Source organism: Sphaerodactylus townsendi, linkage group LG10, assembly GCF_021028975.2.
Source record: "Sphaerodactylus townsendi isolate TG3544 linkage group LG10, MPM_Stown_v2.3, whole genome shotgun sequence".
Classification (NCBI taxonomy): Eukaryota; Metazoa; Chordata; class Lepidosauria; order Squamata; family Sphaerodactylidae; genus Sphaerodactylus; species Sphaerodactylus townsendi.
The window spans coordinates 59,846,229-59,979,751 of record NC_059434.1 but is presented as its reverse complement, the minus strand read 5'-3'; the positions used below and the strand labels follow the sequence as shown (position 1 = coordinate 59,979,751).

The 133,523-nt window shown below is 42.5% G+C and overlaps 1 protein-coding gene across 4 annotated transcripts; it reads right to left on the bottom strand.

Moving 5' to 3' along the window:
• Window positions 1-19,250: 19,250 nt before the first annotated feature.
• PDE5A (phosphodiesterase 5A) lies at window positions 19,251-98,090 on the bottom strand. Of its 4 annotated transcripts, none has more exons than XM_048509488.1 (21): window positions 97,544-98,090; window positions 79,085-79,673; window positions 74,443-74,532; window positions 63,762-63,833; window positions 60,240-60,329; window positions 56,778-56,915; window positions 55,751-55,818; window positions 54,105-54,213; window positions 51,885-51,969; window positions 47,672-47,847; window positions 45,252-45,311; window positions 39,019-39,165; window positions 37,824-37,949; window positions 35,843-35,937; window positions 29,650-29,737; window positions 27,971-28,071; window positions 27,783-27,860; window positions 25,513-25,576; window positions 24,565-24,639; window positions 23,861-23,944; window positions 19,251-21,223 (listed from the first exon to the last, which is right to left on the bottom strand). In XM_048509488.1, the coding sequence occupies exons 1-21, from the start codon at window positions 97,759-97,761 to the stop codon at window positions 21,086-21,088; spliced, it is 2,691 nt and encodes an 896-aa protein (XP_048365445.1). In that variant the 5' UTR covers window positions 97,762-98,090; the 3' UTR covers window positions 19,251-21,085. The 4 variants fall into 4 exon arrangements, with proteins under 4 accessions (XP_048365445.1, XP_048365446.1, XP_048365447.1 ...); XM_048509489.1 differs by having other exon boundaries at window positions 45,261-45,311; XM_048509490.1 differs by lacking the exon at window positions 97,544-98,090 and adding an exon at window positions 95,722-95,849.
• Between the last annotated feature and the right edge of the window lie 35,433 nt (window positions 98,091-133,523).

Below are 133,523 nucleotides of genomic sequence, written 5' to 3'. Positions count from 1 at the left end.
AAAGAGTGCATGCCTTCAGACATCTTTGCACTCTAGGGGGTCAGGCCCAAAATTAATTTTTGGGGGGGGGGGGGTGGGGGGGGGGGGGGGTGGGGGGGGGGGGGGGTGGGGGGGGGGGGGGGTGGGGGGGGGGGGGGGTTGGGGGGGGGGGGGGTGGGGGGGGGGGGGGGTGGGGGGGGGGGGGGGTGGGGGGGGGGGGGGGTGGGGGGGGGGGGGGGTGGGGGGGGGGGGGGGTGGGGGGGGGGGGGGGTGGGGGGGGGGGGGGGTGGGGGGGGGGGGGGGTGGGGGGGGGGGGGGGTGGGGGGGGGGGGGGGTGGGGGGGGGGGGGGGTGGGGGGGGGGGGGGGTGGGGGGGGGGGGGGGTGGGGGGGGGGGGGGGTGGGGGGGGGGGGGGGTGGGGGGGGGGGGGGGTGGGGGGGGGGGGGGGTGGGGGGGGGGGGGGGTGGGGGGGGGGGGGGGTGGGGGGGGGGGGGGGTGGGGGGGGGGGGGGGTGGGGGGGGGGGGGGGTGGGGGGGGGGGGGGGTGGGGGGGGGGGGGGGTGGGGGGGGGGGGGGGTGGGGGGGGGGGGGGGTGGGGGGGGGGGGGGGTGGGGGGGGGGGGGGGTGGGGGGGGGGGGGGGTGGGGGGGGGGGGGGGTGGGGGGGGGGGGGGGTGGGGGGGGGGGGGGGTGGGGGGGGGGGGGGGTGGGGGGGGGGGGGGGTGGGGGGGGGGGGGGGTGGGGGGGGGGGGGGGTGGGGGGGGGGGGGGGTGGGGGGGGGGGGGGGTGGGGGGGGGGGGGGGTGGGGGGGGGGGGGGGTGGGGGGGGGGGGGGGTGGGGGGGGGGGGGGGTGGGGGGGGGGGGGGGTGGGGGGGGGGGGGGGTGGGGGGGGGGGGGGGTGGGGGGGGGGGGGGGTGGGGGGGGGGGGGGGTGGGGGGGGGGGGGGGTGGGGGGGGGGGGGGGTGGGGGGGGGGGGGGGTGGGGGGGGGGGGGGGTGGGGGGGGGGGGGGGTGGGGGGGGGGGGGGGTGGGGGGGGGGGGGGGTGGGGGGGGGGGGGGGTGGGGGGGGGGGGGGGTGGGGGGGGGGGGGGGTGGGGGGGGGGGGGGGTGGGGGGGGGGGGGGGTGGGGGGGGGGGGGGGTGGGGGGGGGGGGGGGTGGGGGGGGGGGGGGGTGGGGGGGGGGGGGGGTGGGGGGGGGGGGGGGTGGGGGGGGGGGGGGGTGGGGGGGGGGGGGGGTGGGGGGGGGGGGGGGTGGGGGGGGGGGGGGGTGGGGGGGGGGGGGGGTGGGGGGGGGGGGGGGTGGGGGGGGGGGGGGGTGGGGGGGGGGGGGGGTGGGGGGGGGGGGGGGTGGGGGGGGGGGGGGGTGGGGGGGGGGGGGGGTGGGGGGGGGGGGGGGTGGGGGGGGGGGGGGGTGGGGGGGGGGGGGGGTGGGGGGGGGGGGGGGTGGGGGGGGGGGGGGGTGGGGGGGGGGGGGGGTGGGGGGGGGGGGGGGTGGGGGGGGGGGGGGGTGGGGGGGGGGGGGGGTGGGGGGGGGGGGGGGTGGGGGGGGGGGGGGGTGGGGGGGGGGGGGGGTGGGGGGGGGGGGGGGTGGGGGGGGGGGGGGGTGGGGGGGGGGGGGGGTGGGGGGGGGGGGGGGTGGGGGGGGGGGGGGGTGGGGGGGGGGGGGGGTGGGGGGGGGGGGGGGTGGGGGGGGGGGGGGGTGGGGGGGGGGGGGGGTGGGGGGGGGGGGGGGTGGGGGGGGGGGGGGGTGGGGGGGGGGGGGGGTGGGGGGGGGGGGGGGTGGGGGGGGGGGGGGGTGGGGGGGGGGGGGGGTGGGGGGGGGGGGGGGTGGGGGGGGGGGGGGGTGGGGGGGGGGGGGGGTGGGGGGGGGGGGGGGTGGGGGGGGGGGGGGGTGGGGGGGGGGGGGGGTGGGGGGGGGGGGGGGTGGGGGGGGGGGGGGGTGGGGGGGGGGGGGGGTGGGGGGGGGGGGGGGTGGGGGGGGGGGGGGGTGGGGGGGGGGGGGGGTGGGGGGGGGGGGGGGTGGGGGGGGGGGGGGGTGGGGGGGGGGGGGGGTGGGGGGGGGGGGGGGTGGGGGGGGGGGGGGGTGGGGGGGGGGGGGGGTGGGGGGGGGGGGGGGTGGGGGGGGGGGGGGGTGGGGGGGGGGGGGGGTGGGGGGGGGGGGGGGTGGGGGGGGGGGGGGGTGGGGGGGGGGGGGGGTGGGGGGGGGGGGGGGTGGGGGGGGGGGGGGGTGGGGGGGGGGGGGGGTGGGGGGGGGGGGGGGTGGGGGGGGGGGGGGGTGGGGGGGGGGGGGGGTGGGGGGGGGGGGGGGTGGGGGGGGGGGGGGGTGGGGGGGGGGGGGGGTGGGGGGGGGGGGGGGTGGGGGGGGGGGGGGGTGGGGGGGGGGGGGGGTGGGGGGGGGGGGGGGTGGGGGGGGGGGGGGGTGGGGGGGGGGGGGGGTGGGGGGGGGGGGGGGTGGGGGGGGGGGGGGGTGGGGGGGGGGGGGGGTGGGGGGGGGGGGGGGTGGGGGGGGGGGGGGGTGGGGGGGGGGGGGGGTGGGGGGGGGGGGGGGTGGGGGGGGGGGGGGGTGGGGGGGGGGGGGGGTGGGGGGGGGGGGGGGTGGGGGGGGGGGGGGGTGGGGGGGGGGGGGGGTGGGGGGGGGGGGGGGTGGGGGGGGGGGGGGGTGGGGGGGGGGGGGGGTGGGGGGGGGGGGGGGTGGGGGGGGGGGGGGGTGGGGGGGGGGGGGGGTGGGGGGGGGGGGGGGTGGGGGGGGGGGGGGGTGGGGGGGGGGGGGGGTGGGGGGGGGGGGGGGTGGGGGGGGGGGGGGGTGGGGGGGGGGGGGGGTGGGGGGGGGGGGGGGTGGGGGGGGGGGGGGGTGGGGGGGGGGGGGGGTGGGGGGGGGGGGGGGTGGGGGGGGGGGGGGGTGGGGGGGGGGTGGGGTTGGGGGGGAGGGGGGTGGGGGGGGGGGGGGGTGGGGGGGGGGTGGGGTGGGGGGGGGGGGGGGGGGGGGGGGGGGGGGGTGGGGGGGGGGGGGGGTGGGGGGGGGGGTGGGGGGGGGGGGGGGGGGGGGGGGGGGGGGGGAGGGAGAGGGGGGGGGGGGGGGTGGGGGGGGGGCAACAGGATTTACATCCATATGCTTAGGATGTTTTTTAAGGGTGTTAGTGTTGGTGCATGTATAGCATGTGGAGTAATGGATGGGAGGTGGGGGAGAAAAAGCATGTCCTGCAGTGTTTTGTCCTGCATGTGTATGTGCCTTTTATTCAAGTTTTATGAGAAGCCTCAAGATGGAGATTTCACGCATCATCTCCACACAACAAGTACAGTATTTGGTGCGTGAAGGCGAGACCGTCGCCTTGGGCGAGGTCGCGCCACCAGGTTTCGCGTGCCTCCACCAGCCTAGAACCCAGGGCCGGGGTGGCGGGGTGGCAATGTTCATCCGTGATTCTATTCCCTTTAGGGCTATCCCCTGTCCCGAAGATCACTGGCTTAGAGTGTGTCGGCTCTAGAGTGGTTGGCCTTGGAGAGGTTGGCAGTCCTGTTGGTGTACCGCCTCGCCATTTAGCGCACCTGGGGACAGCCTGCCACGGCTGCTAGAGGTGGTGGCTGACTGGGCGTTGAGGTTCCCCAGGCTTATAGTCTTGGGTGACTTCAACGTCCATGTCGATACTGCCTCTTGTACACAGTGGCTGTGGACCTAGTGTCATCCATGCCGACGCTAGGCTCCTCCTCCTTAGTAAATTCTGGCCCCACCTCATGAGGCTGGCCACACGCTTTCAGATTTTGGTCTTTGGGTCGGGAGTTGATCTGGTCGTGATCCTTCTGCTGATAGAGTGCCATGGTCCAACCATTAAGTGCCCTGAAGGTCCGGGTTGGATTTGCCGCGACCAACCCTGTCTAGGGCGACGGGCTGATTTATGCCCGCCTCGCCGAGACTTAATATGGATCCGACTGAGTTTCCTGGAATGCTCATGCGGGATCCTGGAACCTGCCGGCACACCTCGGCGAGCAGGTGGAGGATTGGAATTCCCGGCTCTCCGATGCCATCGGGTTGTTGCCTCTCGATGTCCTCTGGCGTTCCCGCCTCGGCGGGCTCCATGGTATACTGTGGAGCTCTGGCTTTATGAAGCGGGAACTCAGGACGCTTCCAGAGCGCAGTGTGGAGGAAATCTCGCTAACGAAGCTGCGCCGAACATCTTATAGGACGCTTATGAAAGCCTCCCGGCGAGATGGCGACGAAGCGAGGCTTAAGAGGACGCTCTTCTCTCTCCTCTTCTCGCGATCGTGACTACAGCTCTCGCCCAGCACAATTGTTCCAAGTGATTCGATCTTTAACCTCCTTTATCGGAGGGTTCAGTAAATTTCACCACTACGCATTAGTCCTGAGGCATTTATACAGCTTTTTTGCAAAGTCACGTCGCTCCGCCGGCCGACCTTCCCTCCACTTTGTCTACATATTAGTGAACTGGAGGCTCCCTTGCCAGCTCTTCAGGCCCTTTTGTTTGGCCCAGTTTTCCCTGCTCTCCTAAGCCGCTAAGTTGACAGGGCCTTGGCTGCTGTTAGACCTACTACCTGTCCTTCTGATCCGTGTCTCTCCTGGCTTATAGTAAAACCTGCCAGGAGGAGTTACGCACTCCCACCTGTTGAATATCATCACCGGCTCCCTATGAGCAAGGAGTCTTTCCTGGTGGGTTGAAGGAGGCAGTGGTCCGCCCACTCTGGAAAAGCATCTCATCATTAGATCCTCTGAGATCTCGGCCACCACCGCCTGCACGTGTCTAATCTTTCGCTCCTGGGGAAGGTAATTGAGAGAGTGGTAGTTGGAGCAGCTTCAGGGTTTCCTGGATGACACATCGGGCTCTTCAATCCCTTCCAGTCCAAGCTTTTCCGCGGCTGGGCATGGGACGATGAGACAGTTCTTGTCGCCGTCCACAGACACGGGCTCCGTATGCAGCTTGACCGGTGGGCGGATCGGCGCTTGTTGGTATTGTTAGATCTGGACCGCAGCGCTTGACGTGGTCGACCACAACCTTTGACTCCACCGGGCCTGGCCGCTTCCGGGGTGCGGGGCACTGTCCTTCAATGTGGATTGCCTCTGCTTCTCCGGGACCGGAGTCAGCAAGTGTGGTAAAGCGGGGACCAGGGCCTCTCAGAGGTACCCACTTTGTTATGCGGTGTGCCTCAGGGGGCGCCACTGTCCCCGCTATTGCTTAACATCTACATGCGCACTTCTTGCTCAGCTGGGAGTATCGGGAGCTTTGGGCTGATCTGCCATCAATATGCTGGGATGACACCTCAGCTCTATTCTGTTGATGGATGGAGGGGAACGGTCAGCTGCCCCCCTGCAGCCTGGCACAGCATTGTTTGGAGGCAAGGTCGCTGGTTGGCTGCAGCAGAGCAGTAGTTAAAACTTAATCCATCTGAAGACGGAGATCCTTTGGCTTGGCCGTGGGGGCCAGTGTTGGGAATTTCCAGCCGCCGGTGTGGGAGGGGGTGTCCTCATTGGCTGCTGACCTCCTCCTCGCTCAAGCAGCTCTCTGGGGGGTCCACCTGGATTCGTCTCTTTCAATGGAGAGCCAGGTGGCCCATACAACCTCCGGGCTGCATTCTCTTCCATCTTCGTCAGGCTCCGACGGTTTGGCTCCCTTCCCCTGTCCCGGCACTGACCTGGCCTACAGTGATCCATGCAACGTGTCACCTCCAGGTTGGACTATTGTAACTCGCTCTATCGCTGGCCTAACCTTTCGCTTTGATCCTCGAAGTTACAGCTGGTCCAACATGCGGGCGCAAGCCTCAGCCTACTCACAGGGGGGGGGCTTTTCGTGATCATATCCAACCTGTGCCGCGCAGCCTGCATTGGCTCCTCTGAAGTTGAGTTCCTGGATCATCTTCAAGGTATGGGTGCTGACCTTTAAGGCCTTACGCTGTCTGGGGACCCTTCTACTCCTCTTCGGGACCGCATTACCCCATATGTCCTTCCAGGCTCCCATGCTCGGCAGAGGCCAATTGTTGCTGCCAGGGTCCCCCCGCCCTCTATTATGCGGCTGGCCTCCACCGTGGCCAGGGCTTTACTGCACTGGTCCCTGCCTGGTGGGAACACTCTCCTCCAGTTAGTCCGGGTCTCTGCGGGATCTTGGTGAGTTCCAAGTAAGAGGGCCTGTGTAAGACGGAGTTGTTCCGCCGGCTTTTGGAGTGTCCGGCACGCTGATGAGTGCCCCTCCCTCCCTTCTACTCTAGTTCCTGGGTTCTAGGGTCCCTCCAACCATCCATGGGACCCCTCCCTCCTCCTTTTCATGGAGTGTTTTGTAAAATTGGATTTTGTTGCTGACGCTGTTTTATATGTTTTATATGTTTAAACGCTGTATCTATTTTAAATCGACTTGATTGTATGTTTTAAACTGTTGTTCACCGCCCAGAGCCCTTCGGGGGTAGGGCGGTATAAAAAACTCTAAATAAATAAATAAATAAATAAACTTCTTAATCATAAACTCAGTTGGGCATTTTCAAGAGCAAGATGCAATTCAATACTTCAAGGCCGGTTCTCAAACATCCCTCGGCATGATGGACACTGTTATTTCTGCCCTTCTTATACTGACTCCCTTGAACTCTTTTGCCCTAAGTACAATAGCTTTTGTTCTGACTTCTCTGCCTTAACCATGATTGGATTCTCGGATCTTCCTATCAACGCAAAGATTACTTTTTTGCTCAACAATCATGAGGTTGAAATAACTGAAAACCGTAGTCAAATTTTTGCTGCAAGTTTTGAACTAGGTTCCCTTGGCTTCTGTTCACATCACTTCACTGTTCTTTACTGGATTTACTCTTCTTCTTTGTCCCTATGTTGTATATGCCTAATAAAGGTCTCTGAATCTGAGTATTCAGGATTTCAAGACTGTGACTCAGGAGTGATTTTGCCACAGACACCCAATAAATAGTGCAGCCAGATATGTCTTTTATGAATCTGGATCCAATCAAAACAGGACTTAAGCAAAGCATAAGCTTCAACATGATTCATTAACCAAATGCAAAAATTACATGATTGGATCCTACTTACAGCACAGACAGTATGATCTTCAGGAGTGTGTGAAGTGGTGTCAAGTTGCGAATTTTGGCAATAAAAGAATGCGGCTTTTTATCTCACCACCCAAAACTGAATGAATGAGCTGTAGAACCGTGGTGGCGAACCTTTGGCACTCCAGATGTTATGGACTACAATTCCCATCAGCCCCTGCCAGCATGGCCAATTGGTCATGCTGGCAGGGGCTGGTGGGAATTGTAGTCCATAACATCTGGAGTGCCAAAGGTTCGCCACCACTGCTGTAGAGAATAGAAGCAATTTGTTCCCATTCTCTACAGTCTAAGTTTTTGATGAAGGGGGAGTGGGAAGCAAATCATTCCTATTACCTGAAATCCATTCTGTTAGTTTCATGGGGAGAGAAAACAACAATGGCTTTTCATTTCCATGTAAAACTGATGAAATGGCAAATGGACTGACAGCTGGGGAGACAGGAAAACCAGCACCACCTCTGCAGTTGAAGGATACAGTTTGGTAGGGATGGAAAAGCCACCTGCTTCCCACCCTCCATCCCCATCAGTTTCACTGGTTCTGCTGCTGAATGGAACCTGAGCTGAACTGGCAAGTGTTCAAGCATCCCTGCTCTCTATGCTATAATGCATGCCACCCCATTCCTCTGAGACACCCATACACAGTGCTAAGCGCTGAATCAGCACTCCTGCACTGCTACCAGCCCCATCAGCCCAGCAGAAGCATGGTGGGGGTGTTACTGGAGGTGGAGCCAATGTCAGTTGGCTTACACCCCAGGTTTGCAGGGATGTGAACAGCAGCACAGCCCTTGGACTTATATCACTTTTGCGGAAGTCCATTGAGCCTTATGAAGGGCTTTCCAGTGGTGGGGAGATTTTTGGGGTTTTTCTTCCTCTGGAGGCAGTGGGGTGGCAGCAGTGCTGTCCCCAGTGGCTTGGTGATCTGGATTGGGCTGCCTGTTTTCACCTTTATAGTATTATTGTGTGTTTACAAGGGATAAAAGTGTGAAAAAACCAGCATTAGTTTCTCCTCTTCTCAGAAAACAAAGGAAGAGTTAGACACTGTTCTAGCTACAAATAAACATGTCGTATTTGTTGTAAAATTTTGTCAGAAAGGAAAGCTTCAGTTAATGAACTCTGAACTCCCTAGTAGCTTACAACTAATTGCAGTTGCAGAAAAACTTTGGTCAATGTGGAGATGGGTTTTGCATGAAAATCATGGCTCCTGTAAATCTTTTTTCTTTCTTGTTCCAGGAATGACCTGGCAAATAAGTTTAAGGATGACGTAAGTATCCATGGCTTAGTGCTCCTTTCAGCTCCTATATCATAGTGGTTTGAAAGTAATCTCTCATAAAAATTATAACATTTAGAAATATCTTTGGCATCCACTTTCTTTTAGCTATTTTTCAGATCAATATGGGGAGGTAGAGATAAAAAAATCATGACCTGTTTTCAGAATGAAATTTCTAATGTGGTATTAAATTATTTCACGTCAGAGAATCTATAATAAAAAGGATGTTTGTATCAGTCTGTGTCTATTGTAATAGACACAACTCACCAGAAACTGAATATAGGAGTCTCAAAATTCACCACTTCACTTGGCATTTCATTACATTATCAATCGAGTTTATTTCCAGTGATATTGCCTGAGAGCCTTGTTCAGTCTCCTCTAAATAGTAAAGACCCTGACATCTGGTAACACCAACAGGCTCTCTCTATAGGTATGGCAGCTTAGTCTGAGTTTACCATAATCTGGCACTATGAATTGTTTGTATAAACTCCATTATCAGTTAGTCCTGGCACCCATAACCTGTTGGTACATTCAGAATCTGGACTCCTCAGCCTGAATTGGCAATTTAGCAGAATGGACAAAGGCTATAGTGTGCATAGCAATGAGATCTAGTCTCAGTGTGTACCAGGAACAAAATTATGCAGAGCCTTATATCAATTTGAACTAATATACTTCATTTATTTTAGGAACTCAATTTCTGGATAGGATAGAGTAAATATAGTTTCCTAATATATTTTAACTAGGATGGAGGGAGGTACAGAACCTGCAGTCTGCCCTCATGGTTGCAAGATGGCGATAAGTTATGCATGCAAGTGGAGGTGTGAGAAGGAGGAAGTTTCCCTGAAAGTAGCAATCTACACATCAAAGGGATTGTTGCAGAGCAGCACAGGAAGGATGCACAGTGCCTTGACCCCTCTATTGCTTTGATTCTCTAGTCAAGTCCTCCTCTGGAGTCTGAGATTAAGAAACAGTGTGAAGTCCTTCACCTCCAACAGCTGCAACCTGAAATCTCCTTCTCATGCTGCTACATGAAGTTGTGGGAACCCAGGAGCAGCATAAGGGAAATGTGGAAGGCTGTAATGGGAGAAAGGAAGTGGCAGAAAAGATCCCCTCCTTGCATGTGCAGATCTCAGAACACTGTCAGTTCAATCCCCAGGAACTTAAGTGAGACATTTTCAGGCAGCAAATGTCAGGAAAAACTCCTTCTTTGGTTAAGGCTATGGAAATCTGTCATCAAAGTTGATAACACTGTAATAATATGGAGAGATGAATATATTTATGTGCACTAAAACAATATTCATTGTGTCCTACCACTCAGTAAAGTTTGGAGCCTTCCTTTGACTTAAGGGGCTCTTCCTCTAACAGAAGAGCCACTTAACTTTGAAAAAGGATCAACTGGAAAACACTGGGAAAACAACCACAAACCAGAACAGGAGCCACAGCTCCTTTGAAGTGTGTCTTGCAAATAATAGTTAGAAATAAAGAAGAAGGAGAAGAAGGAGAAGAAGGAGGAGGAGAAGAAGAAGAAGAAGAGGAGGAGGAGGAGGAGGAGGTGGTGGTGGTGGTGGTGATGGAGGAGGTGTAGTAGTTTGGATTTATACCCCACCTTTCTCTCCTGTAAGGAGACTCAAGGTGACTTACAAACTCCTTTCCCTTCCTCTCCCCACAACAGAAACCTTGTGAGGCAGGTGGGGCTGAGAGAGTACTGAAGAACTGTGACTAGCCCAACGTCACCCAGCAGGAATGTAGGAGGAATGAGCATGCAACTAAACACTTTTTTAAAGGCTGAAGGTCAAAGCAAGAATTTTGCAACAAGTATTTTTGAAGAGAGATCATTACTTTGAGGTTAGCTCCTATTAGGATAGTTCATTTTTTCAGCACTCCCGTTGCATCATAACTCTTTGCTAAACAGGAATAGATTTTATGCAGGTCAGTAGTTTCACTGGATGCAACCCCCATTAATGTAAGAGGAGACTTGCTGTATCAGATAAAGTCTCCATTTGGTTCTGCCTTTCACAGTGACCAGACAGATACTTCTTGGCCATATTCTTAAAATCCCTTCCCTGTTTCCAGAATTGGCTTGGATTAAATAGTTTAAACCCAGGTCCCTATCTAGGCCCAGTGCAAAATGAGGCATTCAGGCATTGCTGTCACCTTACAAACTATAATTCCTAGCTGCCATTGGAGGAAATGTTATTGGATGAACAGTCATAAAACTGTTTGTGCTATAGATATACCTTCTGTGTTCAGTATATTAATGGATATTTTCTGTTTATTTCTAGGGGAGGAAAGGCAACAATAATTAAAAAATGTCAATGCTAGGAAAGTTGGATCTGATTATGAGAAAGAAAACTATATATGATATTCTCTACTGGTAGCTAAAGAAATCAAGGGCATATCTGGGCTACTTTGTGAATTGATTTTGCTATGTGATTTTAGTACATAAAGTGTCTTTTCATCATGTGATTTTAGCGTATAAGGGATATTCCCATTCAGTGAATCAAGAACTGTGGCTTTTCATAATTCTAAATAAACCTGAAAGCACGAAACATTTTATGAAGGCTTTTCTGTGAAAACTGAATACATAATAATTTCTGCAATACACAGGATGGTATGGTTCATTTTGAATAACATGGGATGCCAACTCTATCTGAGCTTGTATTTGCTGCTGTCAGTCTGATGAGAGAGATGTTTATGCCACACAGTGTTCCATTTAATTCAACAAATATTTCAGTAAGTAACTTTCATGTCCTAACCAGTGTATCATACACTAGTGTGATGTAGTGCGAGGGGTCTTTTTTTTTAGTTTTAAGAAGATAAATTGTAACAATTACAAGTATAGGCTCATTAACATTACCTAACTAAAGCTTACTAAAACACACGTTACAATGCAAAACACAACCACATGCTTTCTACCATACTCCTATGACCCTATTACCAAACTCTTGACCTGATCTTATGTTTTGAACTGCCATCTTACTTTATCTTCCAAAAAGTGTAAAATCATCAAACCAATTCCAATATCTGCTGCTGTACATCTTGATAACCTTTGTTGTTGTTCCAGTACAATCTAGTTTCCAAGGTTCTGCAGATCTTGCAGCAGACTAGCCTTTTGGAATCCACATGTATCTGTACAAAAAGATCTTATTGACAAGATGTTCCACACTTAGTTCAGCCACAGTTCCAAAGATAAAATTGATTGATCCTTCCATCTCTGTGCCAACATTATTCTTGTTTCAACAAATAATGAGTATTTTTGAGATGGTCATGCTAAAAGGGCAACCATTCAATAATAAATCTTAATTGAACCATTGAAACCAGGTTGCAAAACAAATTAAATTTCCTTATCCACTATTCCAGTGCATTTTAACTATCTTGAAATCTTAGTTATTCTTGAGGGTCCAGATTCCAACGGTTACACATTTTAAGGCAGTTTTTCCTAATTCCAACATTAAATGATACTGTAGAGACCTTATTGAATGTGTTTTCCCATCCATGTGGAATGGACACACTAATTCAATTTCCCACAATGCTTTACAATTCTACTGTATCCTGTACCCCTCCTGAAGCCTTACATACATTCCTAAGCACCTCGTAGTTTCTAGCACACATGGCCCCTAGACTTAGGCTGTAGATGGGTCAATGTGATGCAGTCTGATAGATTAGAGTTCAGTAGCACCCTAGAGATCAGCAAGATTTTCAGGGTATGAAATTTACAGAGTCAAATCTCCCTTCATCAGTCTTCAAGCTATACCTTTTTGCCCTCTAGTGGTCATTCATTAGAAACATTGTACTGATGAATAATAAAACCCAGAATACATTAAAAAATACAAATGTGGTTCACAGTTGACAAATGACAAATAAACCAGGAACAATAGAAGTAATTTCCAACACAATTAAATGCATACTATTGAATATCTGGAATTCTCAGTCCCAACATTCAGGGCATCCCATCCCTATCACAGAACTCGTAACATTTTCCTGGCACTTACCTGAATGTTACTGATGTTTAAACATTAAACAAATTTTAAAATAAAAAGTATGAAAACCATGACCATTCTCGGAATCTTCTTGGACTAGCATGGAGATGTGCATAATGTGAAAACAGCAGAATAGTTCTTTTCTCACATTTATTGTCAGAAGCTAGGAAAATGGTACAATAAAGATCACAAAAGGAAAAGTCAACTGAGTTGCAATTTGGGGTTGGGTGAGGGGAATGATTTGTCTGAATATTTTCTGGGAAATGGGAAAACTGCATGATACACTTTGAGAAAACTGCATGATACACTTTGAGCCAATCTTTTAAGTAGCTGAAGTAACCAGCGGAACATGAGGAAAATGTGGGAACAAAGCATTCCATAATCCTCCAAAAATATGACTTATAAAAAGGGAACACCATCTACACAGCTCAAGCCTGGGTTTGGTACAAAAATACTGTGTGTATGTATTCATTCAAACTTTCCCCAAGGGTAGAATATTACAAAGCAGTACACCAAGTGGCAACCAGTTTGTTATGAATTTCTGCACTGTCTTTCCACGACAGTCCTAAGAAGTATATGCATGTTCTGGATATATGTAAGAAATCAGATTTCAACTTCAGTCACGTCTTTTTCCATCAACAGGGCTGAATAAACAGGGCTGATAAACTTTATCACATAGTTGCGTCAGTCAAGATTTCAGTCCAGATTTTGAATCAACAGGATGAATTCTACCCCTACCCTACACATCACTGAGCACAATTCTAAACCTTTCTCCATCTGAAGTGCTTCTTCCCTTGCAAGCAGGTTCCTCAAACTTTGCTCACTGTAGTAGCAGGCTGAGGTAGGATCAGCCTGACTATAAGCAAATCTTTTGCATTATATTCTATATTAAATATTTTACATTTTGTCAGGCATCCATGTACTGATTCTGTCGTAATAGCTGCTAAAATGCAGCTTCACAAATTGACATGATCTAGGAAATGACTACGATCCCACATCTCCCCCTCTCACACCATAGCTGTTCCTCCCACACCATAGTCATTCATCCCACTCAACTGCCCACCTCCTTCCCTCCATACATTCCCAGTGTCATGCTATTTTCTAATGCTTAAATGTTTTGGTAGCTTTCCCTGGTGGTCTCTTTTTTTAGTGGCAAAAGTCTACCAATGGAACAACAAAAAAGTGAAATTAACAAGGTTGGATTCTTAAATTTGTCAGCATCTAGCCTTTCTGCGCTGCTGCTTCTCTTGACTAAATGAGAGGGGGCTTCCTTGGTGGGAATGAATGCAGAGCAACACTTGGGGCAGAGGAAATGGATAGCTATGAGTAGCTTCGTTGATTGAGTGTGCTCCGGTTGAGGTAACTTCAGCTGCCTTGTGGGAAGAAATCTGTCCTGTGGGGCTTAATCTTAAACATGTTTACTTGGAAACAAGCCCCCCGGGTTTAGTAGCATTTGGTGCCAAGGAAGCAGAAGTAGGATTGCAGCCTCTGGCTGTGCCACAATCCTGACATATGATCATCCTTATTTGGAAATGGGCATCACAGAGGGAAAATTAGACCAGCATTCTATTGCTGGTTCCTGCCACTGAAACAAAGAGAAAAGAGACACGGGGGGGGGGGGGGGGGTGACACAATGAAGAAGGCAGGCAAAATGGCAGACTGTGGAAGGGAAGGTGATAATGTAAAATGGATCCTGGAAGGCAACTGCAGGATAACACTGGAGCAGTAGCAATAGACATTTCATGAAAGAAAAAGGACACCCCCTTTTACCACATCACAAGTCCCCATCCCCACCCCAGCACCTGGGCAAGCAAAAGCTGGCTTTTCACTGATATGAAAAATCCAAACCCTGTACCAGATTAAACAAAAAGGGGGGGGGGGGTTGCGAACAAAAGAAAAAAAGACACTGAGAAGCAAAGATTGCAAATTGCTTCTCAAGTCTGCAGTAAGCACTACATGCATTAAAGGCCAAAACAACAGAACTAAAACAAAGCAATCAAGTTTGGCACTTGGGACAATTCTTTAAGAATGATACTTTCCCCTTATTTATGATCATAATACAGTTTTCAAATGAATTAACTAAGGCTGTAATCCTACATTCCTTCATGGATCTAAACCAAGGTACTTGGGAATACAACAGCCTAACTTCTGAACAAATATGTACAAGGTGAGCTACATGTTATTTTGGTTCCCTCATGGTGCCTGAACTAAAATACCAGGGTAAAAGTCTTCCTGATGTTTTTGCAGCATTTCTCACTCTGAATTACGATGTGGAATATAGCAATTATTACACACATCCCAACAACACATCCCCTGAATTGGATGGCCCAGGTTAGCCCAATTTCATCATATCTTGGAAGCTCAGCAGGGTCAGCTCTGGTCAGTAGTTGGACGGGAGACCAGCAAGGAAGTACCAGGTTGCTACACACAGACAAGCAATGGCAGTCACCTCTGTCTGTCTCTTGCCTTGTAAAACCTCTGGGTCATCATAAATCATCTGTGACTATGAAGCAATTTCCACTATCATCCATCAAACTAAATAGAACTAACTTCTAGATAAACACATTTAAGGAACTTGATCTTTATTAAAATTTAGATGGCCCAATTTGCATAACCATATAGTTAAACACAAATAATTCTTGTGAACATTTGCAAGATTTTTGGGTATAAATGAAAGATACCTGAAGAAGGGAGCTTTGACTTTTGAAAGCTTATCCCCCAAAATCTTGTTGTTCTCTAAGGGTCTACTGGACTCAAATCTAGCTGTTCTACTACAGACTAACACAGCTACCCTCTGAAACTATCTTACGGGTTGTTACTTTTCAACAATTTGAATGATGGTTCTGCTCTAACCATTACAAAATACAAGCTAAAGAACTCTTATTTTAGATTTTATTTTATATAAAATCAACATATCTTGTTCTCAACATGGCCCCACCTAGGGATACTTTAATTCAGACATTGGAGTCATGAACAGGCAGGATAGAGCTTTCTACAAATTTGAGAAAAGTCCCAGAAAAACCTGAAATGTACATAAAACTGCACCAGACTTTTTAGAGAACCCAAATAATAGAAGCAGAGCCTGTAATTTGCTAACCAAATACTTTCAAATGCTAGGCAATCATAAGGGTATTAAAAATCTTCCAGCCTTGGTTTCTGTCAGTAAAAGGCAGAGAGGAGCGGAAAGGTCTCCCAGGGCTGTTTTTGTCTTTGAGAAAGACCAGGCCACTGGATGCTAGAAGCCACTGGATGATACCACAGTACTTCCATGGTCAACCCAAGCCCAACTACTTAATACTGTTCAATAACCACCCCACAAAAGCCGGTGTGATAAAGTGGTTACATTGTGGTAAAGTGGTTTCAGACTAGGATGTGAAAGACCAGGTTTGAATCCCCATTTTGCTATGGAAGGTCACTGGGTGACTTCGGGCCAAGTCACCCACTCTCAGTCTAAACTACCTCACAAGGTGGCTGTAAGGAGAAAATACAGGACAGCATGATGTAATCTGTTATTTCCCAATGGGGAAATAGTGGTGTAGAAATAAATAAATATCTGTAGTTTGGGAGGCAATTAAAAGTAGTTTGGTGAATTGGTTGATGGTGGGGAAGAAAGAAGGAACCAAGGGATTCTGAAAATATAGGGGCTGCCAGGAGGTGATTAATGTGGAGATCCGTGAGGAGATCCATGTGGAGACAAGGATACAGGGCAAGTTAAGTACTCCCCTCAAATCCTTGTTAATTCCTGCACTGTGCAAGTTGGCCCAGCCCAGTGACTGGGCTGGCACCACACAATTGAACACAGATGTTTCCAGATAAATACCTGTCAGAGGGAGGGGACGAGAGAAAGATGAAAATGGAAGGCAGATAAAGGTAGGTTGGCTGGTAGATAGGAAGGAATCATAAAAAGGGAGATGTTTAAAGGATCTGTCTAGAAAAGGAAACAGCAAACAGTGAAGATGAAAATGAAATGCCCCTCTACCAGTAGTCTATGTGGAACTCCCCACTCATATAGATATAAAACCACTGCATATGTTTTTCCAGAACCATTACAGATGTGAAAGTATCCACCCATGTTTTAACAGCCGTAATAATGAACACAAAATATAACTACGTAAGGGTTACCCACTTAAGATTTTAGAACACACTCTAATATATGGAGTGCCAATTTTATACTAATTGATTTTAAAGAAATTTTAAAGGATGGTATGTAGCCCCAGACTAAGTAGTCTCAGAAGAGCGTGACTTCACGAAGATCCTTTCTAAATTGCTTGTATCAAATACAAGCATTATCAAAATGCCTTGCAGCAATTTGGCTATCTTTTTTGATCTGCTAGAAGGCAGCATGGGATGACCTACTTAGCTTCACAGTGTTGGAGGGCACTGATGCCTGACTAGTGGATGAAGTGATATCAATTTACCATTAGTAGCATGAAAAAGCATTTGATTTCCTATGATCTTTTTTACTGCATGTATTGTACATGGAACATACAGAGAACAGGTTCCAATGCAGACTATTCTGCTCCTGACTTTCCCTGGTGAGATCATGACTTACATTGATCTCTACTGCATTGACTGCTGTTCTCATTGATTTTGCATCTTTCCATAGAGCTACCAAAGGCGTTTTTCTTGCCTGGGACATCTGAAACTGTCAAACATAATTGTGTAATTCAGGACATGCTGGGGGCTCTGGAAGTACTGGGTTCTGTTCATATCACTGCTGGCTTACATCATTGTGATATTTTAGTAAAATTGCTTGGTATGATTCCCATATCCATTTTTTAAAACAGGCAGATGTGCTGACTGAGATCTTTACTGTGCTGGTGATTTCTCCATTTTGTTGACATCCTGAGTCCACAGAGCTTCCAAGTATATTTTCTTGTCTGAGTCATATGGTGTTATCAGTTCTTTAGATGCTTTACAACAGGAAAAACAGTGTTGTTCTTACCTGTAACTGCTGCTCATCGAGTGATCTTCTTTGCAGGCATACATAGGACTGCACATGTATAATCCCGCCACAAAGAGAACTGCAAGCTTCTTTAAGCTGTTGTAGTTTTCTAGAGTGCCTCTCTCCCTGCCAACCTGAGCCAAGCACAAGAAAATCGCTGCCTAAATGATCACATGAGAGGGAGGGGGGAGTAATCCCTCCAGTTTTCTTACCGCCACCATGAGAAGACGTTGCTGTCTGGTTTTCCGAGACTGTTCTTCATTTCTAACAATATGTCGAGTTGTTGGACTGTTCTTTTTTGAGTTGTCTACATTTGTTGGTGAATGGAACCTTTAAAAAAAACAGCCCTTTTCAAGGAACGTTCTACATGTGGACCAAAGATGGCTAAGAATGACACTCACTCTGAATATCTTCTCTGCCTTGATGAGAGCCATATTCTCATGTTGGACGGCTCATAAGACCATGATGATGAACCTCACTTGCTAGTGTCCTTCACGTGAGATATTTTTGTGCCTGAATTAATCTATGGAGGATAATGTACAAGGGATCTCACAACATGGGCAAGGAGCTGAACATGGCTTTTTGCCCTCATTATGACAGGCACATACATAGTGGTTACCTTTTTTTAGATTATTAACCTTTAGTGATGGTAGTTGAAATATTGACAATGTAATGGCTCATGAATTCACAAAGACGTTTTCCATAACATCTTGACAAAATGTTTGAGTCTGTCCTGCAGCCAATCCAAATGAAGTAGCAAGGGTTTATTTTAAGTGTGCCACTTCAATAATGCAATTAATGGACTGGTTTTTTGAAAGCGCATTCCCATACTTGGAAAGTTAACTGTATTAGGGAGAAACTGCAACCTATAATTTTACCTGATTTATACATTTCAACATAGGCTGGAGTTTTATTTTGTTTTAATGGAAAGGAATTGTCACACACACATACATCCAGACACTCCAAGTATATGGTGCAAAATTCTGACAGCACTGAACTAGCACAATGTCTCTGGGTATCAAAACAACTGAGGTTGATCTGTGTGCACTTGTACCAATCCTCATACAGGCACAAGTATCCACACATCTTTCAAGCCAAAACATTACTGTGGTTTCCTCTGATAAGCTTTTTTTCCCCTACTGAGTCGATGCACTCAGCCTCTTGAGATCTTTGGGATATAAGTTCGTTTTGAACTATAAACCTTCCCCTCAGTTTCCAGGGGTTTTACAGGTTACAAGAGTATCAGCTTTGGGTTCAGTGCTGTGAGATAAGTTTGTGGTGCACAAGGAAATTATTGATATCACTGAGGTTGGATTAGTATGTAAACAACTAAGAAGATTTATTTATTTACAGGTTGGTTTTCAATGAACAAACCAGCAGCACAGATCTTCTGGTAGACAAAGTAGAAACCTGGCTGAGGCACAAAAATTTAAACTGGTTATGTCTTCAGAGAGTAGCTAGACTTTTCTACAATGCTTTCAGGCACAAACAGACTTTTATTGACCAGCCACTAGGCTGGATCCTCTCTCACACACAACATTACATCCAGCCTGCCCTTTCCCCAGAGACTAAATGGTACAAGGTCTGCTTGTCACCAGAGACAGGCCTAACAATTGAGCACTCTCTTCTCTCCCAGACATAGAGCTCAACTGCTCTGCCACACTGCCAGGCAGTGCTGGTTTTCACTCTGCTCTTTTTCCTGAGCAAGACCTGAGCTGTCACTGCATTTTCCCTGAGGCAGAACTCAGCTCCCCTCTTCTCCAGTGTTCTCTCCAACATCTCATCCCCCTCCCTGAAGGTGATTGAATGTTGGAGCAGCACTCCTATGGACTCATATGAGTAGCTGATTTTCCACTCAGAGGCTGGACAGCTTCCTGTCAGTCACAATACCATAGCATTAAACAACATGTCCCTGTTATTAAAAAGGGAAAGGGACAGATATCTCAAAAGGAGAAATGTTTGCTACTGTCAACATCACCTCAAAGTATTTGGAGGACTCAGCTGAAATTGGTTTCGACCAGGCTGATGCAAGTGGTTTTGAGACTGCTTTTTCAACAGCAGCCAAATGTTACACAGGTTACTAACTCTCATATATGATTAAAATTGAGGTAAAATCAGTTGGAACACGGGATATTTGAGAATTTTCGAGATCAAGAGAGAGAAAATAACCCATTTCAATTCTTCTTAGAATCAGAAACAGACCCCCCCCACACACGCACCCATCCAAATTCCTTGATTTGCAAACTGAATTCCCTTCATGTGGTTGTGCGTGCACACATGCAAAAAGTGCTAAGAGGAAACAGCAAGGAGGAACTTGGTACTTAATCAATTATCTTATCTTCTGAGGAAAGAAACTTTGCCTCTTATTTTGAGGATCACAGAGGCAGTCTAAAAATACAAAGAGGCAAACTTTAGATACTGAACAAAAATCTAAGAAAAAATATTAGACAGATGTGCATATAGCTATTGTTATCTTGCCCTGCAAAGTTTAACACGTGAAAACATTTTTATAAACATCTGGATATAGCCAAAGTTGCATCCACATTACAAATATCCTACCAATCCAAACCCTGTTTTGTGAAGTGACTGTAAGCAGTAAAGCAAGATAGTAATTTAAGATTTGTCTTATCCATGTTATTTCTTGAACTAATAGTCTTTTTGTTTTACTTGTTCTAAACAACATTTGTAAGTTATAACTCCCTGAAGTGTTCTCAGCTGTTTTCATTTGTACTTGTTGCTTGAAGACTTTGTAGTTATGATTGTTCCAAGCTGAAAGATCTTTTGGAAAAAAAAAACCCTTTTCTTTCCAAAGTCCATTCTTAAACAAACTTTGCAATTAAAAACCATTGCTTTTAAGTAATCTTGGCTTTTTCTGAGCTCTGATTCAGCTTTACAATATCCAGAGAAATTCTCAAGTTCTGGAATAGGCCTGGTCTCCTTCACTCTTTTGTACAAGTCTTGTGTTCTTCTCCACTGACATTCAGCTTGCCTAAAGGATAATGCCACCACAACAAAGGTAGCCCAGTTCATATGGTCAATTCTTTCCCTCTATTTCTTTTCCTTCCACCTCTACATTTCTTTCAGTTTTGCATCAAAGATGTTCTTCCTCAGTCACCAGTGGCTCCACGCTATGACACTGCATTGTGATCTTTACAAGCTTTTCATCATTCTTGTAGATCTCTTAAAAGGTCCATCTGTGGAGCTGCCTTCATGGGTCTTGACTGCCTAGTAATTCACAGGTCAGTTCATTTAGCTGAAGCATTCCCATTAGAACAAAAAAAAAGGCACAGATTCAGCATATTCCCCCAAGCCACTGAATTTCATCCCTATGAATCTCAGTATGCTTTCTCCCAGTTCTCTTCTACATGCTTTCTTTGAAACAGTCTATATCAGATTAAAGGAAAAGTAAACAATTCAAGCTTCCAAAGCCAATGTTGCTCTTTCATTATTTACACTTACAAAAACAGACAACACAAGAATGGAAAAGGTGCCAAATATGGTAACCTTTAAAGTACTGGCCATTCACTGGAACTAGACAACTATGTACAACTCAAAACCAAAGCAGTCCTAGGACCTTTTGTTTTTCCATACCATCATATAAAGCAGAGCAGAGCAAACTGGATCTGCTAATGGCAGAGCTAGTTCTCCTCCACATAAAAATGAAATATTGAAAATATACATCTATTATATATCATACACATAAAAAGGTCACATTGCGCTTCTGAATGCTGTGCAAAAATATATGTCTCTTGTTAATTAAAATACAGCAGTGGCAAATTATATACTTATTTCGTACAGTGTCTAGCAAAACGTAAGTATTTCCAAATGACTATATGTAAATAACTTTGTAAACCAATGTTCCTTAACCAAATGCTATCTCAGTTCCTCTTGGGCTGATTGCTTTCACCGTTGATCATGTTACTTTCTTGCTGCTCAGCTAATGCCTGCCATTTCTGCTTGTTCCTTCTGCAGCCATCCAGCAAAGGGGAACAGGCCTCTGAAATGTGTACCAGCGCCTGCAAATGGAAAAGCAAACCAAACTAATGCACAATATCAAGAAGGGGGGGGGGGTTCTCTTTCTCTCTCCCTCTCTTTAGGACTGGCACCTAAAAGGAATGTCCTGAGGAATGAGGGCAAAGTATGTCTCGAAATCAGCTTTCTGCAATCTTGAATGAGAATAAAAAGACACTAAGAAACCTCACATGGATTGCAGGAAGCTAACCAGCTGGATTATGTGGTTTGTATGGAGCCATATCATCGCATCAGATGATTGAAGAGATAGGATCATCAGGATAGTTGGTATGGATGATCAAAAGTACCAGAAAAGTCCTTTAGTTCTGGCTCCAATACACATTCTTACTGGAAATCCATGACCAGAAAGGGTAAGGGTAAATGTGCATGCGTGATTAAAAAAATTAAAGAATATGTTTAGATCTTTTTCTTGCTCTTTTGCTCTATCAGTAAGTGGCTAACAGCCCCATCCAAAATGGAGGCAGCAGGCTATGGTGCCGATGTGATGCCACTCTGCCACTTCCATAGAGGCACGGGGAGGCTCGCAAAGCAAAAAAGCTCCTCTGCCATTGAGAAGCCTCTATGGGTCTCAATAGATTTATGCTACCTTTTCGATGATTTAAGTCTAAATTATGGGTCACTGGCAAAGACCAGGAGGAAGCTGACCAACATTGGCTCCTCCCCTAGTCATGCCCTTGGCCTGCCCCCCCCCCCCCCCATCTTAGTGGCAACAGCACTGGCACGGTGTCCAGCACCATGTCCCAGCACTGGGGAAAGCTGTGATGGTGGAATTGTCCCTCCACTGGAGAAAGAGCCCTGGAGAGGGCAAATCTGCCGGCGCAGACAAACACTACTCCAAGTGGATTTGCTCCTCAGGGAGTAATGGGGCTGTAAGGCTGCAATCCTCAGAACATTTTCCCTGGGAATAAGTGCAATTAAATAAAATGAAACTTTGGAATAGACCTGCTTATGATTTCTCCCTAAGAAAGGAAAGCAAATGCATAACTAATGTTTTAATAGAATTTTTACAAGGTCTGCTCTGATCTGAATAGAACAAGGAAAATCTTGTTTTTTACTCTTCCTACTTCACAATTTGCTGTGAATCTTCCTTCCTTCCTCAGCACTGGGTTACTCCCCCTTGCTGGCTGTGGGTCCTTCCATACCTCCAAGGCTGTTTTCAGCTTTCCCATTTATTTATTATTCGGTTTATATGCCACCCTTCCTCAACAATGGCCTCAAGGCAGCTCCACCTCCTATTGCCTTCCCATCAGTTAGCCTTGTCTCCAGCTTCCCTACTTCTTGCTGCCTATTTCAATCCACTAAGCATCCCTCACATCTTCTTCCTAGTGGCAGTTGCTGCTGCTCTTGCTTGCTACCCAAAATATCATTCAAATCACTTTGGCCAAGCTCAAGACGGCTCATTAACGACGGCCTGGGGCTTAAAACGCCGCCTTCCAGGTCATTGCCAGACAGGCACTGCTGCTGCAATGCAGCAGCGGCGAATTCGACTCTGCTTCCTCCCCAGGGCGGCGCCAGGTCGCTTCCTAAAACAACAACCTTTAAAGGTTGTTGTTATGGAGCGTCTTTTCCGCTGGGCGCGGTGTGAACTGGGCCGGAAGACGCTGTCTTCTGTTCTTCGCTTCACTTTCAGGTTAAAGCCACGCTGTTGAAAAGCCGAGTTCTCGGGCCGACACTGTCCTCCGGCCTCCTCCAGGGGTCGGAGGGCAGCGTGGGCGGGGCTGCGACGCCCAGCAGGCGACGACGAGGACACCGTGAGTGGGGCGGGGAAGGGGGAAGAGGCGGCTCCGTGCGGAGCCGCCTGCCGTCTGCCGGCCTCCGCTTCGCCTGCTCGCACGCTTGCGTGCGAACAGGCTTGCGCCCCCACGCCGCCAGAACTCTTGGTGGCGTGGGGGCGACTGGAGGCCGTGCGGAAACGGCCAGTGTTTGGTAGGGGTTTTGGGGGGCAATAACTGTGCATGAGCAGATCTTGATGTGAATTTGGAGGAGGGGTTAATTCCCAGCATTAGTTTTTGTTCTGCATGCTTGGAGTTTCCCCTTGCTTTCTAAAATGCTAAATTGTGCACATTTACCTGTGTAGATAGGGGCCAACTCTTGTATTTCAGATATGTAGACGAATAGAGATAGTGTCATTGAACAATGTGAACTTCGTTGGATAGACAAGCAACATCAATACTATTGTCGAAGGCTTTCATGGCCGGATTCAACTGGTTCTGGAGGGTTTTCCAAGGCGACACAGCCCGGAAAACCCTCCAGAACCAACATCAATACTAACTTCTGGGGCAAAATATTGAGAATTCATAAACATTTCAGATCCTATTATTTTTTCTTTAAAAGGTTGCTGCATACACCCCTTCCTTTTGTGCAGTTTCTCAGCATGCAATCTTCAAACAATGGTGCCTAGAGTATTTCCTTTGAAATTATTGGGATTTCTTTGTAATATTGGGTGTTGAACATGTAAGCGCTAAACTTACTCTAAATTATTTACTCCCACATCTCCTTGATGAGTTCTACCCCTGATACCTCTACATGGCAAATATAATTTCGTATTCTATATTTTTTGTTAGAGATACAGATGTATAGAATACAGGCTTTCCTCATTTTGTACATTTCATATAGGATACCTCATAGAGCTGTAAGCAGATGGCATCAATAAATCCAACTTGCATGCTGGGGATCTTGTTTTTCTTCTCTCGGTTCATTAGATCCTGAAAATTCACACAAAGCCCATTATCTACTTGCCAAAATGTAGTCTAATTCAGCAACATGTATCAGAGAACTTGCTAATGCAGCATGACGTTAACAGTCATGATACTCAATCGCTGCAGCTTCGTAAATGCTGGAGGGTTCAAATCCCAGCTCGGTATACCCAAGAAGTTCAAAGCAAGTCATGTTACACAAATTCTCATGGAGAATTTTAATTAACTACTTACAGTTTATTGTAAGGATGCAACTATTCATTTCAGAATAATACTGTAAGTGGAATCTGAACTTCGTGTTAACAGACCTCTGGAAAAGCACAGCTCAGCAGAACTATTCAAAGGCGGTGAAATGTACCTTCTTTATGACATGCTTCCCATATAATTTTGCATACATTTTAATTAGAACATTAAAATATTTCAATAAAGCAGTACTATAACTGATGAAACCACACTCTAAAGAGATGAAAGAGGAAATAGGCAAACATTACAGTCCAGTCTAAGTCTATTGAAATGAATGTGCTTAGACTGGAGTGATTCTCCTTAGAATTGTACTGTAAACTTGCCTTCTATACAAGGATGTAAAAAAAAATCTAAAATAACTGTAGCAGGAAGTTACTTCAACTTACCGTTGGCTCTATGTTGAGTTCTTTCCTCTCCTTATCACCTTGGTCAAAGAATTCTGCAGCTACAAGCTCAGCTATCTATTAACAAAAACAGATTTTTTTTCAGTTTTGCTTTGATAGTTTGCTAAGAATTGATACAAAACAGTCAAACTAAACCCCCCATTTTGGTCCTAATGACAGATGGGTGGATCCAGCCAGCTTTTTCAGTCAGTCTTGCCCAATTCTACTTCTTACAACAGCCCCCATCCCACATATGCTTTTGTGCATTCAGATCTCATGATCCCCTGCATAACTTTGGGGGGGGGGGGTAGACAGGGACCCCTCCTTCCACTTTCACCAGAAGAAAAGCTGATTGGAACCAACCAATTGCATGAAGACGATGGATAGCAGAACTGATTATCCCCTGAATACTACAGTCTTTCTTTGAGATGACTGGAAAGCAGCTTCATTCAAATGTTTTCTCCAGATCTAGTACCATGCCCTCTTCACCAAACAGATTAGTCAGGGGAGACTCTTAAAAAGTCAAAACTGGATCATTTTGACAGGGGCTGATTCTGCATGGGCCAAAAACAGCAGTGTGAAAACGGTGTGAAAATGGTGTAAAAAACGGTGTAAAAGGGTTTATACTGTTTTCACACCTTTTTCACACCGCTGTTTTTGGCCCCTGCAGAATCAGCCTAAGTTATAATAGTCAGGCTGGGATTTTTCCCTTCTGATCATGCTTTGCAGGTTCTCAGGTTTAGTTTTTGAAGATCTGAATGTTTCCTGCAGCCTGAAATATAGAATCCAAGCATTTCTTCGGGCACTTTATAGAGAACATGCCCCTTACTGACAATAAGTAATAGGTTTCAGTGGGTGGCAGTGATACACTAGATGGAACAGGATGTTCAGGAAACTTGCAATGCTACCATTTTGTCAGAAGAGACTAGTCAAGCCCCTGCAAATACATACCCTTTGCTGAACTGGCCATGGCTTTGTTATTGCTGACAAATCACATGCGGTCATCAACATTGCTCTATTTAAAAGAAGAAACAATGGCATTAAACATCATAAAATCCATGCAGTTCTAGCAACAAAATAGAACTGGTTATGGGATTCCAAGTCATATTTTTAAAAACCAGGAAAACTTGAAAATATGACAAAGGACTGATGTATGACATCATCAATGGTTTTCAATGATTTAATAATTCAGCATTATGCAATCTCCCCTCCTGCCTTTAGCTTAGGTTTGAATAAAAAACTAAACTTTTAGATTTTCATAAAGAAACCTGATTTGCCATTCATTTCCAGTATCATTGACAACACCAGGCTCTTTCATTTGTGATCTGATCATGAATGTGAATACCTTAAATGGAGTTACATGGTTTTGAATCTGAGAGTTGGAGGAGACCATAAAGGTCATCCAGTCCAACCGCCTGCCAAGCAGGAACACACAATCAAAGCATTATTGACAGCTGGCCAGATGCTTTAAAACAGCATAGTCCACTATTGAACAACCCTTACCATCAGATTGTTCTTCCTAATGTTTAGGTGGAATGTCTTTTCTTGTAGTTTGAATCCATTACTCCTTATCCTTGTCTCTGGAGCAGCTGAAAACAAGCTTGCTCCATATTCAACATGCCATCTCTTCAATATTTAAACATGGCTATCATGTCACCCCTTAACTTTCTCTTCTCCAGACTAAATATACCCAGCTTCCTAAATCTCTCCTGACAGGGCATGGATTCCAAACTTTTTACCATTTTGGTCACCCTCCTCTGAATCCATTCCAGTTTGTCAATATTGTTCTTGAATTGTGATGCCCAGAACTGGATACAGTATTCCAAGTGAGGTCTGACAAATGCAGAATAGAGTCATACTATTACTTCCCTTTAACTAGACACTATACTCCTATTGGCTGGGGAAAGCAATGGCAAACTACCCCGCAAAAGCGGCTTGCCTATAAAATCACTGCTTGCAGTGGTACCCCAGGGTCGGATATGACTGAAGGGGAAACTTTCCCTTTATATTCCTATTGATGCAGTCCAGAATCACATTGGTTTACTTAGCTGCCACATCAAACAGCTTCTGGTCTACTAAGAGTCCCAGATTTCTTTCATATGTACTGTTTTCAAGCCAGGTGACGTCCATCTTATATCTGTGCATTTCATTTTTTCTGCCTAAGTATAGTACCTTACATTTCTCTCTGTTAAAATTCATTTTGTTAGTTCTGGCCCAGCTCTCCACCCTGCCCATGTCATTTTGAATTCTGTCCTCTGGGTTATTGGCTACCCCTCCTAATTGGAGTAATCTGCAAAAGTGATTAGCATGCCCTCGATTCCATCATCCAAGTCACTGATAACATTATTGAATAGCACCGGGCCCAGGACAGAACTCTGTGGCTGAAATGAGATCTATGCTCTGTTCTCAGTCTGTGAATTTGACCAGATACAGGCTACTCAGTGATGGTGAACCTATGGCACTCCAGATGTTCATGAACTACAATTGTAGCCAATTGGCCATGCTGGCAGGGGCTGATGGGAATTGTAGTCAATAAACATCTGGAGTGCCATAGGTTCGCCACCACAAGGCTAGGTGGATTCTTATTCAACATGGTAAAAATTAGAAAAATGCCATATAATTCACCTAATTTACGTATCAGAAAATAACCAAAAGAATTGAAATATTTGAAAACTGATATGAGCTAAACCAAGTAGCAGAGACCTCTCATGATCAGTTCTATACCAAGGTCTGCTAAGCTCACTAGTACCTATCTATAAGTTGTCGTACTAATTGCCCCTTGCTTTTAGATGAAATGCCATCAAAGCAGTGTTGCAATACACAGGTGACAAACCCATTCTTGTTTCTTCACCAATAACTCCTTGCAAAAACAGAACTATTGTCCCTAAGTCACAGCCTAACCTCTTAGACACAAAATAAATGGCCTCTTGGATACTGAAAGCACAGCAATTTCAACAGTTCAGTGCTTCAGGACAATGCACATACAGCACAGGAACAATATGGCATTCAGTCAATCTTTCTACACCCTGTTTGCATAACTGCATGGTTGGCTGGTCTCTAACGTTCATCACAGAAGTTCTCTCTGTTCTCTTGTAGCCCAACCCAACCACTCAATCAAACCAAAATCTTTGGAATGCTGGCCTAGGCTAACTCTACAAAATATAAACTGAGCTGACAAAATCACCAGATAGCGTACCATAAAGGAATGCCTTTTTACTTACAAAAACAGCTCCTTTTGATAGGGGTCTTCCAAGCTAAACTGCTTCTTTCTCAGAAGGTCAAAGAATTCCGCTCTCCTCCTTAAAACAAAGGGGGGAGAAAAAGACACAAGTTCCACAGCTGAATTGTGACTTGTCCAAAAACAGCAGCTGCTGGCAATAATGCTGGCAATAACGTAGCTGCAACTTACTTGATGTACAGCGCCAGATCAGTGGCAAGAATAGCGTGTTTTATCATTTTCAGAGTAGCTTTGTATTCTTCAATAGAAAGGCCGCTGAGAATCTGGTTTCCCTTTACAGATACACAAAAGTTTGTGATTACATGTTAAATATTTCACTAATTTGGCAGCTTCTTCTTAGATTCAACACAGTTCCATATTTTCTTGTTGCTTGTAAGAACATGGGTCAAGACATATACTACACAGAAGGCAAAAATCCCGAGTTTCTAGGCAAGCAGAGCAGGAAAAAAATTCTTCCCACTCCAGGTATAGGCTTCTGAGCAGCCTCACTGACACCTGCTTTTTTCCCCATTGTTTTGAAAAGAACAAGTGTGTGAAATTTATGGTGAGAAGCCTACTAGGCCTATGATGTAACATTTTTTAAAAAAACCAGGCAGTTTAACTACTTAAGACCATGTAAAAGTATGCTACAAGCCACTCGATATCCAGGGATACTTCACTGGACATTCTGGTCTCATTGCACAAAAGCATGATGGGATTGTCTTTTCCAGTTGTCAATGACTGCTATAGCACTATAACATGAGAAGACAATATTCAATTATATGAGGATGAAGCCCAGAGATCTATTTGGACTCATGTTTCATTGCACGAGTGGGACAATCTGTGATCACCGTTCAATTTTACCACATTTTGATGTGATTGCATGTAACTCATATGCGAGCTTGCACCAGCCTAACTGCACTGCCTGAATTAGTGATTGGTGACACACCCTTCTCACTTTGCTGCACCAGTGCAGTGCTGCAATTCATTATATCACATGGGCACAAGAAATGTTACACTTACTCTTACCCACTTCGACTAAGCCCAAATCATAATGGGGTCACGTATACTTCATTGCAGATTTACTATCACCGCCTCTAGCAATATCATATATTCCTCCACCACAGAACTCAATATGCCAGACCTTCTTTGTTGCAGAATGTTCCACCAGGATCCTAGTGCCTACCTAGCCTTCATTCCGTTTGAAAATTTGATGATAGTCATTCAATGAAATATAAATCCTCTTGTATCAAAGTACCATGTTTAATAATACATGAAATAATGGTTTTGACAAGGGCAGCAGGTAAAAATGAGTGATAATTATCATATTCATTTGGGACTATATTCTAATGCAGAAGCATATAATTTTCTCAACTGCTGCACCTCAACTGACCATTCTAACATCTTTATCTGAGACAGAGTACAGTGATTTATTTGTGAAGATATTATTGTTTGGGTAACACTTGGATCCTGCTCTAACTGGATACCTTAGGGGATCTTTCAGTTTGCACTGCATGTTGCAAGACCATATGAGGAAGTAATTTGCCTTGCGGCAAGTACATTCTTCTGTAATGACTTGATCCTGAAATACTAACAGTACTGCTGGCTCCAGAGAAAGATAAAGACCAGAAGTCTTAAGTGGAAAAGATCCCTATGCTCTTTGGTCCAAGAAAGTGGGCATTCGTATGGTCCCCTGAGCTTATCAGGCAGCATTTGGAAAAAGTTGGTAAAATGGCTGCCTTTGCCTTCTTTTCCCAAAAAGGAATAAAAAATATTGAAGCATGAATAATCCTGGGAATCCATCCAAGCCTAAAAATAAAAGGGAATCAGTCAAGGATTTGCTGTAGTGCACAATACAAAGAGACATTTACCGGGGTGTTGAGAATCATCAGGCACTGATCAAAATGGTGATGTTCCATGATTGAATGACAGTACAGCTGGGCAAGGGGATGTTCACTTCTGAAAAGAAACATCAGAAAGAATACTTCACATGCAACAGTTGCCTAGTTCCTGGAGATGAACAGTTTCTGAGAGTAGGTGTGTTGGTGCACAGTAAAAGAGCTGCATTCAAGTTCAATATCACTTATAAACAACAAGATTTTCAGGGTATGAACTTTTAAGAGTCAAAGGGAGCTTTTGGTAAAAGGAGCTTTGACTCTTAGAAGCACATATCCTAAAACCCTGTTGGTTTCTAAGATGCTACTGGAATCTAGTTCTTGCAGACATACAGCATTTTGGGGGGGGGAGGGGGAGGGAGGAAGGAGGCGAAAAGAAAACTTCTGTACTTTTCTTTTGCTGCTGCTCTGATTGAACTGTTTTTAAAAACAAAATACAGAGGCAAAGGGAAATGAGTGTATATTCTGAACAACAATCTCTTATACTACTCTTATACTACTGTCATGTCTTTAAAAATCTGTTATCTCTCTTCCACCTACATAACCAAATCCTAATGCTAAAGAAATTTACAATTGCAGGTTGAATAAAAATGTACTTATTTATTTGACAGTGTATGATCAACATTTCCCGTGCTCAATATGGCCAAAATTGGGTTCATATAAGAAAAAAAGAATGATACAATTAAACCTCACAAACAAACACCAAAATGTAAGCTCAGCAATAAACTTTCTAAAACCAAATTACTATTAAATTTCAGTAAGGAACTACAAGAAAAGATTTCCAAAGAATGTTTATTTCATAGCTGATTCCTTGTCTTACAATGCACTTATCTGCAAAATGGAATGTCCACCAAGGAGAGTTCTGCACCAAAAAACAAAAAATCTTTCAAATTCTGCAGCCAGAAACCCAAGTGGAACTGTTTACCAGCTCAGAAGCACACAAACTGCCAAACACCCCATATCTAACCTTGTGCTTTCATCTATCCAATCCTATCACCTTAGAAAGGCCTGTCTCACACTTTACAGTTTCGGGAAGGGAGGGCTGCAATGGTTGGCGGCTCAGCAGAGTTGAAAGCTGACATGACATCAGGTGGGAAGATCAGGGGGGCAGGTGGTGGGGCAGGGAGATCAGGTGGCTGGGCAGGAAAAATAAACTGGCTCTGCTCCCATGGTTTTTGCATGGTAGCAGGTTCAACATGGGATTTTTGAAAAGATTCGCCAAATTGGCGATTTTTGAAAATCCCGGGATGAGGGAAATATCACACTGGCGTAATGCCCATTGGGCAAGGTGGGCAGCTGCCCAGGGCATCACCTTGTGGGGGGGCATCAAAATGCTGGGTTCGTTTTGGGGTATTTTTAGTGGTTTTCCATTTTTGGCCTGCAGGGGGCGCAGGTTTTAGGCTAGTGGCACCAGAATTTCAGTGTATCATCAGGAGACTGTCCTTATGATACCCCCCAAGTTTGGTGAGGTTTGGTTCAGGGAGTCCAAAGTTATGGAGTCACAAAGGGGGTGCCCCTATCCCCGATTGTTTCCAATGGGAGCTAATAGGAGATGGGGGCTACAGTTTTGAGGGTCCATAACTTTGGCCCCCCTGAACCAAACTGCACCAAACCTGGGATGTATCATTAGGGCAGTCTCCTTATGAGACCCTGAAAGTTATAAGACTGTGCCTTCAGAAATGCACGTTTCTCCCCCATTTCGTAACTCCTCATTGACAGCAATGCAGAAAACTCAATGCAGAACAAAGATTCTTGGGCAAATTTCTGGGATGTTCTTGCAGGGGAGGGCATTCTTGGAAGTATCAGCACCAAAATTTCTGTAAGTATCATCTGGAGATGATGGCACCCCTCAAGGTATGGTGCAGGGAAGCTGAGCCTGGGGTCTGAAGCCATGGACCCTCAAAAGGCAGCCTCCCATCTCTCTAGGCAAAGAATTGGGGATGGGGTGACTCCCTTTGAGGGTCCAGCAGTATAACTTTGGACCCCCTGAACCAAAACTGCACTAGAAATTGGGGGTACCATAAGGACAGTTTTCAGATGATAATTTGAAATTGTGGTGCTGGATAATATCAAAAAATGCGCCCCCGTGTGAACATCCCAGAAATTTGCCCAAGAATCTTTGTTCTGCATTGAGTTTTCTGTATTGCTGTTCATAGGGATTGCAGGCTGCGGGGGGGGGGGGGGGCCATTTCTGAAGGCACAGTCTCAAAACTTTCAGGGTCTCATCAGGAGACTGCCCTAATGATAACCCCCAGGTTTGGTGCAGTTTGGTGCAGCGGGGCCAAAGTTATGGATCCTCAAAACTGTAGCCCCCATCTCCTATTAGCTCCCATTGGAAACAATGGGGGATGGGGCACCCCATTTGGGAGTCCATAACTTTGAACTCCTTGAGCCAAACCCCACCAAACCTGGGGAGTAGCATAAGGACAGTCTCCTGATGATATATTGAAATTTTGGTGCTGATATGTCTAAAAATGCACCCCCTGTAGGCACCAATGTCCTGGTGCAAAAAAAATTGGTCGTGGTGGAGTGGCCGCCCATGGGGGCGGGGGGGGCATCCAACTCAGGTTTTGACCAGGGCTACAGTTTGCCCAGGGCTGCCTCGTTTAGCCCCTGAAATATCATGGGGCAAACCCACTTTAGGACCAGGAACTGTGCAAACCTCTTGGCCAAATCGGGTATTTCCCTTTCAGAAATGATCAAAGAGAACCAAAATAACCTCAATAGGATTCCAGAAGAAGGATCAGGGGCAGTCAAAAAAAAATTTGGGATTTGTAATGCTGGAATCCTCACAAAAATTGAGCTTTTCTATGTACAAGTCTGTCTTTTCTTGAATTAATGCACATCTGTCTAATTGTTTGCAATTTAACATGAGAAGTATTTTGTATTTGTATTTAGCAGCATTCATAGTTATAAAGGCAACTTCCTGACAGTAAGGGTTGTTCGACAGTGGAATGCATTACCTCTGAGTGTGGTGGAGTCTCTTTCTCTGGAGGTTTTTAAAGAGAGGCTGGATGGCCATCCAACAGGAGTGCTTTGATTGTGTGTTCCTGCATTGCAGAGGGTTGGGGTCTCTTCCAACTCTATGGTTCTATGATTCTATTAAGAGGACACTATTGGCAAATACTCAGAACTCACTAGACTGATGAGGGTTGATGGTAGTTTGTAATTTTCTTAGTGTTAAAACTGAATTCAGGAGATCATAAAAACCACATGTTCAGTTAACACCAGCAGAAAGTCATGCTGGATGAAACCACGAAGATATTTTATGTAAAAGGTAAAAGGTTATTTTCCCCTCCCAAACAAAAAGGTAAGGCTTATGGAGGGGGGGAAGTGGGTGGTGGAGAGTGAAGTACCCATGTGTGTTTATGTGCAAGCATGTTTCTTGCAGGCATCCGTTCAGGCATTTACAAGTGCCAGCCAGCCAGCCAGCCATTTTTTGAATATGCACCCTCAGTCTTGACAAGAAGGAAAAGCCAGAATCAATAATTAACAAGTAAAAATATCTGGTAAGGCTACTAGCACAAATGTGAGCAGTTGTAATTCAGCACAGGGTGTTCAGTCGTCAACAACTGGGCTTTAACTGGGCTTTAACCTCTCTGCCTTGCTTTGGGAGGAAAATATGTCCTGTGTTCCTGTTCCAAAACAGTCCAGCAAAGGACTCTATTTCTTTCAACAGTGACAAGTAAGCTAAAGCCACTTTTCTACACTTAATGTACAACACATAGTTAACGTGGGCAATTTATTGTCAAAAAAATGTGACGGTGGCTGCTACTATTTTTAAATTTGAACAGACATCTCATTATTATTTGTTATACCAATTGAACCTCCATGTTCAGGGCCTATTTATCAAAGACAATTAGATGCTGAGAACAAATGAGCAGGACAATATCATGCTATGCTTGTGAGATTCCCAGGGGCTGATGCTTGTTGTATCCAGAGTGCTGGAACAGATGGACTTGCGATCCAGTGCAGCAGCACAATTCTAATCTTTTTAATGTTTTATTTACATACTTTTGATGGGTGGGAAGAGAAGCAGCTTTGTGCCTACAAAGGTTCTAAAAAACCATTCCATGTAATGCAGTTTTTTCTGACTGTGCTTAAAGTTCATTAATTCTTTGTAAATCTCAAGGATTAAAAAAAAAAACTTGAGCCAAGTGCTGTAAACTTCTCTGCTCCCACAGCCCCCCAAAACAAACCTCTGACTAATCTTCATTTTAATTCACTCTTCACCAGCCTGCAGATATTAAAACAAAAATAATGGAACCGTTTTTAGTTTACAGCCAAAATGTTATAAAAAAGTAATAGTCTCTAATTTGCGGTATGCATAAATGCTGACTTTCACTGTCAACATTTTCCCAGGACATTTTTGGAAGGGTGATGATGCATCCCCAGATGTTTTCCTAGAAATAATTTATTCTTAAATAAATAGAGTAAAAAATAGCTAACTGATTCCAGCTACAACAAATCTGCAGGTTGCTGGATTCCAATGAAAAAGAATGAGGAAAGAGAGTGCATAGCTTCCCAAAAAGTTCCAAAAAAGGTTCTCCTGCTATAAATTGCGATCTTAATGTGAAACTGAGGAGCAGAGAGCATGTTTACAAGATTCCTTCATCATTCTCAATTATCTGAGAAGTTTCCTGTCATCCCATGTGATGTCCTATGTCCGTGTTGTCTCTCAATTTATTAGACTTGGGGTTTTTTCTGTGTTAATTGAACCAATTGGCCATGCTAGCAGGGGCTGATGGAAATTGTAGTCCATAACATCTGGAGTGCCAAAGGTTCGCCAACACTGTCCTATGTGATGTCTTGTATTCTATGAAACCCTTTTTGGCACTGGTTCTAACAGTAGGAAAAGATTTTATAGGATTTTTTCATGGATGAGATGTACTACATGGATCACCAAACCTCTAAGGAGATCCCACTGAGTAATTCAACAGTCCAACACAACACTCCTCCTTTAATGTATTGCTGATAAATACATGTTCAGATACTCCCCCAAGGAGAAAATCCCACAAAATTCTTAGGTAGCTTAGTCTCAATAGGGTCAACTTATAAGCAACTACAATTCCTCTTAGAGTTCGCCCAGACAAATGTCACAGACACGTGGGTGTCCCTGCTGTAGTCTCTATACTTGTTTTTATATTGACCTTCCATTTTTATATTGACCTTCCATTTTTATATTGACCTTCCATTTTTACACTGACCTTCCATTTTTATATTGACCTTCCATTCTTGTCGCATTTTAGCTAGACAAGTAAGTTAGGCTGAAAATAAACTGCTTCCTTTCACCCTGCAAGCTCCGAGACTAGATAGGAGAATTGACCAGGGTCTCCGAGATTCTAGCTTTACAACTCCACATTGTCTCTCAATTTATTAGACTTGGGGGTTTTTCTGTGTTAATTGAATTAATCGGTGTTAATTGAATTAACTTTTATAAATCATTCATAAATAATAATGAGATGTGGATTTTGAGGGAGTTGAGCAGAGATTTAGAAGAAGAAGAAGAAGAAGAAGAAGAGTGTGTGGGAGTGTACAGGCTAATCTGAATTCCCCAGATAAGCCTCCACAGCTCAGGCGGCAGAGCTGGGAATCAAACCCGGTTCCTCCAGATTAGATACACGAGCTCTTAACCTCCTATGCCACTGCTGCTCTAGCCTAAATATTCCAACTCTCCCCAAAGAAATAAGCTGCAGTGAATAAACTTTTACCAACAATACAGGCAGTTGAAACCCCCCTTCTGAGGTATATAAAAGTCTTCCATGCTTCTTTGATAAACAACTGGATAATCTTGCACTTCTTACCGGAACCCCATTTACTTTGATTAACTTTTCCTTTTCTTATCCCACTTTAAACATAACTGCATCTGTATCTGTCCCATGCACACAGTGGTAGGATTCAAATGATTTAACAACTGATTCCAGTGGTGGGATTCAAATAATTTAAACTGGTTGTTTACAAGCACCATTTTAACAACCGGTTCTGCCAAAGTGGTGCGAACCTGCTGCATCCCACCACTGCATGTGCATATATGGTTTATGGTTTAATAGATTTGTATACCGCCCTCCCCTGAAGGGCTCATATATATATTCTTAGCACATTAATAATTAGAGAACAGAAGTCATCCTTAAATCCCTATCAGCTCTCTTTATTGGTCCCATTCACTTACCTCTGTATGTAAGCATTGTTCACCCCTCTGTGATCTAAATCATGGCTCAGCGCTGCAATCAGCAAAGCAAGGACTTCGACATCAGTAAGTTTGTTCTGAATGTGACATGAAATGCAGGGGGGGGGGGAGATTATTATACTTATCCTATGCATGTGACTCTACACCCTGACATGTGACATGGCAATGCAACCAAATAAGTATCATAATTTGATGTTGTGTCTTACATTAAGGTTTTTTTTTTAAAAAAAATCCTGAATACTGAGCCATCAAGCTACAAAGTACAACAGCAATCAAGCATAATTCAAATTAAGGTAGGCCTGTTCACTTTCTGTTTCCCAGTTTTCAGACATCTAAAATAGTCTGGTTTCATGAGACATCAAGGTTTAATTTAATAAAATACCAGTACTTTTGCCTCAGTTATAAAAAGGAAGACAGCATCTAAAAAAGGAGTTTCAACACATCATAGCTAGCAACTTTAGCTTTGTTTTTTGCCTTTTTATGCCCTGCCTGTTTTTCAGGCATTTGTCATGATTCTGTCTACTCAAACACTAGTGCTGTCTCTTCCTTGTCCAAAAACATAAGCATTGACTTTCTGGATCATACTCATGGTCCTCCATCTCCTGTATCTTGCTTCAATAGTGGTCAGTCAGATGCCACTTAGAATCTTACAAGTCAAGCATAAAGACAATAGCTCTTGTCAACTTGTTCTTCCCTAATAAGTGGTATTCAGAATTATACTATCTCTGAATCTGGACATCCTATTTAGCTCTTATGGCTAATGCCTAGGGATGTACTTGGGTTTCATGAATTTGTTTAACCTTCATAAAAGCCACATAATTCAAGGCTATGGCCACATCTTCTGACAGTCATTTTCATGAGGTAATTATTCACTGTGATCATTCACTTCCTTTTGTCTAACCTGAATTTGATTGGGAGACCTTTTCTTCTAACGAAAATTGCCCTCATATCAAAAAAAGATAGGAACGAGCTCCAGAAAAAAGCAACTAGGGCTATATGCTGCAGGGCAGAATCTTTTACAAGAACCTTTGGAGAATCCCAATGGTTTGTTTCACTTCTGAGGAGCATGAGCCTCTTATGGATCTCATTTATTAGGTTTCTGTTTTACAATTTCATATGATTTTCAATCTGTTACCTGTGAGAAAGGCAGATTTATAAATATTTTAAATAAACATACACTATTCCAAAAGCTACACTATAGTTTTGTGCAAAGGCATTAAGACAAGATTAATCCTTTTGCTTTCAATCCCTTTCTTAATAAATCATAAATGTACCCTTCCCATTGCTGCTGAACACTGTTCTTCACTGAAGAACAACATGAGTTCAGATACTATTTGAGTATATTTGCCATTTCTGTTGCCCATTCACCCTGTTTGGAGAGAACCCATATAATTCAGTAAAAACTGCAATTACCCTTGACTCAAATTCAGCTTGGTGTAAAGATAGAGACCAGACTAGGATTTCCCAAGTTTGAATCCCTGCTCTGCATTGGAAGCTTTCTGGGTGATCTTTGGCCACTCATACATTCTCACTGGGGTGTTATGAAGATAAAATGGAAGAGAGGAGAATTATGTAAGCCACTACGAGTCTCCACTGGAAGGGCAAAAAATGTTAAACCTCTAAACAAATCCTGGAGGGATGCTAATCTTTACTTTGTTTTGAAAATTGTTTAATTGCTTCCTATTCTTTAGCTAGATCTGCAAGACTCTCTGATCCCTTGATTGCCTCTGTTAAAGGACAGTGGTGGACATTTTTGGAAGTACATATTTATTGTATCAATTATACAAAATTTTAACTACACATTGTCTCTGAGTAACACATTACACAATCCATGAAATTGTGCTCCTAAGGATCAAGTTCAGGGAGCCAGCCCTTGATTAGAGTTTCATATGGTGTGTCTTGTGTCACATTGGATGTCTACTGTTAAAGAGCTCTTAATGTAAATAATCAAATCCAAGCATACCTGAATTTTTCCTGACTTTAAAGCAGCAAACATGCACTGGGCTGTGTTAAAGGCATGTCTCCAATTGTGATAGGAAACATTTTTCCGATAATTTTTCCTCACACTTAAAATCCATCTGCAAAGGACCTTAAGAGAACACCACTGTTCAGTAAAAAGTATATTATATTTTATTTCCACAGACAGAAACACAAAATGCTATTTTTAGTGTCCTATTACAGACATATTTCCCATGTGGTTTTCTTCACAGGTTCACAAAGCATAGTTGGAAACATATAAGTTTACTCAAAAAGAACCATATTAAGAAAAATATGCTATGTGTGGTATCTCAGTAACTCTATTTCTTGATTTGAAATGCAACATTAACAGCAAGCTGCAAAATGAAACCAAGATTTTTTTCCATATCTGTTATTATCTGAAGGAGTAATGGTGAGGATGGGAGCAGGACTGGACCCAATATAGAGTCATAGTCTACAAATGGTTCATGTGTTTTTATATCAGCATCAAAAATATTCCTAAGCAGCATCCATATAACAATCTGCTTTTGCCAATTCAGGAAAGAGTTCATGTAGTTTATTTTATAAATCTTGGAAATGAGATGTTGGGCTTTTTTGCACCAGGTTTTTGGTGAAGCTTAGCATCTTGTGTGTACAGGAAAAGACAAACCAACGCGATTAAGAAACCAAACTTCTCGAAAATCAAGCGTGGAAAAGCTTGGGTTTTTTATTACAGTGTAGCAAATATTCTGAATCTCCCTCATTTATACATGGAATCTGGTAAAATATGGCAGATATGTGACTTCCATCATCCATCAATAGCAAGGAATTTACAACAGCTAGATAAGAGCAATTAAAAGCTCTAAACTTTCCAATGAATTTCAGCTACAGTTCTGATGAAATCCCTTTTAAGAACTACAACTACAGCTATGTGCAATATTTTTCTTCACTAATTGTTGATGTCATGAATGCAATTCCAAGATGGATACCAAACGTGTACCGTTTCATTATTGGGCAGACTAGCCCATCTACCAGCAAGTCAACTAAAACTACTTTGTTTATTATGATGTTTAATTACCCTGGTGGTCTATGGATAGTTAACCATTTATGCCCAGCCTCTTTAAGATACTTAGGATAACTGATGCATATTTTCATAATTAAACTCTCCATGTGAGCCACTTCACATAATTGAGGATTCTTACCTCATGTTTCATTTGGAAATTTTGCACAAGATTAAGATCGATAAACATTCGAATTGTGCAAAGAGAGGTTTCCATATCTGACAGTTCAAAGTCACTAAAGTAGAAGTCTGTGAGTTTAAGAGATTGCGCAGATGGTACAACAGCAGCCTTAAAAAAACCAGAAGAGAACACTAATGCACTTGGAATATCTTCTCTGAAATGTAAATAAAAAACAACATTTATTTTGAACATGATGCAATTCTACAGATGAAATATCTGCTGTGTTTCACCAGAACAATTAGAAAGTGCCCCCAGTTACCAACATAAGCCAAGCAGAGTTTCTTACTATAATCTAGTAATCAGTATTTACATTTCATATTGAAACAGCTGCATTTTCCTAGCATGGCCTCAGTAAGGGAGAAGCTATAGCTCAGTAACAAACCACATGATATATGTTTAAAAGGTTTCAGCTTCGATCCCTGTCACTTTTAGTTAAAAGGTCATAGGAAGCAAGTCTAAAAGCAATTCAGATTGACGCATTGGAGAGGAACTGCTGTCAGAACAGATAACAATGGAAGAGAAAGATAGCCTGAAGTTGAGCAGCATTCTACATGTGTCAAATATGAATATCGCTAACCCTTCCTCTCACTTTTCAGAAACACAATCCTCTTTCATATTCAAACTTATCTTAGTTTTTCACACAAACAGTTCTCATGTTTGTGGCTTTAAATTACAATCAGGCATCTTCTGCAAAAAAAATAGTCACATGAACAAAGAATTGTTGCTACATTGTCTTTATCCAGGCTCACCTAATTGGGATATTTTTTTCTGGGTCGTACATGTCGCATGCCCCAGATAAAAGCAAAATGTGTAATTTTTTTAACATAATGCAATATCTACAAATTGAAATAGAAGCCTTATGCGACCCTATGTAACACATTAGGTGTTATCACACCATAAGCAGGTGACACCTACCCTTCTGGTTCTATACTGCAGCATACAAGAGAAAGCAGGAACAAGGAAAAGGAAAGCAGAAATAAGGAAAACCCCAGGAAAAGAAAAGAACCCTGACTCAACCTACAGTAGGTCAGCTGCCCAATTACAAAGCCCCGCAGGCAGTCCATGTTTGATGTAGGATTGTGCCATCAAACAGTTATCAATTAAGATCTGACCCAAGCCATGTTCTCTCCTTAATAGCATGAATGCCTCAAAGGGGAACATAAAACAAATCCCTACCGTTTATCATATTATTTTGATGCTTTCAGAATTATTCTGACGGATAGGATCTGATACTAGAAATCAGCACGATAGAAGAAAACAACAGTGGAGCTCAGGATTTATCCCTCTGCACTTGAAGTTCTGAATTTTGTATTGTCACCACCACCACCCTCTGTTTCTCTACCCCAGAACATTACACAGTGTTGTCATTTGGTCTCCAGTAATTGTCCTGGAGTAAGAGACAAATTTTCATAGGTGCTGGTCCCTCTTTAATTTGTCATTTGGAAGGGTTATTGATTGCATCAGGTTTACATGTCCCAAGAAATTCATCTTATTGGGGGATTTGAGTCTATATTTATAAATGTGTTTCCCACTGTAAGTAGTAGATATGACAACCAGGTTTTCAGCTGAGAGTCAGGCCAGAGCCAGTGACGGGTGTTGGGCTGCAGTGTCCTGAATATGTCCTTACCGTTACCAGCAGGATAAAAAACAATACCCCAAGATGCATATTTGCATAATTGATGCCATCTGCAGAACTGAAAATGGCTGTAGCAGAGGTATAGCTGGAGAAAATGGAGCCCGGTGCAAAATCTTTGTGCCCCCTCCCCGTGGACGGCCTCCCCACGACCAAAGGCTGCCCTCCCCCACTATGACGAAAGAACAATTTTTGCACCATGTCATCTCAAAGTCACAATTACATTATAGAGCATGCCCCAACTCACAAATCTGAACACATGCCCCAACTCACAAATATGGGCTCCCTAGTTGAAACAACATTGAAAGTGATGCTGTTTGTGGGGGGGGGGGGGGGGAAATCCGCCCTGAAACATCATCACTTTTAATGTTGTTTAGACTAGAGAGCCCAGATTCTTCTTTTAAATCCACCTTAAAGGGAGAATCTGGGCTTTCTAGTTTAAACAACATTGAAAGTGATGCTGTTTCAGGGTAGATCCCCCCCCCCCCCCACAGCATCACTTTCAATGTTGGTTGTTGTGTGTTTTCCAGGCTGCGTGACAGTAGTCTGGTAGATCTTGTTCCTAATGTTTCACCTACATTTGTAGCTGGCATCTTCAGAGGTGTATCACAGAGAGAAGAGAACAGCAGTGGTGTAGGAGGTTAAGAGCTCATGTATCTAATCTGGAGGAACCGGGTTTGATTCCCAGTTCTGCCACCTGAGCTGTGGAGGCTTATCTGGGGAATTCAGATTAGCCTGTGCACTCCCACACATGCCAGCTGGGTGACCTTGGGCTAGTCACAGCTTCTCGGAGTTCTCTCAGCCCCACCCACCTCACAGGGTGTTTGTTGTGAGGGGGGAAGGGCAAGGAGATTGTAAACCCCTTTGAGTCTCCTGCAGGAGAGAAAGGGGGGATATAAATCCAAACTACTCCTCCTCCTCCTCCTCCCCCCCTCCTCTTCTTCTTCTTCTTACCTGTTTCCCTGAAAATAAGAATCCCCTGAAAATAAGACGTAGTAGAGGTTTTGCTGAAGTGCTAAATATAAAGCATCCCCCAAAAGTAAGACATAGCAAAGTTTTTGTTGGAAGCATGCCCGTCAAACAGAACACCAGAGCATGCAGCTGTGAAGTGGAAAAATAAGACATCCCCTAAAAATAAGACATAGCGCATCTTTGGGAGCAAAAATTAATATAAGACACTGTCTTATTTTCAGGGAAACAGGGTATACACTGTGTCCAGACTTCTCTTATTACAGACTTCTCTCTGTGATACACCTCTGAAGATGCCAGCCACAGATGCAGGCGAAACATTAGGAACAAGGTCTACCAGACCACGGCCACACGGCCGGAAAACCCACAACAACCAGTTGAATCCATCTGTGAAAGCCTTCGACAATACTTTCAATGTTTTTTAATCTAGGGAGCCCAAATTTTCCCTTTAAATCCACTCAGAAGGGACCAGAATCTGGGGACAATTTGAGGGTGCCTGTCAGGGGAGCAATGTTTAAGTTAGCAGCACCAAAATTTCAGGCTACTTTCAGGAGACTATTCTGATGATGCCACCCAGGTTTAGTGAAGTTTGGTTCAGGGGGTCCAAAGATATGGACCTGCAAAGGGAAGCCCCATCTACTATTAGCTCCCATTGGAAACAATGGGAGATGGGGCACCCCCTTTGGGGGTCCATAACTTTGGACCCCCTACACCAAACTTCACCAAACCTGGCTGATGTCAGCAGGAGACTATCCTGATGATACCATCCAGGTTTAGCGAAGTTTGGTTTAGGGGGTCCATAGTTATGAACCCTCAAAGGGAAGCCCCATCTACGATTAGCTCCCATTGGAAACAATGGGGAATGGGACACCTGCTTTGGGGGTCCATAACTTTGGACCCCCTGAACTAAACTTCACCAAACCTTGCTGATATCATCAGGAGTGTCATCTGATGATAACCTGAAATTTTGGTGCCGCTAGTCTAAAAACTGCGTCTCTGCCGACCGACAAATTAAAAACTCTAAAATATTTTTTAAAATACATTTTTGATTTTTGGTGCCCCCTGCAGGCATGCGCCTGGTGCAACATGCACCCCCCCCCCCTCCGGTGGCTATGCCACTGGGCTGTAGCAAAGAAAATTTTATTGTAGCTTAGTTTGATCCTAGTTAGGGCACACTCAAAACACATTAACTTAAACTGTGATTATTTCAGAAGGGGGAGTGGGACACTACCCTGTTTATGTGTATGGAGGCCTTCTTATTTTTAAAAATAAAGGCAAATACACTACGCATCTGAAACTCTCTGAAATGAGAGGACTTGCACAAAGTTTTCATGTGCTCAAAAGGTAAATATTTGTTACTAAGTTTAATGAAGTACTGGCATGTCTGTGTGTAGAGGGAGGAAGGGAACAAGTCCTAGAATCTCTTGTTTTAAGTCAAGTGAATGAATTGCCTGATTTTGTAAGTTATGTTATTTGCAAGCAGCTTCCAGGTCTGTCACTACACAGATATACCACATAATTTTACAAAACACTGCAAACAGGGAGACAGCGGTTTTGATACCGACAATGAAATCCACATTCGATAACTTGCAATACTAATTATTAGGACTGTGTTGCCTTACAATAAACAGAGAAGAAAGTTTGATCCCTGTTCCAATCCTTTGAATATGTCTAAACCTGATACTGAATTTGCACTTTTGAATTTATCTGCTGATCCTGCAGTCCTCTCTCAGTTTCTGGAGATACTTTATTCAAAAACAAGAAGTGTGAAAGAAAGTGACTGTAGTATGAAGCAATGAAATGGCCAGCAGATCCAATGTAGAATATGAGTGCATGCAACTCGACACTGCAGTTGATGGGTTCTCATGGGCATTGAATGTGCTGCAAGGTGACAGTAAGATATAATCACTGATCTTTTAGAATATGCTAGGATGTATTTAAAATTCTCAAAAATTTTAAGGCCTTACGCGGCCTGGGGCCTCCGTACCTACGGGACCGTCTTACCCCATATGTCCCAAACCCCATATGTCCCGAACCGGTCTCTGCGTTCGGCAGAGGCCAATTTACTGGTGATCCCTGGCCCCTCCATGATACGGCTGGCCTCCACCCGGGCCAGAGCCTTTACAGCTCTGGCCCCAGCCTGGTGGAACGCTCTTCCTCCAGCTGTCCGGGCCCTGCGGGACCTCGCTGAGTTCCGCAGGGCCTGCAAGACTGAGCTGTTCCACCGGGCCTTTGGGGAGACTAGCCGTTGATAGGGGCCCCTCCCTCCCTCCCTCCCTCCCTTCTTGTTCTTCTTTGACATCATGAAGACCTATAAACCCCCACTCTGGGGCTTCTGTGGGAATGATAGTAGGCGCCATCTGGAACTAAATTATTAATGCTGCATTTTAATCGAGTAAGGTTTATTTTTATCAGAGCCATCCTAATTTATATTTATATTGTATTTTAATTGATTGTGCTCTTTATATTGTTCACCGCCCTGAGCCCTTCGGGGGAGGGCGGTCTATAAACCAAATAAATAAATAAATAAATAAATAAAAATGTGCTCTATAATAGGCTGAACCAGAAGGTGAAAAAAGAGTGTTCATAAATCTTGGCACTCAAACTGTTCCTCAAACAAAATGGCAACATATATTTTGCTACATCATTGTTTTGCTAAAACTGTTGAATAACTTAGCCTTCCTCTGTTTCCAGAACATTTTTGAGATGCTCACTGAAACTGAGAATTCTGGAAACTAAGCTGCTACGAAATGGCAGGAACAATCAAGCTTCACAGATTGGTTCACCGCCATCTTTTGTAACAGCCGTGCCTCCTATTTGCTGTTACTCATCAAAGAATAAGTATCTAATTCTCAATTCAGGTTTAGCGTTACTTCTAAAGAAAGCTGAGATAGGTCCCAAAGATAGTTCCACCATGAACAAGAAGCAGAGTGGGAAGAGGCATGTTTGGCATGTATTTGAAGCTCAGCTATTGGTTTATGCTGTCCATTAGGCTGTATCACATTTAAGAAGAAAAACATCTATTCTATAACTAGCAATAAATCCCATAGTGGGAAAAATATAGTGGGTTCTAAAAAACAATACTGACAAAAGATTCCTTCACATGAAGATGTGACAGCATGTATGAACAGCAATTTTCATAAGTACCCAGAATTTTCAGTAACCAAAAATAAAAATAGTCAAATCAGTAAATACATTTTATTTTCCCCTCTTCCACAACACTGGTGAAAGAGAAGGCAAAATATGCATGTAGATGTAACCCTGCTGTATTCCTTATCAACAAGATGGCAATTTCCACATCAAGTTAAATCTGTTCATAAAAATACGAAAGCTTTTCAGCTTCTGCTTTAAAGAGTAATCTGAAAGCTGAAAAAGAACATAGAGAAATTATGTAACAAAAGTGGTTGCACTTCTCATTCTCCAGGTCATCAGGGTAGAAATTAATCACTGAGAAGAGAACGAATGACCTCCCCCCCCCCCCCCCCCATTTACACACCGTGCCCAATTTCTTGCAGAAATTATGAAAGACCACCATCCTGGAATATTCCCAGACTACAGTAACAAGGGGAAAAGGTAGTTTAAAATGCATTACCGCTGTTACCTGAAGCTCCCTTGTTTCTTCTTCAGCAGCTGAAGCATGGTAAGAAAGAACCTGTAAGGGAACAAGAATATACATTACAGTTCTGAAATTAGAACTCAGAAGCTGAAGTTGTTTGTTTGAATCTTGAGAGCAACTGCTTTCACTGGGATCATCAAAGCTCTGCGAAATCTAATTTACACTCAAATATACCTGGCAGATCATGACCCTACAATCCTGGAGGTGCTTTGGCAGAGATACGTCAAGCAGAAAGCCAGAAGTGAATGGCAGGCATGAATTCATTGAACCAAATCAATGGGCTAAAACTGGAGCAGAGATAATGCTGACTCTCTTTAGACCATGAATACAGAGTCTCTTCTCTTCTGCAACATGGATTCCCTCCCCATTCTCTTGCTTGCCCCAACTGTGCAGATATAATTCTAAACCACAGGAAACACGGAAAGGGAAGAAGGATTTGGGGAGTGGAAATGACTATATTCCTAAGGATGGCTCCCAATTTAAAAATATGGCATTCAAAGAACTAATGGAACATTTCTACTGGACATCAGCTTTAGATGCTGCATTAGTGATCATTTGAAAATATATGTTGTTCTTGTATAATTGGTATCTTCAAACAGTAAAGTATCCAAATTAGTCCTAAATTTCTTGCCTATCAGTCCAAAATATCTACACATTCCTATTAATTTCAACAAGAATGATAGTATCCATAGTTTCTTGGCATATTGGTGCCAGGCTTTCCCTGTATATAGGACTAGCAAGGACAGCGAGCTGTTTGGGAGGAGGAAATAACATAATTTTCTTAAATGAGCAAAGAATCTTGATGAAAAAAATGGGAAAGCACCCATGTCCCTATTTGAAAGATAAATGGCTTACAACACAGCTATAATTATAACCTTGACAAGGTTGTCATAATAAATTAACTTTCTCCAAAGGTTTGTAACACAGGCATAAAAGAAATTCTGTCCTGAAAAGGTTTTGGCAGATGTTTTGACAGTTTAAGAGAAATCAATTTTCATTTAAGCAACATATACAAAGTTATTATTTAAAATCTAAGCAAAGAATGACCTTTCTGTTTCAGTTAGGTTCATATTTAACTCAATGTCATCAAGATTTCAACTAGCATGGCAGGCAGATTTTCTTTTACGACTGTAACAGTGCATTCCTCAAAAGATCTCAAAATCCTACTGAAGTCTATTCAGTTGGGCTTAGTTCCAGGAAAACATCACTAGGATTGCACTATAAACAGCCCGGGATGGGAAGTTTTATAATATGCCTGCATTCCGGAGGCTTATGTGCCCATTCTTAGAAGTGACAAAGATGATGCTGGTACAGACTATCTTTTCTGTGCTGGCACTCAGAACTTCCTTCCCAATTGTATCCACCTGATCCATATATTCTGGTTTTGCAGTCACTCAAAATTCTTATTCATTTAGGCATTTAGTTTCTGAGGTTGATAAACACTACAAATTGCACTTGCTTTTCTCTTATGATTTTAAACTGTTTGTTGAAGTTAGTAGTTTGTAATTGATGAATTGCCATGGCTATAAGCTTTGATAGAAAAAAGGCAGGCAATATTTGTTTAAAAACAACTAAAATTACAATCAGCCTATAGTAAAAAAAAGCCTGAGGGACTTGTTATTTCCTTGGGTTATGGCACCTTAGTCAGTAACTTAAAATGCACACCATCAACCAAACTGATTTTCATAAAACACCGTAATTACCATGCGCTAATACATAAGGAGCACTAACGAGAACTTTCCCTTCAGAACTAAACTGACAGCACGACTGGTCATTTTAGAAATGCCATACACATTGTTTACCCACTGGATGCAAATGGATCCAAAGTCCACAACATCTGACTTCCTAGGTTACTTTGGAAGATAACTGTAAACTTGGATCTGCTGCCGGAATCTCCTTTCATACCACAGTCATTGAAACTTAACACCAATTCAAAAGACCAATTCAAAAGGCCACAACCAGATGACGTTCATGCTTGATATGGTTTGGTGAAGTCTGAGGAAACCTACAGTAATTTGGCTGTTGGTCCAACAGCTGGTTTGTTTGAAGGACTGAGCCAAAATCATCACAGTAAAACTGCAAGCAAGAAAAAGAGGTTGCCCCAAAGCCTGCAACCATGTATTTTTCTATGCAACAGGAAAAGCCAGCAACATCGGTCTTTCTTACCCATGCACAACCTTCAGGAAGGTGTCGTTCACGTTCACCACTAAATCCCAGGAAAACAGCGGTTGATAATAATCAGCCAAATGCCATGCAACCACATGGGAAGGAAGAAGCAAGCAGCAAACAAAAGAAGAGATCTTGAGCTAATTGTGAAGCCAAGTTTGCCTCATCAAGGGAGTTCTATTAAATATGCAGCTGTGAGTCACACAAAGGCTGCCTTGATTAGGCCTCACCTCTAATGTCACCATCTGTTTTGCCATGGCTCTTTCCACTGCTTCATACATCTGTGTATTCTGGATCCCCAAGCCACAGAAGATGACAAACGCTTCCAGGAACTGTTCATCATTTCGGTTAAAAGCTTTTATTTTTCCCGAATTCTCTTCCATCTTATTTACCAGCTGACAAACTCCTATAACAAAATTAAACTTTTTAATGATTCAGCTTAAATTTACACACACACATACACATAATTTTTTCATAGAATCATTATGGTCTAGAAAGAAGCAATACAAACTTTCTATTCCAAGTAATTGTCCTGTACATTATTAATCTATATAACAGTATATCACAAGCAAAGAGCCTGAGTGGGGTCCCAGAGAGCCAGTTCAATCCTGTGACTTTGCTTTATGTTTTCCCCACAGACACAGGATTAATTCTTTGTTGCTGCTGTGGCTACTAATGCAATGCAGCTGCTATAGGGCTTCCACAGCAATTGAAAGAGTTCTGTCAATATATTGTTATATCAATCTTTGGCTCATTCCACACATGCAGAATAATGCACTTTCAAACTGCTTTCAGTGCTCTTTGAAGCTGTGTGGAATAGCAAAATCCACTTGCAAACAGTTGTGAAAGTGGTTTGAAAACACATTATTTTGCGTGTGCGGAAGGGGCCCAAGGGGCCTTAGTGTCATTTCTCTGAATTCTCAGCTTTGATTTTAAGAAAAACATCTCTAATCTTTTTCCTTATATTAAATCTCCTTTACAAAAGGGATTAGACTAACTTTATAAATAAAAAAATAAAAACGGAGTATTCAGGGAACCCGATGAACATGCTGTTATAATGGTATATCAACATAACACCATTCACCTGATGATTAAAAGAAAAAGAGAAAACAGCAATTGAGGGAAACATGTTGCATTAGACAGGGGTCTGCAACCTGCGACTCTCCAGATGTTCATGGACTACAATTCCCAATTGGCTATGATGGCAGGGGCTGATGGGATTTGTAGTCCATGAACATATGGAGAGCCACAGGTAGGAGGATAAGTGTTAGTTTGCCCTCAGGCATTGGCAGGTGGGAGACTTTTCCTCTCATGATCCCCTGCCTTCACAGCATCTAATTTCCCCTGACCCAGTATTTCCTCTTTCCCATAGGCTGTCCCCTTTTCTTGCTTCCTTCTTGCCTTTCAACCCACCAGTTATTTTATCTTTATCTGTCCTCTATCTTTATCTGCCCACTTTCCCTTCTTCCCTCCCCCAGTAGCCTCTACCAAGGAAAATTAAGGCTCAGTCGTGTGGTGCTGACTGGATCCAGTTCTGCAGTGTCAGCAACCTGGCCAAGTTGTGAAAATGGGTAGGGCTGCCAAGCCCATAGTAAAGTGTGGGACTCCTCACACCAAACACCCATTGCCTGCCACCATTTCAGGTGCTAGGGACTTAACCCCCCCCCCCCCACCGCAATGTCATCAGTATGATAACATTGCTTATGGGCAAAACCCAGAAATGACAGGGTAGGAACTTCTGGAAACGCTGCAGTGAATGACATCATCACACCAATGGTGCCATCTCCTACCATGTCCCCACCCCAGCCTTCCTGCTGGTTGCCAGGTTCAGTCTGTAAACCCTAGCAAGGACTTAAGTGGGGCACTATTTCCTTCCCTACACTATTTCCTCCTCTTAGTAACTCCTATGTTTTCATCTTTCTGTTTCCTTCTCTCTTTCGCAGCCAGCAGCCAACCTACCTTGTGCCTGCCCTCTCCATCTTCAGCTATATTTATATATTTACTTCATTTATACCCTGCTTTTCTCTACAATGGGAAACCAAAGCAGCTTACATTATTCTTCTCGTCTCCATTTTACCCTCATAACAACCCTTTGAGGTAGGTTAGAATGAAAATGTGTTACTACCCAAGGACACCCTGTGAGATTACAAGGCAGAATGGTGATTTGAACCTTCTTTTTTTGTTAAGCTAAATGTGCTGCTTCTATGAGTGTGGAGTTTTTCAGTTTTGTACATCTCAAATGTGTATAGTTCAGACTTTATAGCTTTCAAATTTGCCTGCAACCCTAAGCTTTTTTCAGGTTTTTAGAAAAAGTTACTGTCTGCTCATGGTTCCAGTTTCCAGATTTCAATATCCACAATTTGTCCACTTTAAGAATGAGATATATTGATATATAACAAAAACAGAATATTAATTTAGTCAGAGTAAAGTCATGGCAATATGAAGAATCTTAAACATTTCTGTCTTTTTAGCACCTATTTGGAAATAATATAATCCAAATGAATGAAGACATTGATACACATACCCAAACAGTTTACTGGTCTTTTATTATGAAGTAATGGGGCCAAATAAAATGGGACTTGGATCAACATGGAATGGAGTCCTTGTCTTTTCAAAGTTAGCAGGGATGGTTCTCAGAGTCAAGCAGAAGTATTTTCTCCACCTCTGGTATGTGTAAAAGTTTTACTGGAGAAACCCATAGCAATTGAAGCTTGAACAAGCAACATATGTGCTCTAGCACAGGTTAAAGAAGCCTGACAGCTCTAAAGAAACCTGACAAACTAACTAGTAATCAATCTGAAGTCAAGTTATATTTCATTAACTTTTATCACACAGGCTCATGTTATATATAAATGTAAAAAAACCATATCTGGTACTACCACCAAATTAAAAAGTGAACCCTGCACTTCTTCATTACCTCCTTCTTTAGATTTCATCTCCATATACTTCTTAACTTTCACTATTAATAGTATTTTAGTTTGATATACTCCCTAAAGGCAACTTGTCCTTTGCAAGCTAATTAGATTTTGTAAGTATGCCAAGAAAACAGTCATGAATGTCAGGTTAGTGAGACAGAGAACTTGAACCTCCTGATTTGAAAAATGAAAAGACCAGATGGCTTTGTAAACAAATTAGACATCAAAAATATTGCCATTTCTGGAACCCTGAAACCATTAAGTTATGTTCAAGAAAGCCACTAGGTATCACTTCTAGTTTATATCTGAGGAGAGCTAGTATGGTGTAGCAGAGGCGTATCTAGGCAAACTGGAGCCCAGAGACAAAACCAGTATGGGCGGCGGCCCTCCCCCTCCACAACCAAACAATGATTTTTTGCACCAGCTCACAAAACACCTCCCACCCCCAGCAAAACATACATGGCTCTCTCCCCACCAGTTCTCTTTCCTAATTTTGTCCTCATACCAATCCTATGAGGTAGGTTGTAAGCCTGAGAAATAGCTCCAAGCCAGTGCAAGTGGGTATTAAGCATATAAATCTCTCACAAATCATCCCCAGCAAAGCATTTACCAAACAAATGTCAGCATCATAACTTACAAAACACCTCCAGTGGAATCCACCCCCAAACAGCATCACTTTCAATGGTGTTTAAACTAGGGAGCCCAAATTCTTCTTTTAAATCCACCTTGAAGGGAGAATCTGGGGTCCCCAGTTAAAACAACATTGAAAGTGATGCTGGTTTGGGGTGGATTCTCCCCCACCCGGAAACAGAATCACTTTCAATGTTTAAACTGAGGACCTCAGATTCTCCTTTTAAGTCCATGCCGAAAGGGGTAGATTTAAAAGGAGAATGTGGGGAAATTTGGAGAGTGCCTGCTGTCAGCGGTGCAATTGTTAAGCTGGCAGCACCAAACTTTCAGGGTATTTTTAGGAGACTCTCCTGATTATACCACCCAGGTTTGGTGAAGTTTGGTTCAGGGGGTCCAAAGTTATGGATCCTCAAATGTGTAGCCCCCATCTCCTGTCAGCTCAATAAAAAGTTAGATTTTTCAATCCCTCTTCAATCTATAAGTAGAACTAGCTTAGTCAACAAGAAATGACAGAGGAAAATCTCTGAAGGATTTCAGAAAACAGTGACAGAACTGAAATCTAGACACCTGCCACAGAGAATCCCCTCAGGAAGTGGAAAGAGCCTGAGAGCTGATGGCTGAACTTCTCAAAAGCATTTAATTGGAGTTTACCACTGAGCCTCCTATCACTGGCCCAGATGGCACACAATGAAGACAAAGACAAAACCTGTTTTTAAGAAACCAGATATTGGGATTTGCTTTGTTACAGAATAGTGAACAGTCCCACGCACCATGATCCAGAGCACATTTACTTGGAAGAAATATATCAGGTGAAATATCATGCCTTGTCACTGTAGTAAAGAGTGGGGGATAAACAAACAAACAAACAAATAACCATTTAAAAATGCAAAGATTGTACCTATCACTTTATTCTTCTTGCCATTTTTAATTGGTGTACATAGCAAACTTTCTACGTTCTGGTTTCTACTGTCGGAATTTTCACTCTGTTAAAGGAAAAAAACAATTTTTATAAATGAATCAGTCCTTATAAATACTACAGGTAAAAATGCAAGTATAAAATTCTCCAAAATCTTATATTTACGAAATGTGGAGACTTGTTTTCTTAAACATGTTCATTTAGTTTTGGCTTGCACATTTATATATAGGCAAGGAAACAAAATGCAACCCATGTGCTTTATCAGGAAGAATCTTTGAGATTCTTTTTAATTGCATCTCGATGCATGCATTAAAGCAAAATGCATATTTATTATTAAATAATTTGTTTTCCTCTACCCCATTTGTTTCTTTGTGTCTGTTCTGCCTTGCTGTGCCCCCTTCTTTTCTTCACTTCCTAGCATATTTATATGCAATGTCACTAACATAATTCACTTTTAAGACATTTTCATTGCTCTTATTCCACAGTGTAATATCCCAACTATGTTGCATTCTGGGCAGCCTTCCCTTTTTCATGCTGCAGTGTTGTAATAAATAGATTCATGTCACAGCATTTATCATATCAAAAGTGACAAACAAACTGCATTGAAACTATATGGATGCAACTAAGGATACTATTCCCCAAGTGAATGACTGCTTGGCAGAGAGACTCGTTCATCAAGGGCAAAGCTATTTCTACCTGCTCTGCTCTACCCCTCCAACTTCTGAAAATATAAATAAAACTAGCAATCTTCTACAAGGAATGAATGAATGGAGTGCCTGCCTGTGGGAAGACTGTTTCATCACCGCCCAGAGCCCTTCGGGGATGGGGCGGTATAAAAGTTTAAACAATAAATAAATAAAATAAATCAAGGGCAGAACTGTCTCCACCTGCTCTGCCTTTGACCTGGACAGGGTTGATTTGGTCTAGACACAGTGTGTAACAGACTTCTGTCTGTGATACACCTCTGAAGATGCCAGCCATAGATGCAGGTGAAATGTTAGGAACAAGATCTACTAGACCACAGCCACACAGCCCGGAAAACCCACCACAACCAATCAGGGGTGTAGTTACCAGGGGGCCGGGGGAGCGGCGCTCATTGCAATTCAGGCTTACGCCAGCTGGTATAAAAATCTCAGGGCTGGGTTCATTTGTGGGTTTTTTGTATTTTAGTGTTTTTTCAGTTTTTGGCCTACAGGGGGCGCAGCTTTTGGGCTACCAGTGCCAAAATTTCAGGGATTTTTGGGAGACTATCCTGATGATACCACCTAGGTTTGGTGAGGTTTGGTTCAGAGGGTTCAAACTTAGGGACTCCCAAAGGGGGTGCCCCATCCCCTATTGTTTCCAATGGGAGCTGACAGGAGATGGGGGCTACACCTTTGAGGATCCATAACTTTGGACTCCCTGTGCCAAACTTCACCAAGCCTGGGTGGTATTATCAGAAGAGTCTCCTAAAGATACCCTGAAATTCTGGTGCTGCTAGCTTAACAATTGCACCGCTGACAGCAGGCACCCCCCCCCCCCAATTTCCCCGGATTCTCATTTTAAGTCCACCCCCTTCGGCATGGACTTAAAGGGAGAATCTGAGGTCCCCAGTTTAAACATTGAAAGTGATGCTGTTTCAGGGTGGGAGAGAATGCACCCCAAACCAGCATCACTTTCAATGTTGTTTTAACTGGGGACCCCAGATTCTCCCTTTAAGGTGGATCTAAAAGGAGAATCTGGGCTCCCTAGTTTAAACACCATTGAGAGTGATGCTGTTTGGGGGTGGATTCCAGCATCACAGCAAACTAAGATTTTGCACCGGGCTTCATTTTCCCTAGCTACGCCTCTGCAACCAGTTGAATCCGACTGTGAAAGCCTTCAACAATACTTGTTCGTTATGTTCTGATGAGATAGAAAGGTGGCAAGGAAGAAACATTAAGTGGAGCTACATGAGCGTTGTATTGATCAACCAGCAGGCAGAAAAGGAAACAATGAATTAGGCCAGGCTAACACAGGTAAATAAGAGGCCATTAAACAAGAATTTACTTAGAGAAAATCACCTAAAGTCGATATTGGGAGTGCCTCTTGCTTTTATTGGAACATCTTATGCCCAAGAATGGCAACAAACACAAGATTTCCCACAGCAAACACTAGGTTTCCCACAACTGAATACCAACACATTTCCATTGCAACTTTTTAATCTAAGTTCACATTACTTACTGTCCAAGGAAATCTCTTCTCTTGGCGAACATCTGGAATGTTGAGAGGCTCCATGGTATTCTTGACATACTGGGCATACATGTAATTAATTTCGTTTGTATCATAGTCTCTGTTGAGGTAAGAACAGACCGACTTATATCTCTGAAGTCTTATTCAAAACTGGAGCTGTCTCTTGATACTTGCCAGGCAACAAAAGTCAAATACAGGAGAAAATGGAAGCAGTAAGGTAATTTATTGTGCTAGAATTTGGATTTGGGGAATACTGTGCCTGCATCAAATTTGCAAAAGATTAATTTGAATGGGGGCTGAACAACATGAAGATGAAATCGAAATGAAAGATGAAATAGAAATGCAAGAACAGGAATTGAGAATGTGGAAAATGAGAAATCATAAAATAGATTTGTCCAAAATCAGCACAAACAGTGCTACTTGATATTTTGGCACATTTTCAAATAATGCAGAGCAGATAAAACACCTACTAGTGTTCTCAGTCCTTAGTAAACGTCATATAGATGCTTTCAGAACTGAATGCACACTTCATTGCATTGTATTGTGCAGTGTTTGAACATCCACCTCTCCAAATCAGGACCTAAAATATACCTCTTCTGAATAATTGAGATATACAGTGTATTATATTTAAGACACATTTTTGGAACAGTGCTTTTATACCATATTTGGGACACTCAACTCTAAGGTGGCAAGGGTTTGAGGTAGGCAGTTGTTGAAACAGAGCTTCAACAGAGAACCTCTTTCCACAGCAGCAGAGACACAACTGAGGAAAGTGTGCCCCTCTACATCACACTGGAAAAGGTAGGAAATAGTGTGAGGAAGTGACGACAGAGCACTAGTTGGCATTTTTGATCTTCAAAAACTCTCCTCAGCAAGCCTGTGTAGAACTGCAAAGTAACCACAACAATAAATGTTTGTCTTTCTACTGCTTCTGCATGACAGAGTGAAAGCCAAGGAGTCTCTAACTGTATCTTCCCTCACATTTAAATTGTGAGACTTGTTATTGGAGGCAATTATCAGTGTGGGGCTGGAGTTGTCAAAGCACAAACAACAGGAGAGGATCTTGTCAGAACTTTGTTCCTCCACTTCCTCTTGCCAGTTTCTCCCTCTGTCACAATAGTGATGCCTATCTACTTCCAAAGTAGTCTGCACCTTGGTCCTTTTTGATACAGGCATACCAAGTAACACATGCATCTTGTAAAGAGGTGAGAAATTATGCTGGTTGACTCTACAGCCTCTTTCTGTTATACTGTCAGTCTGACCACACAGGGGCACCAGCAGCTGTTAGGCAAGGTGTCACTATGGCCTTAAAAGGCCCAACCCTTATCACAGGGGCACAGATGAGGAGTGCAGTGGATTCCTGGTTCCAGAAAATCAGAACAGAAAAAAAGGCAAGTTAAGTGGACTCTGATTGTCAACTCCTTTGGTAAATAAATCATCTTTTTTAATGCCTCCTTATATTTCTAAATACCTAAGCATATCTAATTTGAGCAAGCATGATATGACTGCCTTTGGGCCACTGGTGGCTTCAGGGCTGTACTTGGGACAGAACTTCAGGGCTCCACCTGAAAATGTCATCAGGTTGTTTCCCAAGTCATTAGTTTTAATGACTAACAGCTCAGATTCATTAGTTTTACCTTTTGTGGGAATCACTGGAGTCTTCTAATTCCTCAAACTCCATGTGAAAGGCTCTGGAAAATGAATCCTAAGCATAAAGAACAAATTTCTGGTTAGTTAATATGTACAAATGGAATCATCTGTATTTCACAACTAATAATTAACTAATTTCTCTCTTGTCTAGATCTGTTGTGACCAGTGAGTTGTTTCCATCTCAAGTGATAGTCTTACAGGACTTAAGGAGAAGCTGGGACTAAAAAGTTACCACCATGTTTTCCTACCAACATTTGTTCAATTTAATTCTCTTCATTGCCAATGGCTTTAACCTTATTGTGATTGCCACTAGAAAAAGACCAAGTGAAAAAATAATTGAGTGAATTATGCATAAGATGGCACTGTGCTCAGCTGAGGAAGATGCTTAATAGTGGAGCCTAATGCTAAAATTGATACAGGATAGAAAGAAAGAATTTCCTTTTTCATTTTCTACTTGGGATATTTTGTAAAGGTGGATTTCCAGTGTGGTTCAACGAATGGGAAATGAAGCATTGATTTTAGTGCAGTGATACATCATGCCTTGGCTCCTGTTGACATGTTCCCTCTGACTCTTTTGAGCACTGCTCTCCCTTATAGCATCTGAAACATTGGGCAGGTAAGTAGGCAAGGCCCTGGGTCAGTGAGGCTTGTGGTTCACAGGTGATTCCTATGTTGAAATAGATGAACAGGTAACTTGCGAGCCTCTGTTAGAAACAGGCCTCATGCCAGGGAGGAAGCAAATGTGGCTCTTTTGCTTGATGGTAACTATAAGTGTAGATAACTGGAAAAGGCAATGGCACACTGCCCTGTAAACACAGTCTGTCTAGTAAAAGTTATGATGTGACATCATCCCATAAATCACTAAGGACCCAGGGCTTGGACAAGAGACTACCTTTACCTTTCACTGTAAAAGTAGTTCCCCACAAACTGTGAAGTGAATATCACTGCTCCAATATGTCCAGGGGAAGAACTAGCACCTTATTTTCCAGCAGACTAATCAGGCTCTGTACTCACTGAACTGTCTTCATCCACTATGAAAATTGTGCACTTCTGCACCTGCATGAAGGAGATTATGGTGGCCGCTATCTTCTTCAAAATGACTTCCAGGGACTGCTGTTCTTCAAATATTAAACTGGCAAGATCAAGGAGCACCTGCAGAAAAAGTTGAATTTGGACAAGTTTACCCTGAAAGTTTATTAGTTATGAAAATATCCTTTAAACAGAGATGAAAGTCACAAAAGTTGGCATCAGGAGCATGATATATTTGGTTATTTATAAATTTTGAACTCCATCTTCCTGCCCGCATCAAGGCCACCAAAGTAACTAACAGATTATGTGTGTATATGTACATGAGTGCATGTGTATACATTAATTAAAACCAAACAAAAATGTGTTATTAAAACAATTGAAATCAAGCTAAAATACATACATAAACGTTAAAACAACAATTAAAACATAAGGTAAGAAGAAAGGATCTCTGAGTGAATGTTTGATGAGTTAAAAAAAAGTGTTCTCCCACTGTGGAAGACAACAACAGAAAAGAAAAGAAGTGCTTTGGGGAAAGAACTTCAGAGAATTTTGCCACATACAATACTGGGTGCTACAGGCAAACTGTACTTTTTCTTCAGAAGATTTGATAAATCTTGGATGTACTATCGCATCATGTATATTTTATTAATGATCATTAATATTTTCCCTGCAGTTTTTTTAATAATAAGGTCTGGAGTGAATTTTTAACGTTCATTTTATTGTGTATTTTTGTGATGACTTTTGGTTAAAAACAAATAAACGCACCGTTTATCAAGAGAAACTTACAATTTGGCTATCACTCCTTACATTTATTGTCTACCAAAAACCCAGTTATCTTTCGTCCATTCTTCTGCAACAGAAATGCTGCCATTTTGTGCCAAGCACCTGCTTAACCATGAGGGAACTCACATCTATGGATATTTTTGCTCATTGTATTAAATAAACCTTTTTTTTTCTTCCCACAATGCTTAACTTCAGCTTGACAGGATGAAAAATGTCTCCTGGGAAAAGTCTCAGTTTGGCAAGCTAGGGCCTTTTAAAAATACAAAAATGTATTGCATTATTATAGAATCAGGCTGGGATGCTAGCCTGAAACATTTACATCCCTTGAAAGCTTTTGCAAGCAACTTTTAAAATTCCGTCTGGATGGAAAGCTTCAGGGCAGTGTTTGCCCATTTAAGCATACCAATGTTTTCTTTCACATTGGCAGGAGTGGACATAGATACTTCCCTCCGTAAACAGTAGTGGAATATAAATAACCTTGCAACAAAGCATATGGCTACATGACACACCCTTAGAAACCTACTGAAAGAGACCAGTTCTGCTTCACCAGATACTGTAAACACCTATTAATACATGTGGAGGAGCCTCGGAGTCTGAGTGAATTTACAGAAAAGGCAGGATCAGGGTTAGTCCAAACTCAACTCAGTGTCAGGAATGGAGGAAGGGAAATGAGACTGTGAATTGACCTTCACTTTTCATTCCCTCCAATTATTTGGACTATTCCAAGGATAATTGTGCACCTCGAAATGGGTGTGAAATCACTCTAGTTCTTATTTCTTTCTGCTTGAATTGTCTTCCATCCAGTTTCAGTCTTGTTTACTGTTCTTTTTATGTAATTCAAAATGATGTGAATGTGCTACGGTGGAGATTATCGATGCAGATTATAGCAAGAGGCAGAATCATCAACTGTAGCAACCAGGAGCAGCTTGAGGGGCTTAGGGTACAAAGTTCCAATGCCACAATATCAAAAGCCAAAGCTATGTCAAATTTTAAGCCAAGACCTTATGTCACAAGAAATAAAGGTTAATGATCAGGAATGTATATTGTGCCAGTGTTAGTTGTGAAGACTACTGACAAGGCAGGAAACTCCATCCTTCCTTGGCCCATTTATAGTGCTTCCTACTGCATGGAGTCAATAGTCTCTGTGCACTGCTGGAATTTCTCTGAAGCTTGGGGACTATTTACAGTCCCTGGAGCAAGATCATAGCTGTAGCCTCTGTAGCTTGTCACAAGGAGTAGCCAAGCTGTCAATCCAAAGATCACTAGTTCAAATCCCAGCACCCTGAAGCCCTTTTGCAATTTATTTGTAGTGACATGGAAGCTACTTCTGCATAGCAAAATCCCAAAATGACTTTATGTAGATGGTACAACCCTTGTAGGATTAGGATAAATCCAATTTGCACCTGGCCAGTAAGCTACCTACCAGCAGTCTTGTCGGTATAATTACAAGTCCCTGGACAATTCTTGTGATTGTATGTTGGCAGTATAGTTTGGACCTCTGGCTAAGGAAGACCAATTCTGGTCAAAATGCATTATGTCCTTGTGTTATGTGCTACATGTAATCATTTCTGTGATCTATATGATTTTTTTCATTCAGTTTTTAATGACTATAGAGTGTTTTTAACTTAAAGAGTATGTGCACTGTGCAATAAATGTTGATTATACAGTTTATTTTCTTCTTGGTTCCTGGTTCCTAACCTTGTTAATTCCTACCCTGTATGTCAGGTTGGGTCCCTCACCCCCGCTTTCCCCCTCTCCATATGTTTTTACAATTCTACTACAGGCAAAGTCGAGGAATACAAAAATAAGCCATTCTCAGAAGGATGTTCTTCAAGCTAGCAACAAAATAAACTTTCCTAATGTAGCTATTCCCAAAAGACAGATGAACTCTCTTGTATGCATTTAGAAACTCTGTGAGTGAAAAAAGAAACCATAAAACAAATTAGGGGCCCATGAATAGCAATGAATAGTGGTGAAGATTCATACCTTCCTAAAATTAAAATTCTGTTTTACAGATTTTTGTATTATACATTGGTATAATACAAAATATAAATTTAATAGACAACTAATTTGCAAGAAAAGTTCTGGCAAGACATTACCCTGGAGAACTACTGGCAGCCAGGAGCAAGTAGAGCCAACCACGGCTGTGCATTCGGATACATCCAGCCAAATACTTATTGGTATTCTTTGGGTATCCTTGGCAACCTAAATATGGTCGTTTTGGAATGGTCCAAATATCCCTGATTGAGCAAGGGAAATATCCTGGTTTGGCTAAGAAGTTTGTACATTTTCTAGTCCTAAAAAGGGCTTGCCCCTTGATATTTCCGTCATCCCAGAATTTTCAAAAATCACTAATTTGGTGATTATTTCCAAATATCCTGCATTAAACCTGCCACCATACAAACACCACTGGAGCAGAACCAGCAGCTACAGAAATTTTAGGGAGTCCTGGAAAAAACATCCTCAGGACTATCTTCCTGCTAATCCCCACTTCTCCTCAGCTCCTTCCTAGTGCCATGGCTGAGTAAACTACCCCAGCACACATCCCATCCTTCTGGTATTCATTGCTTCCAGCTGAAACCTCAACAGCACAAACCAGGTATTGAGTACAATCAGCTAAAAAGTCAGGAAAAGCTTTATTGATGAATTATCCGTTAGTCTCACCTGATTTCGTCTGTTTTCAAGCAGGGATGTCTCATATAGCTGAGCATTGTGAAGAACAATTCCACAAAAAGCCAAATAAGCAGCAAAATCCTGAAAATCAGATATTATGAGTTAAGTGAAGACTGAACCTATCATCAAATCCATGCAATATTGATGAGTCCCAGAAGGTACTGTCCCAGAAGTTCCAGATGGTATAAATGCTATGTAAAAGCAGATGAGCTTTGAATTATACAAAACTGGTATAATAAAATATTACTTGGCTTGCTTTAGAATACTTATTTGCTGGACTCGCATGTCTACAAGAGTTTACAGTGACTCTATACTATGCAAATTTCCATAAAGCACTTTGGCAACCCTCGCTAATGTACAGTTATTTTTGTGCTGCTTTGCCACTTAATTTCTGTCCATAACTCCACAGAAAAGGACAAAATATTCAAGCCTGCAAATATTTAGCAGGATATCAGCTCACATGATTATTTACACCTAGAAATGCATTTTTAATAGCATTCCAATTATTTGGTCAACCTTGAAGACCTAAAAGGAGTTTGCTGTATTTTGTTCCCAAGCATCCTGCTTCAGTAGCAACTGTGTTCTGAAAATAGCTAGTTCCACCTATGACCAGATCTTCAGTGGTACAAGAAGAAGAGGAGGAGAAGGAGAAGGAGGAAGAAGAGTAGTGGTATGGATTTCTACCCCCCTTTCTCTCTTGTAAGGAGACTCAAAGGGGCTTACAAACTTCTTTCCCATCTTCTCGCCGCAACAGACACTTCATGAAGTAGGTGGGGCTAAGAGAGTTCTGAAGAACTGTGACGAACCCAAGGTCACCCAAAAGGAATGTGGAAGCAAATCTGGTTCACCAGATAAAACTCCGCTGTTCATGTGGAGGAGTGGGGAATCAAACCCAGTTATCCAGATTATAGTCCACCTGCTCTTAATGACTACACCACAGATTTGTGGGCCATTCAATGCAAATTTAAGTACAGAATAGAACAACTATCTATGTGGTGTAAAAGAGTCAGGATTCAAACAAAAGTGACACTTGAAGGAGCTAATGCTAATTCTTTTTCTGTAAAAATAATGCACAGGGCTTTCATTTCAGATCAGGGCAATGGTGCCAGTGACTGAAGGTTACAATTTCCACTTTCCTGAGATGGAATGGCTGTGGAGATTTCCTACTTACCCTGATGAGATAGATACAAATTAGAAGGAGAAATGGACCCAGAAAAGTCCACCTATGGCCCTGTCTCCTCTAAGAAGGAAAGGAACAATTGCCTAGCTGGCCAGTTGTTTGCTCACGCTGGGCAGCCAGGCAGGCACATGCTATCCCTCACTGTGCAAGGGTGAGGCTAAGCAGGCATCATCCATTCTTCACCGTGGTAAGGCCAGGCAGGAGTCTTCCTAGGAGTAGGGAGGCTGAACTGGGCAAGAGTGAGCAACAAGAGTGTGTTCCTAGCGACAGCCAGTCTGCCTTCCCACTTTCTCTGGCTAGTGTCCACTCCACTCTTTGACCTGGGGTGGCCAGTGTGGGGGAAGCACTCTGGCCTCTTCCTACTGGCTTAATGGCCAATCCATATGGTATATGTACCAGTACCCTTAACAGAAATGCTGGGGCTCTATACACAGAACTCTTAGCATCACATCTCTTTGAGCTCAAAGTCTAAAAAACAGATCCTCAACTATCTTGTTCAAGGGAAATAAAATGAAAAGAACCTGTTTTTGCCATTAATATTAACAAAAACAAAATACAGATGCTGTCAAAGACTGCTATAAAATTATTTCTAACAATCATGTATTAAACTGTTTCACTAATCTACAGTTGTTAGGGTTCTTTAATCAGCTTTGGAACAATTGGACCAGTCCTAACCACAACTTACTTAGCAAGAAGTATCACTAACATGAAGTCTGTGTTCATGAATAAATGAATTATTCAGCACTAACTAAGTATTATCACTGCTTTGTCATAACAAAACTATTTCCTAATAAATATCTCTGGGGATCCCCGCCCACACTTGTTAAATGCCTTGTCATTCTTATGCTATAAGCATCTGTTGTAGAGGGAATTAACAGTGGCATCATAAGCAGAGTTACATCCCTCTAAATCCACTGAACGTAACTCTGCTTTGGGTGGCATTTCAAACCTTTTAAAACTAGGTACTGATTTTTTTTTTTAAGCAGGGAAGTCATGAGCTGTTTTCCTTCCGGAAATGTATTGAGTCCAATGTTCTGCATCTGTTCATCATGCAATCCACCTGGAAGAAATGAGTTTTGACTTTGTCATTGGCAGGATTTGTTGGCTCCTCCAGTCTGAGTTAAACCCTCTTTTGTGCACCACAAACTGCTCATGATGTAATGCAGCTTGAAAAGTCAGCTACATCATGGCCTTGTAAATCACACTGCTGTAGGCACTTCTAAATTAATCTCAAGTTCTGGCACTATGATTTTATTCAGTTATTCCATTTATTCAGACTGTCCAAAAATTGGGATTCACAGCAGTTATATTTGAGGCATTTGTATAATAGTAATTTGATACAGAGATTTAGACTCCTGAATTAAATACTCATTATCTAAACCAATTAACTCGATTATTTGCTGATTATTTTAGTTTAATAGTTTTTGCAAAGAGAAATTATGATTATAAAGACTAAGAAAATGATAGATTCAGTCAATCTTTTCAACAGATGAACAATATCCTGATTTTGTCACTGCAGCATGAAAAAGCATTACTACCCCATAAATTCACACATATGTCATTGGGTAGGGCTGGCTGCAGGTTTTTTATGGGTCCCTCCAACACAGTTCCCTTCTCTTTCCACAAATGTAGCCACTCCATATCAAATGTAGCCCCCAATATAAGTTCAATGGAGGAGCAGGACGGTAACTCTTTCATACTTCTAACTGTATCAGCCCTGACAGGCCTAAAAAGAGCATTAAAAAGCTGGGGCTCCTGTCTCCCCTGCACATCTCTTGACAGGAAATGGGAAACTAACCTAGATGTCCTTGCAATGTCACAGGGGGATTTGGGGTCACTTCCCATTTCCAGACAGGAGAGGAGTTTGAAGGAAAAAGCAGAAAAAGCATGGTGCTTCCTTCCACCACCGGACACTTCTCCTGTTTGGAAAAGGGGAACTGATCCAGTGTCCCTACCTATCATTGCAATTGTTTACATCCCTGAAGAACGAGAGTGAGAAGATGCAGAATGGTGCAAAAGGATATGTACACTGCAGGGTGGGGGAGCAAACAGAAAAACATTCATAGAGGATGCTGTATTCAAGTAGACAAACGGGGGGGGGGGGGGGAGACGACACACTGTGAACATCCCATTGAGAGGAATTCAATACACACTTACATAACTGATCTCTATTATTTTAGTTGGGTAAACTGTTGAATTGCTCCCAAATATTTTTCTACCTGGATAATTTTATATAACACAACAGAAAACAATCACAATCATTTTAAGAGAGATTGACCAACTGCTGTTTTTCTCTGCTTTTCGGTCAAGAAAGTTAAGTTAATAATTTGTACCTTCTCATCCTGCTCCGTAAATATTCCTCCAATTCCAGATTTCTTATTGATTGCTTGGGCCACACCAACCACCTAAGTAAGATATTAAAACACTTGTTAATACTGTAGGGTTTCAACAGCATGCTTATATGGCAATCAATAGTCACACTGGTTATGTATTTCCTTTTATTTGATTTGATTTCTATTCCACCTTCTCTTGACAATGTCAAATTCAGGGTGGCTATTGTCAAAGTCTGGTTATAAAAATTTTAATACTCCATTCAAAATATCAAAATGCAAAACAAAATCAGAATCACTGATTTTAAAATTTTAGTTCACTCACGCTGCAATCCTATTGAATCCAAAAAGGTAGGTTTTTCAAGTAAATAAATATAGAACCAGGCTGTTTTTCTAAAACTGGCTTTGTGGATTCTCTTGCTATCACACCCAAACTCTTGAAAGTTGTTCATGAATGTGATATTCATTTGCTTGGAGTCTCCTGCAAGCAACATATATACTGTATTTTACCATTTACTCTATTTACTAGCGAGACATGCTCATGAGAACTGAAGTAGAAATTTATTGATGTTCATCTTGCCTAATTCTCATTGATGGAGGCAGGTAATTGCAAAACATCTCTGTTAGTCTCTTGCCTTAAAACCCTACAGAATCTCCATAAGTCAGCAGTACTTTGACAGCAATTTCTACCACCGATCTGCACTGAATTCTGTGGTCAGTATGCTGTCTTATAGATGCATTGCCTGGTGGAGGCAGGGACTCCAAATTAACGCAATGTGGCTTTCAGCATTAAAATAATCTGTTCAAACCATAGAAAGTTTCTAAATGTTTTCACAATACCCAGAAATTGCTGTTGTTGATTGGGTAAACTGAAACGCAAAATAAAACCAAAACTCTCAAGGAGGGAAGCAGACCATTTAAATACTAGCTTTCATTTTTTTGAAAGCTGCATCATGGGAATAACTTACTCCAACCCTGAAGAAGCATCTACATAAAATACCATCATTTGATATAGATTCAGCCTTATGGGATCGAGGTTACCCATATAAAGATCTTTTAAAATGTTAGTCTCTGTGGTGTTACAACAAGAAAGGTTTTCCTACAGCTTGCATGCATGACATCAAAGAAAGGGCTTCTTTCTAATTTAAAATGCAAAAGCTGTTTGTCATGTTCAAAACTGCTTTCAGTTCTTTTAAACCAGACAAAATTATGCTTTTAGTCCGGGTTGTTCCTAAAAAAGACTGTTTCATTTCAAGTTATTTGCAAGGCCTAACTGATTCTTTGTGTACATATAATAGCTCTGTGGGATGTCAAGTTTCCTGTCATAATGGTCTCTACTATGAGTAAGGTGACCAGATGGTCACCTTTGTGTGATCCCTAGGGGCCTGGGGCCGAGGCTGACTCGCGCGTTAACTCACATGCAGCGCGCAGCCGCGGGAGCAGGCACCGATGACCTTCTAGGGCTTGCCGTTTCCAGCCCTGTCACAGGACGACAGGCGGACAAGCCCCAGAAGGCAGTGCAGCGGCGGCTGCAGGAAGCGTCTGACCTTCTGGGGCTTTGCCATAGCCGCTCCCTGTCACTGAAGCGACAAGCGAGCAGAGCCCCAAAGGCAGTATTAACTCCTAGCGGCGAAGCGGCGTATGGGAAGGCTGCCGCGCACTGCCTTGCGTCCCCAGAAGGCAGTCGCGGCAGCCTCCCCAAGAGAGTGGGACAATTTGAAGGGGAACCAGCGGGGCAGGAGACATTAATTGTTTAAAGACGGGACGGTCCCGCCAAAAGCGGGACGTCTGGTCAGCCTAACTATGAGCCTTAATGGCAAAAGTATTAGGAATACTCCATTAATGTATATAAGTAATATTCTTGGAGCCTGCTGGTGAGAGGTCACTGAGCCAGATGGGTGACTTCTAATTTACCACTTGCAGTTCTGAGGAAATGAAATTAAAATAGCAAATAGGACAGTTTTTAAGGGCTTATCTGGACAGGCTCTCTGAAGCACATAAAACTTGACTTTTTTCAAACTGCACATTTTAACCTGGATCAGCCTAAAAGGAGGCAGGAAAGTTTCCTTTGCTTATATGCATATTCATTCATTCACACACTCACTCACCCATTCATTCATTACTTTTATTAGGCATAGGATAAAACAACAATCAGACTAACAATAACAGCAATAAAAGGTTATTAGGTGATCAACAGGAGTGCACAGTTGTTGATAAAGCTGTTGCCAAAAACTTTGCTACGTCTGCAGTTCTTTTAGTGCATATTTAGTGCATATGCATATTGATTCTATTGAGTTTTGCAAACACAGTGCAACAGGTACTTGATAAAGAAGGCTGTAATTCAGTCTAGTGGCTTTAGCACATTAGCAGCAAGGCTGTTGCCCAGAACACACCAGAAATAGAATTATTTGTGACCACGGCAGTTTGGAAGGAATATGAAACAGGAAATGATGCCTCCTGCTATTAATGTAGACATCAACAGACGATCTTTTGCAAGGCACACATATGGAAAACTGTAGTCAGACACATTAAACACCAAATTGTAGAACTGGGTGGAAAAACACTTTCAATATCTCAGTGGGTTAGATTATGATTTATAGTCTTTCTTCTCACATCAGCCTCCCCCAAAAGCTACTGGCAACACAAATCAGATCATTGTTCTGGGTAGTTAGCCATTAGCAAGGATAGCCTCCAAAAGTCCATTTTAAATAAAGGTTTTATTGTCAGGCCCTTTCCACGAAATCAAATGCTGCTCTTTTAAGTTAATGGTAAATCTCTCCTGTGTTCAAACAAGCCACACAGTTTAAAGAAATGCTTTAAAAACACCTGAACATCAACACTGCTTCAAAACAAGACGTGAGAGCTCCCATAATTCCAGATATCCTATTCATCATACAGACCTCTCAAATGAGCATGACGTAGCTACCAAGTTCTCTTTAATGTAGGAAATGCTTTCCTTTTTTAGATCATAGTTCAGGAACAGATAGTTTGCATCTCCGTATGTCAAATACTTTTTATCTCTGCAGAACAGGCGCCTCAAAGAACAGACAACACAGCAGTTTTATTGAAGTAAATATCGATGTACTCCCACTAAACTCCTGTTATAATTTACAACCAAACTTTCCTACTCTGCATAGCTTCCTCCAGACCACAGCACAGCTAACCAAATCCTCTGCTGTCACTAATAACTAACACAAACTAAACATTTATGAACAGACCCACTTTGAATTCCATAATATAACCAACTCACTATTTTTTTCTCATTTTAAAATGGTTCCTTGTAGTGGAGTCATGTACAATTTTCATGAACCAATTTTCATGAACAACGTCAACATGCCAGCATCTGTCCTTCACCCTCTCCAAAAACAAGACTACAATTTTTCTAAGAGGTTGCATGCCTTTAACAGCTGTAAAAGGGAAGAAATACAACCACTGATTACACTTGGTGAATTTCTGCAACCCATGTGGCTTTATCAGAGAAAAGTTATGAATCACAGAGATGGCCCTTTAACGTGACACTTTCTTACTCACCTATATCCCTCAAAATAATCCTAAATTAGGCTACGATGACTTCCCCATGGGCACCCAGCAATCCTGGAGAACTCAATTTAAGGTTTCCATTCCAAACCTAATAGCTGAGCACCTATACCACAATGACTAACTTGGCCCCTTTCCTCACATGCAGAATAATGTACATTCAATCCACTTTCACAATTGGGGTGTTGTGTGGTTTCAAGGCTGTATGGCTGTGTTCTCGTTGCATTTTCTCCTGACATTTCGCCTGCATCTGTGGCTGGCATCTTCAAAGAATCTGCATCTGTGGCTGGCATCTTCAGCCTGAAAACCACACAACACCCCAGTGGTTCCGGACATGAAAGCTGTGGACAAAACACTTTCACAATCCAGCTTCAAACTGGACTGAAAATGGATTAAAAGTGCAATATTCTGCATGTGCAGAAGAGGCCTTGGTGTGTGTAAAAGTGTTGACAAGTTGCAGTTGATTTCCAGTGACCCCAGCAAGAGGCTTTCAAGGCAAGGGAGTAGCAGACATGGTATGCCATTGCCTTCTTCTTTAGAGGTCTCCCTTCCAAGTACAGTCCCTGCTTAGTTTCTGAGATCTGACAAGATTGGGTTAGACCATCCTGGCTTCGCTCCAGTGACAAACTTTCCAACACTATATATACTGCAGTTATAGAACTATTTATGAACAATGCTGTATCATTCACTGCTAGCTACAAGGGTTATTGTTAAAAACAGTCATTGTTTCTTATTCTAGATTTTCAAACCTAAGCATTAGGGCTGGAGTTTTTCTGTTAAGAATCACAGTTAACTTAGAAGATGTAACTAAATTTTCTAGTTTCCCAAAGGGTGCTCCCAAACGGTCCACAGGTGCACAACTGACATGCAGGTGTTAGCTTACAATACTGGCCTTTTTATTTTTATTAGCTTTGAACCACTGAAAGCTGAACCCATTTCAATAGGATCACAGGCCCACTGAAGCATCCAAAAGAAGAACACTTTCACACTATGTAAATACTTTCCTGCCATGAAAGGGAAGCTTGTGGTTCTTAAAGAGCGGTGAGGAAACAGTAAAAAAGGCTGTGTTAATATAGCCTTAAAACAACATTCAGCTGCTCTTTATTAGCCCTGCAGGTTTCTCTTTTACTGTGCAAAGCATGCAAGCCATATGTAGACTCTTCTAAAAAATCTAATACCACCCCCCTGAACTTGGTAATATCTGCGAAAAAAGCAAAAGAAAAGAAAAGACACTGTGGACTTTCAGGGATTGTAAGCCTCTGCAACATTACAGTTGAAGGGAATTCTGGTATCCTTCAACAACTGAATAATGAAAAGATATTATTTCAAGTTACCAATTCATCCGCATTCCAATTTCATTTGAACTGGTACAGCTGACTGATTGTGAGTGGAGATTCGGGGAGGGATTGGTTTTAATTTTTTCCCAGGAATTATAACTAATGACAAAAACTGAGATTTGTGGAAGCACTAAAAAAAACACCCATGAAGAATTTTTTTTTAAAAAAAGCACAAGTTCTGGCAAAAATATAAAAAAGCACAAAGAAGATTTCATTAGGACCGGCCTAGCTGGCAACAACTTCTTTCTATTTTTACAATATCTGAAGCTGATAAGGAAAAAGAACATGACATCAAGAGCCTGTGCTTTGCAGAATGCAACATTTATTTATTTATACGTTGGTTGATTTATTTGTCCCCACCAATGGGGCCCAAAACAGCTTATATCATTCTCCTCACCTCCATTTTATTGTCTTAATTACCCTGTGAGGTAGCTTGCTGAGAATGTGACTGGTCTCTCTGCAAGCTTCCATGACTTATGAGGTAATAAACTGGATTCAACTTATTTCATACCTCATGTAACATCTTAAATTCATCTCCCAATTTAATGCAATGACTGTAACTAGCAAGAGATTTTATGCCCTCATCAAAAAGCTGAGGGTCTCTGGACACCAGCATCAGCTCTGTGGCCCGTTCTGCATGGGTCAAAAACAGCACCCCAGGAACAGTAAAAACACCGTTTCTGGGGTGCTGTTCACATAGCTGCCGCCTCTGCAATGAGGAAGCACCATGATTTTTCCCCGCAACTGGCAGGGAAATGCTGTTTTTCAAAAACAGCGGTGTGCAATCGGTGCCAAGTGAATGACACCGGGTCAAGGGTGGTGCTTTTAGGTGCATCCATTTTTTTCAACATTTACCTTCTCTTCCCTGAGCAGCTCCGCAGGGATGAGGGGACATGCCTCCTGGCCGCAAACCCCTGAGGCATTGCCATGGCCATGGGGGCGTGTCCTGTGGTGGGATTTAAATAATTTAACAACTGTTGGTTTACAAGCACCATTTTAACAACTGGTTCTGCTGAAGCGGTGCAAACCTGCTGAATCCCATCCCTGGGCATGTCCCCTCGTCCCTGCGGAGCTGCGCAGGGAAGGGAAGGTAAATTGAAAAACAAAACAGAGACGCCTCCATGTGAAGGCACCTCTGCGGGCTGCAATTGCTCCAGGGTCGCCTGCACTGAAGGGTGCAAGCGGTCCCAGGGCTCAACTGGTATCATTTATAGCTATGTTTCAATATTTGATGGGATGTCATATTGAAGAGGGAGAAAGCCTGTTTTCTGCTGATCCAGAAGCTAGAACACATATGGATTCAAACTACAAGAAAAGATACTCCACCTTAACATTAGGAAGAATGTCCTGCCAGTAAGGGCTATTCAACAGTGGAATATTCTGCCTCGGAGGTGGTGATGCCACCTTCTTTGGAGATTTTTAAACAGGCTGAATGACCATCTGTTGGGAGTGTTCCTGCATGGCAGAGGGTCGGACTGGATGGCCCTTGTGGACTCTTCCAACTTTTATGATTCTATTCTATGATTCTAATTGTAAGAAAATGTAAACTCCAAACATACTAAACCCCAAGATGGAAGGATCCAGGATCAGGCAACATGAGACCCACAGGCTACAGATGGGCCATAATGAATGTTCTTGAGGTAGAAATTTCACCTTGGTTAGACTGCACTTGACATTACATGCCTTGAAGGGTGACATATGAGGCTGTGCTTTTGGATCCTTAGTATTTTGCCCATATGTTTTTTCTGCTGCTCTGTCCCTTCATATTACCCATTTATACTTACACAGTGGTTTCTACTTGCATTAAATACATTATTACTTTGACATTGTTTTTACTCCTTCTGCACATAAGTGCTCACTGTTGGTCCCTCCTGAAGGATCCATTTGCTCCACAAATATAAGCTTCAATTGTCATATAATCCACAACAGAGTTTTATGTTCACTAATTATTTTGTTTGCCTAAAATAGACAGCAGGCTGACTTTTAGCCTTAAGAATGACACTTTCCTTCCCAGCTCCCTGCAGGCTTTCTACACGGGCCACAGATATTTCTTTAGTACTGCTAGTTGCATTCAGAGTTTTATTTTATCTGGATGCTTCTTGTTGCATTCTTGTACATTCAGATTTCAAATTTAATTCTGTGAAGGCTGCATCAAACCCCAAAGGGAACATATGCCTTTTTTTCATTGTTATTTCTAAGTTAAACATTTTTTTCTTGGCTTCCTGAGAAGATTTTAAGATTTAGTAAAGACAACACAAAAGAAAAATGATCCACTTTATCGAAGAATGCTCAAAGAATCAGAAAATGGGATCTTCATTTCTTTCAGAGGAAGAAGAGGGTGCATTAAACTGCAGGATGAATTGGGAAGTTGTTTTGTTTTTAGATTCTCTACAATTACTTCTGTACCACTGTGAAAATTAATTTTTAATGTCCAAAATCTAAGCAATCTAGGACAGTTAGGTATTTTTCAAGGCTGCTCTTTAAATATTACCCTCATTCTTCATCATCAGGTCAGACAGCTACAGATTCTAAAGTAGTTAATAGACCTATTTTCCTTTAGGTCTTATGGAATATGAAAAGAAGTATATGAAGATTTTGTTCTGTGTGATACTTTTCTTCTGTCCTTGACCCTGATCAAGAACTTTCAGATTATAGGTTGTTCTCACTGCATTGCTGTTATTATGGCTGTATCCCATTTTTATAGCATTCCAAAAGCAATGTTTTGTAAAATACCATGCTGTCAACAACTGTCATCACTGGGCAAAATTAAGTTCAAAAGGGACACTTGAATCTGTCACGGGTTTTCTACCAAGTGATCAAAATACCAATACTAGGTTTTCTACCAAGTGATCTTAACCATTACCCCACTCCTCCACATAAGTGGTGGAGTCTTATCTGGTGAACTGGATTTGTTTTTCTGCTCCTACACATGAAGACTGCTGGATAAACTTGGGCTAGTCACAGTTCTCTTTGAACTCTCTTAGCCCCACCTACTTCACAAGGTGTCTGTTGTGGGGAGAGGAAGAGGAAGGAGCTTGTAAGTCACCTTGAGTCTTCTTACAGGAAAGAAAGGCAGGATATAGATCCAAATTCTTCTTCTTCAAAATAGCCACATGCAGGAGATGGAGTGGATCATGCCCATAATATTCATAAATGGCTCCTTTGATGAAGGGGGAAATAACTTATACATAGATAAAACATATTTGTGACTTGTTTACAGTGATCATCAGAAAGGTCTTACATATTTGGACTATTAGCAGTAGCTTTCAGAACTGAAGCAGTTTCCTTTAGTTCCTAGACAGATCTTTATGATGATAATAATGCTTGTTTTATAAATTTGGAGGGGCATGTTGGAAAAGAGAACCAAAATGTTTTTATGTTGTCAATGTTTTTTCAAAAAACCAAAAATCCTAGGAAGAGAAGCTAAAAGCAGATGGTAATTTAGGGGTTGATTCAGCAGATCAAGTCTTATTCCAGAAATGTGTCAGGACGGCATTGTGGTGAGACTGATGGAAACCTTCTGGTAAGAGGATTTCTTTTAAAAAAAATTCCCCTAAGAAACATTCCATAACTTAGTCTGTTGGATTCAAACTGCCTAGAAATGAATGTAGTTCATCATCAGCTCCTTCCCATCTATCTTGTACAACTGTTCATTTGTTTGGGAGAGAAAGGGGCATGATATAGCCTGATCTTGTCAGATCTTGAAAGCTAAGCAGGGTTGGTTCTTGGAAGGGACACCACCAAGGAAAGTTCTGCAGAGGAAGGCAATGAGAAACCATGTCTGCTTTTCACTTGTCTTAAAAGCCCCTTGCTGGGATCACCATAGGTCGGCTGCAATGACAGTTTACACACACATTCATTTATTTTACATTGCAAACTTAAGAGAGATGTTCCTTACTTCCGTGGGAACTTTGCTCATATTTATGAGAATAAATCAGTCTCTTTTTTAAAGAGGATAGAAACAGTAATTTAAATAATCATCCCAAAAAGTATTTCAGTACTCCAGTATCACGACAAAAGAATGTAGTAAGGGTTTGGAGCATCTTTCCTGTGAAGAAAAACTAAAGACCACCTGCTCTCTTAAGGACCTATACAACTTCTACAGTCATCTTCTGAGGCCCTGCTTCCGGTATCCATGCCTTCTGAGATTAGCAACTCATCACAGCTCTATGCCCTCTGGTTGATTACTGGCCACAGTGTGAGACTGTCCATTCTCTCCACGACAAGCAAATCTACATACAGCACAATTTTAATTCCACTTTGCTGCCAGTGTGCACAGATTTGCCCTGGACCTCTTCCCTCTGCCCAAAGCCACCCCACCTAGTCTGACCGTCCCGCCACTCCCTCACACTGCTTTGCACACACCCCTCCCCCTCCTCCCTGTTGCTATTTCCCACTTCTTGTCCTGTCATATCATTTCCGTTGGCCATGGCCTCCCGACTCCTGCATATCTGTAGATTTTTTTAAAAAAAAATTAAAAGCATATTGATAGATCAGTAAATTAACACTCACTAAAAAAATGTAAAAATAATAAGACTAGTCAATCAGTCCAAACACCCAATTTGTCCCTGCTTTTGATCAACAAACTGGGATGTCTCCGGCCTTGTAGATTTATACACAAGCAGTCAGTGATTTCAGACCCCACTGGAAAAAGCCTGCCGGTCTTGATGCTTGGGTTTATAGCACATTTGGAGGTGGGTGATCAAGAAACTTGGGAGATGAGCAAATGGCAGTTCACATTGTCCTGTTGCCATTTTACAGTTTGCCTGCTGCCATTACTCCCACCTCACTTCCCACCATAAAAGATAATCAGTGTTTGAGCAAAGTGTACAGATACTGCATTTAAGGCTTTTCTTTAATAGTTCACCTTTTTATATCATTATATCGATCTATCAATAGATTGGTATTGATCTATTGACAGATTGATAGATGGAGATATATTGATCTACTGATAAGATTAAACATGAAAATTAAATATTGGGTAATGCCTGTCAGCTGCAAACAGGTCAGTGGGTGATACTGCCGAACATGCCCCAAAACAAAGACTCCCAAGCCAATTCTCTTTGAAGTCATGGGAACCTTGAGGTGCATAGTTGGTCCATATCTTTCAGATTTTTTTTCTACATTTTAAGTAATTTTGAGGTATGGATAAAGCAGATTCTGCCCTTTCCCCTCATAAACATACTTTGAATGTTTAAATGTACTAATTGGTCTTTTATTACCATCCGATCTGAAATTGTACATATAAGATTGCTATTATTTGTTTTCTAATAAATGAATATCAAAGGAAGAGATTAAAACAGATCTCCTGCTTTTCAATATAGTGGGTTTTCTCCTCCACTGTTTTTCAATTTCATTTGTTTTGTTGTTGCGTTTCTTTTAGTTTCCTTATTGATGTACATTTTAGGGAGTAAGCTTAGTTTATCATGGTAAGTAAATATTATTTGGTATATTTTTTTAAAAAACCCTACATTTCATACATATACAAAACTTCCTATCAGTACAAATTCAGTTGAACAAACTATGTGAATGCATACATTAAATTAAATTGGAGCTTTATGTCTGAAAAAATGGCAAGCACTATTTAGAAAATTACCAAACTAAAAAGAAAACTGGCTATAAGCCAGTTCTGCATAGTTTACTGCACAGGTCAAAAATTGTTCTCTGTGGAAAAATCAGCAGACAGAGATTTCTGTTCTTTTTTAAAAAAAAATCTGCTTTGGGATAGAGCCTAAAAGCTGAAACAGTTCAGGGAATTAGCAGGGCTGGAAAAGCTACAATAGGAAAAAAGGCCAGATACTTATGCTTACCTCTTCCCTATGGTTCTTTATTGGCATACAAAGAATGCTCTGTGTCTTGTAACCTGTGATCTGGTCCACTTCTGCATTGAATCTGGGATCCTGTCAAAGAAGAAAATACATCACACCCGAGTGTACATTGTTCTGAGAAAATATGCATCACTTTTCCTTTTTATATAACTATAGGAATGCAGATGTTCCATCGAACCATCCCTCTTCAGTAACAATGTTTCCCTTATGAGACAATGGATAAGAGAATGGAAATGATTTTTCCTGGCATTTATATTCCATAAAGCAGAGGCTGAAACAAGTTGTTTATATGGAACATCAGCATATGTTGATAAAAAAAACTTCAATTAACTTTCTACACAAAGTATATAAAGCTTGAAAAAACACCTGCACTATTCCCATCACCAGTCTAAACATATACCATATTATGGTTACCAAAAGCATAACCATTTTTAGAACATTTTTCAAAGAAAATGAATACACTGAATGCAGTACAGCCATGGCTAAATAAGCATTTCTGATTTAAAGGATCAGAATCTTCCATTTTTGGAAACAAAGTCTAAAAGTTCTGCTTTGCCATTCTTATGCAGAGAAAGATGGATTCTATAAATACTATGGTATAACATCAAAGAAAGCACACATGTGCTGAACTCAGATGCTAACAGTGTTAGTGTTAGTGTAACAACAACAACAAATCAAACTATCAGACTACCCCATCCAAAATACTGTGGACATGTACCAATAAATGTATACACATTCACATAACATGAGACTTGCAGAGGAAATCACATCTGCACACCCACTTGCTTGCTTGCTCAGCCACTTGCAGCCATCCCACCCACTGTGCCACTGCCTCCGACTGCCTGGTGCATACAACTACTGTGAGGATAGTTTCCATTCTCCCACCTCCCTCATCTCATGTAGTGGTGATGGGTGATTGTACCTCCCACTCCTTCCCCACCCACTTGTAGTGGTGACAATGCAAAGAAGCATAGTAGCAGCTCCTGTACAACCACACACACCCTCTTCCTCCTTGTTTGTTTGTGCCACCAGAGACTGCTCCTGCTCCTCCTGTGCCCCCCCCCAGCTCATGTGACTGTGGCTCCCACTTCTCCTCCTCCCTCACTTGCCTGACTCATGGGGCAGTCAACTGTTAGTGGGAAGAAGAGTTCTCCAGTTAAATTTTAAAGGGACATTATCTTCTTTGGGGTAGATCTGGTATCTCATAGAAAATAATGGTTATTTAAAGGGGTGTTTAGCCTGATCAGTTCCCCAAGAACTTATAGAAGTCACCTCACTTTCCTCAATATCCCACCCCACACTATTTTCTTTTCCTCTACTCCTTGCAGACGTCATGTTTTCTCTCCTTTCAATGCTTCCTTTTCTCCTTTCCACCTACCAACCAAGTTACCTTCATCTGCCCTCACCATCTTTAGCTGTTCATTTATATCTTACATTTCTCCACAATGGGGACCCAAAGCAGCTTATATCATTCTCCTTTCCTTTATTTTTTGTTTTGTTGAAATACCTCTTTTCTGTTCATGGTCCTAATTTCCAGATGTCAACATCCACAAATGGTGCCATGTTGAGAATTAGATGTATTGATGAGGCAGACAGGCAAGCAGAGACAAGCTATGGGCGATTTCCCACTGGCAATTAATCCTGGGATAGTCACCCGAAATATCCAGGTTTCCTCGCAATTTCCCCACTGCCAAACTGCTGAACACAGATCACTCCTGTTTCTGGCGCTCTCCCCCCACCTTATCACGGGATTTTCCTGGATCTGTTTGTATATGCACTTTTTTGAAAAAACACTCCAATGGGAGCTAATAGGAGATGGGAGCTACACATTTGAGGGTCCGTAACTTTGACCCCCCCATGAACCAAACTTCACCAAACCTGGGTGGTATTATCAGGAGGGTCTCCTAAAGATATTCTGAAATGTTGGTGTTGCTACCGTGTTTCCCCGAAAATAAGACAGTGTCTTATATTAATTTTTGCTCCCAAAGATGCGCTATGTCTTATTTTCAGGGGATGTCTTATTTTTCTGCTCCACAGCTGCATGCTCTGGTGTTCTGTTTGACGGATATTCTTCCAAACAAAAACTTTGCTACGTCTTACTTTCAGGGGATGCTTTATATTTAGCACTTCAGCAAAACCTCTACTACATCTTATTTTCAGGGGATATCTTATTTTGGGGAAAACACGGTAGCTTAACAATTGCACCCCTGACAGCAGGCACCTCCCCCACCCCCCAAGAGGCAGACCTAGATGTCTTCACTAGAAATATGCTGAAGTGAGGATGTTGGAACCTGGATAAAAAGGTGCCAATTCATTTGAAACTTGGTTGTATCTAGATTAAATTTTCAGTGGGAATTCAGCCTATGTCACTTTATTAGCTCTAAAAGGAAAAGTTCCACAAATGTGTGAGACTTTTTTTTCCTGCCGCCAATAACAACAAAGTCAGCATGCTTGATACTTCTGACAATCCTAGAAACAAGTCGCCTGACCAATTTGGCAAATTCCTCCAGAAGGGAAGTTCTCAATTGCAGGATTGATTAATAAATACCGACAATACAATACTATACTAGCCTTGATGCACACATCTTGAAGTCAGTTGTAAGATAATTCAAACAATTAACCTCTTTGCTATTTAAAATGTCCTATAAAACTACAAAATCAAGAATACTGGTATGGTTCTTTGCAACCAAGAGGCAGTTTATCTTTCTGCATAGCTGGCTATTCAGTTCATCAGGCCACTTGCTTTCTCTGATCTTACACACTACCCAAATTTCCATGAATAGATATTTAATATGAGATATTCTATCAATGCTTTGATCACTTTGCCTGATAAAGTATTATGATGTCAGCACTTTAGATAAAGCAGGTGAAGCTACCAGCTCTGACAGTTTTGCTTATCTGAGCAAAACCCTTTAGAGACGCCACCCTTTAAGTGGGTAAGATAAGTAGCTGCCTGTTTATGTAAATTCTCAGTGGTGGTTCTCACCTTCTTGAGGTTGGGATGGCACCCAGGACTAGCCTGGGCAGCACCCCCCCCCCTTACAGCTGCACCCCATCACCTACAAAAACAATGCATAGTTTAAGGCCAGCGAGCAGCACTCATCCAATTCACAGTCTCCCAATGGGTGCATGTAATGTATACAAGCACTTAAGTTGATACAGTCAATGGAATGTTCAGAGCCCGGATAATTTAGAACTCCATGGGATTGGCTATGAATGCTGCACGGCATTATAAAGCCTGAGGACAGGGAACTCTGGGTGGAGAAAGTATTCTGCTGGGAGAGCGAGAATTGCTACTAGTGAGAGTAGACAATACTGGGCTAAATGAACAAATAGTCTGACTCATTTGAAAGGGAACTAAGTGACAGCTAGAGTCATGTTTAGAGCATTGGACTAGGGTCTCAAAGAATAGTCCCTACATTGCTGTGGAAGCTTGTGACCTTGGGCTATTCATTAACCTACCTAACAAGGTAATTGTAAAGATAAAATGTATGAGGGAATACAGTGCAGTATTTCTTTTTTCATTTTATTAGGCTTACTACCCTGCCCTTTCCCAGATTATGGCTGGGCTCAGAGCAGCTAGCATACATAGTTAAAACATCTAAAACAGTTCAATAGCTAATTAAAACAACAATAGTAAACAAAATAAATGTTAAAATATATACACCAATATAATCAATGACAGTGGCTAACAATTTAAACCAACTAATGGGATACCGGCAAAAGGACCCCAAAATGAACTACATAACATCACGCACCCAGGTTACAATTTAAATTTACAGCAAATGCGGGATGAAAAGGGGCAGATCAGGAGGCCAGCAAGTTGGAAAAACCATAGCTACCTCAACCAAATGTCCAGTGGAATATCTTTGTCTTGCAGGCCCTGGAAACTAAAGCAAGTCCTGCAGCGACCTTGAAAGTTGAGAGTTCTACCAGGCTGGGGTCAGGGCCAAAAAAGGGGTCAGGGCCAAAAAAGACCTGGTTCTGGTTAAGGCCAGTCAGACATTCTTGGGGCCAGGGATTACTAGAAAGTGCCCTCTGGGAGTAATGTGGGGAGATGCAGTCCTACAGGTACCTTGGTCCCAGACCTTAAACATTAATACTAAAACTTTGAACATGACCCGGAATTCAACTGGTAGCCAGTGTACTTGGTGGAGAACAGGTTAAATATGTGATCTTAGTGGGATCCCAGTAAGAACTTTTGCTGCTGCATTCTGGACCAGTTGCAATTTCTGGAACAGTCTCAAGGCCAGGCCAGTGTAGAATGAGATACTATAATCTAGGCTGGAGGTGACCATTGCATGGATTACTGTGGCTAGGTCCAAGCAAGATAAAAGACCCCCTTGGCTGTGTGTGCAACTTGGGCATCCATAGAAAGGAAGCTATCCAGGAACACACCCAAGCTTTTGATGGACAAGGCAGGTTTAAACCCAATCCTCCTAATTTTGGCAACTGAAAACTCCCCTCTGCTTCATCCTCTGTGCCAGCTACAAAGTAAATCACTTTGCATCCCAACTGGACAGAAAAGTGGAGTATAAATATCAAAATAAACAAATACAAATCAATATTACAAGCTTGTATCTCTATAGATAAGAAACTACACATGCAGGCATTTTTTGTTTACCTCGTATGCATTCTTAATATTTAAAGGTTGACCCAGAGCTGCCACGTGACCCACAATCCCTTTGTTCCATTCCAAGCGGATACAGTTGTTCGATGCTTCTTCCAAGGTAGAACCTTCAGCAACATCGAAAAGCCTGCTGACAAGAAATTTCTCATTGGAACTGTCTTCGCAGACCAGGAAAAGGGAGTAGCGATCCGCTGCTATTAATTCATGGATGTGCAAGAAAATTTTGTGACACAGAGCAGCGACATCTAAGTGACTGGAAATATCCTTCACTAGTTCTAAGAGCCTTGAACACTGATCCACAGCATCCGTTCCAAACCTCTGAGGCTGTAGAGGCATCTGTTCCTTTTTTTCAGAGTCCGACAAAAAACTCAATGTTCCAACAGAATCTTTGACCACAATGGGCCTAAGAGGGCGATCGAATTCAGAAGCAGATATCTTCCTGGCTGGTGGTGTGGGAGCACTGCTCTCAGCCCGTGCTGTTTGGTGACTGGGACAAGAACAAGGTTCACTGTGGTGTTTGGTACCTTCTTTGCACACTGGAATGGTATGAACTCTCTCAGAAAACCATGCATTGACCATTTCTCTGAAACAGAAGAGAAATACAATCAATCTTTGATGCTAACAGTCCCCCGCAAAAAGGAAATAAATGTAAGGACAGCGTTCCCATAAGATTCTGTGTATCTGTGCCTTCTACAAACGGCAGATAAAAGAAGCACATTTTGTGCAGCCACAAGCTACTTAACATATTCTACAGTCTACATTCCAACACAGGGATTAACTTGAGCATTAACATCTTGCTCTTACAAAAAATATTTTTACCACTCTTCAAAAGAAATTACTGAGGACTTTTTTTCAAAGATAATCTTAGGTACACCAACATACTCGTTCTTCGTGGCTACAAATCCTGAAGAAAAATGATAAAGAGGCATGTAGATGGATACATACAAGTGCTTTAAAATATTCAACTGCAAGGTAGGCTGAAATTATGTGCCATGAAGAAAGTGGCAAAGCCACCAGGGGGCAGGGGGGTGCGCCACGCACCAAGTGCACGGCTTTGGGTCACGGGGAGGCAGAAAATTCCCTCTGACCCCAACCCCCAACCCCCCCCCCCCACATACACACACGCTTTAGCAAACCAAGCAGGAAGGAGAACAGGGCTGCCTGTTCTGGTGGGAACTACATTTCCCAGGATCTCCTGGGAAATGTAGTTCCCACACAGACAGACCTGTTCTCCAGCGTGCTCGGTTTGCTAAAGTAAGTGTGGTGGGGGTGTCGTGGGGAGGGCAGGGGCCAGGCATGATTTCCTCCCCCATGGCGCCTCCCCCCCCCACACACACACACTTACTTTAGCAAACCGAGCAGGCTGGAGAACAGGCCTGCCTGTTATGGTGGGAACTACACTTCCCAGGGTGTCCTGGGAAATGTAGTTTCCACACAGACAGGCCTGTTCTCCAGCCTGCTCGGTTTGCTAAAGTAAGTGTGGGGGGGTGTCATGGGGTGTGTGGGTGTGATTCCCCGCCCCCCCACAGCCCCACCTACTTACTTTAGCAAACTGTGCAGGCTGGAGAACAGGCCTGCCTGTTCCCTTCCAGGCTGCAAAGGACTGGTGGGAACTACATTTCCCAGGAGACGCTGGGAAATGTAGTTTCCACCAGAACAGGCAGGCCTGTTCTCCAGCCTGCTTGGTTTGATAAAGTAAGTGTGTGTGGGGAGGGCCCCGAAAAAGCCAGAATGTGCACTGGGTGCACTCTGGCGCAGCTACGCCTCTGCGTGAAGATCTAAATTGTGCAGTCTGCATAAATTACTCAAATTAAGTCTGTGTGTGACACACGCTTGTTTTGTTTCTGCAAGTTGTTACAAGCAAAGAGCTATGTATGACTGTGAAACCTATCTCCTTTCACCACTACCCAATAGTGTACCCAGTCAATCAGCTTTTCAGCAAGCCCGTTATTTCCATTCACTAAAATAATTTTTATGTTGGTTTTGTCTGTCTCATCTTGGAATACTGACATTAACTCAAGATGTCATTCTTTTTCACCGCAAAATAATGGTACTAATCTATGTCCACAGAAGTCCCAGAACATTTTACTATGCTCTGTTTTTCCATGGAAAATGTTCTGCCCCACACATGGATACATAGTTTGTTAACTATGGTTGTCAGGATTGTTGTGTGGCAGATCAGTTCTGTTAGTAGGGCTAGATGTGGGATATGGACAAATCCCAGTGATTTTATGTAATACAGGCTTGTTCATAGTGCATTTGCCTTTTTTACAACACTGTTTCACATTTGCAAGCATTATTTAAATATTTAACTTGTTTATAAAAATTTGAATCACAAAATTTCCCAGAAAAAAATAGTTTAATTTTTCTGTAAACACTGAGTGATTCATTGCCTGTTGACAGCGATGTACAATTTTGAAACCTATACTAAAAGAAATTGACCAGGTTGGCTATTTATTCAGAAATGACAGTAACCAAGGTTTGTGCTTTATTTCACAATCAAGATTAAAGAGATACTACAACTATATAACAGATCCTTAACTATATAACAGATACTACTGTATATATAACTATATAACAGATACTACAACAATATTGAGAACAATATCTCACATGGAGTACCCAGCTCACACTCTTAGAGGCATGTGGTAGAACAGAAGGGATTTCACAGTTTTTCTACTATCTGAAGGCTGTTACCTGTTACATACAATCCAGGGCGATAACTCTGTGGAACATAAATTAACAATTTATGTACATAAGTTTCTATAATATTACCTCACAACATACCTTAGTTACACAAGGCATATTGATCACATCATTTTAGTAATTTGATAATGTTTTGGCAGTTTGTGTCCAAAATGCAGTACATCATCAAAGAACCAGAGTGAATATTAACTTTTGTTTCAGTGTTCTTATGTGTTTTGATTATAATCTGAATTTACACAGAATTTTTAAAAATTAGTTACCCCACTGTTTGAAAAGAAATATAAAAAAGAACTAAACTAAATACACACTACATATCAGATAATATGTTGGGTTGGTCCCATTGATCAAGCAACCATTCTGCAAACAACCATTTTTATTTTTGCAAGATTAATAATGCATTGTGTGAACATGCTAGGTAGGCAGTTATTAAAGCTAATTCTTTCATTCGGTGTACCCTCAAAATAAAGTGCAACTAATTCTTGCTGCAGTATTCTCACTTCTCTGTTTCCAAAAGCATAGCTCTGGGAACTCAGTAATATTACAAAGCCCAATTTGTACAGAACTTTATTATTTACAGATGGTGATGTAATTCCTGCCAGCTTTCCAGATTACAGTTGGACATGAGCTTTCATGGAAACTGAAAGACGGATAGAAAAAATTACCAAGCAATACTCAGACTTTTAAGAACTGAGCATTCATCCCTAAGTGCCACTTTGTAGTGATCAGTGGTGGATTTCTCACAACATATGTATAACAGGTTGCAGTCATTATAAGGGAACCTGTTTTCCTTTTCCCCATTTGCTTGTGTGCCCTTCACCCATTCTGACAGCAATTGAAGCCCATGGAAACAATCTGGGTTGCTTTCATGCCTTAGCACGGAGTCACTTCTTTAAAAAAAATCCTGCAACACATGTGCAGCTGTGCAGGCACACAGAAATGAACCCCTGCAGCCATGCCAATTGTCCCACAATACAATTGGCTGTCCTGCGTAACTGCGTATGTGCAACACACAAATGAAAAGAAAAAGGGCACTACACTACATTCCCTGGGCAATGATGAATGTGTTTCTGTAGATCTATATGGCAGCCATACTCACTTCCATGGGGAGAAAACTTGCTTGGGGAACTTTGTACATTGTTGGATGCTCACAGAATCTTCCCACAATGTGCTGGGCAACCTACACAGAATGACAGGTGGGCAGATTCTCCTTGACAGTGGACAGCGCGGAACTTAAAGTGACTGCTTGGAAGGAAGGGAAATAAAGCGCCTCCTACCTGTCATGTTTGTGCAAGAGTGCCTCCAAGCAAAAGTACAGCTAGTTCAGCAATTTTCAAAAATCCTGGGTTGAGGGGAATAAAGCAGGCCAAACTCATTTTGGGAATGGGACCTGTGTGAAGTCGCCCATCAAAAATGGTTTATATAACGTCCTGCCTGTTATATTTGGCCTGTGTGGAATCCATCAGTGCATGCCAGGAGGGGAGAAGATGTTCACAAGAGCTGCTTTATGCCCCTTCCATTTAAATTGATGGACAGTAGATTCAAGACGCATAAGAAATTCAAGGCTTAGACACTGATTTAAATGTATACATTTGCTGCAATGTAGTGATGGCCACACACATTAGACAGCTTCATAGAGGATCTTTTTTATTCAGTAAATTTCAGGTTTTTAAAAACCCAGATATTCTCAGTAAAATCACTTCATTCAGCTTTTGACTATCAACTTTATATTCAGCTTTTTACTAAATTTTTCGGGTTTCTCAAACCCAAATCTGAATATTACCAAATAAAAAAGATTGTCTTCCCCTCACCACACCACCCACCATTTCCCAAGTCCTCTCTGTAGGTGGGAGAGCTTCAACTGAATGCTGGACTCCAGTTCAGAATTCAATAACTCTCCACTCTTCACTGTGGTTTCCTAAGTCTTCATAGACCTAAGAAACTGTGGCAGGGAGAGCTTCAACTGAATGCTGAATTCAACTCCAGCATTCAACTGAAGCTCTCCTTTTCCCACCTCCCAAGTCTAATGTGGACCTGAAAAATGGAAGCAGGGATTAACTTCAACTGAATGCTGTACTCCAGCATTCAGTTGAAGCTCTCCCCCACTCGCCCCGAAAAAGCCAAATTCAATACCAAGGCTATTTGACCCTTGGGAGGGGAGGGGTTATCAGTAAACCAAAAAGCCTATTACCAATGGCTTCTAGCCATGGTACCTAAAGGGAACTTCCACATTCAGAGGCAGTAAACCTCTGAATATCTGCACCAGGAGGCAACATTAGTGGAAGCCTTGCACTTTATGTCCTGTTGTTGGCTGCTGTGCAAAGAAGGATGTTGGTCTAGAACAGACCTGGGCATTATACGGCCCGCGGGCCACATCCGGCCCACCGGATGACCCTGACTGGCCCCCCTGCCTTGCTGGGGAGCGAGGCGTCTTTGAAACCCCCGCAGAAGCTGGTTGCCTTGGCTGCCGGCTTCTGCGGGGCTTTCAAAAGTGCCTCGCCCCCCTGCCTTTTGACCCGGCCCTCCACAATATTTTCTGTTTCTTATGCGGCCCCATGGAAAAAATAATTGCCCACCCCTGGTCTAGAAGATGGACTAAAGATCTGATCCAGCAGAGCTCTTCTTATGCCATGTTTTTAATTTGTTGAAAATTTTTACACAAATGAATATTTACAATATGACTTGGTCCCTGCTGAGTGAACTGACACAGCCTCTTCTACCACTGCATTTTGCCAATTGCATAGACCTAGCTTTAGTGATAAAATCAGAGATCTTGGCTTCCTTGCTGAGTGTTATAACTATCACATTAGTACCGCTAGCTCTATCATTTAAATTATCTCGGTATTCTCTTCCTATTACATGGCTGTGCAGTCCAGCTTTCCAGTTAAGATGTTTGCAATTTTTCAATGTCAGAATTCTGGGTAGAAATTGCATTCAGCCTACTAATGAAATGCTCAGTTTTTTAAAAGTAATATTTAGAGCCTAATTCTAAAACAAGATGCTAATGTTCACTACATAATTAAGATGGATTATAATGATCACAACATCACACAACAGGACATTAGGTCAACGTTCTAATGAGTACATTACATTGATGCAGAAGTGGACAAGTTTTCAGATCAAAGCATTGTTATTTACAATCAAAATCCAAGAGGGCTTCTTTTTTTTTTTTTACAAACTCCAACCTCCCCAAAAATCACACATCAAAAGCTCTAGCTGTATGATACAGTAACTAATGTTTGGCAACCGCAACCACATTCAAAAAAGTTTTTTTTAAATGTGTTTAATTTAAAATAATCTTAAAGAACAGGGATCCGAGTATGGAGATGGTCTTCAACAGATCCAAGCTGCAGTCAGCATTTCTCAGGGAGAAAATGCTTCCTTCTACAGCACTGTCAAACAACATAATTCTCTCCTCTTGCTAGCGTTATTTTTAAATAAGGCAAACAGTGTGATCTGTTTGTTAAAGCGAGAATACCAAAAAAGTACCCTCATGCTAACTTGTTATTCTTGGCTACTTAACAAGCTAACTTGTACAGCTTAACTTTCAGCTATCTAGAGTACAAGAACAGTCTAACCCTATAAGGGATTTCTCATTGTTAATATGGAAAACAGAACAATAAAACCACAGGGATATGAAGGTTAAGGTTACAAAGAAAATATATGGAATTATACTGCTGCTTTTTTTGCCTTCCGATCTCAAGCTTAAAATATCAGAAAAGCAAACAGGACAATTGTTTACTGCTAAAGGGAAAAAATCACATATAATAAGCAAGATAAATCTATTTCATATGTATTTGACAAGACTTTTTCTCTCTTTCAGCAGGATTCCATATGTTGCCTTGGTTTCTCAGCTGATGCATTCCGCTGTACTATTTTCCTCCCCCGCCCCCCAACCGCTATATCATTTGCTTACTGTAGTAACTTCGAACCTTTGCTGTGTTTCCTTTTCTTCTGCCGAACATATTTTCTACATTTCATAATCAATGGACCAACAAAAATGACTTTACAAGCTTATCCTCTATGTTTAAGACAAGTCAACACACACAACAACAAGTAAACACAGAGAGACATAAGTAATTAGCAACCCAATCCCAATCCAGGCTGCCCTCTAAAGCAAAGAGCTTCCCCGCAGCATGGGAAGCCTGACAAAAAGTTCCACAAACTGTTGGCAAAAATCCCCCCAAGGAGATAATGGAGGTATACCATGAAAAATGTGGCATACCTTCAAAGCCAGCTCCATCAGCACATGGGGGCTGGGTGGTAGGTGGAAGATGACTAAAGTTGACTCCATACCCTGGCCAACCTCCAAAATGCCCCCAGCTATATCGGTACAGCTTTCTGTGTCAACGGGCCTGGAGAAGGATGGCAACTTCTGGGCCAGACACTGCAGAACCATGCAGCACCTGCTCCCTGGGTAACTTACCTCTCTGCAGGTGCATTTGCCCCTTGTGCCACTGAGGTGAGTCCCCTTGCTGGTGCAGGGCTGAACGAGCTCCAGAGATGGGGCGACCTCTCCTCTGGATTTTGCTGTAAAACCTACCAGGGTCCTCACACCACAACCAGCTATGATAGAGGGCTTTATTTTTAATAATAAGAGGGTGAGAAATATTTGGCACTCAAAAGGCTTTTTGAAATGCAACTTTAAAATAGTTTTATTTGTCTCTTTGCATGGGATTTAAAAGTCAGGTTAGCAATTCTTCATAACAGGAAATGAAGACTGTAACAGAATAACAGAACTGGCCAGTATGAGATGGTTACGTTCAAATGATGTATTGTACTTCCAAATATATCAAAGCGGTTCACATACAAGTGTTTAAACTTTATTTTCTGTTGAGAGGATTTTCTCTTTGCAGTCCCTGCTTTGTTTCTTACACTTAAACTTCTTTTACACTTTCTTAAACTGAAGCTTCTTAAACTTCTTTTACACTTTCTTAAACTTAAGTTTTGCACAGTGGTTGTTCACTTGTAGGAATTAGAAACATTAACATACTGTCCCACTTTCTCTCTCCAACTGGGCTCAACTCACTCTATTCACTAGAGATATTTCCCATAAAACTCTTAGGAATCACTCTATAAACCTTAGAGCTATTTTCCTTATATAACTGGTTATGTATCCTGTCATGATCCCAAAAACCGAAATGTCTTCCTTTTCACTCCAGAGAAGAAACTTTCACCAGACAGCTTACAGCTTCCACAGCTGTTTCCAAGCCCTGACTGTTCTGCCTCAGTCAACTGTCTGTTCTTAACTGTCAAAGTTCTAACTGCCACTCTCAGAATTCTATTTGAAGGGAGCAAAAGAAGACTTGCAGACAACACCTAGGAAAGGCCTGTGGAAACTTTACAGAAGAAGTCTGCGACAGATAGCTCCAGACCTAAATGTGGTTCAATATGGAACCACTTGACTCTTTTAAAAACAACATATCTTTAACTAAAAGTACATTGGAGGGGCAGGCTAGAATAACAAGTGAAGGGAATGGCATGCAAAGGTTTTCATGGGACTAAAGGGCTTCTTAGAGATACTTTACAAAAAGGGGAATAGTAGAGGTGAACTGTATGAACTGTACACAGATTTTTGCCTAAGCCTGATCATGTCAGATATCAGAAACTAAGCAGGGTCAGTTCTGGCTAGAGCCAGTGTGGTGTAGTGGTTAAGAGAGTGGACTCTAATCTGGAGAAGCACGTTTGACTGCCCACTCCTCCACAGGAAGCCTGCTGGGTGTCCTTGGGCCAGTCACAGTTCTCTCAGAATTCTCTCACCCCCACCTACCGCACAAGGTGTCCATTGTAGGGAGAGTTTGTAAGTTGCTTTGATACGCCTTACGCTTGAGAAAAGTGGGGTATAAATCCAAACTCTTCTCTTCTACTTGGGTGGGAGACCATCAGGGAATACCTGGGTCACTATGCAAAGGAAGGCAATGGCACACCACCTCCGTTAGTCTCTTTCCTTGAAAATTTTACTGGGCCACCACAAGTCAGTGACTTGATAGTACTTTAACAAACCCTAAGAGCCCAATCCAAAGCCCCAAGCAGCCAGGGATAGTGCCGCAGCCCCTACTGCACCACCTCCAAGGGGTGTTCAGGTGGCTCAGGAAAGTGCCAAAAAGACAAAAAAAACCCCAGCCACTGAAGAACCCCGCCTTTGCCTTAAATGGACTCATGCCACCCTAAGTCCAACTCCCCCAGCAACACGATACCTAGGTGGAAGGACTTCTGGGAGCCAACTAAGGTTGATTCCACCCTGGGGAACGTCCCCAGAATGCCCCCGGCTACACCAGCATATTGTCCCATGCCAATGAGGCTGGGAAATGATGGCCACTTCTGGGGGTCAGGCGCCACAGAGCCACATGGCTCTTAACCACCAGTGCATCTGCCAGCGCATTTGCCCCTTGCCCTGGTGAGGTGAGCACCCGCAGTGTCACAAGGCTGCACCAACTCCAGAAGCAAGTTCTGCCCCACAGGGATTCCTATGATCCTGAATTATTACATTACTAGTTCTCATGTTTGCTTGAGTGCATTATAACAGTATGTTAAGCGGCTCAAACCTAAAACACATTTTAAACATTATCTGTCATTTCCTATATCATAGCACTCATGGAATATTGCACGGCACTGTATGCCATATTTTCAAATATCATGCTTGCAATACTGCTCCTTTCAAGCTACTCCTTCATTTGGGTTGACATTTGCTTGTTTTTTCTGATTAGGAAGAAATTTTTAAAATCTAGATCTTTCTGAGCTGTGGTTCATGCAACCACTCAGTTCCAAACTGTATACCTGTGAATATGGCATGTCACTTATAATGGGACCAGGAATCAATACAATCTACAAAATTCTAAAACAGAGGTGTGTATCTTCCTTATGTGACATAGTAGGGCTGCCAAAGCCAGATTGGGAGATTTAGGGATGGAGCCAGGGGGCAGGGTTTGGAACAAAGAGGAACCTCAGTGAAATATAATACCATAGAGTCCATGCTCCAAAGCAGTTTTTTTCTGTAGCAAAAATGAAACCTGTTGTAGAGATCAGTTGTAATACCGGGAGATCTCCAAAACCCAGCTGGAGTTTAGAAACCCTACTACCTACCCTGGCAGAATAGGCTTCAGTAGAGTGTTTATGTATTCCCTCATCAAAAGAAGTTCAAACATCATAAGTGAATACAAATCCTGCATAGAGGCAGAAAAATTATTTCCAGAATTTCTGACTAATCTGTCTATCAAAATCAATTTGTTAACTTAAGCACAGAGGTGCGATGAATATCAGTGACATCACTTGATGCAGTGTTTTCTCTGCGGCAAAGGGATGTCAGCTGATATTCACAGCATCTCTGTACTCCCACACAGTGTTGAGCATCTATTTTAGGAGCTAAGGTGAGAAACACTTAACTGTTGAATGAACTCTTAATTAAATAGTTAAATGCTTTCAGTAGAGAATCTTTGGCTTACCTCTCATCCAACCAATTATTTATATTTACAAATATGAGTAGAAGTGAAGAAAGTCATCATCTAAAGACCCACATTAAACAAGGTTAAAAAAGGTTCCAGCCACTATTACATCCACTGTTCCACAATGACTAACAAAAGGACAAAATATGTACCGTATATACTCATGTATAAGTCGAATTTTTCAGCACATTTTTAATGCTGAAAAAGCTCCCCTCGACTTATACGAGGGTCATTACATTTTTGTGTGTGTTTTTACTTTGCTGGCCAGCAGGGGGCAGTTTTTATGCTAGAGCAGGGGTAGGGAACCTGCGGCTCTCCAGATGTTCAGGAACTACAATTCCCATCAGCCCCTACCAGCATGGCCAATTGGCCATGCTGACAGAGGCTGATGGGAATTGTAGTTCCTGAACATCTGGAGAGCCGCAGGTTCCCTACCCCTGTGCTAGAGGCACCAAAATTTCAGGGTACCCTCAGAAGACTCTCCTGATGATACCAGCCAAGTTTGGTAAAGTTTGGTTCAGGGGGTCCAAAGTTATGGACCCCCAAAGGAGGTGCCCCCATTCCCCATTGTTTTCAATGGGAGCTATTAGTAGATGGGGCTACCCTTTTGAGGGTCCATAACTTTGGACCCTCTGAACCAAACTTCACCAAACCTGGCTGATCTCATCAGGAGAGTCTATTTATGATACCAGCCAGGTTTGGTGAAGTTTGGGTCAGGGGATCCAAAGTTACTGACCCCAAAGGGGATGCCCCATCCCCCATTGTTTAAAATGGAAGCTAATATTAGATTTTTCATTTCTGATAATATCCCTCTTAAAATCTAAGTTGGGTTACATTTGGACACACAGATGATGATGAGGAATCCAGTTTTGAAGGATTTTAACTCTTGTGTTTTAGCTTGGTTGCTGGTTGAGCTAAGGTTTTTGTACTTTTAAAGTTATTGTTGATACCATATTGTTCTTGTTGATCCTCTTTTCCACTTACAGAGCCAGTTTACTGTTTTTCTTTGAAATAAATATTCAAAAACATTTAACCTTCTGATGCCTCAATTGATGCTGCATTTCCCACCCTCGACTTATACGCGAGTCAATAAGTTTTCCCAGTTTTTTGTGGTAAAATTAGGTGCCTCGACTTATATGCGGGTCGACTTATACACGAGTATATACGGTACTTGTCTTTTTAAATCAGCCTTCTGCAATAGGACTTTCTCCAGCACACTATCACCCACATCCAAGATAAATAAATAAATAAAATGTGAAACATTAAAAACTAGCTCTGCTGACCAAAGAAAAATGCATGCATGCTACAACTTTCAAAGATATCTTTATCACTTATAAAAAGAAAGGAGGATTCAAAGAACATTTAAACACTCCTAAGAATTTTGTTATGCAAGGTCATTTTCAAAACTTCACAAATCACCCATTCACATGTTTGTATGTGTGTATAGGTATTAGGCATGGTTCTGCCTAGGATTTATGTTCATGGATAAAGTCAAGAGTTGAACTAATCAGCTGACACAATGTGACCCAAACATTTTTTTTCCAACTGTGTATTCAATACAGTGCTGCATAGGAACAACAACTTGTGCACATGTCTAAAGCCTGGGAGGATCACACCAAGAATGTTTATCTAGTCTGAACTTCAATACATCTCTGATGTAAATAAAATGCAGTCTTTTCAGAGGAACAACTTAAATGCACTGGAACAGAAAATTATATGACAATATAGAGGAAAAGCTTAGAATGCTACAATACAACATCTCAGTTCAGAAATTAAGATTTTTTTTTCCGGCAATAATAAATCTGTAATGTGAAGATCATGCCATGGAAATACAGACAGCCCAATCCTCAGCCCAAGGTGGCTGTGGATGGCATTGCTGTGGCACCACCCCAGTCTCCAGAGGGCTTTCCAGTGCACAGTGAGGCAGGAAAACCCAAAAAGACTTTGTTGCTGGAAAGCCCTCCACAGGACATAATGGACTTATGCCACCCAAAAGTCCAAGACCTGGCTCCATCCCTGGGAATGTCCCAGCCTGCCCCCCCCCCCCCGCTGGAGTCCAGTTGGGATGCCAGCACAGCTCCCCAGTACCCCAGACTTTCAGGTTTTGCCACCGTGGAACTGAGGGGCTTCAGGCCACCAGCACCTTTGCCTCCTTCACCAGCAGGAGTACCCCTTGCACCAGCAGAGGGGTCAAATGCATCAGCACAGCCCCATGCTGGCTCCACAAAAAGAGTCAACCCCTCTAATAAGACTGCACTGTTAATACTGTAAATTAAGGATGGCATCCTTTCTATGTTTATTCAGGAGAAACTCTCTCAGAATGCTTCCAGGTAAGCTTGTACAGAACCTTGCTTCATGACAGTTCAACTAAATCACTTTAAGTTATTATGTAGACATATATATTGTGACAACCTTAGAAGTTATTCTGAATTTGCATGAAGTTAATTAAAAAGTACAGCATGTACAGACGGTAGGTACCAAGATATTACTGTGAATAATAACCAGGATGATGCTCTTTGCAGACACTTCAAGCCTGTGCTAGTCCTTTGATATGCAAGTAAATTAACAGGAAACCAATGAAGCTCTCTATAGCTGACTACAAGAGTCAGGAATGGATCCGCTATGAGCTCTGAATGTCAAGGAAAGCACTGAAGAAGTCATCAACTTGACTTACCATTCTTGTACTACATCTGCTTAGTTAGTGTGCCACACCTGCAAGTCCTTATATATATATATATTTGCAATATAAGGAACTATTTGCATAAGTACACAGACTGATGCAATGAAGCCCCTACAGTGCTGGGCTGGACTGTTACAAAATTAACCTTCCCAGCAACTCATCCAAGCCTCATCATTTGACTTTTATATGTATGCCGTTAGCAGAATATGGGACACAATGATTCACATAAGCCATCAGTGCAGCTAATCAACACGGGACTCAGAAATCAATGCTGCCTGATTATGCAAGTTGCTAAGCATACTCAGAACATTTTTGGGAGTGCAGTCCCAATAGGCTTAAAGGGTGCTGCTCATCTTAGGGTTGCATTATGGGTGTCTTATAGTGAATCCTAAGAACACTTTTCAGGAAGTAAGCACAATGAAATAACATGGGACCTACTTCTGAGTAGACGGGCTCAGTATTAGTCCCTGAGTAGACCTATCTAGGATTGCACTGTTCCGATACTATGCAAAATGAGATGCATTGATTAAAACTCTCAAACTGGAATCTCAAACTAGAATTACAGAGTTCAGTATGAAAGTACTGATTGCTACTGTTTAGATTACGTAACCACACTTTTAATTTACAAGCAGATATATAAAAGTACTAAAAATGTTACATGGTGAGATGAGGCTGTTTCCAAACAAGCTTTAAAATTACCAGCAGAAAACATCCATTTATATCTGGAATATGGTATTGCAATTCGTCAAAATCTCATCCCACTGCAAATTTTGGGGATTTCTTGGGAGTATACAGATAATCGTGTGTTGCCAACTGTTAATATTAATGGCTCTCTATATTTGTTGTGCAGTCCTTTCGGTTTCTATGACTGCGTTCTTATGGACAGATACACAGAAGCAAGTTCCATGAGAAGTGTTGTGCATAAACATGAATGGGATCAGAATGTAAGGGAAGAAGGTTTTCCAGACAAACTGCTATTTCTTGAAATTAGTTTGAGTAGTGCATCCCTGCCAGTCAAACAAAACCATCCAAGACAAGAATCCGCCAGTACTGTACACATAGGGAATATACGCAGATGTATCAGTGCATCAGCATGCTATGATCAGTGACGCTATATACATAAAATAAGTGAGATTGGGGTGATGGTCCCTCATGAATGTGATATTAACCCAGATTAATAATATAATCAACTATATTTTTAAAAACTAAAGTACTGGTGTAAGCACAGAAGGAAAGGAGTGAAAGTAAGAAGGAAATAGAAAGTGAGAGAAAGTGAGAGAAAGAGAGAAAAAGAGAAAAAGGAAATGATTTTAGATTTACCAGAAGGTTATTTCTTCCTTCTCCCCATTATTTAGGAAAATAATGGAGAGAAAAAGATTCTGGCAGAAATACAGCTTAAAGTCATTTCACAGAATCATGAAAAAGTGTCTTTGTTAAGAAAAAGCATTCAATGTTCCTACATTCCAGAAAAAGATACATCTTATGCTTGTGTGAAAAGACAAAGCTCATGAAAATAATGTCTTCAACTAAAAACATATCTAAAGCGCAGACCCAGAAAATAGAAAATAGAAATAAAGCATTTAAATGATTATTTCAACTGAAGTATACTTATATGTAACTTAAGCAAGTTTTCTTGAAGACATTTTAGCATTAAGAATTATGGCTCAGAAATAGCAAAAGGTACTTTGCTTTCCAAAACAGCCCCTGTTGTCTCTTCCCACATTCCAAAGAAAAGATACTTTTACTTAGCAATGAGCTGAGAAAGTGTGTGTGTAGAGCAGGGGTAGGGAACCTGCGGCTCGAGAGCCGCATGTGGCTCTTCTGCCCTTGCACTGTGGCTCCACGAGCCACCGGCCCCATCCTTGCCCGCCCTGCAGGTAGCCGGGCGGGCGCACCAACTGCCTGCAGCCGGCTGGGCCGCACCGCGGGCTTCCCCTCTCACCTGCCCCGTTGGAGCGGGGCGGGTGCTTTCCCGGTGGCCGGCGAGGTCGAGCCGCTGGCCCCATCCTTGCCCGTCCTGCAGGCAGCAGGGTGGACGCATCCATGCGCTTCTCAGAATGAGCGGAGTAAAAGGTTAAAAAATCCAATATATACAGTGTTATCTTTATTTTAAATGTCAAAAATTATTTGCGGCTCCAAGTGTTTTCTTTCCCCATGGAAAACAGGTCCAAATGGCTCTTTGAGTGTTAAAGGTTCCCTACCCCTGGTGTAGAGGAAAATAACTGACCAAGCAGAATTAAAGCAAAGAAAGAGAGTCAAGCCACGTGAGAAACTATATTCTTAAGAATGCTATTTAACAATGTATCGCCATGATTAACAATGATGGGAATATTGAAACGTCATGAATTGACAGAGTTTGGCTTTGCAACATTTATGATGCATCAGCTGTCTTTATCCTATAAGAACTGTGACTTTTGTATACTCAGCACGACTCCTCTGATTCTAAAACAGACCCTCTGAGGGTCCGGAATAAAAATTATTTATTTAATAAGTCCTTGTTGGCTCAAGCTTATTAGCTAACTATTAGTAAACACGTTACTCTGTGGTAACACTGGGGCTATCTACAACTGTCGATAAAATAATATCAAATTATGAGTACGCATTTGGACTACTATCATAACAAGTGTTATAAAGTGTTTTAAAGTAAAAGTTATATAAAGCAAACCAAAGGGATTTTTATGCATTTGCATGGTCAAAAAAGTAAACAACGCATAATTCTTTGCTTATTAAAAATTCAGATGATGAATCAATTAAGCAGCTAATTTAATTTAAATCAGATTGCCAGAACCTTAATACAAGAGCTACTGAAGGGAGATGGTTTCCACTTCAACAGAAATAATCATGTTGTTAGGAGGAAAAGTAATTTAACATTTTTCTATTCTCTTTTACAGTAATATATACAAATCAAAACGTACTTTAAACAAAAAGTGGGTGCATCCTTAACTCTCAGCCTCGTTCATTAAAAATTATTCTTGCCAACTAAGATTGGCCCTCAGAATCTTAACAACTAAACTTTACTTACAATACAATTTAGAGCTCACTGATCCAGTTATTATGCACATACTGCCTAGTAGATTAATAATATAGGCACTATAGGTACTAAGATTCACATGAACAGTGTGTATATTCACCACATACTGCACACTCATGAAACTTTTGGGCGCATTTTTTATTGGCCCTCATTGCATGCAAATAAATGAAGTGACTAGTCCTTCTACTGCATAAATTAGACTAAATCCCGCTCATTTCAGGCGCCCAGCATTGCAGGTAGTATAACCAATCGAGGGCCATAGCGGCTGTTCAGGTTTCTGTTAAGATCTAGGGGCGAGCCCTGTCCCAGCCTCGTTGAGAAGGGAACAGCCGGCGGAGGCGGAAAGGGCCCTTGCCAGCCACAGATGGTCTCCAGGAAGGCGGTGACCCGGGCAACCTGCGAGTCAATAATTAATGGGAACCTCTCGTCTTACCGCACCGTCCTAGGCGGAGAGGCACAGCCGCGTCCAGCTCATTCAAACCCCATCAATCTCGACAAGTACCCTGCGGGGGGTAGGGCGCGGTGGGGGTGCGAGCAGCCGAGCAGCAGATGGCAAAAGCCCTGGCAGAGCACAGCAGGAGGCGATCCCTGCGGCGCTCAGAGGGAAACCAGGGCGACTTCCCAGCAAAGCCCACCAAGAGCTTGGGAGACGGTTCGCCCGCCGCATCGTCCCCGCTTTGTTTATAAGGGAACTCTTCAAAATGGAAACCCGACGCCACTCCTAAAAATAGCGGGCCGCGGGGAGCAAATTCTCGGCGCGAAAGAAGCAGAGTACCTCGTTTTGTCTCCAAAAGGCAGCATGTCAAACTAGCGATGAGACACTCCAGGCGAGCTCCTTTGATCTCCACATTGGACCGCTGGGGAGTACTTTCCCTTCTTTCCCCCCTACCCACACCCCACCCTTGGAAAATAAATTCCCGGGAAAAACTTCTTGCCCTGGCGGGGCTGCCTACAGTTGCGGGCGGCTCAGCGCTGCCTCCTGGCGGAGAAGGGCGCTCGCGGGATAGAGAGGCTGGGTGGACAAGAGGCTTCCCAGGCGCGCAGCATCGCAGGCGCGCCACTCACTCCTCGCCCCACTGCCGGATCGCGGTTCTCGCTCCCACGAGTTCCAATCCATAGGGATGTGGGCAAGCTACGGGAGAAGCGCATCGCCCCCTGGGTCTTAATCCACCCACATCGCTCCTCTGAAACACCCTGACCTCTAGCCTTTCCCATTTATCTGCAACTGCCCCATTGCATCCATTAAGTTATATTGCAGGGGCAATCTCCACTTACTTTTGCTGTATTCTTGAGCCACAGAGCTTTGAAGGTGGGTTACCTGGAGGTAATCTAATCCAACCCCAAGTTTTTCCCTTTGTACTCAAATCCCAGATAGTTCCACCGGAAGATCACACTGTCCTATAACTTCTTTTTTCTTTTTTACTCCAGAAATTTCTCCTGTGTTCTCCCACAGCTCCCCACTACTGGTGGCAGTTCGTAGTCAGTGAACTCCCTAATCGCTTTCTAGCAGTGAAAAGTGCAAGAAATAGTGGAATTTTCCATAGAAGTGTGCTGTATGGGAATACCGTTAAGAAGCAAGAAAGGATTACTTGTGCTGATTTAAGTGATCTGGAGGAACTGTTGCAAAAATCAGACATGCCCCTGGTCCTATTCCTAGTTGCTGGGAAGTTCAAATACAAGCAAGTGTGGATTGGATTAACAGCCCCTGAAGTGACAGCTATGTCTTCCGCAGCTTGGGAGCACAGGCCTTCCTCTCAAATAATTATGCCCAAGGCCACACTTTGCTATACAACCGGATGCCAGCCTGCAGATGGGATCTGAGGATTACCCAAAATTACAGCGGATCTCCAAACTACAGAAATCAGTTCCCCTGGAGGAAACAGATGCTTTGGAGGGTGGGTGGACGGTGGACCCTATGGCATTGTACCTGCTGAGGTCCTTGTCCCCCTCAGACTTCATCCCCAAATCTCCAGGGGTTTCCCTACATGCACCTTGCAATCAGAACCTCACTGAGCTTCGATGACAGTTGCTCCACAAAAGTTTACACTCTCGCAGAAGGAACAAATCTCATCAAATCCAAGAAATCAACATGCAATCCTCAGAGGGTCGGGAACTTAAAGAAGGCAGATGTGTTACATTGAGTTCAGTATTTTTTTTCACAACGAGGGTATTAACAAGCACCGTAAATAAAAGTTATACTGTTGTCTCCAGTAAGAGAGTTGAGCTCGACTGCTTTAAGAGGGAATGCATCGTCTCTGAATGTATTCCTTGGTCAATGCACTCTCTCACAAGGCGCTGCAGAGTCAAGTCGCGCTCAGTCCCAGCAGCCAACGGCGAAAGATCTTAGCCGGAACGTGGGCCAAGGCTGGCAACCGACGGCGCGCTTTGCACCGCAGAGAAGCCCCAGAGAATCATTGGCCTGGGAAGTTCGGGCAGCAACACTGAGCTGCTGTTTGTTTGCTGCTTTCCGTCTCGCAGGGGACGAAAGCCAAGTTTGCTGTTTCTTTAGGTCCCCCCTCCCTGCTTAAAAGCTCCTCCCGTCCAAGCTCCCCTGCAGGCGAGAAGGAGGGTGGTCTGTCCCTCAAGGTTGCTCTTACCTTGTGGCTTTCTTAACAAAGTAAGAGCGGGCAAAGTCCCCGTGATCATCCAGCCACGCTTCCACCGCTTCCTCCTGCAGCTGCTGGGGGTGGCAGCTGCCGTCCATGGTCTGATCTTCCCGCTCGCCCCCCGGGCCGGCGGCGGCTGCGACTCCCCGCCTGCCACTCCTCTTGGGTCTGTTTGCTGTTGACTTCACCTCCTGACCCCGCGCCCTCATCCAATGCCGCCCGGGAAAGACTTTCGTCCGCGGCCGCCGAGGCTGGATCCTGGCGCCGGACCAGCCCTGCCCGCCGTCCCCCGGGGTGGTCCTTCTGCTCCAGGGGCTCCCAGGTGTCCGTCCGGCCAAACGCCAGCGCCACGCCTCCCCGCTGCCTGGGGTGAGCCGACCCTGCCGGGACCAGCCCCCAAGGTACCACCCGGCTCCACCTCTCGCTCGGTGCCTGCTTCAGGGAGGGACTCTTCGCGCCGCTCCCCCCAAAAGTCCACGCGGCGCTACGATTGCGGGCGGCAAGGCAAACCTCTTCCCGACCCTAATGTTGGCCGCTTCCCTTCCGGGCTCTCGTTACCCCTCGGCGAGGCCAGTCTCATTCATTTCAAGGGAGGGGGCTGTTAGAGACCCGAAAGGACGGGGCGTGGTTTCCGGGTCTCTTGACAGCACGTGCAGACAGTGTAGACCGCGGGCGTTTTCACTTTCAGGCTTAGCACCTTTGAACCTCCCTGGTGGTGTGTGTGTGTGTGCGCGCGCGGGCTCTAATCGGGCATGTGCATTTGTAATCAGCCGGTGTAATCTTTACCTGCTGTGCTGGGCATTTAAACGCAGGCAAGCCGACCAAACTTCATCGGTGGGTGCAAGCGCCCTAACCTACATTTGAGCATTTCTTATGTTTATTTGCAGACAAATGAGAATGTTTGGAAAAAGAAGAAAGCCAGAATTATGGTCTAGCCAATGCACATCTTACCTTTGAACTACAGAAAAGGGTGCAAAACCTGGTTTAAAACTCATCCATTAAAAGATTGCAGACTGCTGGGGTTCTGAAATGTGGGATGTAAGAAAAAGGACGCTGAAAATGCGTCCCATTTCCTGACTGCTGAACAATCAAAGCAGGTGGTTCCTCCGGAGCGAGCTTGCCCCTATGCGGCCTCTCTAGGAATGAAGGTGTAACAGGATGCTGCCCTGCCCCTGGAGGGGAAATCAGCCACTCAGATCTCCATGTGTTATCTGGCTCATGAGCATGGTGCCTTTGTATGGAGAAGAAGAGTTTGGATTTATTCCCCACCTTTCTCTCCTGTAAGGAGACTCAAAATGGCTTACAAACTCCTTTCCCTTCCTCTCTCCATAACAGACACCTTGTGAGGTAGGTGGGGCTGAGAAAGTTCCAAAGAACTGTGACTACTAGCCCAGGGTCACCCAGCAGGAATCTAAGAGTGCAGAAACACATCTGATTCACCAGGTAAGCCTCTGCCACTCAGGGGGAGGAGTGGGGAATCAAACCCAGTTCTCCAGATTAGAATCCACCTGCTGTTAACCACTACACCATACTGGCTCTCTCCCCATGATCCCTCCCCATGACTGACAGCATTGAGAAAGCAGCATACCTGATCAGAGGGAGTGAGTGTATATGTGGATCCTGGTTCTGCACATAGGTCCTATGCTCATGAGCCATGCAAAATAGGGGTGCAGCCAATACATTTCCATTTGCTATCCCTCTCTGCACATTGAATCAGTGTGCAGAGAGATTGTTAGTACAGAGCTCATCATCCCCTAATTTCCTACTTTAGGTTTCTGGTTTTCTGCCATGCTCTGATAATTTCCAAGTGTAGCATGATACAAGGTTTTTAAAAAGATCACAGTTAAAATATGTTTGCACACCACAATAGGAAGGCTGCATTTTTGAAGGCCACAACCACGTTGGCATCCTTTACCCTGTTTCATCCCCTACCCTAAAGCCACCCTTCCCTCCTCCACACCACTGGAGGAGTTTTTCAGGCTTAAAAAAGTAACACCTGGATTGTTGCAGTGTTGTTTGGAGCTACTGCCATGATCTACTAGTTGCTCTGAATTCCCATCTTTCACTTTTTAAACAGTCTCTAGTCCTTTTCATTTTAGAGATGAATAACTTTCTTTTTGTGCACTTATATTATTTCTGAAATGACTGGCTGACAATATATTTTGAATGAATGCACATAGTTTGCCTCTCTAGACATGTTCACCCACTCATTCCTATTATCTCGTCACGGGATGAGGAGATCACTTATCTGTAACTTCTCAGAAATCCAGGAAATCAGGAGGGTGGTAAGCTTGTTCTGTCTAGCAAGATTACATTGACCATCAACTGAACAAATTGTTACACGAAGACTGGTAAATCACTGCTAAATGAATAGTCATCATCACTGTTTTTGCTTCTAACTGGTCTCATATCCTAGTATATATTGTAAATATAAGAGAATATATTTCCTGAGGTGTTGTATGTTTTCTGGGCTGCATGGTTCTAGTAGCATTTTTTCCTGACATTTCACCTGTATCTGTGACTGGCATCTTCAGAGGATCTGATGATGGTACAGTGGTTCTCAACCTGGGGGTCAGGACCCCTTTGGGGCTTGAATGACCCTTTCACAGGGGTCGCCTAAGATTCTCTGCATCAGTGCTTTCTATCTGTAAAATGGATACATGTTAGGGTTGGGGGTCACCACAAAATGCGGAACTGTATTAAAGAGTTGTGGCATTAGGAAGGTTGAGAACCACTGTGATGGTAAAGCAAGTGGAGTATATATACCTGTGGAATGTCCAAGGTGGGAGAAAGAACCATTTGCCTGTTTACCAAGTGTAAAGGGTGCAATTAGCAAGCTTGATTTGCATGTGTTGAGTGGGATCCACCCATTTTAGCATGTGAGTCACATTCTGCATTTTATCCTTGCAACAATGTTGTAAGGTAGGTAAGTACAAAAAACTGAGTGTTTGATTGACCCAAGGTCATCCAGCAAGCTTCCATGACAGAGTAAACATTTGAACCTGTGTCTCTCAGATCCTAGTCCAACTAGCTGACCACTACACCATTCCAGCTCTCTGATATCTACTTCATTCATCTAGTGTTCTGTGCTCTGGCCTACAGAAGCTTTTGCTGAAATCAGTGGGCCTTTCCCCACTTACCTTAAGCCCCGCGCTACTCGAGGAGAGTAGCGCGGGGTCCCTCGGCACTCCCCACTGAGAGGGGCGGCGACAGCGCAGCCGCCCCGAAGCTGCTGCTGTCGCGCCCCTCAGCATGCAGCATCCCAGGCGCTCTTCTTAAGGGTGCCTTTTGATGGCCCCGCGCAGAGTGCGGGGTCGTGGGGACGGCCGGGCACACGCCTGGGATGCTGCACGCTGAGAGCAGCGCGCGGCATAGAGGGGAAGGACGAGAGTGGGGAAAGGCCCAGTGTTGTTAATACGGTGTCATTGAACTAATGTTTGATTTTGCTCCAATGTAGTCTCCCCCACCAAAACACTTTTTGTCAGGTCTTTTTGGATGTGAGAATCAGTTTTTCTATTACATACCACTATTTTGGAGATGCCCTTGGGCATCCTGCAGCTACCTCTTGCCTGAATATGTATTAAAATGAGTAGATATGTAAACTTAGTTCTGATGGTATCCCACTGATTTATCTCGCGCAGTCCTTATTTATGTATATGATCCCTCAGTGATCAACAGAAACAGTAGCTGTGTTGTACAGCTGAGTGGTGACAGGTACCTGGGCCTAACTCTGCAAATGATGGAGCAACAGCTAGTTCAGTAAGGTAGAATATAGTTCTTGAAGTGCACACTTCAAGACAGAAGAAAAAGAGAGAGTTGGGCCTGAAGCCATAACACCCTAGAAGGGTTTATTGACTGACCAGTGTTGAAATCAAACAGTCAGTCTGTTGAAAAAGCAGAGGCCACATGTTGTAATGGATGTCCTGCCATGTCTAACCCTAGGATTGGCCATGTCATGGCTGGTGGCTGCACAGATGTTGACAGAAAAGTTGTTCAGTAGTTTCAAGATGAATTTTTTTGAAACCCCTCCCCTTTGTTCAATGTTAGAGTGACCTAGCAGTTTTAGAGAATCCTATCATGTTCCCCGTCTGGTATCATCACACCACATTGCTCAAGACCTTGTTGTGTTGACTTAGCCAAGGAAGTCTGAAAGGCTATATTCAGCAGCCACAGAGTGATGAGTGGTTTCCTCCTCAGTGGCTCTGTGTTCTGCTTCCGTTCACTTCTGGCTGGTAGCAGGAATGAGAAGCTACATTCAGAAAGAGCTTGGGTAGGAGGAACCACATCACATTTGCACAGCCCATGGTGTATGTTGTAATTAGATAAAGTAGATATTCTAAGAATAATAGCTGTATTCAGCAGCCACAAAATGATGAGTGGTTTCCTTCCACAGTGGCTGTATTGTTCCTTTCTCTTCATTGTGGCGTAGTGATTAGAGTGTCAGACTAGGATCTGGAAGCCCCAGGTTTGAATCCCCCCTCTGCCATAGAAGATGGGTGTATGTCACATGCTTCCAATCTAAACTATCTCACAGGGTTGCTGTGAGTATAAAATGAAGAGAATATTAGCACTTTGGCACCCCATAGGATAGAAAGTTGGGATATAAATAAATAATGTATAGACATGACCTGGAGAGCCAACATGGTATAGTGGTTAAGAGTGTCAGACTCTAAGCTGGAGAACTGGGTTCAGTTCCCTACTTCTGAAACTTGATGAGTTCTCTCAGGACTGTCTCAGCCCATTCAGAGGTAGGCAGTGGCAAACCAGTTTCAAACGTCTCTTGCTTGGAAAAACCTATAAGGTCGCCATAAGTCAACTGTGACTCTGTGGCATTTTCCACCCTCACATGGACATGGACAAGGTCATCTAGCAGGCTTCATGTGGAGGAATGGGAGTTGAATCCCGTTCTCCAGATTAGAGCTCACCACTCTTAACCACTACACCAGATTGTAATTCAGTTTCTGTTGACTACTGAACACTGAGAAACACTAATCTTTGCTATTGCACAGTATCAGATTAGCATGTTATTTGCTGTGTTCCTTAAAATAGTTTATCTCAAAAGTCTTCCCAGCTATAGGAAATGTGACCTGAATAGTTCTTGTTGGAAAGGCGAAGAAGGTTGTCAAAAGGTGAGGAAAGTTGTCAAAATGATTGGACTAAGTATGTGATAAATGAATAGGTTAGATTCAAAAGAGGAAGAGAATGTAATATCACAGCAGAAGGCATGCACACACAATGAAACTCAGGAAGGGGCAGAGTTCGTGGAGGAATAAAGCCAAAGGTAAGTTGTTTAGCAGTTAAGTTGGTAGCAATACTAACATCAGTGGCTTACAGAAAGTTTGGGCGCAGCACTGACTTTGGACTGTTGTTGGTATTTGACTGACTGTTTCTTACTGAGAGCTTTTAGTGAATGCTGTTCCAAAATATTTCAGAACTGGCAGCACTTAAATAGGCTTTAACATGGATTCAGATGGCTGGTGATTCTGTGAGATGCAGATAACAATGAAAGGCAAGTAAAGGATACAATCTGGAACACAAGGAAAAAGGGAGCCAATCCCCCCGCCAAAAAAATTACTTGCCAAATTGGCAAGGAAGAACGCAATGTGATTTTAAATTTCTGTTATATTCTGTGAGCAGTTTCTGTGATTCTGTGAGCAGTTTGGAAGTGGGTAAGGGAAGCATTTCCTCTATCCCAGCACAACCATATTCCCATGAATTTCCTGAATGTTTGAAACGTCTACAAACTTAAGGTAGGTTCCTTGATTCTGCTGGATGCAGAAAAACCACTGCATCCAGATGGAAGGACAGGGCCAAGTCTAAAAAGGCTTTTCTTTAGAAAAGTAGGCAAATTTGAGCATATTTAATTAAATTAATTTAATATTAATTATAATTCTGTAGCTCATTTTTACTTTCTGAGTTTACAAAGGAAGAGGGAGGAATAGCTCTTGTATAAGTGCCAATAAAAAGCACAGTTTGGGTGATACCATTTGCTTTGTTGAGTTGCTGCACTGGAGAGTGAGGTAGCTGGTGATGGGTTGCAGCTTGCATATGGCAGTTGGTTGCTGTAGAACTGACAACTCCAGGTTGAGAAATTCCTGAGGGATGAGCCTGTGCTGGATATGGTTTGGGGAGGGGAAAAACCTTAGCAGGGGATGGAAGAGTCTATCCTCCAAAGCAGTCATTTTTATAAGGAAATTGATCTCTGCAGGGTGAAGATCGGTGGTAATCCCAAGAGATCTCCAGGTACTACCTTGTAGGTTGGCCATTCTAAGTTGCTGGGTTTCCAGGTTCACAGTAAGAAATGATCAGATCAAAGCATAAGGAAACACACAAAATATGTATTTGAGTATCTCAAGGGTATTTGAAAAGATGGATATTGAATGTGTTAAGAATACCAAGCTCCTGCAAACTCAGGCTCCTGGGGGGCGGGGCGGGGGGATGAATAAATGTTGGGACCAAACCTGAAGAGTGTTGTGATGTTTTGATCTGAACCTCTTAAGAACAGGTACACATCTGAATGTTTCTTCAGACATAGAAATTTGGTATATTTCAATCCAGTAAGATAAAGATTAGAAAAATATTTTGTTTAGTTGCTATTCTTTTGAGTGACCCAAAGAAACCAAGAAAAACTAGGAACAAAAAGGTTATTTCGCTACAGGTGTACATTTTCCCATGACAATTATTGTGTGTTTATATGTGCAGTCAAGTTGCAATTGACTTCTGGCAACCCCGGCAAGGGGCTTCATGGCAAGTGAAAAGCGCAGATGGTTTGTCATTGCCTTCCTCTGCAGAGTTTTTCTTGAAGGTCTCCCTTCCATGTTTTGACCCTGCCTAGCTACTGATATCTGATGAGTTTTGGCTATTCCATGGCACATCCCCTTCCAAAAATTATCAACAGAGAAAAACCTGGGAAGATATTAAAAGATAATTAGCTTCTTTAACAGAGTTCAGGTGAATTTAAGAATTTTGATTTAAATAGTTCTGGGAGAAAATATAAAGCTATATAAAAGTTGTAGATGCACATATCACTTTTTTTCTAACTTACAATTAGTAGATCAGCTGCTGGGGATTTTGATCAAAGTTGTAGCCCCCTGTACATTGCTGTAACATTAGGGCACAGACAGAAGCCAGGTCAGTTGTATCAGCTTTGTCAATTCCTTCTGGAATTTACAAGGTTTAGGGTGAAGATATATGGAGTCTGCCCTTAGGAGCAAGTGAAATTGGCAAGAGAAGTTGCTTTTGAAGGAGAAAATTGACAAGAGACTGCTGCAGTAACTACTGTGTGTTACTGCAGCTCTAATTTGGCTGGAAAATGTGGTTGTTTTTGTGGGAGGTGGGCTATGTATTTATGATCCTTTTTAGCTTCAATTTTCTTCAAACACTAGCCCTTATGCATTCCCAATCTCTTCTTGAGCTATTTTCTCCTCCCCCTCCTCCTCCATTGTAAAAAAGTTTTTTTAAAAAATAAAATAAATTATTTGTCATATCAATCGAGATGCAACTGAAGAGACAAGGGAGACCCCCCCCCCCAATGATGAGGGAAAGGAGGTGTGTGATTTCACAGAAAATGTTTCCAAGATACTAAGACCCACTCTGCACGGACCAGTGATATAAGATAAATGATCCCGGTGCAGCTCCGGGGCCGTTTGCCTGCTTCCATGCAGTCAGCCTCAGAGCTGCCATGCCTTGTGGAGGCACCTCTGCATAGAGGCAAGTCCTTTTAAAAAAACCTTACCTTCTCTTCCCTGTGTAGCTCTGCAAGGATGAGGGGACCCACTCCCATTGCCATGGAAATGCCTTGGAGGTTGGAGGGCAGGAGGCGTGTCCCCTCATCCCTGCGGAGCTATGCAGGGAAGAAAAGGTAAGTTTGGGGGGGAAAGGACACGTGTAAAAGCTGTGCCTCCCATCCGGTGCCATTTTATCGGCACTAGGTGCACAATAGTTGGGGGGAAGAAGGATGGTGCTGCCTCGTGTCAGAGGCAGCAGCCGTGCAAAGTTCTCCCCTCAACTGGACCCACACCGGTGTTTTTACCGGGCCCGCACCAGTGTTGTTGGCCTGTGCAGAGTGGATCTAAGTTTGACCACTGAGAAAATCTGTGGCAAGCTGTGCATGCAGAAAAAGCCAAAGACAAGGTGTAAACGAGGTAAAGAAAATCAGAAAGACTTGTCTACTCACAAAGGAAATTCTAACATGTTCAATTCTGTAAAAAGGCAATCACAAATTTCATTGGCTTCTGCTCAAAGCCACAAATATTACCAAACTTTTTATTTGAGTGTGATTTTGGACAGTTATCTTTCCTATGAAAAGCTTTACTGAGAGATAATATTTTCCTTATAAAACTGTCACTTTCCCATCTTCATCATCTTTAAAATCTTTATATCAAGTTTTTTGTAACGATTACAAGATTAAAGAGTGTAAAGACTGTTTGTTGTTAGTTAAGTCCCATCTACATAAAAATTCAGCTGCTTGGGTGCTGTGTGGTTTCCGGGCTGTATGACCGTGTTCTAGCAGCATTCTCTCCTGACTTTTCGCCTGCATCTGTGGCTGGCATCTTCAGAGGATCTTATATCACTTATATCAATTAATGCCAGCCACAGATGCAGGCGAAACATCAGGAGAGAATGCTGCTAGAACACGGCCATACAGCCCGGAAACCACACAGCACCCAAGTGATTCCGGCCGTGAAAGCCTTCAAAAATTCAGCTGCTGTTCCTTGGTATTTTGAAGATCTGATTGAAGATCTGATTAAGATTGGGGTTATGAAAAGCTCATTTTGTGTAAAATAAATGAAGTAACCCATATGTTTGAGAAACTTTAAGTATAAGAAAAGTGTTTTTCATCATAGTGAATGATCTGTTCTAGTAAGAAATTCACAAAAGTCCAGATACGTAGCTATCAGCAGTGCATTCTTCATTACATTAGCCATAATTGATGAGAGATTTGGTCAGAATTAGATTAGATGATTAATAAAATAAGTTAAGATGCCAGTAGACTCTTGTTGATTTTTGTTGCAACAGATTAGCAGGTGTGATGGATTCTAGGACTTTGCTAAATATAATTGAGGCCCTTTCCGCATGGGCCAGTAAACATGGGTTAAGGGCAGGATACAACCCAGGGTGCGGGGGAAACTTTGCATGGATCCCGCTCCTAAAGCGAGTCTGCCCCAGGTTCCCCCCCCCCCGTGGGTTTTACCAGAATTACGATATGTGCAATTCTTTTGTTTTAATGCATCTTGCAGCCGCAGCCAAGTAAACAGCTGCGGCTGCAAGGCGCATTATGCAGCCACGCTTGGGTATTTTTGAACCTCTCAGCTCCCATCTGCAGAGCCACACAGGTACTTCTAGCTCCAGCAAGGCTCTGGGGGAGCCAGTGTGCCTGCCTGTGTAGCTGCGCATCAGTGGAAGGTAGGTTTAAAAATAAAAGATGCACCTCCATGCGAAGACATGCACTGATGTGCGCGAACAGCCCGGGGCTATGCCAGGTTCATTTATCCCGGCTGCAACCCGCTCAGAATTTGCTGTGCAGAAAGGGCTTAAGGGAAACTAACCTGAATATGAAGAGATAGCTCTGGAAGCATGAGAGAGTGACAGATCATTTCTGATTGGCTGGTGGAGAGAGAGTTCCAGTAAATCAGTGGGTGGTTATTTTGAACAGAAAAGACAGTTGGAGGAGAGTTTTGGAGAGGCAGAGGTTGAGTGAACAACTGTGTACTCTTGACTAAAAATCTGATTTCTAAGGGAATTGTAAGACAGACATGACTAGTATGATCTGTGTTCACTTATATAAATTAACGCAGACCCACACGGAGTTATTGTTCTAATTCAATCAGTGCCCAAAGAGGGAAGATATTTTTTGAGGGCTAGAAGGGAAAATCCTGATCATAATCCATGTGGACAGGGACTAATCTTCTGGTAGGTTATCCTTAGTCTGGTGTTAGCTCAAACTGCTAAGATTTTACCTCAAAATAGAAGTATTCACTCAGGTTATCTATAGCTGATAGAATTCTGATGACTCTAAGGAAGGACACAGAACTGGAATAATATATTACTATAATATTACTAAAGTAAATTGACAGCATTTTAAAACTTTCTGAATTTAAGTTACTGGTAACATTTTGCTGGGGACTAAGAAACATGTCCCATATCTTGTAACAGTGCCTAAATTGAAACAGAAACATAACCCTGTAAATAACTATCTGAGTTTGAAACTTGCTTGTTTTCTCATTGTAATAATGCCAAACAAATTAGTTAAATACATTTTTAGTTTCTTTTTTCCTTTTTTTACTGTTCAAAAGCCTTTAATGCCAAGTCATTTCTGACAAGGAACAGAGTATGGAAATACAGTAACATCCTACAATTTTCTGAGAAGGTCCTTAGTATCAGGAGGAACCCAATTTATTTTATATAGGTAGTTTAATTTAAGGCTGGAACAAGATTTATATGCCTTTATAACATCGCTCAAACATTATCCTCATAAAGTAAACACTACACAGTTTCTGAGGGGAAAGTCTGATGGTCTTTTGGAAGGAAAAAAATCACAGTGTATTAGAAAGTGTCATTGCATATGTTTGGTGGCAGAATTGCAAAGGAACTATGCTTCAGGAATTATAAACTTGATTGATTGATTGCTCAACTTTTGCCTGATTCATTTATATGACAAGCAATGTTTGCTTTTTATGTGTTTGCACAGTTGTGTCATGTTGGGAGACACAGCTCTGCTATATATCTTTCCAGAAGGAAAAACAATACAATATGTATACCATCTGCAGCCTCTCTTGGATAGCTAGAGTCTTGTAATTGCTGCAATTACTCCTGCTCTTGTAGCATGCAAGCTAGTTTATTCTAGGGCATTGTATTTGGACCTGTACCTTCTGTGTTTGAAAGTTTCACTGTTAAGAATGGATTACTAATTGGATCCTGCTGATATGAATACAAGCTGTACTAAAAGATCGGACTGATATTTCCAGGCCTTATTTGAGCGCTACTTTGGATTCTTAAAATCCTAAATGAGACCATCTGAAGGACTGCTTACTTCCAAACAAGAAAAACAAGACCTGCATCAGAAGGCCTTTTTTGAGTGCTCCAAACTGCAGAGGATAGATGTATGGCAAACAGGGAGAGAAACATTTTAGTGGTGGTGCCACATTTATGGAATGCTCACCCCAAAATTGAAGATAGGTGTAGTTCCTGCATTATTTTCATTTGCTGCACTTCAAGGCTTTCAGAACAGACTGTTATTATTGTGGTTCTAATGTATTTTATCTGACCATTGTCTGCTTCTGTTGCTGCTGAACTCGTCAACACGTGAAGCTATCTTATAGCACCCAAAAGCCTATTGAGGCCAGTATTCTAGTATTGAAGTCACTCATAGGTACCCCCCCCCAAAAAAAAAACAGCTAAGCAGGCAGCCTCCTTTACATCAGTTTTAAGAATATCTGTAGATTGTATGGGGTGCTCAGTGGAGAAGTATATCAGACACAACTTTTTGATGCCATTGGACTCTGCATTGATTTTGTCTGTCATTGCCTTCACTTGCTGTTTCTGCATTTTTAAAATAAAAAATGCCCTCTCTTCCACTGTCATTACTGAGATTGTCCTGAAATTTCTTATAATAAGGTAATTGAGAAATACTACTTATAAAGAAACATAAACAAATAGGTGTACACCACTGAGGGGAAATGAAGGGAACTGGAAGTACAGTATAATTATCTACATAAACAATGAGCTTATTACCTTGTAACAATGCACAGTTGCCAGCTCTCCTGCTATGGTGGGAGACCTCCTTGTGCTATACCTGCTGTCACTCTATTGGATGGTGAGTATTTTAAAAAATGGTGGCATCGTATGCAACATGATATCATTTTCAAGGGAAACCCAGAAGTGACATGAACTGCTTTTTTCTGTACAACAGAAATAAAATAAAACTGTGCCATACAGATGTACATAACAGTTCCATGCTGTGGAGCAATTGTCTTTTAGATCTGTAGACAACTAAGGTGTGTAACATGAATCTACCTTTATTTTAAAAAATAAAGCTACCTTTATTTTTTATCTACCTTTTAAAAAAATCAGCAATTCAAGCAATTTTATATAAAAATTACTCATGCATATTGCATATTCTAGATTTAAAAAAAAACAACCCTGAAAACATATGCACTGTAATTGTGAGAAGGCAAAGAATGGGACAGAAGCATATGGTCTTTCCTGCTACTAAATGCCAGATATTCTTTACACAGATGCAGAGCAACATCATGCATTTCCAGTCAGATTCAGAAAGAGCATTATTCCTGACATTCCCAGCATCAATATATCTAAATCTAATTATTAACATGACCGAATCTGTGGGCACTTAGATCCAGAATCTCCAGAATCTGGAGCAATGAGCAAATAAGACAGGTCCTTCTACAAACCAGAAAAAAGCCCTAGGTTTGTAGAAAAATTTAAAATAAAAGAACAACACTTTGGAAGGAATACTAGGTCTTTACTACCATATATATTTGCATATAAGTTGACTTTTTCAGCACATTGTTTTGTGCTGAAAAAGCCCCCCTTGACATATACGCGAGTGAGGTGTATTTTAAAAAATATTTTAGGGTTTTTACCTTGTCGGCCTCCAGGTACCAAAATGTTTAGGCTAGCAGCACCAAAATTTCAGGCTATCATCAGGTGACACTCCTGATGATACCAGACAGGTTTGGTAAAGTTTGGTTCAGGGGGTCCAAAGTTATGGACCCCCCCAAAGGGGATGCCCCCATCCCCCATTGTTTCCAATGGGAGCTAATAGTAGATGGGGCTACATTTTGAGGGTCCATAACTTGACCCCTTGAACCAGAATTCACTAAACCTGGGTGGTATCATCAGGATAATCTCTTGCTGATACCAGCCAGGTTTGGTGATGTTTGGTTCAGGGGTTCCAATGTTATAGATCTGCAAAGTGGGTGCTCCCATCACCCATTGTTTCTAATGGAACCTAATAGTAGATGGGACTACCCTTTTGAGGGTTCATAACTTTGAACCCCCTGAACCGACCTTCACCAAACCTGAGTGGTATCATCAGGAGGGTCTCCTAAAGATACTCTGAAATGTTGTTACTACTAACATAAACATTCCTCCCCTGACAGGCACCCTCAAATTTCCCCCAGATTCTCCCTTTTAATCACCCCCCCCCTTCTGAGTGGATTTAAAGGGAGAATCAGGGCTTACCAGTAGCTGCTGCATTTCCCACCCTCAACTTATATGTGAGTCAATAAGTTTCCCCAGTTTTTTTGTGGTAAAATTAGGTGCCTCGACTTATATGCGGGTCGACTTATACACGACGAGTATATACGGTACTATATTTGTACAAGAAGAGGGCATAGTTTGCAAAGCTTTGTTACTGTTTATCTTCCACTCTGTTTTTATCAAGCAAACTCTTGAACCTCATCGAAGTGATTCAAACTTTAGCACACAAAAGAGGCTTGTGGCCCATGAAAGATGAGCAATGTGGAATGAACAGAGTCTCATTCTGAGGCTGTTCCAAAGTTTGTTCTTACTCGCTTCATCAAAAAGCACTCTTTATCTTTAAACAAACTTCCAAGAAAGGGTTTCACTAAGCTGTTTCATTCTGCGGCCTTTCCTGTGCTGCTCAGATTCAGCTGAAGAGAAACAGAAGGTGGTTGTTTCCCTTCCTGGTGCCTCCCATGAAGCATAGCACAGCCACTCTACCCTTCACAACTCTTTCCCATAATGCTACAGTTCTTATGCCTATAGTTCAACCTCTTGCTTGTAGGAGCACATTGGAATCATATTTTGAACAGATGCAACTAAAGGCAACAGCATCCAAAAGAAAACATGACACTTGCATCTTAAAAGAGGAAAACTGTTGATGCTCCAGATTTCTCACTCCTACATGACAAGTTGAATCTGCCAAAATTCCAGCTTCTGTGCAATTATTAAAGGGGAAAGAGCTCCGTTCTGTTTGTGTTCTTGGTCTTTGCCAGTGCAGAATTTTCACACACCATCAGACGCTTATGCTGCAGCCCACAGGAAGTTTTGTACTAGCATTTTGTGAACTCGGCATCATTCAGTACATTCCCTGGAAAGCAAGTTCCTAAAGCACTGAACAGTAGCAAAACAGAATTTTTCCAGTATCAAAACAACTTCTATTGGGCTATACTGGTGGAGAACCAAACTGGAATGCTGGCTTTTTTTCACCTGTCTTCTGCCCCTCTCATTCACAGCCTGGTATTGGACAAAGAATGGCTAGCACTGGTTGCTGGCTGCGGGTAGACCAACATTATGTTCATTGTGTAAATCAGGGCAGAGATCCCAGCTGGTTTCAGTGGTTCTTCTATTAGACCTCCTTTTGTTCAGCTGTTCATTACTTCTAATTACTAATGTTTGTTGCTTGGTTGAAAGTGACAGATTCCACACTGTCGCTGGTGGTGATTTTGAACTGATTTTGTGGGATCAGACAAGCATCTCCACACAACACTTTTGTAGACCCCATGCACATAAAATTAAATTCTAATGCATTTCCACATATCAAAGTCTGTATATTCAGTTCTCAATGAATAAATTAGATTTTCTAACTTATCCCAGCCTTTGTGTGACATTGAGATAAGTCTCATGTATGGTTCTACATGGTTCCCACCACAAAGTGGTGATAAATTATTTGATAAATTATTAGATTTTAAAACATTCCTGCATTTTGTCTTCCTTCTTGAGAGCCATCACATATTCAAGCTTATAACATGTCTCTATGCAATGGTGTCTAGAAACTTATTTTAATATGAAAGCTATCATTCTCATAGTAGTCCCTCTGAATGGAAGATAGTAAATAGATTTGAAATTTTGTCTATAGAACAACAAAACCAAGGGAGATTCCTGATAAACTATGATTAACCTTTTCTGTTAATGGTCTAGTCAAGTATAGGCTCGCAATATGTATGTAACAAATTTCTGCACAAATCAGCTAAAACATTTGTATAACATTTTCAATCCTCCCCTTTACCACAATGTATGTCCATACTCCACCCCCTGAAAATGATTCATGGCCACCATGAATCTTTAGATAGTTGGCGAATCAATGCTTCAGTGCTTCACAGCTTCATGCTGCAATTCTTTACACCTTGTATGCTTGATGTTTACACCTTGTATACTCGGTGTTTAAAAGATTAAGCCATCAAAAATTTAAAAAACAGAAATAATGAAAACAAACAGATAAGGGAGAAGCTCAGCACTGTGATAAAATTGTGCTGAGGAGGAAGTTCGGGGATAGCACAGAGGGAGAAACGCTGTAAATAGAACACTCAGCAAGTGAAGCCATTTTGAAAACGTTTCAACTAAAGAATCGTTTAAAAAGAGGATTCACTGAAAACATTTTGAGGCTGGAAACAAAATGTTTTCAGAACCAAAGGGGGAAAACAATGTGGAAAGTTTTTATTTCCTGCCTCAAAATGTTTCAGAAGGGTTGTGCAGAAAGGGCCAGCTTTTGACGTCTCAGAAGTGTCTGCTGGATATTGGTCCATTTGATATCAAAATATCTAGAATGGATTCTAGAACAGTTGAACATGACCTTCAAATGATTTCCAGATTTTTTAAAAAACAGATTCATCAAATACTTTTTAAAGAGGAATTAGGTGGTTCTTTGTTATCCATTTGGTATGTATTGCCCTACAAGTCCCCTCTGTTCGTCGGAGGAGAACCTCCTTGTGATCCCTGGCCCAAGGGACAAAATGTCAGGAGAAAATGCTACTGGAACATGGCTATAAAGCCAGAAACCCCACAACACCCAATAAATAGATGATTTTTAATTGAAAAACATGGAGTGTCAAACATCATGGTTCTTTCTTCGCTAAAAGTTTTAGAGCATCTGTTCAAGATAATGCAATTATAATTTATATATTCATATGTATAGATCATATAAGTATTAACTTTACATACTGTATATATGCTGATTTGATTGTATAGAATTTAATGAGTCTATTGTAATGATTGAAATGATTTATATATATGTAAAGCATGGAAAACTGTCCAGCTGTGAGGTCCTTATATCAGCAAGTGGCCGAGTTCATTCATCCCAACTGTGGAATGACTGTAGACTCTGAGGCCAGTTTGTACTATACCTAAACAAAATTAAAACTAAAGCACGAATTCTTTTGTTTTACAGCTGAAGACAGAAAGGCTCCTCAGTTTTGACATTTACTATTATGACTAGAACATGTTACCATAAAAAGTAAATCCTGGACCCTGAGATTTATAAATTCCACTGTGAATTAGAAATATTTTGATTTATTTATTGCTGTGTGTTATTCTAACAGTGCAACGTAATGGGTTCTAGTATTTAAAAAAATCCTCTGCCATTAGTCTGTCTTTTTGTTACACTGAGATAAATCTCATGTATTGTTATAGGACAAGTTATTCCTTCCCATGAACTGCAAAAAATCATACTTTCATGAAGCATTTAACTGTTGAGGGCAAATGCCACTGATGACTGAGATCAGTCCAAATTAATTACAGCTGACTTTGTGAGACAGTTTGCGCTCCAAACCTGATTGACTTGACACCTTTCCTGAAAAATGTAAGCACATCCAACATGCTTGATTTACTCCTTAAGTAACAAAACCAAGTTGAAAACTCTGGCTTATACAAATTGAGTTATGACATAAAACAGATCATTTGTCTTTTAAAAGAATATACTATTTTGTAGTGAAAAAAAAACAGGCCTGTTAAAAGTGTGTGCAAAAAATTACAAGGACTATGTAGAGCTATAAAAAAAAAAGACTTGTTTGCTTTGTTTTCTATGGCAAATGTAGTTTCAAGGGGCATTGATAATATTGTATTTAAAATACTTTACTGTATTATAAAAGGGAATTTGTACTCTGAAAGATCATTGAGATTACAAACCACATTCAGGTATTTTCCAGGGTTGTATATTAAACAATTAATACTAAAGAAAATTATAACATAGAGTTACTTTATGTCTAGTTGTCCAAGTGCACAGAAGACAATTGATCAGCTGAACATTAGATTCATACAAAGGTTTATACAAATGCTTTTCTAGTGTGAGCCCTCTATTTTTCACATATGAATTAGACGTATGCAGGAGGTGAGGCATTCAGGGTCCTAATGACTACAGAAGGTTCATGTGGCCACCATCTAAGTTCCAGCAGATATTGCAGTGGTATTGTATGAAGTACAAAATAAATCATTATGTTTTACAGTGTATAAAATAGCCCTTAACAGTTCTGATACAAAATACCTAAAGGACCACCTCCACTTCACCCCTATCTACTTGACTAAAGTTCTAAGACCCAGAGACTGTGGCTTTCTTCAGGAAATGAATTTACTTGAAACAAGGTTGGTCAAGACTTGCGAGTTTTATTGTTAGTTGCATTGGAGTCTTTTTGACCAAAAGGCAGCATATTACAATATTATATAAAAGAAATAATTTTGGCTGACTTTCATTTATAACACAGATATTGTTCCAACCATTGTAGATTTTTTTTGTTACATAAGAAAGATACTTTATCAGGTATGACCAAAGTTAATTGTTAAGGCTTAAAACTTTTGTTTTTCCTGATGACCCAGGACTGATCCCATATCTTGTACAAGATGGTTTTGTTTTGAGATGGGTCACAAGGTTGGGACATAAGGCAGCATCTGTAAGTCTTCCATTAAACATATTCTACCAAATGGGCTGTGATAGGGCAATGTACTTTGTTTTACACAGACTCAAGGAAATCACCCTAGCACATTTATGGTTTATCTCTAACTCGTCCTCCTGTTCTCCATCAGTTTTTGGTATTAGATATCTTAACCCCTATCCAGAGAAGTATTTAAATACTTTATTGCTGGTTATTTACCAGAGTCAGATAAAATTAATTTCCATCTGAACTGCTAAAAGGAAAGTTTTAAGGACTTCCTTACCATCAAAGGCTCTGTCCCCATAATAAAAATGCCAGAGTTTATCATATTCTTATTTCAGGTGAATTTTATATCAGGGAGTGGCAATTGAGAATCTGGCCACTACTGAAGTTAAGGACTGACCAGTAATCATGATCATGAGTAAAATGCCAGCACTTTCTTGGGTCTTGGATTCCAATAAAGTTGGTTACTCAGAAGTATGGTGATAAGGCCAAGTGCTTCCTTTGTGTTGCACACCCTTTCCAACAGTTATGGGTAACTGTAACCATTTTGCTTGCCAACATGCTACACTAACAGAGTATTTACAAAAGTTGGGTCTTAACAAGTATAACAAAGATATTCAAACTGAGGCCCTCTTGGGTGGTAAGAACTCCAATGCAACTGACATAGTAGCAAGATATTTGGCAGCTATTTACCTACATCTTATAGGGAAATGTAAAATATTTTTTAAAAATTATTTTGTGAGTTTTATTTATGTCTATTTTGCTATGCCAATAAAGGTTTGACTGACTGACTGACTGACAGGTACGGGTAGAGTTCTGTGCAGAACCTTTATCCTGAAGATCATTTTCTTGCCACCTGTGAAACTGCTGTTACGCAGAACATTTTAATGCTTTACAACTGCTGTAAAAATAATAGCTCCAATCTAAATGGAGCCATTTTACTCTTGTTTATAACCCACCGACAAAATACCTTCTTGTGCACTTTCAAGGAAACAAGGACATTAAACAAGGGAAAATTAACAACTTTGTGTTTTACAGGCTTCTAAGTTAATGCTTTCATAGCATGGGAAGATTTGTCTTGTTTTTGCCAAACTGAGCAGGAGTCTTTTAAATCATAAAAGACCAGGACCAACACAAAATTATTCTTCCATTAGTAAGGAGTAATCTACATCAAGGGGACAGAACTGAGCTCTTTACTCCACAGTTGATTCTGCTCATATAGGGATACTTCTCACCGTATGATACATTTTGTAGGTTTACAGCTAAAAATGAGCCAATGCAGTGTAGCAGTTTGACCAGGCCTGGACCAAACCAGGTTCACCTCAGTCATCCAGGAAGCTCACTTGATGATGACCTGGGACCAGTCCAGGGGTGTAGCTAGAGTAAATGGAGCCCGGGGCAAAATCTGAGTTTTGCCCCCCCCCCCCATTTGGGCAGCATCCCTCCCCCACCACGACCAAACAACATTTTTCTGCACCAGGTCATCTCAAAGTCACTATCACATTATAGAACATGCCCCAACACACAAATCTGAACACACCCAGGGCTCCCTAGTTTAAACAACATTGAAAGTGATGCTATTTTTTGAACGCGGGAAATCCACCCTGAAACAGCATCACTTTTAATATTGTTTAAGCCTCAGAGCCCAGATTCTCCTTTTAAATCCACCTTAAGGGGATACTCTGGGCTCCCTAGTTTAAACAACATTGAAAGTGATGCTGTTTCAGGGTAGATTCCCCACCCCAAACAGCATCATTTTCAATGTTGGTTATTGTGGGTTTTCTGGGCTGTGTGGCCGTGTATCTTGTTCCTAATGTTTCACCTGCATCTGTGGCTGGTATTTCCAGCGGTGTATCACAGAGAAGTCTATTATACACTGTGTCCAGCCTTCTCTTATAACAGACTTCTCTCTGTGATGCACCTCTGAAGATGCCAGCCACAGATGCAGGCAAAACGTTAGGAACAAGATCTATCGAGGCTCTGGCTTCACACAGCCTGTAAAACTCACAACTACCAGTTGAATCTGGTTTTGAAAGCCTTCAACAATACTTTCAATTTTTTTTTAAATCTAGGGAGCCCAGATTCTCCCTTTAAATCCATTCCAAAGGAGGTGGATTTAAAGAGAGAACCTGGGGAAAATTTGAGGGTGCCTGTCAGGGGAGCAATGTTTAAGCTAACAGTACTAAACTTTTAGGCTATCTTCAGAAGACTCTCCTGATTTAACCACCCAGGTTTGGTGAAGTTTGGTTCAGGGGGTTCAAAGTTATGGACCCTCAAAAGGGTAGCCCCATCTACCATTAACTCCCATTGGAAACAATGGAGGATGGGGCACCCCATTTGGGGGGCCACTACCTTTGGACCCCCTGAACCAACCTCAAACCTGGGATTATTATCAACAAGGAGACTATCCTTATGATACCACCTAGGTTTAGTGAAGTTTAATTCAGGGGATCCAAAGTTATGGACCCTCAAAATGGTAGCCCCATTTACTATTAGCTCCCATTGGAAACAATGGAGTATGGGGTCACCCATTTTGGGGGTCCATAGCTTTGGACCCCCTGAACCAAACTGCACCAAACTTGGCTGGTATCATCAGGAGAGTCACCTGACAATAGTCTGAAATTTTGGTGCTGCTAGCCTAAAAACTGCGCCCCCTGCAGGCCAAAAATGGAAATAAACCCTGAAAAATAGAAAAAGCCACTAACGAACCTGCAATTTTTGCGCCCACCACAAGGTAGCGCCCGGGGCACTTGTCCCCGGATGTCCCCATTGTAGCTACGCCTCTGGACCAGTCATTCTCATTCAGCATAGCCTTTGTCATTTGGTGGTTGTGACAATAAAATGGAAAGGGGAAGAACCAAGTACGATATCCTAAGCTCTTTGGCAGGATGAGGGATAAAAATGAAATATGTGAAATGTATATTTGGAAATAGACATACATCTACTGGTTAGCTGAAGTCACTTATTTTTACCTGGTGATAATCCCAATAGGTCTTAGTCTAATGCATGCAAAGGCTCCAAGACTGGAACAAATGTGGGTAAATTCACCCCATATTTAACTGTGTGGTAACTGAAGTTATAATTTGTTAATAACTTGAGGGTGTGAAACTGAAATGTTCAGAGCAGCTTCACACTTTTTTGCCATTTCAGTTATTTTGCAGTGCCTTTTGTAATAAAATATTATAACTATTCTAATTACAACTGATTAAAATGTGTCTACTCCATTTAAAACCCTAGTGAAAAAATAGTTGTTTTTGTAGCACTGTAGCCAGAAAAAAAAGGTATATTACTGTGCTTATCAAATTCAATCTGTGGTAAAGATCACCCCACATAGCAAATTGTTGTGATTTTGCAAGTGTCTGTCCCAACTCAGTTATAAAAAGGTTAATTGTTTGTGTGTAAACAAGTTGCTGAAGTCACTGCTTATGATCTGATCTATTGATCAGCTATTGGTCAGTCAGATAGCCATTGTTTACATGTTAGTGAGCAGGTATATCTGACGTTATAAAATTAACTCTGTTTCTCTGATTCAGCAGACACAACACCACTACCACCACCACCAGCTTGAGCACAAGACAGCAGATAGGTACCAAGATGTAACCAAATATACAGTAATGAAGATGTGTGACAGGAAAGAAAGGATTTCTTATTTTATCTCCATGTAACCCTCCCTTATAGTTACTAAATTCATTCACAAAAAGCAACTGAGAATCTCTTTTGTCTGTTCTACTCTGCTTACCCAACACAAATACCCAGTGGTAGGATTCAAATAATTTAACAACCGGTTCTGAAAGGACTCAGTGGTGGGATTACAACTGTTCTCTGAATGAGACAAAAAATTAGTGACCGGTTCTGGGCCACCGGTCTTCGGGCCCAAGTTTGGCCCAATTCTCCCTGCTCTGCGAAGCCGCTGTTGACAGGGCCTTGGCTGCTGTTAGACCTACTACCTGTACTCTGGATCCGTGCCCCTCCTGGCTCATAAAAGCTTGCTGGGCGGAGCTACGACCCCATCTGTTGAATATCATCAATGGCTCCCTTGAGCAAGGAGTCTTTCCGGATGGGTTGAAGGCGGCAGTGGTCCACCCACTCTTAAAAAGACCATTGTTAGATCCAGGTGATTTGGCCAATTACTGCCCCGTCTCGAATCTTTCGTTTCTGGGGAAGGTAATTGAGAGAGTGGTGTTGGAGCAGCTTCAGGGTTTCCTGGATGATGCATCGGTTTTTGATCCCTTCCAGTCCGGCTTCCATGCTGGGCATGGGACGGAGACTGCTCTTGTCGCCATCACAGATACGCTCCGTATACAGCTTGACTGAGGCGGATCGGCGCTGTTGGTTTTGTTAGATCTTACCGCAGCATTTGATATGGTCGATCACGACCTTTTGACCCACCGCCTGGCCGCTTCCGGGGTGCGGGGCACTGTCCTTCAGTGGATTGCCTCGTTTCTCCGGGACCAGAACCAGCAAGTGTGGTGCAGGGATGAAGCCTCCCGGAAGTGCCTGCTTCAGTGCGGAGTACCTCAGGGAGCGTTGCTATCCCCGCTATTATTTAACATCTATATGCAACCACTTGCTCAGCTGGTACGGAGCTTTGGGCTGATTTGTCATCAATATGCCGATGACACTCAGTTCATTCTGTTGATGGAGGGGAGAGCGGTTGCCGCCCCTGCGGCTCTCCAGCATTGTTTGGAGGTGGTAGCTGGTTGGTTACAGCAGAGCAGGTTGAAACTGAATTCATCGAAGACGGAGATCCTCTGGCTAGGCTGCGAGGGAGAGGCTGGGGACTTCCAGCAGCCGGTGTGGGAGGGGGTCCATGGGATTAAATTGCACTCCATGGGATTAAAGTAATTTTCCATTCAAACTGAGGTTCCACTTAACTAAAATGGCTCATCGTAGTGGTTAAAGTGACAGACTAGGATTGGGGAGACCAGAACTTGAATCCCCACTCTGCCATAGAAACTTGCTGGGTGACCTTGGGCTATTCACAAATTCTCTGCCTAACCTACCTCCCATGGTTTTTGTGACAATAAAATGGAAGAAAGGAGTACAATGTTCTCTTTGGGAAGAAAGGCAGTATATAAATTAAACTATGAATATTGTCAATGTGGTGCTGTGTAGTTTCCGGGCTGTATGGCTGTGTTCTAGCAGCATTCTCTCCTGATGTTTTGCCTGCAATCTGTTACCAGGTTTGTAGAATATAATGTAGAATATACATTGCTGTATATGCACACATTAGAGAGATTTCTCCTCTTGCGGTTTCTCAGAACTGAAGGAACAGTAATTAAAATCCCACAGTGAGTACTCAGAAAGAGTCATAACAAAAGACCAAAGAAAACAGCTGTGTATATAGCTTCTTTCATCTTTCAGTCTCGTTGTATGATAGGTAATGTTTAAAACAGAATTTGCATGAAGACTGCAAGAGAAAACTCTGTTATCTGTTATTACTTCCATCTCGGATTTCTTTACAATTATTGCATTAGAAATAAAAATGAGCTTCCTGTTTATTTCATGCTTACATAACCCTGTTTCAGTGATACTGGTCTGAATAAAATATGATTGCTCTGTAAACCAGCCCCAAGACTGACTGACGATTCCTGCAGCTGACATCGTATAACCTCCCATAACTTCTCCCAACCCTGCATCCAAAGACAGGAAAAACTAATTTTCATGTCAAAAGCTGTGTTTGCCAAAATAGTCAGTTCCATAAACAAACAATTTTTATCCGTAAGATTTTTCACCAGTGGGAAAAATAATAACACCACTTGCAATAAATGTGTATTGCTTCCATATATGTATGTATGTACTGTCATATCACAACTGACTTATGGTGACCCCAGCGAGGGGCTTTCAAGGCAAGTGAGGAGCAGAAGTGGCTTGCCATTGCCTTCTTCACTGACTCATCCATGGTGGTTCCCCAACCAAGCACTGACCTAGCTTTGCTTCCAAGATCTGACATGATCAGGCTAGAGTAGACTATACCATTCCATGTCCCTCCCCAAAGTTATACCTAAGGACAAATCTTGATTTTCTGGAATCAGTTTTACTTCTATGAAAAGGCCTGGTAGGCATTTGTTTTTAGCAACCTCCCTTTTAATATCTTGTTTCAGACGTGAATTCTCCACAGCAACCCCCTTTTTAAGGCTCCCATCTGAGGTATGGGAGAAACTGTTGTATTGATGCTTATGATGTGCCCAGAGCATCTGTAAAGGTTGCTTAGGATGCTTCTGGTGGGTATTTTTTTGTGTAGTCTGCTATGGATATTTGATATCAATACTGACATTTGATAATCTATTTGTTTTTCAAAATTGACCAAATGTGACTGCTATTTGACATTCAGAATACAATGGTTATAGTCACAGTGCAATTAGAAGATAACTGTCCTGGAGATAATCCCAGTTAAGCAAACCTGGGTAGAATTCTTAGCATACCTGCTTAAGATGCTGTCTTGCTATAATAGCTGTATAGAATGCAGCAGCATTAACTCCTTTGAATGTAATGATGTTTTTTGACAAGCAGTGGTGTCTGGTTGCAGCCCACCCACCCTGGGGGAAGAGGGTGGGAAGGGGCCCAGCATCTGGTCATTGTCCATTCATCCTGGTAGAGGGGGCTGGCATCTGTCTGTGGCCCACCCATCCTGGAGGGAGGGGAAAGAGAGGAGAGGGTCTCAGACTCTGGCTGTGGCATGGGAGGGGAAGGGTCCTGCCATCTGTTTTTGATAGCTGACCTATAGCAATATGCTTTACCAGTTGATATCTAGCAAGATTGTACAAGAAGGTAGAACAATCTGCCTTAAATTCTATTATCTACTCTTATTTGGTGCTCCACTCCAGAATTATTCATGTGAATGCCTCTGGTATCTTCCTAAAAGGTTGTTCTGAAAGAAGCCTTTTCTTTACACTTTGTCTCATTTGCCAGTTGGAGATTTTCTCTCACTTCCTGTCATCAATTTTCACCCATTGTGCCCATACACATTTACTACAAATATCTTGATCATTTCTACTACTACACATTTCTTTCATGATGCTGAAACCCAGATAGGTCACAATTTGGGGAACATATTGGTGATCACATATTAAACTGTGATTAAAGCATTTGCTGATAACTAACATATTAAACTGTGATTAAAGCATTTGCTGATAACTAACAAGTTATCTGATTAACAGTCCACTGAAGTCAATGTCTTAGAAAGGTCTGCTCCATTAAAAAAATCCTTGCAGGTTTATTAGTATACATATTTATTAGAAACCCACTTTATTACAAAACCACTTGCTTGAAATAGCAGACTTGCAAGTATTTTCCAACTTGGAGAAAATTAGGGAAACCCATACATCATCAAGATGTTTGTGATTTTCCTTGTTTATACCACAAAGACATTCAAATGGACCACAGTTTACATTTTCTCACCATTTACAGAAGATAGGAAGCAGTCACTGAAAATCTGCATTGGAAGACAGCAGTTGAAGATAGGTCTATGTGCTTTGATTTTAACTTCAGATTATACAGAAAGTAAGAATAAAAATGCCCTGACCCGGATGGCCCAGATTAGCTGATCTCATCAGATCTTGGAAGATAATCAAGATAATCAACCCTTGATTACTATTTGTTTGGGAGACCACCAAGTAAGTCCAGAGTTGCTACACAAAGGCAGCCAATAGCAGACTACTGCTGTTCATCTCTTGCCATGAATACCCTACAGCAGTGGCATAGAACCAATGGGGCCAGGTGGGGTGCGATGCCCCGGACGGAGCAGCGGAGGGGGTGTGGTGTTCTGGGTGTGTTCTGAGTCGGGGGCGGACAGTGCCGCAGCAGGGGCACAGGGCTCACGTGCACCACAGGTGCAGTTTCCCCTCACTCTGCCTCTGTCCTGCAGAGTCACCATGGGCGATTTTGCACTCACCATGTGAACTCAAGTTTGACCTATGTTCAACCCAGCAACCAGCAACTATGGCAACCTCAAATGATACAATCTCCAGTACAGTTATAACCGTTTGCTGATGACAGAGCACAAAAAGTTAGCCAGCGCTTCCAATACACTTGCAGAACCACAATCCAGCATCGTTACCACAATGGATAGATCAGTATTATCAATGGGAGGTTTTAACCACGGGTTTAGATATTTATTCCTGGCTAAACTGTGTAACGGGCAGTGTAATATCATGTGTTGGATTGATTCTTCGTAAGCTGAACTGCAGGGACAAAATCTTTCATTAAAAGGCACTTTCTGTATTCTGCCCTGAGTGGTAGCTAAAACCAAATGGAAATATTTGGCCATGGTATATGGTTTTAACAGTATATCCAAGTGCAAGGGAGAGCAGCGTTTATTAGCCTGCTGCATCAGGTGACTATACTCGAGATCATACAATCTCTTTTTGATAGTCAGCTTTAGCTCATTGGTATTCATTAAAGTATGTTCAACCCAAGTGCTCCCCACATCCGGTGAATCCGACGTGGGTTCATCCTGCTCTGCTCCGTTCTGCCATTAAATTTTCGACTCCACCTCTGAGGTGGGGTAAACCGGCGAAGCTAGGTTGAACTCAAGTGAAGCTGATGGAAGTGAGGAATCTTCATCGGGTCGATTCGCCCGTTCAGCCAATCACAGACAAATGTTTGGGGCATGCGCAGAACGGAAGACTCGTGCCAGCAAAAAGCACACAATTTTTCCCTGCTTCCGTATGACAACCATGCGCAGTAACGAAGGGCAGATTGCACGCCGTTCATAGCAACAAAACGGCAACCTTTTTCCTTCCCAGTATCGTTTCACCCAATCAATCGCACCTCATCCCTCCCTCCTTTGGAATGTTATAAACGTTTATCATTTTGGAGGGGAAGTTGCCATTTTGATCTGACTGAGCACAGTTGAGTCATGGCCAGCAGTTGCTCCACCTCAGGATCCATAACAGACAGTTCTGACAAGAGGATCAAAAGATGCGTTTCCCGCGTGAAATGGAAATGAAAGCTACGAGCGTAAGAATCTATGCAAATTGTACCTTCTTACGCACATTGCATTGCAATGTCAATGCTACATAGCTGTAACGTTAAAAAAATGGGAAAAAAGGGACGCACATTCACATTCCCACCCAAACGCAGCAGCCAATCAGGCACGACGAGTGAATGACGCACCGAGGTGATCCTGCCCTCTGAACTCGGCTTCGGGAGGACAACCTCAGCTGCTGTGGGAAGTTACGAGGGGATTGACATAGGTTGACTCTTTCAGCCTGATGAGTCGACCCTATGTCAATTCTCAAGTGCGAAATCGCCCTATAAGTCATCTGTGATGGCACCTTCCACCACCACCACCACAAATATTTAATCTTTGACCAAGCTTATACTTAGCCTTTCCTCATTAAGGTGTGCCCACACCTTGCTTATATTAGTTAATTGTTTCTGCACCTTTTACAGAGGCACAATATAGTTTTTGAGATACAGCAACCAAGACTATATACAACCTGCCAAATTTAGCTGTATTGTAGAAGTCTACACTACATATTCACATCCATACTAGATCTCAGATAGCAATTGTGAAAGTCCCTGTAGGTTAAAGAAAATTCTGATCAAGTGCCATATTAGACAGCACAGTATCAGTGTCTTTGAAGATTATAAAAATACTCAGAAGAAAGAATCATGCTTTCCAATAAAGTTAGGATAATATTCTGAAATGCATTTCTTACAAAAAATTAGAACTTATATCACAGCATCTGGTTCTCATTGAAATGTGGGATTTTTCTCTATGAAGTTTTCCAGCAGGGTTGATTGAGAAACAGTAAGGACAAGACACTTGCAGAGGTCACTGGGGGAATTTCTGGTTCAGTCCAAAAGTAAACAGTTTCATGGACTTCTCCCTTATATAATAAATAGAAGCTTCCAACATCATTTAATGACACATTCAATGACCATGTGCTGATTGATTTAGAAGAGAAACGACTTTTTCATCTGCTAGATTGTTTTGTTTTTAATCAGAGCCATCAAATCCCAAAATGCTTCTATTTGGACTCAAAGAACAATTTTTCTAGTTTATTTGGTATGCAACCACTTTGAGGCCAGTGAGCCTGACCCTCACCCTCTCAAAGAACATCCTGTGTTCCTTGGACCTTGCTCCTAGAATCCATCAGCAGAAGTGGCAGTGAATTCCAAGAATGATTAATTCTTCAAAGCCATAGTGGATGGCAGTATGGTCCAAACACAGTCAAGACCAGCTTTTATCACTGGCATGTCTAAAGCTTGTCCTGACCTGAATGGGCCGGGCTAGCTTAATATTGTCAGGTCTTGAGAGTTAAGCAGGGTTGGCCTTGGTTTGTACTTAGTTGTGAAACCATTAAGGAAGTCCACAGTTGCTATATAGAGGAAGGCAATGGCAAACCACCTCTGTTCATTTTTTGCCGTGAAAACCCCTTATGGGGTCACCATAAGTCGGCTGCATGTGGTTGGCACGTTCCACCATCAACAAAGCCTAGTTTTTATTTTACACACTAACAGAGAAAGATATGAGAGCTCACAGTTTACACACATACACAAACACACAACCAATTCTGCTACAATATAGACAGGATTCATAGATCTCATCCATACTGAGCCTGGTAAGATCCACATATCTCACAGCAAATGACACATACCATGTTAACATAAGAATAATCCTCAGAAGGAGGATCATGCATTTGGATTTTTATCCCGCTCAGCCCCAAGGTCTCTACATTTCTTGTATTAGTTTAAACCTATGTAACTAAAAGCAAAGTAAACTGGACAAGTATTAAACTTTTTACTCTCTTCTCTTTTTACCCTTCTCCACAATCATGCATTATGACTTTATATGGTCCTGACCTTAATTCATAAGTTCAATTTGAATTGCTGTGAATAATCTTTATCAGATACAGGAGTTGGATGCTTGACATATTGTCCATAAGAATAATTTTACTTACATTTACATTCCAACTATTTCCCATCATGGGACTCAAGGTAGCATATGGATGGTTCTCAAGTAACCTCCCAGACCAGACCAAAACCTACTTATTTTCAGCAGGATTACAGTAGGATATGCCACATCCAAGGCACACATTCCTTGGTAATCCGTTCCACTTTTTAAAATTTCTGTAGACCAAGGAAGTATAAGCTTACCCTTTTCATTATTTGTGCAGTGTCCATTATTGGAATTTTAGATCATGTGGTCAGTTCTTGGCTTGAAAAATAGAAAGGCAGTTAAATATTTTTTTCAAACTGTATGAAAAGAGTTCCATCCTGATAAGTATCAAAATATTTTCCTTGCAGGCTAAAAATTCCAGAAGAGCTGTTGTCATACAATTTATTGGTGCTGCCTGTTTTCTATTAGTCTGGAAATATTACAAGAATGAGATTTTAACACTTTGCTGAAATGCAGCAAGGCATTAAGAAAACAAAGGATTGATTTGAAATGAATTAAATCTTCTAATACATAGTGAAAGGGGGCTATTCACTTTTCATCTGAAAAAGATTAAAAAAATAATATCTACATTTTAAATAATAATATCTACATAGTTTTACTTTAAAGGGTATTGATTATAACCTGAAGTCAGAATGTTAAGTTCTATTGAATGGAAACTGGGGGTGGGGGGGTTTAATTCCTAGCATATATCTATTACAACCCCTAACGAAGCTATTCTGCCCAGAAAGCTTTAACCAAGCTATGGCCAACTATTACAATGAGTGCTTCACTGGTACTTCAGATGTTTTAAATCACTGGGCTAAATTCTATTTACAACAGCAGATTGTATGAAAGAAGATAAGACGACTGGACAATCAAAGGGCATCAGGTTGTGCTCCATACATAATCTTACAAGCTATGCATCCCAAACAATAAATTCTTATTTTATTGGAACTTGTTTGATAATTACTAATGAGAAAGGGCTGTGCTCATTAGGGAAATTGCATTTAGCTCCTACGAAAAAGCAAGGAAAATGAATTGGGTAAGCAAGGCCTGACTTTTAAGAGAATATGACTAGATGACTAGAAATGGACTTCAGAGGAAAACACAAAATAAAGCAAGCAAGCACAATATTTAGATAAATAAAGGGTTATAACTTAATTAATATAGAAAAGGCCCTGCAATGGGCACAATAACTGATCAAAATTCACATGAATAAAGTTAGTTTGGACTGGCAATCCCATGCATATGTTATTTTTCCAGTTTGTTTGTTTGTTTGTTTGTTTGAGGGAGGTGCCTTCAAAGCTACGATGACACGATATGAGAATCACCAATATACCAATGTTTTGAGTCACTGTAGCTTTGAAGACACTGTCCTTAAAACAAAAATACGAAAAACATCATGTGCATGGGATCTCCAGTCCAAACTAACTTTAATCATATACTTTATTCAGTGAAATCACAGGCGAATGAGCTGCAAGCAGAGGAAACCTCCATTGCAAATCTTCAGCAAATATTGGGAAGGACAGAGAATCATACGTGGGAGAAAATGGCAGGCACAAGTGAGAGCTAGTGGAGGAGGGGAAGGTAGGAAAAAAACCCACTTTCCCTGGCAATTTTTTTTCTGTGCTATGTGGACAAAAAAGTCAAAACTGTTCTTTTTAAAAAGTCTGCAAGGTGTTTTATTTGCGCTATGCAGAAGTGGTCATAGTGTTAAAGTACCCGGATTTAATCCTTTGTATTCCTGGTTTTCATAAGTCTCTAATCAAGTACACATAAACATATAATCACCAAACTCTAACTATGTAGGTCACTGAAAGGGCCCGAACAATTTTGACCCCTTGACTCAATCACTTTATCAGCCCCTTGACTGACTAAACAAATCATCCCTAAATCCCTTGACCTATGATTCTGGAAAATCCAGTTGTCTTGTGGATGATCTTGATTATCCGGTGTCAAAAAGGGGAAAGACAAAAGATGAAAAATTTGTAATCCATTTTTAAATATTCCCAAGTCTGTACTCTTATACACCGTTAGCTGAGAAGCAAATTCTGCATTCAATAGGTGCCAGTATAATCTTTCCTCATGTTTTGCTGAAGATAAGAGTATACAAATATTAATGTTATTTTTCACCATTAACATAATAACTTTTTTTTAACTTCTGGGTAATTAGCTGCATTTCTCATTTACAATTTGGTTGGAGGTGGTCTAAGCAGGTAATCAGTGTTACCCAGTCATGAAAGGCCTGGTGAATATGAATAAAAGTCCATCATGGCACTTGTTTACTCAAGCATGAATGGAAGTGACTCATTACTAATAACTGTCAGGTGGACAAAAATGTTCCACAGAAGGTGAATAACCTAAAAAGAAGACTATGCTAAAGGTTAATGAAATAGAACTAGAATTCAAGCAGAGCAATTACTTTTTCCATATATATTTTATGAACTAAGCACCTCCCAGCTTTCCCACCCAGGTCTGCATAATGCACACCAGGTTGGCCCCCTCATCCATGATCAAGTTGTGGATGGTAGTTGTTTTATTTTGGACAACACCGCCAGACCTGTGGGCCAGTTGACATGTCTCTCAAGGCTGTGCGAGCTGAGCAGCAGTCCAGAAGAGGCAATAGTTTGCAGACCTCTTATGTCTCTTCTCCAAAACTTATCTGTCTGTCACCCTGTAAGTACTGAGATCCTACCCCCACCTTTCCCCCCACTCTCCCCACCCAAGCTTATGATTGCACCCCCAGCCACTGAACTGTCCCCACACTCCCTCTAATCCCTCCAGCCAAGGGTGGAGCGAGGGGGAACTGCGCCTGGGGCATGAGTGCACTCTGCACCCCACCATGCCCGCGTCTACCCCTGCCCTGGAATGCCCCTGGAACACCCCCACCACAGCATGCGCCCAGTACATCCTGCACCCTTCCCCCTGATGCTACGCCTCTGCCTACAGGCCTTTTATGGGAGTGCGTTCCTCAGCTCTCATCTAGGGAACAACTGGGGGTTCTAAGATCCCAATCAAAAACAGGTAACTCACTCTGGCTACCACCCAGTGTGGTGCCCAATCCCCGTGCCAACCTCCCACCTTGATATACACCCACCCACACTCCCACCCTTTCTGACTGGGCCTCCTTGTTGTGTTTGGCAGCTTTGAGATGTTAATGTATTTGTTATACTTAATTGTTGTAGTTGTATTTTCTTTTGTTGGAAGCCACCCTGATCCTGACTTGTTGAAAAAATGCAGCATAAAAATCAATCAATCAATCAATCAGTCAGTCAGTCTAACAACAGTTCTCTTTCCAGAAATAGCAATGTATATATTCCAGAGAGATTCAAATTATGATGGAGTGATCTATGGCTCCAAAGCATAAGTTCCTTGGATTTTCCCTTATATTGGTAATTAGTTCCCTTTAGCAGAAGAGTAAATACTGCATCTTTACAATCCTTTCACTTCATTGTCTGTCCCTAGACAGCTCTTCGCACAAATCATAGAGCTGTAGATTTATAAATCACTAGATGCAAACAGAATAGTCAGTGATGCTGGATGGATACATTATGCAATCTAATTTAAAAGACTTATTTGACAAGTTCAGTAGTTGCAAGCAGACCTTGCTCTAAGCTGTAGTGCTCTTCAATGGTTCCAAAGCAGCTCACCATGTGCAGTCCAATCCTTATCCATGTTTATTTAGAACCAAATGGCATTTGGTTTGATGGGGCTTAATACTTACCTAGTCAGTGTGACTTAATTTAAGGATAACTTTAGTCAACCAGTGTTATAGCAATATCTCATTGAGAAACTGCAGTAAATTACTAATTATTGGTACGCTGACCAAATTCTCTTTTTAGTCATGATCCAGTTACTTTTCACATAAGCTGTACTTTAGCCCCACGCTGATACTTCCATGGGAATTCACAGCTTGTAAGGTTCCTTTCCCCCACCCCCATCTCCAGCTGCCCCTTTGCAAGCACGAACCCCATGTGATTTATTCTTGTTTTCTGGTCTACAGCAAAAGAAAGCTATGAAAGAATTGTTATTTTCAAAAACACTGCATTTGTAAAAGGAGCTGCATTTAAAACACATTACAGCCTGGTTTTGTTTAAATTACTTGTAGAAGGCATCTTTGAGCAAATGCCACAACATAACAAGCTTGGGAAGAATGCAGAACAATTAAGCATAAAAACAATAAGAAATCTATAACAAACAGTTGAAGATGACTTACCGGACTGTGGCTTTGTATTTTGTAAGTTGCCAGTCCTGTTACGTTTGTTATTACAATGGTCACTCAGACTTCAGCTTTTACACATACTGAACCTCAGAGAAACTCTAAGTGCTATTTATATTCGATTTCTGTTCTGGAATTACTCCTAAAAACATCGTTGATAATCAAATTGTGCGAGCAAGCTACATGAGATCTCATTGGCAATGAACATATAACAAAGTTTGATCTAATTTTTTCCTATTGTTGTGCCAGAACTATATTTAAAAGTTCCACCTGAGACTAGCTTTTTAATAGGCAATGTTCCTGGGGCCTCCTGTGTGCAAGAAAAGTGTACAGTCCCAACCATTGTTGAGGCGTTGCTATTTTTAAGAGAAACAAGACTGCCTGACTCTACAGAAGGACATATTCTAGAAGGGACAGAGCCAGAAAACCTGAGATTTGTAAAGCAAAGGCAGAATGAAAACAAAGCAAAAGATGAATTTGATTCATTTCTCAAATTCCTTTCCAATATGTCTGGATTTTTTTCTAAACAGTGTTAATTCATATTTTTCAATCAATGTACTTTTAAAACAACTATTCTTAACTAGGGTCAGATATATCAGATGACCTCTGGTTATACTTCAGATATTAGGAGCCTTCTTACAATGTCCACTAGCAACCCTTTTCCTTTTCGTTGTTTATGCTCTGCTGGCTAACCTTTGCCAATGAGAAGGTTGTCTAAAAACAAAATTGGAAATCTTGCCTTTTGCAAGCTATTCAGTGCTCCATTGTAGAGGCACAGCCTGCAAAGATCTTGCCAACCTAGTACTGCAACAATGAAGGTAAGGAATCAGTTCAACGCTATTGGAGCCTCTTCTGGAAGATGAAAAAGATGGCAGCATTATGAAATTTTAGAGATCTTCTTTTAAGATTTCTAAAATGCCTTATACATATCCCAATTGGAACCACTAATTTATAAAAATGAAAATTCTTTTTTTAAAAGATAAACACAAAGGCAACTTGTCTCAAAATTATGAGCTCAATTTGGCCAAAGTTAGGCATTTGCACTTTCCAGTTTTGATCTCCCTATTTGTATCTGTAAATATCTCAAAGCAGCAGGAGCCAAGGTAGTGAAGGATATTTTCATTGGTTTGCTCTGCAGTCTTGTTATCACTCCATAATGTGCTGAAGGGCACAACTATAGATCTCCATGTTGCAACAGGCAATGGAAGGCACAGAGAGAAAGAGCAGGGAACAAATGAGTGGGAGCAGTCATGATTGCCTTCTCTCCCATTGTCATGGAAGATTTAATGGTCCATGTCTGCCTCCAAGATAAGAGATGGCAACTGTGAATTCCATGTACCCTTACATGGAATCAAGTCCAAGACATTGAACTCAGTGGGATTTCAAAGTAAACATGTATGTGTGGGCTACACAACTGCTTGAGACATAGCTCAATTTCCATGCATCTTTACTCAAAAGTAAGTTCCAAGGAGCACATGTTTAACTCTCCCATCGCAATTAATTGAATTTATAAGTGCTTCTTGGTGGTACCCTAAATATTCAATTAAACCAGTAAATTCAGTGGATTAAAGGCCACAGATGATATAATTTCTACTCAATTTCTACTCTTAATGTAATGAGTTTTAATCAGTCAACGAATGTAGGGAGAGTTTTTCTTTCTTTTTAAACATAATGCGCCACCCGTTGCTGGACATTTCAGTCTGTGCCTTCTTTTACAACTCTATCAGATAAATGGAAAAGAAACAAACTGAAGCTTCAAAGAAAACTTCATTTTTTATATACACCATGTATATATTGTGTATATGCAAGCCCTATCTCCTTTTAAAAAAACATGGCCTTCCTGAATTAAGGTTGCCAAGTAGCCTGGAGAAAAATGTATCTGTAACACCCAATCTCTTTAACAGAGGCTTAATGGAATGTTATTTACCAAGTGATGTTATTTATCTCTATCCCATGAAAAGCTTCACTTATCCATTTTGACACATTGGCAGAACAGTGGTCTTCAGGCCATTTGATGAACTATCTTGAACATGGGGAAAACCCTGAGGCTTAAAGTCACATGGCTTCATAAACACAATTCCATTCCTCCTAATTGCTGGTTTGCATTTACTCTCTGTGCTGTTTAGTTTAATTGTGGTCTTTAATCTTACCTCCTGATTCATGTCATCTTGTTGAGATGTTATACGCAGCTTCGTTTCCTTCATGGATGGAGATTTTAATAGTTTGCTGTCACTTTCTGGGTTTGTTAGTAATCCACCGGGAGTGTTCTCTGTCTTTAGTAATTGGTGTAAGCCTCTGCCTTATGGGGTTTTTCTTTAAGTGGCATATGGTCTATAATATAGAGAGCTTGAATGTGATGTAATGGGAAAAAAGTGTTAGTTGAGTCAACGTGGAAATTTGCCCAGATACTTGCAAGTTGATTCTTCCTTGTGTGTAATGTCATTTGTTTGAGACCTCACTATTGCTTCCCAGTGGCTCTTCCTGCTCACCCAGGATCACATTCCACTCCAAATATAGTACTACTGGACTGAACAAACCCAAGAAATGACTGTTTGCAGAGAACACTTGGCAACCCAACCCAAATCTCTTCCAAATAAAAATGTGACACCAAAGATGACACCGTTCTGGAAGAGTGCTCTAAACTCTTCCAGTATTTTTTGAAAAAAGTATTATGCTGGAGGAGTGGTTTGCTCATTGGCTATTGGAAACAATTAATCTGTATAGTTGTTGAACATGAGCTATAAACCCATTTCTAATCTCAGATCACACCATGAATGTACTGAATGGCCTCAGGAGAGCCACTGTGTCTCAGCCTGCCATTGATAATATGGGGGTAATGATTACTAGAGAATGGTTGTAAGGATCACTGATATACCAGGATGGATCAAAAACTCTTGTGTGTGAGAGCAGAAGGAGTTTCAGTTCATACAAGAGATAGAAGTACACTACTTATTCAGTTTTCCCCTCTCCAGTTGCAGGTGGCATTTTTTGCTCAAACAAGGGGTAAAGAATCTCTAATGTACATAGATGATTTGCTCTAGCTGCCACTAACTCCATGAAATTTCTAAAATCCCAATCTTCATAAATTCTTTTGAGAAAAAGCAGTGGGGAGATTGTAGCAGAAAGGAGCAGGCACAAAAGACCTGCATACAAAACTTGGGTCGTGGCTTTCTGGATCCTGACCAATATATTAAAACTACTATCTCACTTGGGAAGAGTGTTACCTAAGTACTA

Excerpts from the sequence above, each read along its gene's own strand:
- PDE5A (XM_048509488.1), bottom strand. The coding sequence starts at position 97,761 with ATGAGGGCGCGGGGTCAGGAGGTGAAGTCAACAGCAAACAGACCCAAG. Across the intron at positions 55,819-56,777 it reads TAGTGGATGAAGACAGTTCA|GATTCATTTTCCAGAGCCTT; the intron begins GTGAGTACAGAG and ends CTTTATGCTTAG. Across the intron at positions 25,577-27,782 it reads TATCAAAAGGAGCTGTTTTT|AGCAATGTTGATGACCGCAT; the intron begins GTAAGTAAAAAG and ends TCTTTTAAATAG.